Here is a 144179-nt window from a genome sequence, read left to right on the forward strand (position 1 = left end):
TTTCGACAAGGTATTTTTTTATTAAGTACATTCTCAATTTTGGACTTTAAAATGCAATTTGAAAAAAACCTTTTTTCATTGGTGATAAGTTTTTTATAGACAAAGTTTTTACAAAAATTATTTTTATGTAAAGTTGTTTTAAAAAATTGAAAAAGAGGATTTTTAATTTCTTTTAAAAAAAGAGTATTAAATTTTTTGTATGAGAAGGGGATTTTTTAAAATTTTTATACATTTATATGAGAAGGGTTTTTTAAGTTGCTATCGCAATTTAAGTTATAAACATGCATATGAAAATAGATGATTATTGCTACTTGCTTTCTATAAAGAAAAATAATGATTTAAGTTAACCTATTTCTTAGTAGGGGTGATTTAAGTTATTTTAAAGTGTTTTTTAAAGTTATTCTTTTCATTGCGATAATCTTAGTTGTTTTATTGTCATTTTACTGTGGTGAAAATTTTTGAGGATGATAGCTTTTTAGGACTTTTTTAATTTAATAATATATTGTGGTGATCTGATAATTTTTAAATTATTGTATTGACTAGTGCGACTTAATTCTTTTTCCTTCCTGAGAAAGGGAAGCTATTTTTAAAATGTTTTGTGATTTAATAAACGTTTTGTTGGATTGAAATTTTAAATAATTTTACCCAATGTTTTTTAAACAAATTTTTTTACCCTCAGAAGTCACTCTACCCCGGGTTTTTTAAAACCCCCGTTACCCAAAAACCTTTTGATACTTTTGAGGCTTTACAATGCACAAAAAACATGCACTGTTTTGTCTCTGGGTATAAATGATTAAAATGAAAAATTTCTTTATCTTTCCCCAAACAAAAGTTTAGTTTTTTATTATTTTTATAAAAAACGACGTTTTCAAAAAAAAACATGTTTTTTTCTATTTGAAACAATTGGTAACAGATGCGATTATTTGATTGGATTAAATGATCGAATAGAATCTTATTTCACATGTGTGCTCACATTGTTTGCTCTATATAAACACGTTGATATTTTAGCTAACACATTATGTAAACAGCTGTAGCTAATTATATATACATTGTATTCAAATCAATAGAATATAAACACATTGCTTTGAGCTATACGCACTTAAAACACACCGTAGATGCGGAAAAGATACAACGCATATCAAAATTGATTTTATTCACTAACATAAACAGAAACCTCAGTTTTCAATTTTTCGTATTATACATACTGTTTATGTTAACAAAGAAATCAAGTTCAAGAAAAGGCAAAAAGTGACTTATAGGCAATGAATATAAATACAAAGTATATAAAGATAAACAAAAAATACATCTGCAGAGAATTTAATGATATTATCAATAATAATAATAATTAATAATAATAATAATAATAATAATAATAATAATAATAATAATAATAATAATGATGATGATGATGATGATTGATAATATTAAGAAGAAGACAAAGAAGAATAAGAATGATATTTTTGTTGATTTTTAAAGATGTCAGATATATTAAACCGTTGCACCATCGTAACAAAAAAGTCTTTTTACCAAAATTTGTGCAGTTTTTAGATAATTATGTCATTATTTGAAGCTCATTTCTGGAAAATGTCGAAATTTTAGATATATAAGAAGGTGCTAGGTTATTACAAGCTAATATAAATAAGAGTTAATAATAAGTGTTAAAATTTTCTAATTTTTTTTTTATTCTTGATTTTTACTGACCCATACATGTACATGTACATTATTTACAGTAATAACACTTTCGTCCAAAATGTATGACTTTTATTTTTCAAAATACTTAGCCATTTGATTATTTTTGCCCTACTTTGTCCCATGAAACAGAAACATAGTTGATTATTTTTGTCCTATTTTCTCCCATGAAACAGAAATATAGAGACGAATTCGAGCACGTAAAACAACAGTTTAATTTGCACGGCCTATCATTGAATTGCAACAACTGAGTAATTGAAACACGATTTACTTTACGGAAATACTTTAAAGAGTGGATACGGCAAACTATCAATGAGGAATAACACATGCTGTAAGTTAAATATATATACTACATATTTTAATTATAACTTTCGCTTGTTGGTAATTGCCTTAAATAATTTATGATATTATGATTGTTGATATGATTACGGAGTGTGACTTATATTTGATATATTTGAATGATTGCATTGTGTATGATGATGTATTTTGTACAAGTCCGAAATAAAGTTTCAGATCTGTTCTGTTCTTGTTACATGTAGCAACAGTCTAATAAAATGCATAATTCTCGTTACAAATGAAATATACGAAAGTGTAACATAGTTTAAGGTTAAAAGTAAAAACTATATGTAGTATAATAGATTGAATAGAATATAACATTGTATATTTTATAACAATACATCACAGAATAATAAAATATTACTATTTGGTTATCAAAACTCACCCTAAAAACCTCAACCAAACTCTTACGTTGCAGTTCGTTAATTTTATGATACACCAGTTGTTTTTTTATCACAAATTCATTTAATTCATTGGATCGCATGTAAAATTATTTCGGTGGATCCCAGATACACCATTTCGGTGGATCCCAGATACACCATGTCATTGTATCGCATGTACATCTATTTCGGTGGATCGCAACAATTATAGGGTAACTTATGTTCACCTATTACGGTGTATCGTATGCGCATCTATTTAGTGGATCACATATACGCTCATTTTTGTGTATCTGAGATACACAGTATTTGGTGTATCGCAGATACATTAACGTCGGTAGATCGCAGATTTGCCAATTTCAGTGGATCTGTGACGCAGATACAATCATGTCAAAGGATAGCAGATGTTACACAACCTGTTCGGATGCGTATAATTATTTAGCTACGACCTCGTGATATAATTCCTCGCACCCGAACTCCAAACAGTGATTTTATTTAGCTTGGGATATTTTATTTGTTAAACAACACGCCATTAGTTTAGCTATCAAACTAAATCTTCTGCAGGTTGTTTGTTTTCATCTTGACTTATTGTAAACTTACTAGTTATTCGACATCTTTTTCCCGGTGTCTGCCGGACAGGCAATATGTGTGCGATATAGTATATGGTGGTGTGACATTAGGCTGGCTATGATGATATTAATGCAATAAAGTTAAATGAGGTTCACCACGGCCGAGCATCTTATTATACCCCCGAAACGAAGTTTGGGGGGCTATATAGGAGTCACTCGGTGGTCGGTCGGTCGGTCGGTCCAGCGGTCCGTTGCATATTTCTTGTCCGGAGCATAACTTGAAGACTAATGATTGGAATTCAATACAACTTCATACAACGATCAAGCACATTAGAAGGAAGTGCAGTGATTCTATTTTGACTAATTGCAGAGTGATTGCCCTTTGTTACTTTTCCTTGTCCGGACCATAACTTGAAAACTACTGGTTGGAATTCAAAACAACTTCTTACAATGGTCAAGCACAATAAGGGATGTGCAGTGCACAAGAACCATAACTCTATCTAAAGTAATTTCAGACTTATTGCCCTTTGTTACTTTTCTATTGCTTTCTTTTGTCCGGACCATAGCTTGAAGACTAATGGCTTGTATTCAATATAACTTCATACAATGATTAAGCACATTAAGAGGAAGTGCATCCACAAGAATCATAACTCTTTCTTGACTAATTACAGAGTTATTGCCCTTTGTTACTTTTCTTTGTCTGAAGCATAACTTGAAAACTGCTGGTTGGAATTCAAAAACACTTCATACAATGGTCAAGCATAATAAAGGAAAGTGCAGTGCATAAAAACCATAACTCTATCTAAAGTAATTACAGGGTTATTGCCCTTTGTTACTTTCCATTGCTTTTTTTGTCCGGAGCATAACTTGAAGACTAATGGTTGGAATTCAATATAACTTCATACAATGATCAAGCACATTTAGAGGAAGTGCAGTGCACAGAAACCATAACTCTTTCATGACTCATATAAGAGTTTTTGCCCTTTGTTACCTTTAATTGTCCAGTGCATAACTTGAAAAATAATGGTTGGAATTCAATGAAACTTCATACAATTGTCAAGGGCATTGAGATGAAGTGCAGTGTACAAGAACCATAACTCTATTTCGACAAATTACAGTTATTGCCCTTTGTTATTTTGTTTGGTCCAGTGCATAACTTGAAAACTAGTAGTTGGAATTCAGTACAACTTCATATAATGGTAAAGGGCAATAGGAGGAGGTGCAGTTTACAATAACCATTACTCCATCTTCAGTATTTGTAGAGTTATTGCCCTTTGTTTTTTTCCTTGTCCGGTGCATAACTTAAAAACTCATGTTTAATCAAATGCAACTTCATACAATGAACAAGTGCAATGACGGGAAGTGCAGTGCTCAAGAAGCGTAACTCTTTCTGGACTTATTACAGAGTAATTCAATAAAACTTCATCAATAGTCAACCACATTAAAAGGAAATGCAACATACAAGAACCACAACTAACTTTAATTGCCCACAACCATAACTCTATTTCAATTCTTTGCAAGGTATTCTGTTACTAGTAACTAGTGAGTAGTAACTTCCTCATTTCCAAAGCAGTCTTGCGGGGGTATTAATCACATTTAGTGATAGTTCTAGTTTAAAGATAGTACTTGTTAATATATGTTGTGCCGATCGCAAATAAATTGGTTAATTAATTGGTGTCGGGCTATATTCAAGTTAAAAATAAAAAAATAAAAAATAAGAATAAAGATAAACACATACATGTAACATTTATTCGTGCATGTAGTATTTCACTTGTCTTGAGAATTCAAAATAAAGCCCCAAAAGCGATTTATAAGATGAGTCATAAATTCTTAATCAAAAGTTTTAATCTGTCATGAACATAAAATGTGTTTATTTCCGTATCAGTAGTTGTATAATTATATAATTTACAGTGGTTGTATATCTATCAAGACGAAGGTTGTTAATCACGCTTGTTATCACGCATTACTTCTTTACTTTTTGAAGTTGTGCCATTTTTCCATACCAATACAAGAATCCTGGGCGCTGTACGTGTATCTATAGCATCAAATTGTCACGAAACAAACCCGGAAAGCATTCACACTTTTTTTCTCTCTTCAGATTCAAAATATTAGCTTCATCCATTACAGCAATATTTTTTGTTTTTGTTCTCGTAGACAGTGAAATAAGTTACAGGTTTATGTAAATATTCATGATGGATATAATCGGTAAAACACACCCCAAAACGACACGGATGAGTTTTTTAGTACTCATCATTCTCCGAATGGTTACGAAGCGTCATGGACTGACGAAAACTTTCGCTTGTGGTATATGTATCTAGACATCCATACGAAATAAAATATGTATATTCACAATCATTTTAGGTCTGAATTTGCCTAAAAGAAATGTTTAAATGTTTCGTTATTATTTTTGTAATGAAAATATGTAATAATTTAAGAAAGAGATTTTAAAAAGATCAACGAAAACAAAAAAAGTCGAAATTTTAGACGGTAACCTGTATGTGGTATTCACGCTGAAACAAGTGCTTGCACCGCACGTATCTAGCACATCTGTGTCATTTTATGTATTGCAATACATTTCATTCTAAATTGATATTTTTTAAACATAGTTTAGTACATTAAATTTCTGCATGTCTTATTAAAGGAAGCCAGATATAAATTATGCTGTCTGTGATCTACCGATATGTATTGTATCTTCGTCAGTGTTCTTCCGATATTTAAAACATAAAATAAATACATCTTATGTAACATCTGCAAAATCAGAACATTGCCAGTTAACATAAAACATCTTTTGTTCATAAAAAGTGACACCTAAATAATGATCATAGTTTACGGTGAAATTTATAGCCTGCACTATTTAAAATTCATATATTTTCGAAGGAGATACTGTATTTTCTCTGGCCTGTCGTTCAAGCCGTCTATCTGTGCTTGGGGCTTACGCACCCTAGCACACCATTCTCGTGGTCTTAGCCTACTTTATAGGGCCACTACCCTCGGCATTGGTCAGGACACCGGCAGCTTGTCCGCAGTACAAGTCTTAAAATCTTCTGCCGATGCACTGTGCCTTCTCAGCGACAAGTACGCTCCGAGGGGAAGTGAGAAGTGGTGACACGGTAGGTATTTATCTGCAGCAGTGGCATTATCTATTCAATGGAGTGTCTGTTTATATGTTACATCGACAAGCTCATGCTGTTGATATGTAGCAGTGACATGACCGTATAAAGTGTTGTTTTTTGCGTTTATCTCTAAAAGTGCTGTACATGTTGAGAGTCGATTACATGTCAGTTTTAAAAGAAACTTGCTTTTTTAATCTAATGATTATTGTTCCAAAGCATCTTGTAAGTAAGCACCCTTGAAGTATCTATCTATTGTGTCAACATTATCGATAACAATAACCGAAATATGCAATATCAAATGCAAGATACATGTATACACACTTAAGTGTATCGTATTTAATTCAGTGAAATTGACCCGAATTTAGTTCTGCTTTTTAATATGTAAGCTGTAAATTTTTTAGGCGGACGTTTTAGTCTGTCATACTCAAGATTCGGTTTATGTATCAGTACATGAATTTGGTAGTTACATAATTCACAAAATTTACGATGCTTGTATAGATATCGCAAATTAATCACACTTGTAGGCACGCAAGTAAATCAATAACGTATTTTTTTGTAATAAAAGGGGTACTAGTACATATATCACACCGTATTACCTACGCCAGTGGTGATAGATTGCTGCAGTGATCACGACCCACTCAAAATATTTCAGTAACTGTAGAAACTAGTCCAAAATTACCTGATAGTTTCTCCAGTCAATGAACAATAAATTCATAGAAACGAAATTGTCCTTCTTAAGATAACATAACATAAATTGGCATTAAGTAGTACAAACTTAGTTATAGCTATATATATTACAAGACTACTTGTCAAATTTATAACCTACCTGTTGTAGTAATCAGTAAATTTTGATTCTCTGTCATCACTGCAGAAATCTGTCACTACTGCGCCGGTTATACGGTTGGTACTCATTCTACTACTGCTCGGAGTACTTATGGTGTCCCCCTGAGGTTCATTTTAGGTCCTATTTTATGTCTTATATATGTCAATGACATGTCTGCAACCCTAAGAAATAAGCTTTATTATATTCTTATGACTCAGGTATCCTTGTATCTGGTAAAATAAATCTGAAAAAATTATCTCTTATGGCATGAGTCTTATAAGTGATTGGTTAATTTATTATAAATTGTCTTTGCATCTTGGCAAGAAAGAGTTTATTCTTTTTGGTTTAAATTTCAACTTAAACAGGGTCCTTAATTGCCTCCAGGTCACATGTAATGGTACTGATATAAAGTACACATCTTTTGTTAAGTATTTAGGTGCAAAACTTGATCAAATGTTTTAGTCGTCGCCTTTGATGCTTTGCATCAATGCTTTTCTTGTCCCTACTTTAATGCGACCCAAATATTAAAACCAATACATGGCATTTTCGGGATGTCATGTGATTAAGGTTAAGGACAATGCTATATCCATTTAAAAACGTGCGAATTTGAAAAAGTTCCATTTCCGAACAGGTGCGTGTCACGCGACTATTCCTGCAAAAATGTCACATTTAATATTCAAGGCAGAGATGTAAATGTTAATGCAGGGAATACTGGATCTCTATTTTATGGTGGCTGATTTTGTACGCTTTTGTGTGTCGCTTTGTTGCTAGCGTTTGGCGCTTTGTCGTGTTGTCGCTAGCGACAGGACGTCATGAAAAAAGTCCGACAACGCGCCGTTTTGAGCTTTGTCGTGTTGTCGCTAGCGCCAACTAGACGCACAAAAGCGTATCAAATCAGCCACCATACTACTTTCTTTTATATTTTGGTGCGTGTACATAACCATGGCCGTATGCACATGAAGTAACATCGTGGAATTACGTGCTCTGACGCGCGAATTTATGTTACAAACTACTTAATAAGATTTATTCATACAGAAACGTTAAATAATATTATTCCGGTTTTTTTTAATTTGAATAAATGTTTTCCTAAAAGAAATCTTCAAGCTTACAACAATGTCAATATACACTACATTTCCCATGGTCTATTAGAACAACAAACATAGTAGCATGCCTTTGAATGAAATATGAATCACTGCAAAAAATATTAATTTTTTATTTTTAGTTTCGATAAATTTTGTATTTTAAATAATTGATATTTAAAAATAGAACATTGTTGAGATATTTGTTTCCTGTCCCTCTTTCACCCTTGTAGTCTTGATTGTTGTTTTGTTGTCTGTTTGTTGTTGTTATTGGTGTTGTTATTGGTGTTGCTATTGTTGTTTAATCTTGACTTTTGAAACACTTTTTTTGTTTTTGTTTTTTGTTTTATGAAAGATCTAGTGGAGAGAATGAATCATTTGTGCATATTTAAATTACCAGTTGTTGCCAACAGCTCGACCGAATATTTGATTGATTTCATACGGATAAATCATGGTTGTTTTTTTCACTGTGATTTTTTTGTCATGTATTTAATTTATTATTTCTGTTATTGAAACAGGTTATTCATAATAATGCCATGCATGAAAATAGATACACTTTTTTACAAATGAAAAAGGGGTATATTATTTGTAGCATTGTTCAAGTTGTGATTTCATGTTATATGACAAGGGGTGATTTAAGTTATTATATGAGAAAAGGAGATTATTACATAATATGAGATTATTTAAATTTTTTATATGAAGAGAAATTGTTTAAGGTTTTTATATGAAAAGAGTTGATTTAAGTTATTAAACGAGAAGAGGTGATTTAAGTTATTATATGAGAAAAAGTGATTTAAAGTATTATATGAGAAGAGGTGATTTAAGTTTTTATATGAGAAGGGGTGATTTAAGTTACCATATGAGAAGAGATGATTTAAGTTGTTATATAAAATGGAATGGTTTATGTTTTTACATGAGGAGGGGTGATTAACGTTCGTTATAAATTGAGTTAAGTTATTATAAAGAAGGGACGATTAAAATTATTATTTGAGGAGGGGTGATTTAAGTTTTTTACATAAATGGGTTAGTTAAAGTTATTAAATCTTTATGAAAAGTAAGTTTTTAAATTGTTATATGAGAAGGGATGACTAAAGTTATTATATGTAAGTTGTTATATGAGAAGAGGTTATTTAAGTTCTTTTATAAAAATGGTAGTTAAAGTTTTATATGAGAAGGGGAGTTTAAAATTGTTATATGAAAAGGGTTTTTTTAAGTTGCTATCGCAATTTAAGTTATAAACATGCATATGAAAATAGATGATTATTTCTACTTGCTTTCTATAAAGAAAAATAATGATTTAAGTTAACCTATTTCTTAGTAGGGGTGATTTAAGTTGTTTTAAAGTGTTTTTTTTAAAGTTATTCTTTTCATTGCGATAATCTTAGTTGTTTTATTGTCATTTTACGTGGTGGTGATTTTTCTGAGGATGGTGGTTTAAGGCCTTTTATTACATTTAAGTAGATCATATGTGGTGATCTGATAATTTAAGTTATTGTATTGACTACTGGCGACTTAAGTCGTTGCATTCTCTGAGAAAGAAGCTATTTACTGTGATTTTAGTAACTTTATTGTGATTTAATAACGTTATTGTGTGGGTATGACAATTTAATATCAATATTAAACGCCAATGTGTATCAATTTGTTATATACCGTCAGAAGACTACCATGTTTTGGAACCCCACGTTTACCAAAATCCTTTGATACATTTGAGGACTTTACAGATGCACAAAGGACATGCACATGTTTTGTCTCTGGATATCAAATGCATTAAACTGAAACTCTCTTTCATCTTTCATTTATCACAAAGTTCAGTTTATATAATATCATATAAAAGCGACGTTTAAAATACAACATGTTTTGTCTATTTGAAACAATTGGTAACAGATGCGATTATTTGATTGGATTTAATGATCGAATAGAATCTTATTTCACATGTGTGCTCACATTGTTTGCTCTATTTAAACACGTTGATATTTTAGCTAACACATTATGTAAACAGCTGTAGCTAATTATATATACATTGTATTCAAATCAATAGAATATAAACAAATTGCTTTGAGCTATACACACTTAAAACAAACCGTAAGATGCGGAAAAGATACAACGCTATCAAAAATAGATAGTATTCACTAACATAAACAGAAACCTCACTTTTTTAATTTTCGTTTTAAACATACTGTATATGTTAACAAAGAAATCAAGTTCGAGAAAAGTAGTAGTAGCAATAATAATAATAATAATAATAATAATAATAATAATAATGATGATGATAATAATAATAATAATAATAATAATAATAATAAAATAATGATAATAATAATAATAATAATGATAATAATAAAAAAAGTAATAATAATAATAATATTAACATTGATAATAATAATAATAATAATAATAAAAATGATGATGATGATGATGATAAGAAGAAGAAAGAGAATATGTTTTTTTTATTTATTTTTAAAAGATGTCAGAGATATAAAACCGGTGTACCCTTTGAAAAGAAAGTCTGTTTACGGTGTTTAGGTATAACTACATTATTTGAAGCAGATCTTAAATTGCGAATTTAAAATATAAAAAATTCAGATACATAAGAAGGTGAGTGTATTCAGTGAGCTGCGAATTAGGGATGTAACATAGAAGGTTATTACAAACTTTAAAAATACGAGTTACTAGTAAGTGTTACAATTTTCTATCTTTGCGACTTTATTCTTGATTGTTACTGAAACATGTACACGTACATTATTTACAGTGATAACACTTTATTCCCATATGTATAATTTCCGTTTTCGAAACTCATTTGATTATTTTTGTCCTTTTTTTCTCCCATGAAACAGAAATATAGAGACGAATTCGCGCACGTAAAACAACAGATTAATTTGCGCGGCCTGTCATTGAATTGCAACAACTGAGTAATTGAAATATGATTTACTTTACGGAAATACTTTAAAGAGTGGATACGGCAAAGTATCAATGAGGAATAACACATGCTGTAAGTTAAATACATATGATACATATTCTGATTATAACTTTCACTTGTTGGCAATTGCCTTATTTAATTTATGATATTATGTTGTTGATATGATTACGGAATGCGACTTATATTTGATATATTTGAATGATTACATTGTGTATGGTGGTGTATTTTGTACAAGTCCGAAATAAAGTTTCAGTTCTGTTCTTGTTACATGTAGCAACAGTCTAATAAAATGCATAATACTCGTTACAAATGAAATATACGAAAGTGTAACATAGTTTAATCATTTCCTACGGTTAAAAGTTAAAACTATATGTAGTATAATAGATTGAATAGAACATAACATTGTACATTTTATAACAATACATCACATAACAAAAACAAAATACGATACATTTATCTCATATGTATACATGCTATATGTCTGTACTCTAGTACTTTTATTATTTTGTTATCAAAACTAAACCCTAAAAAAACTTACGTTGCAGTTCGTTAATTTTATGATACACCAGTTTCTTTAGATCACAGATTCATTCAATTCATTGGATCGCATGTAGATTTTTTTCGGTGGATCGGGGATACACCATTTCGGTGGATCCCATGTACATCTATTTCGGTGGGTCGCAAAAATTACAGGGTAACTTATGTTCACCTATTACGGTGTATCGCATGTACATCTATTTAGTGGATCACATATACGCTCATTTTTGTGTATCTGAGATACACAGTATTTGGTGTATCGCAGGTATATCATTGTCTGTAGATCTCAGATTCGCGAATTTCAGTGGATCTGTGACGCAGATACACCCATGTCGAAGGAAAGCAATGTTACACAACCTGTTCGGATGCGTATCATTATTTTGCTACGACCTCGTGATATAATTCCTCGCATCCTAACTCCAAGCAGTGATTTTATTTAGCCAAAATATCACTGTTTGGGATATATATTATTTCTAAAAGAACATGCCATTAGTTTAGCTATCAAATCAAATCTTCTGCATGTTGTATGTTGTCATCTTTAATTCCGGTAAACTTATAAGTTATTGGCCATCTTTTTCCGGTATCTGCCGGACAGAGACAATCCGTGTGCCGTATAGTAAAATGGTGGAATGACATTTGGCTAGCAATGACGATATTTATGCAATAAAGTTAGACGAGGTTCACCACGACTGAGGATCTTATTTAAAGATAGTTCTTGTTAATATATGTAATGCCGATCGCAAATAAATTGGTTAATTAACTTGTGTCGGACTATATTCAAGTTAAAAATAAAAAATAAGAATAAAGATAAACACATACATGTAACATTTATTCGTGCATGTAGTATTTCACTTGTCTTGAAAATTCAAAATAAAGCCCTTAAAAAAGACTTATAAGATGAGTCATAAATTCTTAATTAAAAGTTTTAATCTGTCATGAACATAAAATGTGTTTATTTCCGTATCAGTAGTTGTATAATTATATAATGTACAGCGGCTGTATATCTATCAAGACGAAGGTTGTTAATCACGCTTGTTATCACGCATTATTGCTTTACTTTTTTAAGTTGTGCCATTTTTCCATACCAATACAAGAATCTTGGGCGCTCTACGTGTATTTTTCGCACCACGCTGTCACGAAACAAACCCGGAAAACATTCACACTTTTCTCTATATAAGCTTCATCCATTACAGCAATATATTTTGTTTTTTGTTCTCGTAGACTTACAGCTTTATGTAAATATTCATGATGGATATAATCGGTAAAACACACCCCAAAACGACACGGATGAGTATGTTAGTACTAATCATTCTCCGAATGGTTGCGAAGCGTCATGGACTAACGAAAACTTTCGTTTGTGGTATATGTATCTAGACATCCATTCGAAATAGTAAGAAAGAAATTTCAAAACAAGTCACATAAATTAGAAAATATATTTATTCTTAATAATTTCAGATCTGAATTTGCCTGAATGATTTTGTAAATGTTTCGTTGTTAATTCTGTAATGAAATTATATAAATTATATAATTATTAATAATGTTTAAAACAAAAAGGTAGAAGATATAAGACGTTAACCTGTAGGTGGTATTCACCCTGAAATAGGTGTTTATACCATACGCATCTAGCACCTCTGGTGTCATTATATTGTATTGTATTACATTTTATTCTAAATTGATATTTTTAAACATAATTTATTACATTTAATTTCTGCATGTCTTATCAAAGGAAGCCTGATATAAATTGTTCCGTCTGTGATCCTCCGATATGTATTGTATCTGCTTCAGCGTTCTTTCGATATTTTAAACATTAAAGAAATACATCTAATGTAACATCTGCAAAATCAGAACACTGAAAGTTATCATAAAAAATCCTTTGTTCATAAAAAGTAACAACTAAATAATGAATTTACGGTGAAATTTATAGCCTGCACTATTTAACTTGATATATATTCGAAGGAGATACTGTATTTTCTCTGGCCTGTCGTTCAAGCCGTCTATCTGGGCTAGGGGCTTACGCACTCTAGCACACCATTCTCGTAGTCTTAGCCTACTTTATAAGGCTACTACCCTCGGCATTGGTGTCCGCAGTACAGGTCTTCAAATCTTCTGCCGATGCCCTGTGACTTCTCAGCGACGAGCACGCTCCGAGGGGGTGAGAAGTGGTGACATGGTAGGTATTTATCTGCAGCAGTGACATTATCCATTCCGATGGAGTGTCTGTCTGTTTATCTGTAATACCGACAAGCTCATGCTGAGAGGTGTCATGTTCATCTGACCGTACAAACATATATTACTTATTTCACAAGTTTCACAACTTTTTTCGGAATGGTTCTCGTAACCACGGGATTTCTTGTCAATAAACATTCTCATGTCCGTATAACAAGTCACAGAATCATTAACACTATAGTGCAATAATATTTTTAGGGAGTGTCAAACTATGTATCACCATTTTACAAAACAACATACGTATCAATTACAAAAAAGGTATGTTAACTATAATTTATTCATTTGTAGGTGTGTATAACTTTTAAGTACTTTTTAGAAATTATTTTAAGTGTGGCTGGTTTTAATTTACTTTACAGACGCTCACGTTTAACCGATGTCTCAGTGCGATATATATATATATATATATATATATTATATATATATATATATATATATATATATATATATATATATATATATATATAATATATATATATATATATATATATATATATATATATATATATATATATATATAACGCTTATGAACTGTAGAAATATGATGTTTATTGCAAATACATAAAATATCTTAATTAACTATATGATAGAGGAAACAGATGTACCTACGATAAATGGTACATGTTATGTTTAGTTGCTTATCAGCGTTTTGCCCTGGTAAATTATTTCAAATTCATCGCTACTTTCTTGTTCAGGTGATTATAGTCAAACATACGAAGTTCATACTCATGATTGCAGGGGGATATTTTCTGTGCAAAAAAATAACAAAAAGAAAGAATAACACAAACCGAAACTACTAGTATAATACTGATGAAAAACGTAAGATCGAGAACACAGGAAAACGAACAAACACACGATAATGAACAAATAGGATGTAATATACCGCAAAGAGGATTTAGCATTTGGTAAAACGGAAATACTTTCAAGAAAATACTTTCAAGAAAATGAATATGGGTCATATAAACATGAATTAAGTTTGTATACGCGGTCTTTTTAGCTCACCTGTGCACATTGTGTTTATAATTTTCAACCAACATGTAGTTTTTTATCACTAACATCAGAGGCCACAGAAACTAAAATGTTTTATACGCGGACGAATGTTTCCACTATCGCTCACTTTCTGGAAAGGGAAAGCGTAGACACGGCCCTGTTCGCTCACCTTTGCACGTGAGCTGCGAATTAGGGATGTAACAAAGTGACATTTATGGTTAATTAATTGTACATGTTTTAATTATCTTATTTGATTTATTTGATTCAAGGTTTAATTAGTTTTAATTTCAAACTTCATTACTTAATTGTATGTCAATATAATTATCATGTCTTTGAAATGTTGTCTCATAAGATTTGAAAGTTTAACTACATATACATTTCTGGCAGTGAAACAACACCATGTTATTTGTCTGCCAGCTGACGGATGTTGTTCACTTCGACAATGGTATTTCATTATTTAAGTACAGTTCATCAAATTGGACGTTAAAATGACAATTTGATATAAACCATTTTCATTTTTGTGATAAGTGTTATATGACAAAGAATTACTAAAGTTATTATATGTAAGTTGTTATATGAGAAGGGATGACAATAGTTATTATATGTAAGTTGTTATATGAGAAGAGGTTATTTAAGTTCTTTTATAAAAGAGGTAGTTAAAGTTTTATATGAGAAGGGGAGTTTTAAATTGTTATACATGTTATATGAGAAGGGTTTTGCTATCGCAATTTAAGTTATAACAAGGTTAGCTTTTAAAAAAGCTAGTAGCGACTCGCTTCGTAATTTTTTTCAAGGGGTGCGTTTAAATGTAAAAATAACAGTTCTGTTAGCTGAAGAGACTTCAGCGAACATCAAAATAAAAGTGACATAAAGTTATGGAAGCCAGTTTCACTCAGTTTAACAAAGAGGAATATGAGTATATATGAAGATGCATGTAAACAGATAGAATGAAGTCCCTATGTCTATGCACATTTACTATATGGCCTTTTGACCTTGACCAAATAAATGTTAGATAGGTAGAATTCATAAAAATGCCTCTTTATACGAAGTTAAGTTGTAATATGATATTTAGTATTGAATTGAGTGAAAGACACAAGTCCTAAAGTAAACACAAGTTGTCAATTAATTCAGCCAGAAAAGCCGGGATCCTATTAAAAATATAGGGATCCCGGGAATTAACCAGTCTTAGGTGCTTTTTAGATAAGCCGGGATCCTATTAAAACATATAGGGATCCCGGGAATTGACCAGTTCAAGAATATATTTTCAGAAAAGCCGGGATCGTATTAAAGTATAAAGAGATCCAAGGAATTGGCCAGTTCAAGAATAGTTTTCAGAAAAGCTTGGATCGCATTGAAACATAAAGTGATCCCGGGATTTGACCAATTCAAGATTGTAGTCTTTGATTTTTCCAATTAATTAGGCATATAATTATAAGTATTGTGATTTTTAAGTTTGTTGATAAATACCTCTAAATATATTTATATCCAAAGTTTAATAAATTTAACGTTCATTACATACAATAAAAAACTTAACGTTTAATGGCCTTTCATTACGACAATAATCAACACAAATATAGTTTATAAGTTTTTCCTCTATATCTTATACGATCCCGGATCCCGGCCAGTCCGGGCGTCCCGGATCCCGGCCAGTAAATATATACACTAAATACCGGAAAGGATAAAATGACCGGACAAAAGGAAAAAGAAAAAAAATGCTCTGAGCCAGGTGTACACTTATGTTAATTAACCAAACGAAAACTTACTACAGAGGAACAGGTGAAATCGGTAAATCAAAAGTCAGTGTTAATATGATTTATTGAAAAGAATTCATGAAAACAAACATTTTTAATCATCATAATATATTTGCGCTCAAAACAATACTTGCTGCTTTTTAAATATGGCGTGAAAATTGAAGGTTTTTTGACGCTATGTAAGATTAAATTTGATTGGCTAAATAATTTTGGATCCTAGCCCTGATAGATAAATTTTTAAAGAAAGCTGGAAGCCAAGCTTCGATTAAATTTTTGGATGGATTCGGAGTTTTAGGTTGTTTCTCAGTAAAATCATAACGTAATACCGGCTCGCCGTGGCGAGCCGGCAACATGCATATGAAAATAGATGATTATTACTACTTGCTTTCTATAAAGAAAAATTAATGATTAAAGTTAACCTTATTCTTAGTAGGGGTGATTTAAGTTATTTTAAAGTGTTTTTTAAAGTTATTCTTTTCATTGCGGTAATCTTAGTTGTTTTATTGTCATTTTACGTGGTGGTGATTTTTCTGAGGATGATGGTTTGAGGACATTATTACATTTAAGTAGATCATATGTGGTGATCTGATAATTTAAGTTATTGTATTGACTAGTGGCGACTTTATTCTTTGCATTCTCTGAGAAAGAAGCTAGTTAACATGTTCTTGTGATTTAATAACGTTATTGTGTGGATATGACGATTTAATATCAATATTTAACGCCAATGTGTATCAATTTGTTATATACCGTCAGAAGTCACTCTTCCATGTTTTGGAACCCTACGTTTACCAAAATCCTTTGATACATTTGAGGACTTTACAGATGCACAAAGGACATGCACATGTTTTGTCTCTGGATATCAAATGCATTAAACTGAAACTTTCTTTCATCTTTCATTGATTACAAAGTTCAGTTTATATTATATTTTATAAAAGCGACGTTTCAAAAACAACATGTTTTGTCTATTTGAAACAATTGGTAACAGATGCGATTATTTGATTGGATTTAATGATCGAATATAATCTTATTTCACATGTGTGCTTACATTGTTTGCTCTATTTTAAACACGTTGATAATTTAGCTAACACATTATGTAAACAGCTGTAGCTAATTATATATACATGGTATTCAAATCAATAGAATATAAACAAATTGCTTTGAGCTATACACCCTTAAAACAAACCGTAAGATGCGGAAAAGTTACAACGCTATCAAAAATAGATAGTATTCACTAACATAAACAGAAACCTCACTTTTTTTAATTTTGTTTTAAACATACTGTATATGTTAACAAAGAAATCAAGTTCGAGAAAAGTAGTAGTAGCAATAATAATAATAATAATAATAATAATATAATAATAATAATAATAATAATAATGATGATGATAATAATAATAATAATAATAATAATAAATAATAATAAAATTGATAATAATAATAATAATAATGATAATAATAAAAAAGTATAATAATAATAATATTAACATTGATAATAATAATAATAATAATAATAAAAAATGATGATGATGATGATGATAAGAAGAAGAAAGAGAATATGTTTTTTTTATTTATTTTTAAAAGATGTCAGAGATATAAAACCGGTGTACCCTTTGAAAAGAAAGTCTGTTTACGGTGTTTAGGTATAACTATTTGAAGCAGATCTTAAATTGCGAATTTAAAATATAAAAAATTCAGATACATAAGAAGGTGAGTGTATTCAGTGAGCTGCGAATTAGGGATGTAACATAGAAGGTTATTACAAACTTTAAAAATACGAGTTACTAGTAAGTGTTTACAATTTTCTATCTTTGCGACTTTATTCTTGATTGTTACTGAAACATGTACACGTACATTATTTACAGTGATAACACTTTATTCCATATGTATAATTTCCGTTTTCGAAACTCATTTGATTATTTTTGTCCTTTTTTTTCCCATGAAACAGAAATATAGAGACGAATTCGCGCACGTAAAACAACAGATTAATTGCGCGGCCTGTCATTGAATTGCAACAACTGAGTAATTGAAATATGATTTACTTTACGGAAAATACTTTTAAAGGTGGGATACGGCAATAGTAATCAATGAAGAATGAGGAGACGACATGCTGTAATTAAATACATATGATAACATTATTCTGATTATAGACTGGTTTCACTTAGTTGGCAAGTTGCCTTATTTTTAATGATGATGATTATTGTTGTGATTATGAATACGGAAATGCGACTTATATTTTGATAATATTTGGAATGATTACATTGTGTATGGTGGTGTATTTTTTGTACAAGTCCGAAATAAAAGTTTCAGTTTCTGTTCTTGTTACATGTAGCAACAGTCTAATAAAATGCATAATATCGTTACAAATGAAATATACGAACGTGTAACTAGTTTTTAAATCATTTACTACGGTTTTAAAAGTTAAAACTATATGTAGCTAAATAAATAGATTGAAGAGAACATAACATGTGTCATTTTATAACAAATACATCACATAACAAAAAACAAAATACGATACATTTTTCTCATATGTATAACATGCTATATGTCTGTCTCTAGTACTTTTATTATTTTGTTATCAAAACTTAAACCCCTAAAAAAACTTAGTTGCAGTTCGTTAATTTTATGGATACACCCATTTCCTTTAGATCACAGATTCATTCAATTCGATTGGATCGCATGTAGATTTTTTTCGGTGGATCGGGGGATACACCATTTCGGTGGATCCCATGTAACATCTATTTCGGTGGGTCGCAAAAATTACAGGGTAATTATGTTCACCTTTACGGTGTATCGCATGTACATCTATTTAGTGGGATCACATATACGCTATTTTTGTGGTATCTGGAGATACACGTTATTTTGGTTGAATCGCAGGTATAATCATTGTCTGTAGATCTCAGATTCGCGAAATTTCAGTGGATCTGTGACGCAGATACACCCATGCGAAGAAAGCAATGTTAGCAGAAACCCTTTTCGGATGGTATATTTTTTGCTTCACGACCTCGTGATTAATTCCTGTCCTAATCCAAGCAGTGATTTATTTGCCAAAATATTCATGTTTGGGATATATATTATTTCTAAAAGAACATGCCATTAGTTTAGCTATCCAAATCAAATCTTCTGCATGTTGTATTGTTGTCCATTTTAATTCCGGTAAACTTTATAAGTTATTGAGCCATCTTTTTCCGGTATCTGCGCGGACAGAGACAATCCGTGTGCCGATAAGTAAAATGGTGGAATGACATTTGGCTAGGCGAGATGACGATATTTATGCAGATATAAGTTAACGAGGTTCCCACGACTGAGGATGCTTATTTAAAAGATAGTTCTCCTTGTTAATATATGTAATGGCCGATCGCAAATAAATTGGTTAATTAAACTTTGTGTCGGAGCGGATATTCAAGTTAAAAATAAAAAAAATAAGAATAAAGAATAAAACATACATGAACATTTATTCGTGCATGTAGTATTTCACTTCTTCTTGAAAAAATTTCAATAATAAAGCCCTTTAAAAAAGACTTATAAGATGAGTCATAAAATTCTTTAATTAAAAAGTTTTAATCTGTCATGAACATAAAATGTGTTTATTTCCGTATTCAGTAGTTGTATTATATATGTTACAGCGGCTGTATATCTATCAAGACGAAGGTTGTTAATCACGCTTGTTATCACGCTTATTGCTTTTACTTTTTAAAGTTTGCCATTTTTCACATACCAATACAGAAATCTTGGGCGCTCTACGTGTATTTTTCGCACCCACGCTGTCACGAAAAACCCGGAAACATTACACTTTTCTCTATATAAGCTTCACATTACAGCAATATATTTTGTTTTTTGTTCTCGTAGACTTACAGCTTTATGTAAATTTCATGATGGATATAATCGGTAAAACACATCCCAAAACGACACGGATGAGTATGTTAGTACTAATCATTCTCGCGAATGGTTGCGAAGCGTCATGGACTGAACGAAACTTTCGCTTGTGGTATTGTATCTAGCATCCTTTCGAATTAGGTAAGAGAGAAATTTCAAAGCAAGTCACATAAATGAGAAAAATATATTAATTATTAATAATTTTAAAGATCTGGATTTTGCCTGAATAAATTTGTAAATGTTTCGTTGTTAATTTTGTAATGAAATTATAATAAATTATATAATTATTAAATAATGTTTAAAACAAAAAGGTAGAAAATATAAGACGTTAACCTGTAGGTGGTATTCACCTGAAATAGGTGTTTTATACCATACGCATCTGCACCTCTGGTGTCCATTATATTGTATTATTGTATTACATTTTTTCTAAATTGATATTTTAAACATAATTTATTACTTTAGTTTCTTGCTGTCTTAAATCAAAAGGAAGCCTGATATAAATTGTTACTCCGTCTGTGATCCTCCCGATATGTATTGTATCTGCTTCAGCGTTCTTTCGATATTTTTAAACATTAAAGAAATACATCTAATGTAAATCTGCAAAATCAGAACACTGAAAGTTATCATAAAAAATCCTTGTTCATAAAAAAGTAACAACTAAATAATGAATTTACGGTTGAAATTTTAGCCAGCACTATTTAACTTGGATTATATATTCGAAGGAGATACTGTATTTTTCTCTGGCTGTCGTTCAAGCCGTCTATACTGGGCTAGGGGGCTTACGTAAACACCTCTGCACACACCATTCTCGTAGTCTTAGCCTACTTTATAAGGCTTACTACCCTCGGCATTGGTGTCCGCAGTACAGGTCTTCAAATCTTCTTGCCGATGCCCTGTGACTTCTCAGCGACGAGCACGCTATCCGAGGGGGTGAGAAGTGGTGACATGGTCGGTATTTATATGCAGCAGTGACATTTCGCCATTTCCATGGAGTGTCTGTCTGTTTATCTGTAACTACCGACAAGCCTCATGCTGAGAGGTGGTCATGTTCATCTGACCGTTACAAAAATATTATTACTTATTTCACAAGTTTCACAACTTTTTTCGGAATGGTTCTCGTAACCAACGGATTTCTTTGTCAATATAACAATTCTCATTCGGTATAAAACAAGTCACAGAATCATTAAACATTATAGTGATAATATTTTTAGGGAGTGTCAAACTATGTATCACCATTTTACAAAACAACATACGTATCAATTACAAAAAAAGGTATGTTAACTATAATTTTATTCAATTTGTAGGTGGTGTATAACTTTTAATTACTTTTTAGAAATTATTTAAGTGTGGCTGGGTTTTTAATTTAACTTTACAGACGTTCACGTTTAAAACCGATTTTTGTCTCAGTGCGCATATATATATATATATAATATATTATATATATATAGGTATATATATATATATATATATATATATATATATATATATATATATATATTATATATATATATATATATATTATATATAATATTATATATACGCTTATGAACTGTAGAAATATGATGTTTATTGCAAATAAATAAAATATCTTAATTAACTATATGATGAGGAAAACAGAGGTACCTACGTAAAGTAATGTTATGTTTGTTGTTAAATCAAGCGTTTTTGCCCTTGGTAAATTATTTGCAAATTCATCGCTATTTTCTTGTTCAGGTGATTATGTCAAACATACGAAGTTAATACTCTTGATTGAGGGGATATTTTTCTGTGCAAAAAAAACAAAAAGAAAGAATAACACAAACCAAACTATAGTATAATATGATGAAAAACGTAAGTCGAGAACACAGGAAAAACGAACAAAACACGAGAATGAAAAATGGATGTAATATACGCAAAGAGGATTTAGCTTTGGGTAAAACGGAAATACTTTCAAGAAAATTACTTTCAAGAAAATGAATATGGGTCATTAAACATGAATTAAGTTTGTATACGCGGTTTTTTTAGTCACCTGTGCCATTGTGTTTATTTTTCAACCAAATGTAGTTTTTTATCCCTAACATCAGAGGCAAGGAAATAATGTTTTATACGCGCGGACGAATGTTTCACTACTCGCTCCTTTCGGAAAGGGAAAGCGTAGACAGGGCCTTTCGCTCACCTTTGCACTGTGAGCTTGGATTAGATGTAAAAGTCGAATATGGTTATTAAATTGTACATGTTTTATTATCTTATTGATTTATTTGAATTCAGGTTTTTAATTATTTTTAATTTTCAACTTCATTACTTAATTGTATTGTCAATATAATTTCAGTCTTTGAATGGTTTGTTCTAAGATTTAAAGTTTTTCGTGAAATACTTTCTGCAGTGAACAACACCAGGTTATTGTCTGCAGCTGACGTGGATGTTGTTCCACTTCGACAATTGGTATTTCACTTATTTATAAGACAGTTCATTCATTGACGATTTAAAATGACATTTGATTATAAACATTTCATTTTTGTGATAAGTGTTATATGACAAGAATTATAAAGTTTTATTATTAGTAGTTTTATTTGAGAAGGATGCGATAGTTATTATATGTAGTTGTTATATTGAGAAAGAGGTTATTTAATTCTTTATAACAAGAGGTAGTTAAAGTTTTAATATGAGAAGGGGGAGTGGAGTTTTAATTGTTATACATGTTATATGAGAAGGTTTTTACTATCGCAATTAAAGTTATAAAGGTTAGCTTTTTAAAAGCTAGTTTCGACTCGCTTCGTAATTTTTTTTTCATAGTGGGTGCGTTTTAATGAAAATACAGTTCCTGTTAGCTGAAGAGGACTTCAGCGAACTCAAAATAAAATGAATAAAGTTTATGGAAGCCGTTTACTCAGTTTAACACAAGGGATAATGGTTATATGAGATGCATGTAACAGATTGAATTGAGTCCCTATGTCTATGCAATTTAAATATGGCCTTATTGACATGACCAAATAAATTTATATAGGTTGAATTTCATTAAAATGCCTATTTTACGAAGTTAGTTGTTATGATATTTAGTATGAATTGAAGTGAAAGACAATCCTAAGTAAAAAAGTTGTCAAATTAATTCAGCCAGAAAAGCCGGGATCCTTATTAAAATAAGGGATTCCCGGGAATTAACCAGTCTAGGTGCTTTTTAGATAAGCCGGGTCCTATTAAACATATTAGGGATCCCGGGAAATTGACCAGATTCAAGAATATTTTTTCAGAAAGGGGATCGTTTAAGATAAAGAGATCAGGAATTGGCCAGTTCAAGAATAGTTTTCAGAAAAGCTGGATCGCATTGAATTAAGTGATCCCGGGTTTGACATTTCAGATTGTAGTCTTTGATTTTTCAAATTAATTAGTCATATATTTAAGATTTGTGATTTTTAAGTTGTTTGTTTGATAATACATCTAAAATATTTATCCCAAGTTTAATAATTTAACTTTTTATAATAAAAACTTAAGTTTAATAGGCCTTTCTATTCGACAATAATCGAACCAATATGTTTTATTAAGTTTTCTCTATATCTTATACGATCCCGATCCGGCAGTCCGGGCGTCCCGGATTCCCGGCCAGTAAATATATCCTAAATACCGGAAAGGATTTTAAAATGACCGGACAAGAAAAGAAAAAAAATGCTTGAGCCGGTGTACTTTATGTTAATTAAACAACGAAATTAATTTACAGAGGAACGGTGAAAATCGGTAAATTCCACAAAGTCAAGTGTTAATAGATTTTATTGAAAAGAATTCATGAAAACAAACGTTTTTATCTCATATATATTTGCGTCAAAACAATAACTTTCTGTTTTTTAAATATGGGCGTTGAAAATTTGAAAGGTTGTTGACGCTATTAAGATTAAATTGAATTGCTAATAATTTTGGATCCTAGCCCTGATAGATAATTTTAAAGTAAGCTGGAAGCAAGCTTCGATAATTTTTGGGGATTCGGAGTTTTAGGTTGTTTTACTCAGTAAAATCATTTAACGTATACCGTTTCGCCGTGGCGGCCGGCAAAACTGATATGAAAATAGATGATTATTACTACTTGCTTTCTATAAAGAAAAAATTAATGATTAAAGTTAACCTTATTCTTAGTAGCGGGTGATTTTAAGTTATTTTAAAGTGTTTTTTAAAGTTATTCTTTTCATTGCGATAATCTTAGTTGTTTTATTGTCATTTTACGTGGTGGTGATTTTTCTGAGGATGATAGCTTGAGGACATTGTTACATTTAAGTAGATCATATGTGGTGATCTGATAATTTAAGTTATTGTATTGACTAGTGGCGACTTAATTCTTTGCATTCTCTGAGAAGGAAGCTATTTAACATGTTCTTGTGATTTAATAACGTTATTGTGTGGATATGACAATTTAATATCAATATTTAACGCCAATGTGTATCAATTTCTTCTATACCGTCAGAAGCTTCACTCTTCAATGTTTTGGACCTACGTTTTACAATCTTTGATACATTTTGAGGCTTTACGTGCACAAACGGAATGCACATGTTTTGTCTTGGATTTATCAAATGCATAAACTGAAACTTTCTTTCATCTTTTGATTTATTTACCAAAGTCAGTTTATATTAGTATTTTATAAAACGACGTTTCAAAAAACAACATGTTTTTATGTCTATTTTGAAACATGGGGTAACAGATGCGATTATTTGATTGGACTTAATGATGAATCTAACTTATTTTACATGTGTGCTTACAGGTTGCTCATTTTTAACCGTTTTGAATATTTTTAGACTAACACATTTATGTAAACAGCTGTTAGCTATTATTATACATGGATATTAAATCAAGATTATATAAAATTCTTTGGTTAATACACCCTTAAAACAAACCGTAAGATGCGGAAAAGATACAACGCTATCAAAAATAGATTGTATTCACTTACATAAACAGAAACCTCACTTTTCTAAACTTTAAAGTTATGGTTTTTTTTCGATTATACATATAATTATGTTAAGAAAAAGTTCAATAAAGAGGAAAAAACTGATCTAACAGCAATAAGCATAAAATACAAAGTATATTAATGATAAACCAAAATATAGCTCTTCAGAATACAATATTCTACCATAATATTACAATCATAAATAATAATAATGATGATGATGATGATGATGATGATGAGAAGAAGGAGAAAAAGAGGGATATGTTTTATATATATTTTATCTATTTATCTATTTTACAGATATATTTATTTTCAAAAGATATCAGAGATATAAAACCGTTGCACCCTTTGTAACAAAAGAAAGTCTTTTTACGGTGTTTAGATATGACTACATGTTATTATTTGAAGCAGATCTAAAATTGTGATTTTCATTGCTGTAAAATATAAAAAATTCAGATACATAAGAAGGTGAGTGTATTCAGTGAGCTGCGAACATAAAAAGTTATTACAAACTTTAAAAATATGAGTTACTAGTAAGTGTTACAATTTTCTATCTTTGCGACACTATTCTTGATTGTTACTGAACCATACATGTGTATTATTTACAGTAATAACACTTTCGTCCCATATGTATGGCTTTTATTTTTCAATATACTTAGCCGTTTGATTATTTTTGCCCTACTTTGTTTCAAGAAACAGAAACATAAATTCGAATTCGAGCACGTAAAACAACAGTTTAATTTGCACGGCCTATCATTGAATTGCAACAACTGAGTAATTGAAACACGATTTACTTTACGGAAATACTTTAAAGAGTGGATACGGCAAACTATCAATGAGGAATAACACAGCTTTAAGTTCAAATAACATATACCTACATTTTTAAATTTAACCCTTTCGCTTGTTAGTAATTGGCCCTTAAAAATAATTGATGACTTATGATTGTTGATAATGTTACGGGGAATGACTTTATTTGATATTATTTGAATGATTGCTTTTGTATGATGATTTGGTATTTTGGTCAATCCGAAATCAAAATTTTGTTTTGGGTTCGTTGTTTTACAGTGAACGTTCAAATTCAAAATGCTAATATCGTTACAAATGAAATAACGCAAAAGTTTAAAGAAGGTTACATAGTTTAACTTTTCCCTACGTGTTAAAAGTTAAAAGTTAAAACAATATGTAAGTTAATAGATTGAATAGAATATAACTTTGTACATTTTTTATAACCCAATACAATCATATAACAATAAAATACGATGCATTTATCTCATATGCTATAAATATGCTACATGTATATGTCTGTACTCTAGTACTTTTTTATTATTTGGTTATCAAAACTAAAAAACCTAAAAAAAACTGGAAACCAGTTGGGTACGTTGGCAGTTCTCTAATTCCATGATACACCGTCTTTTTTAGATCACAGATTCATTCAATTTATTGGACATCGCATGTAAAATTATTTTGGTTGATCCAGGATTACACCATTTCGGTGTATGTAATGTATACACATTTTTTTCGTGGGATCGCAACAATTATATGGGTAACTTAAGTTTTACGGTGTATCGCATGTGCATCTAATTTAGTGAGATCAAATATACGCTCATTTTTGTGTATCTGAGATACACTCTATTTGGTGTTAACGTGGGGATCGCAGATTCGTCAAAGTTCAGTTGATTTGTGACGCAGATACACCCAAGTCGAAGGATAGAAGAAGTTACACAACCTGTTCGGATGCGTATTATTATTTTGCTACGACTTCGTGATTAATTCCTCGACAGTGACTTTATTTAGCGAATAAAATCACTGTTTTGGAATATATTACTTTCTTAAAACAACATGCCATTAGTTTAGCTATCAAACTAAATCTTCTGCATGCTGTCTGTTGTCATCTTTGACTTCCGGTAAAACTTACTAGTTTATTCACCATCCTTTTCCCGGTATCTGCCGGTGCGATATAGTATATGGTGGTATGACATTAGGCTAGCTATGATAATATTTATGCAATAAAGTTAAATTAGGTTCACCACGGCCGAGCCAAGACAGTTCTTGTTAATATGTGTAATGCCGATCGCAAATAAATTGGTTAATTAATTGGTGTCGGACTTATAAATAAAAAAATAATCAAAGCACAGAAGGCGCTGAATTTGTTTGGGTCTCAGAATGTCAGAAAGGTGAAGGTTGTGAGATTATAAAACAATCTGTTTTTGTATAGTGCCACCAATGCTTTCCAGCGTTTTAATTGTAGTAGATTGGCTATAAGACTAATTGCAACACTGATATTCGATCTTAAACAATTTGAAAAAAAAATGAGTTGCCTTAACTGGGCTTTGAACTTCAGACCTCTCGCTTTCTAAGCGAGCGCGCATACCCCTCGGCCAGGGTGATTTTACATGTTAATGACCTGCAGAAAACCATATTATTCTAGTTAGGGTTTGTAATGACGCTAACTGTTGTTTAACACTTGTGTAAATAATCATGGCGCTTACTATAAGCATGTATATCTATAAAGAATAAAACAAAATTAGAAATCTTCGACTATTCAGGAATTACTTTGCTTGGAAATTAATCCGCCTGTCATGTGACCATATTTACGCAGTGATCTCCCCTAAATTTTTCGGCCTAAGTGTTACATATAAAGGGAAGTAACCGCTTCAAAAAAGCGGACTACTTTCGGCACTTGCAATTAACAGCATTAGAGACTGAAATTTCGCTACCATTATTTGTTTGGTCTGACGACCCAAACGAATAAAAATCAAACCAAAGATAAACACATACATGTATACCTTTATTCGTTCATGTTTTATTTAACTTGTCTTGAGAATTCAAAATAAGGCCCCAAAAGCACTTGTAAGATGAGTCATAAATTCTTAATCAAAACTTTAATCTGTCATGAACATAAAAATGTGTCTATTTCCGTATCAGTAGCTGTATAATTATATAATTTACAGTGGCTGTATATCTATCAAGCCGCAGGTTGTTAATCACGCTTGTTATCACGCATTACTGCTTTACTTTGTGAAGTTGTGCCATTTTTCCATACCAATACAAGAATCCTGGGCGCTCTACGTGTATTTTTCGCACCACGCTGTAACGAAACAAACCCGGAAAGCTTTCAAAATCTTTTTTCTCTCTCTCTCTCTCTTCAGATTCAACAGGGCTGGGAATCAAAACTGCGTCGTATCCTACAAAATGTAAACAAACGCCGCCATCTTGGAGCGAAAAATGTATGTTTTTGTTTATAACTCTTTTTGTTGGAAATGACTGAAAACAAGATATATGTATTAACACGCTACACTATTTTCCGCTTCGTTCGGTATATGTTGCTTGCACAACTATTTTGTAAAACAAAAGTTATAGCGAACTTGCAACTCCGAAGCGGGGCAGAATTTTTATGAAAATGTGTGGATACGACGCAGTTCATTATTGCTTTATCTGTCGTTTTCCTTCAAATCAATTATATACTCGTTTTTCAGAGTTCACCATAAACGTCCAAAACATAATTTTGCATCATTTACTAAACTTTCATTTAAAAGAGATGTTTTATTTTCCAAGAAAATAATGATTTTTTACGAAATGATACGACGCAGTTGAAAATAAAATATGATACGACGCAGTTGTATTTTCATTGCAGACTGAATATTGGTTAAACTATTTAAATTATGTGCTAGGTATGCCATAACGTCCTACACATTTTTTGTTTACAACTTAAGTCAAAAAGCAGAGGTCACTCATTGGTTTCATAAAAATGGAAATGTAATACAATATCTATTAAGGCTGCATTTTTCGGTCGCATTTAGTACTAATCATAATCATCTACAAATTCCGAAAAGCTGTATCAAATGCAATATACATTGAAACACGTGATCGCACACCCATATGACAACGTGTTTCTACTGTTGCCTTAGCATGCTAATAAACTTGTTCATGTGAGTTCGAAATGGGAGTGATTACTATTTTTGATACAAAATTCAATATTCCAGTGTAACCTCCACTGGACCCTGTAATTAATTCAGGAATGACTTTTTTCTAAAAAAAGAGAAAAAATTACAAATTTTGAAAAAGGTCTCTCGCTATCGAGAATGCGCAAATTGCATGCCTACCGTTGTTACTTGTAATGAGCAATAATTTCCGTCAATTCCGTTATTACTTTTGTCTTTTACGTGCCAATTTTATTGTATTCATTTTCTTAATAATCGACGCGGACAGATGAGCTTTTCTATTTGAAACTGAACATTAAATTTTTAAAATAATATTATAAGCTACAATATATTTTTGCAAGTAGGTTATGCGTTCCGTTTAGTCATTTTATGTTCAGCGCCGCGGAACTTTACCCCTGCGTTTCTTTATCGCCGATGAGGAAATGTCTACGGAATGTATTTTCTATACTTGCACTTGAGTATCATTCTTCTCCATCAAAAAACTTTTCAAAATCGAGTTACATAATTATGATACAACTACAAATTATTTTGTAAAAAAGGTGTCCGTTTTGCAAAGGTATTTTACGCTATGCACCGATAAATTTGATACAGATATAGGCAGACATTATTTTTCAACAGTATTGAAGAATTTTTCAAGAAGTTTTCACAATATTGAACAGAAAATGTCAGATTATCGTATCGAATTTTCAACAGACTAGAGACATGACATCTTAACATACCTTCATACTAAAGTGTGATTTTTATTTGATAATGAATTGCCTGAAAACTTAAACGTTTTCAGAAAATGTTTTCACAGAGGATTACCCCCTGTTTACATTGAAAATTTCTCTGCTATTAATACCGAAATAAGAAATTTAAATTTTATTCTCTTTATAATTATTTCAAATATTTATAATCTTAAAACTTCACGTCAGAAGTTAATAAAACAGCTGCTTATTTGTACAGCTGACGTTAACAAATTTTGTTGAAAAAACAAATCAGACAGGTGTGTCCGACCGAGGCCGAGCTGTTTATGTTTACTGAATTCAAATCACTTGAACTGAACTGCTATGAATTCGAAAACCACCAGGGACTTTTTGTATTTTCTGATCGCAGATCAGAAAATTCAATGCTGACATTCAATCTCTGACACAGAATTTTCACGACAATTCTAACAACAAGTAGTTCTCAAAACAGCTTAAAACTAGCGATGTAAAAGATAAAAATATTTTTATTTTGTTACAAGTATCCAACAAATTACAACGCATTCAAAGTTTACAAGAATATAGAATTGGCAATAAATGCACAATCACAAATTACGCGAATGAATATCACTTTAATCAATGAATATGCTATTTTTAGCGATGTCGATTACCGAATACTTCAGAGCGTAGTACACAAATAAATCTGATTGTCGAGTAGTGGAATATATACATGTCGGACTGTTTTGGCTAGAAGAGTTTCGCTTAATTATTTTCATCAGTGTTAAACAACAGGTTTATCGTAGACAAAATACCTCGAAATTAATAAGCATTACAAACACGAAATGAAAATTCTCAATTTAGAATTACTACGTATTTGTTTTTATTCAGGCTACCTAGGTATTACTTCACCGTGGTGCAGTAGTAGCGCGCTCGATTAGGGTGGGAGAGGTCAGGGGTTCAAATCCTAGTAGAGGCAACCTTTTTTTTTTTTTTTTTTTTTTGTGAAGTGTCTTTTATTAAGGAAGTTGCCACGATATGCAAGGATAAAGTGTGGCTGTCATAAAAATGAACATAAATGATTTTTTGATGCAACTCTAGTCATGCAAAATTCCATATGTATCAATCTCAAACTGTTATAGTAAAAAATCTTAATGCAGTCGCTGCGTAAGATGAATTATAGTATATAAAAATAAACTTATACAGGAAAATACATACAGATACACTGGTCAGTATGATTTAGATTGCAAAGATCAGAAAATACAACAGAGCTTGCAGCCCTTTTATTATTCTTTTGTGTGGAAAACCTATCAAGCTAGTTTCAAAATGTCGACGGTTCTCTGCAGGTACAACATTTTGCCTGAAATAATGCACAGAGGCGCACCTGAGGTCCTCGCCCCTAGTAAAGCTAATGTGTAGAGTGAAAGTTTGAAAAGAAACCACAAAAAAGCAGTCAATACCCAGAACATGCAGAACCACAGTTAACTTAGAGCGTAGCTAGCCAAAATGAATTTAAGTTAATAGATTTCTACATTTTTTTTTGCGAAAAAAATTAGGGATAATATTGAACATACAGGAAAATATAAGAAATTATTTCAGATATTATGATCAATAAGGTAACATGTTCATGTTTAACTGAAAAGTAGCTTCCGCAATGCAAACTTTCAAATTAAATGTTATATTGGATATGACACATTGTATTCTAAATAATCAACAGAACATTGCTTTACACCGCAAATGATCTGGGTTTTTATCTAGCGCAAGTGATTATTCCATAAAATAGAAATATATTGCCAAACTTATCCCTGTTGAAAAGACAGCCAAAAAACAACTGCGTCGTATCATATTTTATTTTCAACTGCGTCGTATCATTTCGTAAAAATCATTATTTTCTTAGAAAATAAACATCTCTTTTTAATAAAATTTTAGTAAATGATGCAAAATTATATTTCGAAGTTTATGGTGAACTCTGAAACAAATATATAATTGATTTGAAGGAAAAAACGATAGATAAAGCAATATGAACTGTGTCGTATCCACACATTTTCATAAAAATTCTGCCTGCTTCGAGTTGCAAGTTCGCTATAATTTTTGTTTTACAAAATAGTTGTGCAAGCAACATATACCGAACGAAGCGGAAAATAGTGTAGCGTGATAATACATATATCTTGTTTTCAGTCATTTCCAACAAAAAGAGTTATAAACAAAAACATACGTTTTTCGCTCCAAGATGGCGGCGTTTGTTTACATTTTGTAGGATACGACGCAGTTTTGATTCCCAGCCCTGTTCAAACTACTAGTATTTGCTTTATCCATTACAGCATAATTTTTTTTTCTCGTAGACAGTGAACTATGTTACAGGTTTTTCTTAATATTCATGATGGGTATAATCGGTAAAACACACCAAAAAACGACACGGACGAGTTTTTCAATACTCATCATCGAAGCATCATGGACTGACGAAAAATCTCGCTTGTTGTATATGTATCTAGACATCCATACGAAATAGTAATTAGCATTTTGCAGACAAGTCACATTAATGAGAAAATATGTATATTCACAATCATTTTAGGTCTGAATTTGCCTGAATGAATTTGTAAATGTTTCGTTATTATTTTTGTAATGAATATATGAGAATAAACGGAACTTTAAAAAGATCAATGATGAACAAAAAGGTAGAAAATATAAGACGGTAACCTGTATGTGGTATTCACCCTGAAACAGGTGTTTGTAGAGCACGCATCTAGAACGTCTGTGTCTTTATAATTTATATATATTGCATTACATTTCATTCTAAATTGATATTTTAAACATAAATTATTACATTTAATTTCTGCATGTCTTATCAAAGGAAGCCTGATATAAATTATTCTGTCTGTGATCCTCCAAAAGTTAAAACATAAAATAAATACATCTTATGTAACATCTGCGAAATCAGAACATTGCCAGTTAACATAAAAAAAAACTTTTGTTCATAAAAAGTAACAACTTAATAATGATTATAGTTTACGGTGAAATTTATAGCATGCACTTTTTAACTTGATATTTATTCGAAGGAGATACTGAGTTTTCTCTGACTTGCCCTTCAAGACGTCTATCTGTGCTAGGGGCTCACGCACCCTAGCACACCATTCTTGTCGTCTTAGCCTACTTTGTAGGGCTACTACGCTCATCATTGGTCAGGACACCGGCAGCTAGTCCGCAGTACAAGTCTTCAAATCTTCTGCCGATGCCATGTGCCTTCACAGCAACGAGCACGCTCCGATGGTGACATGGTAATACTGAGCGGATAGGTATTTATCTGCAGCATTGACATTATCTATTTTATGGAGTATCTGTTGATCTATAATACCGACAAGCTCATGCTGAGAGGTTTTGTGTTTACCTGTAGCGACAGCATGCTTAAGCTGAGAGGATTTGTGTTGATCTGTAACGACAACATGATTATGCTGAGAGGTTTCGTGCTGATCTGTTGCGACAACATGCTCATTCTGACAGGTTTCGTGCTGATCTGTAGCGACAACATGCTCATTCTGATAAGTTTGGTGTACTTCTGTAATGCCAAAAACTCCTGCTGATAAGATGGTGAATATCTGTAATACCGAAATGCTCATGCTGAAAGATTTGGTGTTTATCTGTAATACCGACATGTTCTCGTGAGAGGTGTCGTGTTGATCTGACCGTATATAGCGGGATTTTATTTTCGCTTTTTTTTTTTTCGCGATTTTTTTTTTGTAAAAGTGCTGTATAGAAGTTTATAATCATGTTGAGAGTCGATCACATGCCAGTTTTAAAAGAAAGCATGTTTTTTTAATCGAATAATTATTGCTCCAAAGCATCTTGTAAAAAACTTAATGTATCTATGTATTGTGCCTACACTATCGATAACAATAATCGAAATATGCGATATCAAATGCAAGATACATATACATTGTATACACATTTTTAAGTGTTTCGTATTTAACTCAGTGAAATTGACCCGCATTTAGTTCTGCATTTTAATATGTAACCTATAAATTTTTAGGCGGACGTTTCAATCTGTCATGCTCAAGATAGTAAAAAAAATTGGTAGTTACATAATTCACAAAATTTACGATGCTTGTAGATATCGCAAATTAATCACACTTGTAGGCACCCAAGTAAATCAATAACTTTTTTGTAATAAAGGCAGCCACTTTCACAGGTACACATATCATACCGTATTACCTACACCAATATTAACAGATTGCTGCAGTGATTACGACCCGCTTAAAATATTTCAATAGCTGTAGAAACTACTCCAAAATTACCTGATATTTTCTCCAGTCAGTGAACAGTAAGATTGTCCTTCTTTGAGTAATATAACATTAAGATCACATAACATACATTTTATTGGCATTAAGTAGTACATACTTAGTTCTAGCGATATTAAAAGAATATATTATGCAAAATTAATAACCTGCCTGTTGTAGTAAGCAGTCAAATTGATTCTCTGTCATCACTGCAGAAATCTGTCACTACTAGAGCCGGTTATACGGTGTGTTTGCATAACAAACATACATTACTTATTTCACAAGTTTCACAACTTTTTTCGGAATGGTTCTCGTAACCACGGGATTTCTTGTCAATAAACATTCTCATGTCCGTATTACAAGTCACAGAATCATTAACACTATAGTGCAATAATATTTTTAGGGAGTGTAAAAATATGTTTCATCATTTTGCAAAACAACATACGTATCATTAACAAAAAAGGTATGTTAACTATAATTTATTCATTTGTAGGTGTGTATAACTTTTAATTGCTTTTTAAAAATAATTTTAAGTGTGGCTGGTATTAATCTACTTTGCAGACGCCCACGTTCAACCGATGTCTCGGTGCGATAAATGTATATATACGTTTATGAACTAACTGTAGGATATGATGTATATTGCAATATATACAATATATTAAATAACTATATGATAGAGGAACGATAAATCGTACATGTTATGTTTAGTTGCTAATCAGCGTTTTGCCCTGGTAAATTATTTCAAATTAATCGCTTCTGTCTTGTTCAGGTGATAATTGTCAAACATGCAAAGTTCATATTCGTGATTGCAGGGAAACTTTCGGCGCAAAAGAATAAGAAAAGAAAACAATAACACAGAACAATACAAAACTACTAGTATAATACTGATGAAAAACGTAAAATCGAGAACACAGGAAAACGAACAAACACACGATAATGAACAAAAAGGATGTAATATACCGCAAAGAGGATTTAGCATTTGGTAAAACGGAAACACTTTCAAGAAAATACTTTCAAGAAAATGAATATGGGTCATATAAACATGAATTAAGTGTGTATACGTGGCCCCTTTAGCTCACCTGTGCACCTTGTGTTTATAATTTTCAACCAACATGTAGTGTTTTTTTCACTTTCATTAGAGGCCAAAGAGACTAAAATGTTTTATACGCGGCCTACGCTCCTTGGTCGAATGTTTCCACTAGGAGCCCTGTTCGCTCACCTTTGTACGTGAGTGTAACATAGTGACACTTATGGTTAATTAATTGTACATGTTTTATATATCTTATTTGATTTATTTGATTAAACGTTAAATTAGTTTTGATTGCAAACTTCATTACTTAATTGAAGTTCAATATAATATACATTTCTTTGGAATGTTGTCTCATCATATTTGAAAGTTTATCTGCATATACATTTCTGGCAGTGAAACAACACCATGTTATTTGTCTGCCAGCTGACGGATGTTGTTTACTTCGACAATGGTATTTCAATATTTAAGTGCAGTTCGTCAAATTAGACGTTAAAATGACAATTAAAAATAAACCATTTTAATTGTTGTGATAACTGTTACCGATGTCAATATAACATTTGATCAAAAGTCAAATTTGAATATGTAAACATGCTTTTGGTTGGTTATAGGCCGTATCAAAGTTTGTTATACTAAACGCGATTGGCTACTTTGGTATGTCATTAAGCTGTCAGAAGCACGCGCAAAGTCATTATAAAAATCGTTGCATTGTTTTAACAGTGGGGGTCTCTTAAATAACTTATTTTATGCATCAGAAGTTTTTGAATATATAAATACACTATACGATCGTTTCGTTTCGTTTTTTACTTATTTTATTAAATAACGTTACAGGGAGCGTACACGCGACCCTGTTCGCTCACCTTTGCACATTGAGCATGAACCGCTTACATTACGCAGGATTTACTAAGTTCAAAAGACTTGAAGGAAAAAGTTTATTCACTTTTCTCAATAGACTTATTTTCTCACTGGTATTGCAGGAAATGAAAGTAACTCCACGAAAAACAGCCAGTTTCTGGTGATATTGCCATCATAACTTTCATTGACATATCTTAATGCGCCAGTGGCCAAATATATTTTGAACTTTAACTTAGGAATAAGTGGGAATCGTTTAGACAGACGCTTGCTTATTAACTACAGTCGGACGCCTCGTGTACCTTTCTCTGCGTCACGAGCAAAACCATGCATAGTGTCAATAACTCCACGTAGGAATTAGCAGTCTCAATTTACAATCATTGTATTTTATACGATAATGGATATACGAATTTTTGGATAGTGTTTTGAAATGGAAAACTTACGTTTTTATACTTAGGTATAAACATAATATAAAGATACTCGAAAGAGCTATTACTTTACTACAGTGAAGACAAAACAGCCGAAAAGGTCCTTGTGTTTGTTCATTACAGATAATGAAAGATGCAGTACGCGATTCTCACGCTCCCTAGCACCGACACAAGCAATAAGTTCATTACGAAAATCATAATTTTAACAACAGATCTCTTGACAAGTTCTGTCGTTATATATTTTCATTTCTTCATTTATATTTATTCTCTTGTTCATATTGGTTTATCCCATTAGTCAACATGTGTTTATATATCTTTAGGTGTATTTAAGGTTTCTAATTCAAAATAAAACACTTTTTTCTTAGAAAAGATAAAAATTTCTCTATGCATTGGTTCAAGGAAAATAAGCTCGTGTCCCGTATACCTTATTTTTATAATCAGGCCAATAAATGTTTGGTGAATTTTATGAATATGCATGAAAGGGCTCGCAGTTCCTTAAAGCAAATATTCGTATTATTACTGAAAATACCTTCAAATGTTCTTGACAAATGTTCTTGAAAATTGGCCAAACTTTATTATAGCCATTAATTTGATGACGAAATACATGTAACACACAAAATTAAAATCAGTGTCAATATGTAAAGCAAAAGAAGTTATTTGTTGTTAATGTTATTTCCACCGTCCATGAACCCCATTTTCATCATCATTAGCTATGCAACTATCTTTTAAAGAAAGAAACCGAATTTAAAACAGACATTAAAAAGTATGCAATTTCATATTACATGTAGTTTATTTCAGTCTTTATATTTTTCTCGGCACCATCTTTCATAGTTGTTATAGAAAAACCGAGCATGCAGGACACTGGTCAATGTACGTATGGACACGCTTGAGATCCACATTCTAGTAATTCTTTTCAATATTGTAATTTAGCAGAACAGAAGTTCTGTTCTCTCTTTTTTTGTTCTTAATTCTTTGTGATTATTGTTGGTTTGTGGACTGGGTATTGTTTTTATATTATCGGTATTAAAGGATGCTTCGAGTGAATTGCTGATGTCATACTCGCTCCCAACCCCGCCCTCTTTATATATGTTCTATTATTGATACAAAATGGCCATGCAACTATATTATATCATATATTGCTTATATTTACGCAAATATTACCATTTTCTCATCGTAACTTATTATGTTCTGTACATCTAGATTACATCGGACTTGCCCTGCTAGGACTTTGTTTCTTTGTATTGTCAGTTAAATTAATTTCAGTATTAATTAGCTGATACTGAACTGTCAAAAGTAAAATATCTAGTAAAGTTTCGCTGCTTTTCTGGTTCTTTGCTAATAGTTTAGGTCCAACAAGTGCCCCTGTCGTTATGCAACATTGCAAAGAAATGTTAAATGGGACAATGATAAGTGGTCCTAACACGCTTCCGTACTCAGCGAATATGATTGTGAGGCGTAAAACCCAAGTAATTTGAGATACAGTGCTTTCATCCACATAGTTTTACAGTCAAATGAGTTTTTCATTGCATTTTAACGATTACCAAAACAAATTATGTTGTCATTAGTGAAATACCATCTGTTTTCGTTGCTTTAACACTAAAAAATGGTATGCAATTTATAAGTTTACGAAACAAAGCAGTTCACAAATATTTCGCAAGTTTAAGAAAAAAATCATAGATTATCGTGCAATGTACAATGTTACAATTGGAGAAAGTATAAAGATGTAATGTATATATGCGCTCGGATAGTAGTAGCACATGTATGTACTTTTCTTTTTTCTATTGTGTGATTTATAATTACTCATTTTATCTAATATGATATGAGAAAAAAAGATATTTGAGCATTGGTAATAGTTGCCATTTCCGGTAAATTAGGAAACAAAATATTATGACTTATGATGATATATATCAAGAACGAACAAGATCTAAGAATTGAATATCCGGAAAGAAATTTCAGCAAATGGTACTGTTTTTCTCATCATTGCTTATTTTCTTAGGTTAATGTAACTGGTAAAAACATTGTTTTTAAATCTCGATTGATAGTATATGTAAGCAGCACTGACGTCACATACGTGTACGAGAACCTAATTCCAGCATATTCTGTTAATGTTTTATCATCATTATTATTATTATTATTATTATTATTATTATTGTTACCATACAGAAATAAGTTTCTATCTGTTTCTGAAAGAACCTGAGCCTTATGTGGAAGAATGTTTGTCAAGTTGGTATCGAATTATACGCAAATCATTTTGGGACCTGCGTTAATTTTAAGATACTTATATCAGAACTGATCAAACAACACTTTGTTCATTATTTAGAAAAATAAATTAAGATGTAATGCGTATTAGATATGATTTAGTGCAACACAAGTGATGTTTATTATGATGAATGCTATTTGACTTTTACAAATTGGGATTTATTTTAATATTTGCCACACTATTAGTGGTTGCATTTGAATAAGCTTACCGATATTGGAGTGTTTCAAATATTTGTTCTATTTAAAGTCAAAAAATATATGTACATTCAATGTATAAATAAAAATTCTAAAGCCACGTTTTGTTTTGATCAAGCTATCCCACTTGTAACGGTATGCCATTCATTTCTCCAATGAAAATAATAAACGAGTTTTTCATATTATTATTTAGAAATATGCATTATGCAATTGTACAATATATTCAGATATCAAGGCGTAACATGATATGCTTCACATTTGTCAACATTTGTGAACAAATTTACAATTTTGAATATGATTAATTCCTTTTTTTATTTCTTATTTTTGTCCTTTTGATTCGTACATCTTATGCAATATAATGCGGATATGTAACATAATACAATAATCGTCACGTATCACTTTCAACAGGAACATCACATGTTATTGTCATTTAAGAGAATTTTAACTGAGATAAATCACAGAAATGTATCACCATGAATAAAATTCAAAATGAATCAAGGGTAGAATTATTTATTGAAAGATTCTATAGTACTATCGCAGATTCTCTTTAATATTATTTCGAACTGATAACATTTATTGTAACTGTAACTGACAAATGTGTATGTTTTGTTTTGTACAATGCACAAAATTACTTCTGTTTGACATTAAACACTCTTCTTTTATTATAATAGATAATGTAGTTTTACGACATATCGGACGAGACACTTTTAAAGGAAGTATACAGTCGTAGTAGAGTTATATCTTATTAACCAAAAACAGATATTAATTAAAATAGAGGTATATCTGTTTTATTTCTTAAAAAAAACTCCAAAAAACAAGATTTTTTTTAATTTTGCCTCTTATATCAACTTTATGGGTTGTTATCAACATATATCATTTACCTTGTGCGGAATGTATATTAAACATGCATAGTAGTTTCAAACAATGGAAGAATACTGTTAAACAGCGATTAAGAAAATATGAAATAACTTGTTACATTGTATAAATTAATTTTCTTTATTACATTACAAACTATTTCTTTCCGTATTTGAGTATAAGATATCCTGCTTCATTCATTGATTTCTATTTCTCCACGATATTTTGCGATGTATCTCACCCACAAGTACAATTAATCAGATGAAAATATGTTGTTGTTTTATAATTTTAAAAATCACATGACCAAAGAGACACAAATTCAAAATTTAAATGTTAAATCACATTAAGTATAGGGTAATGAATTATTTAAACGTTTTATTTTAGATTTAAGTAAAATAAACTTTAAATTATTATTATCATAATTTTTTTAGATAATATTTTATACTATTTTTGCTTTATTAAACAATCATGTTCAGATCTGATTATCTTATTATCCGGCATCATTGTTTCGACTATGCCACTTAAGGAAAAACAGAAAAGATAGAATCATTGCCAATTATATATGTACAATAATACTTAATTTAAACTTTATGAAATAATAACAAAATCATTGGGCCATAAAATATGCAAAATGGGTGTGACATAAGGCCCTTGCTCAATAGTTGTTGTTATTTAGCATTTAACGGTAATATGTATATATAAATAAAAAAAGGAAATACTGTGGGTTCCGTTTCGTTTCACTACATCTCTAGTGAAATTATACGCGACAAATAATGACATGTTTTAATAACCTCCGAAAATTATCAAAAATATACCTCAAGGCAATTCAACAATATGTGGGCATTTGTTCAAAAAACCATTGTTTATACAACAATGTACACAATTTGTATTAAACTTTAAATTTACAAAATCTATATTTTTTAAAAACTTTATGCATTGTGCTTGCTTTAGCGTCGTAGACTAATAAGACATTTTCGCGAAGGAGTTTTATAGCACTTAAACGATTCCGTAGAATAAGATTTCTATTTAAAGCATTACATTTATCTGAATATAGATAATGTATGTTGTGTTTAAAACATCATAACAAGCAATGATATTTGGTAATACAGGATAATATTATCTTAGTGACATAGAGGGTCAAGAGGGTCACTTGTTGAACAATCTTTCGAGTACTACAGTTATCGATATATCCTGTCGGTGACGTGTACACGAGGGAATAGCTTTTGATTTTTGTGAGTACTATTTCAACAAAATTCTAAATTCTGAACTGTTATGTAATTCTCTTAACTAAATGTTATATTGATCTAGTTTTTGTTCGGCCACAAATAATGGGATATTGACATTGACTTCAGTTGACTATCATATATACAACTTTCAACGACCGAAATTAACTTTATTGGTATAATTGCTTAAAATGTTTACCAACCGTCTAACCCGAATAATGTTTAAGTGGAAATCTTATTAAGGTTGTCAAGTGGATGTACAAAATGTAATCCATTTTGTTTCACTAATTCACAAACCGGAAATATTCCAAGGGCCTGATATATGCCACAAAATAATTAATTGTTTCTTTGCAAAACGCTATCCAATATAATTATGAACTATACATGGAACTACTCATATCTATAGCGCATGAATATAAATTTTAAAGAAATAGAATAGGAATTAAAAATTATATCAAAATAGTAAGTTATCTGAATTTATCACGTGGTATAACATACTTTAAATAGTTTTAAAAAGATTAATACCATTTGAGTGACCTGATATTTGGTACGCTAGCCACCAAAATTTCGGAACGCGTAGCAACGTGATTTTCGGAATGCGTAGCCACGTGAGATTTGTTAAATGTGGTCAGGCTAAGATCATGTGACAACATTATCGCATCATATTTTGTCGGTCATCTTTTAACACAGGCTTTGTTTCTCTATTTAAGTGAAATAATTTTTTATTTAAAGAAATTTCAACAATATTGTAGTTGTATTTGAGACGGTCTTATCTTACTGACCTTTATCCTACACGCGTATTCCGTGCTGTCATGTAAACATATACTGTATATTGGAACTTTTCCACATACGCCTGTAAGAGAAAGAGGCGTTTATGTATCAGAAACCTAACCCATTAAAACCTTATTCCAGAACTCTCTTTATTATGCATTCATTGGAAAATAAATGGCATCAAATATTAAGATAAATTAAATTTATTGCCCTAGGTTCAATGGAATGAATTGTTACATTGGGGTAAATCAAAGACTTCCTATAAAACAGCTTTCTATTCTCCGCATGAATGTATAATAAAAACTAAATAAAATCAATGAATGTCGAAGTGTATGAAACCACTACGTTTCAAACAGCAATAACTTACTCTTAATAATAGCGAATAATTTAAATACACACATTTTTGCTTCTTTGTTAGCGAATGACGGTCTCCACTCCTCAATCAGCTCCTCAATATAAACGATCTGAACTTTAGTCAGATTGGACGGAGTAGTCACATGACAAGTTGGCAAAGCTGGGCCTCCTAGATCCATAATGTTTCATTGTATAAATGTACAAAATATACAATTTTACAGACATAATCATCAAGTGAACATACAAAAGGGTTGGTCCAAAAGACCTAACAACATTATAGTGGGCCCTTCCCTGAGGTTAGTTAAAATTAAGGTTAAATTATTTGAATTATTTGTGTGATATCGAAATGCAATGAAGTTAAATTTTAAGTAATATGTCAGTAACTAATTTCAACAAATGTTTAATTTGTTTATATAAATACATGTACATTGAATGAGAAATTAAGAAAAGAAATATAGATAAGCATAATAAAATAATATTAATAATATTTTCAATAAGAATGAATAGCAATAATAACAATGTTTTACCTTTATATAGCCTACTAAAACTATTTTTTGAATGTGTCTTCAATCTGATAACGAGTCACAACCTATATTTATTCATAATTTTTGTATAGATACTGATCTTTTCACTTCTGTAACGACACGAGCAGCTTCATATTGAATATTTTCTAATGTTTCTCTCTCATACTGCGCGCAGTTACCCCAGACTAAAGAAACGTTTTCTAAATCTGGACGTTAACATGATATATATCTTTAAGTGTTTCTCTTTCAATTATAAATTTGAGCATTTTCATGGAACGTGGATTTTAGAGGCTATTGGTACTATGTAAGATATATGCTGATGGCAAGACCCATTTTGACTAAACGTGACTCAAAGTTGATTGTTATGTTCGGCAAAATCGAGATGTACATTATCAAAAGAAATTTGGTTTGATCATTTTAGAAAGAAAAGAAAAAAAACAACAACAACATTGCTTCAGTTTTTGCCGGATTGAAATTGATTTGCTTAGACCATCTTGTTACTGTCGCCAAAGCCTTAATTAAAGTTTTTCCTCATTTAGTTGACACAGAAAGAGAACTAGTAATACTAAGGAGTGAGTCTGCTATGTCATTGACATAACTTAAAAATAATAGTGGACCAGGTACCGAGCCTTGAGGAACACCACATTCTAAAGTAGATAAAGAAGGGAATGCCGAGATGAAAACTTTTGTGTTTTGTTATTTAGTCTTTTAACCATGTGTTTAGTTTCCCTTGTATGCCATATTGTTTTACTTTGAAGATAAGATGTATGCAAAACTTAATCGAATGCTTTAGAAATGTCACAAAAATGCAAGTAGATTTATTTTGATACATTAAATAATTTGTACTGGGATAATTGTACATCTGTTAAATAAAATGCGTTCCATTACTTTACCAACACAACTTATTTATGAAATTCGTCTAAAATTTGATAGTTTTTTCTTTATTTCACCTTCCAAAATGAGGCATATGCAAGACATGTGCAAGCTTCCAACTGCTACATCATTTATTAACTAAATCCATGATTTTTTAAAGTATTGCAAACTTCATTTATATAATTTAAAATTATTATTGAAGGTTCAGTCAGTAACTCTAATTAATTTTAAAAATTCTGCTCTTTTATAGTTTCAAACTTTCTTTTAAAATGGCTTATTTGAATCAAAATCAACTTTTATATTAAACAAAAGTTACATAATGGTCCAGTTTCAAAACCTTCTGAATCAAAAACGTGGGATAAATATTTGTTAAAGAAGCGTTTGGGAATATTGATTCACCCTAGTCGTCTGTTAATAAGATGTGTCATGTTATTTGACCAACGTTTTAGAGTCATTGTTTTGCACATTGAGCTGATCTTCGTTTAAATCTCCTACTAATATTAAGTGTTGTGTGTGTTCTAGAGCCATTTCTAAGCAGGGGTTTAATTTGTCCCAAATGTCAACTATACAGTGAGGAGGTCTATATATAATGAACGTAATAAATAAGTCTGATTTTTATCTTTTATTTCAACCTAATTAGAATCAGGAAGTTAATTTTCAAAGGAGACCAGTCGTTTTGTTGATCTAAAGAATGATAAATTGTAAACAAGACCCCCACCCTGAGCTTTATGAAACATGAAAGCAAAACCTAATTATTGTAATTATTAGAATCTAATTTGGTCTCAGTAGAACATATACATAGCATATTAGTTTCTAAAAAAAAAATCCTTAATATACTCAAATTTATGACGTATGCTTCTGATATTTTGATGAATAATTGGCAGCCATTTTGACATTTACCTCGCTAAAAATAGGTCCTTGGTTTGATTAAACCTCTCCAGAAAATGTTAGGATTTGTGCAAAATGACTTAAATTATATTTTTTCCGGTAGAGAATCAAACTAATAAGAATAGCATTAACATACAGATGTAAAATATATGTATATACTTTAGTGTACAAATCTCGACTTATTTCATTGAAAACATTTTCATATGAAAAAGAGGTAGCCCTTAAAAGGACTGTTGGTGCCAGGCAAAGAGCCTGTATGCCTTCCACGCAGTCACTTTGTGTGTTTCGTACCCCAGAACACTTCCTTCGTTTTTGCTTTCTTTGTAGGGCCAATCACCACCTCGGCACTAGTGACTAATCAGCACATCTGCAGCTGGTCCGCATGTAAAGTTCTGGTCTCTGTTTAATTTTCGCCATCCCGAGATCTTCAAATCTTCTGCTGATACCCTGTTTCTTTCTGCGACGTGCACGCTCCCGGAATAAAGTAAGTCACCACAAAAATATCCATATCCATATTTGTACTCAAATTTGATTGTCCACTTTCAATGTTACCAGTCTTAATTGTATTTGAATTTCCAGTTCATTAACCATACCAATAAGGCAAATTTCCAGTTCAATAACCATACAAATAAGTTTAGTTATTTTTACCTGTTGAGTTTACAAACATTCACAGTGGTGAAAAACAAAACTGAATTTAAGAATTGTATAGGATTATATAATGCACAGGTAAGGTGTAATACTATTTTCTAAAAATAGATTAAGGTGATCAATAAGGACATTATAATGTAAATACACACCTGAAGGCACGTTTTATATTATCTGCGAATTCACTGTTGTGTAGTTTCCTGGTTCTTCTTATTCTCTGAATGGAGTCCATGTTTTTATTTGAACTTTTATTCTTCACCACCTTTTTTCATAGTTCCATAAACGTTATCAGGTTAGCACCGGCAACCCATGTTTTAAATAGTTTGCCTTCTCTTTAAGTTCTCTGGCTTCGTATCCTATCTGATCTCTTCTTCTCGTCAGAGAGTCGAAGATGTCACTCGGAAGTGATTTCCTTGCATCGAAGAGCCTCGTTCCATCTTTTGAGTTCGTAAATTGTAATGATAATTCGTCTGTTTAGTGTAGCATCACTTCTTCTCTTTCCCAATAAATGGACTTTATCTACATCACTTTTGTAAAAATTCGCTTCAGTCTTGTTAGCCAAACCTAAGATTTTTCTTTCGACGTTTTCGTGAGCATCTCCTGTGTCTATGCCGGAAATGTCCAGCATCTACTTCGGCCATACTGCTCAGGTTCGTCATTTGCGTCGTTGGCAGTTTTTATACAATTACAAAGTAAGTTTACTTGTGTCACGTATTAGATTAACCTTGTCCTGTAATGCTCGTGATTTTACTCAATATTTAGTTCAAATTCAGCTAGTGATAAACTTTTCATTTTAATGACTTTTTAATCTTTTTTTTTCTTTTTTAACACATGCTACTTGGTGTTGAATCAAAATCTGAATCAGATATGTTATGGAGAGTGCAGTGGAATGAAATGATTTTCGGTTTCCATTTCAGTGTCGATGTTTTGTTTTATTTTGTATTTTTTAGTGTATTATCATAATAAATGGTCTGGTTTGGAGGTGATTTATTTCCTTTACATTGTCCAGTCATCAGATTTTGGTTCTATTCACCTTTATAAATTGCTGCCAGATGCGTCATTCATTTTGACATATTTAGTCTACTTTAATGTTAACAGTAATTGCCGTTTTTCATAAACCATTTCACTATAATTAACTGAGATGATGAAACTGCAGAAGATTGTGTACATGTATTTGCGATGATTGAAAAACTCTTCGCACCTGGTAACCTGATAATTAGTTATTTAGTAGTCATTAGGGGAGAATAAAAAAGTTTTCTATGAGCTATTGTGATCAGCAAATTGAGATAAGCTTTATGTATTACATACAAGTACAAAAAACAATAATAGAAAGGAAATATTTATCCTATCTCTTACCACCTTTGATGGAAAAATAAATTCAAAGGTGAGAACTTACCATTTGTATAATAATTTCTGGCGAGACGCCAATTTTCTAACACGGCTACTCATTCTTTCACATGTTTGACCTCTTGATCGCATCCTCCGTCGATAAAGATACTTCCTGCAAGATGCGATTAGAAAGCTTCATTTATTCCTACACGTTGACCCAGCCTCGTTTCTTTTACGTGTGAATCGGAATTCCATTAATGTTAACAATATGTAAAAGAAAGCGATGCAGAATTTATAACATACTGGAAAATGAATATAATACTGCGATAATACATGCGTAACAATTAGTGTTATGCATATGTGTTAAGTTATAGAGATGTATTTGTTTATGTGAGTTGTACATGGCGTATAGATTTTACCTGTTGTCACTACTTTCCAATACTGTTGATATTGAACGTCTGTCATCTGTACAAGAACTATATTTACCGTTCACATCGGAATTAAATATAAGTTACACACACATTGGAATGGATTTACATGAATAGGTAGGTGGGTGAAGTAATCTTAATGGTTTTTTAATCGATTATCGCTTGTTTTATGCGGAAAAACAATAATACTTTGAGGTATTTAATCCGTTTAGCCTAGATTAAGGACAAAATGTTTTCATTCTGAAAATGTGCACTAAGTATGAATATTATAGTAGGAATCGATGCAAATAACATATTATGATGTAATATATGTAGCTTTAATTAATATTTTATGAAATGTACGCAGAAAAATATAGTAATATAGTAGGTTTTTGCTGTTCATGTTTATGAATTAAATTTATTATTCAGATTACTATCATGTTAAATTTCAAATTTCACTGCTTAATTGTATTTGATTTTACTAGTAGTCATAAAATAGCATGACTAATAGATTTTGCCTTTGGCAAGTGAATATACCAGACAGAATGTGATAGTTATAATCAGTTATTGTTCTGTTCTGTTATGATTATTATCTCGGTGGAATTTGTCAGTATTTGGAAAATGCCGATTTGTAGATTGTACAAATTACTGTTATGAAATGATGTATGGATTCTGTTTATACAATGTTAGGTTATCGCAAACTGTAACGATTTTACTCGTACATATTTTCTGTAATCATAAATAAACACATAATATTGTGTTAGTGTATCACCTGTCGCCGTGACGTTGCCATGGCAACAGTATTCAATATTGTTATGAAACATGATTTGTATCACGGCCGCAATGTACTTATTCCTTACTAAGGTCAGTGTACAGAATTAATGGACCAAAATCCCCAAGGGTGGGATTCAATTTGAGTTGATACAAAATTGCATTACAAGCACACAATCTTATACTCATTGACCTGTCACCCATTATTGTTATGAAGTTTGTCATGCATATATAAGCGACTTGAACCATGTCGTCAGATTTAAATCTTCATATTGAAATGCTAAATAATTAATATTCCTAAACACATCGCTTGTTTGATTAGCGACTTGTGGTCGATAATTTCGGACGCGGCACACCTTTTTTCTCTTTTTCTCTCTTTTTCTGCCCCCCTTCGCGATGATTTAATATGTTGAATGGTTGAACTTACGTTAATAGAAAAACAGATTTGCTTGTCATGCCTTTTTAGAACGAAAATTCTTCTTTTTTAATTTTGTAAATCCTTACGCAGGGAATCCGATTAAAATTGATTATACTATGTGAATTTAAATACTGAATTCGGTCAGTTTTAATTTTAAAAGGTATGTATTTTTTGACACCGTTACTAGTATAAAACCAGCTTTAGTTAATCTATTTAAAATAAAGTTCACTAAAAATGCATATTGAAAATATAGACAGATCTGTTTGTTGTTTGTTTTTCGAATCTGCAACTAAAAAAACTTGGCAACTCCTGTTACAAAATTAACATTCCGTTCTGGTGGGATCGGTTTATTGCTAAAAACCAAACAAAGAAACAAGCAACTTTGGATAATAACAATAATAAGGAATATCATATTTCTTTTTTGGAAAAAAACGTTATGTTGATACTGTTTCGTGTTACAACTCTTTTTTTATTTCTTCCGGGTGCACGCGATAGCCTTTGAAGATAAAATATTTTGTTTCGAAAAGGCTATCTGATATTAAAATATTTTGGTTAGCAGTTGCATTACCCACTATCACTTTTTTGAAGTTTATTTGTACATTATAGGAGGCCTGTAATACGATAGATAACTAAATTTGAGCCGCGCCATGACAAAACCAACATAGTGCGTTTGCGACCAGCATGGATGTAGACCAGCCTGCGCATCCGCGCAGTCTGATCAGGATCCATGCTGTTCGCTATTAGTTTCTCTACTTGTAATAGAGTTGGTAAGCGAACAGCATGGATCCTGATCAGACTGCGCTAATGCGCAGGCTGGTCTGGTTCCATGCTGGTCGCAAACGCACTATCTTGGTTTTGTCGTGACGCGGCTCAATTATTTAGTGTTATACAGAACAACAAACTAGGAATTAAATGACTTATGCAAAGATGTTGTTATGATGGTTTTAGTCATAATATTGTCAAAAAATAAGCCGAGAAAATCAAATCATATTTGAACTGCTACTAAACGATTTTTAGTGCCGTTAATATCTAACTTACATCAACATGAAAATTCATAGTTTGTTCATCTATAAATGATTAAAATTATGAAAATCATGGAAGTTTCGAGGACTTTGAAAGACTTTTTTATAAGGGAACCTAGCGCGGACCCACTATCTATCACTCAGTATCTGTTACGTCATATCTAAACTTTGTCACATATAGATTAAAATATCATATTTTATTCAATTCAATTCTACTTAACACGCGCTTAATTTACTTAAGCACCGGTAAAATCTGGTTTTATAATGTCAACACAATGATTGGTATGATTCATCGTACAATCCGCGCGGGTTGGTAGTCGGTTGTCATTTAAACAGTTCAATAAGATACTTTTTTATATTATTATTTAGTTCGTGTTTTTGTTTGTTTGTTTGTTGTTGTTGTTGAAGGGGGAGGGTTGGGGCTGGCACAACAACATGATTTTTTTAGACTCTGCAGAAGTAATTATGACGTACCGTCTGCCTTTAAACTATTTTGAACGAGCCTTGACCCCGATTTTTTTTCTGATTATAATCTAATCTAGAATATAGACGAACAACGTGTATAAAGTTTCACAAATACAATTTTCTCATTGTAGATAGAGAGTATAAATACTGTCATCTATACATGATTTCATTTAGTTATAAACACGGAAATGGATAATGTAGTTTGTACACACTGTTTATAAATAGGGAAATTTAATAGTTAATTTCGAACGTGTGTTTTTGGATAAACAATCTTAGATTAATGCACTTTGTAAAAGGTTGGTATAAGAATGAAAACAACAATATATAAATTGTATTAGGAGGGGTGTGCGTTTATATTTTTCACTTAAAGTAAGAAACTCTGATTATTGTTAGATCTACATAATGACATACCGTAAATAACATATGCATGATTATATTTGTATAAATATATATATAGACAACAATAACAGTTTATTTCAACATTAAGTATATATCGCATGTTGTTAATTGCTAAATCTCACGAAGACTTCTCTGAAAACATTTTGTAAAATATTATGAACAATTTATTGTAAAAATGTCTTACAGTATACCTATATTATGTAATAATGGCTATACGCTATATGTAGTTTAATGCCAAATAAAACTGGCATGAATTGAATTGGATTAAATTGTTTGTGTTTGGGGGCGGGCTTAAAAGTAAATTTTATTAAGCTTTAAATATAACCGCAAGTCACAACTATCGCTTACTAACACTCATTTTGTGTATAAAAATAATAATAATAATAGTAATAATAATAATAATAATTATAATATTTTGGTCATTTGTTAGATAATCAAATGATGACGTAATGTTAGGCCATGGTCAGCTGAGGACGTAGCTGAATTTGTATGAACATGAAGACCGCAGACCAATCTAACTAAACATGCCTAAGAGTTACTTAGGAACTTATCTTAATAAGATTTAGATCTACGAGTCCAGGGGGTAATGCGGTATTGCCCCTCCTACCCCTGTAATTCTTTTCCAGTCTTTATGAAAAGTTATGCTTATTAGCCTCTATCTTGAGCATTTCCGGTTATCAGATTTGCACATACCTATAATAAGAGCTTATTTCATTTTTACCTGATTATCTAGTTAACCAGGAAGATGCTTTGAAATCCTTTTCAAATTTTATCAGATTGTCAAAAGAAGATTTCGGTAAATGCTTTATGTGTTATTCTGTACATGCAGATGTGTTTACGGTAAGAAATAAGTCACAGCCGTTAAGTGCGAAAATAATGAAATGCTCAACTAATTGTAACAAAGCCTTTTTTGTGGTTTTGATGTTTTAATTTTAAACCAAAACAGGACATGACAATGTGTTTATTGTGTCACTGTTGACTCATTTGCAACATGTGAAAATGTGTACTTATGCTTATAAAGAAAACTATTTAATCTACATGTGAATATTTGTACATCACGCAAGCATCGCTCGTATTATTGAAGCATTTAAGTTTTGTCCAATTCAATGCAAAAATGCTAATTATACCAGAGTGATTTTGTTTTATTCTTGTCTTAAGGACACCAGAACTTGGTACAGAAAGCGGACAGAGGTGCGGGCAAAATAAAAAAATTATATATTTCTACTTCATGCTTTAATAATTTTAGTTTGTGTGATAAAATGTTAGACAAATTATACTGCTAATGTTACGTAATATTTAAAGCTCGTTACTTAATGTTGCATTATCTTAATCTGTTGCTTTCAACCGAATATTTAAATCGTTCGTGCGATATATATACTTTCGACATAAATTTATTTAAGTGGGGTTTTTCGTCCGTCTTTGTTGGGTATAATATTCAGAAGATGAAACATGACATTTTAAAGTGTATGGTGTATGTTCACATTATATAATTATATGAAAAAAAATTTTTTGAAGGAGACCTAATGTACCAAACCTTAGAGAATTATTTGAATCTGAAAATGTGTTGATAGTTACAAATTAAGCGATACATATGTATTGTTTTCAAAAGTTTACTTAAAAGACAGTGCACGGTATTGTCCAACAACATTGACCTGACACTTTTGCATTTGACCATGTAGTCGGTATATTCTGTAAACTGTACGATCTACTTGTAAATCGATATGAATTGATATGAATATAAACAAAATATATTCAAATGATCAGACAAAAGACAGACGAAGTATAAAAGGAGGAAAAACAAAACAACACCATCATTATAACTTTGCTTAGCGTAGGGTTCGAACCTATGAGTGTAAATCAATAGAAGTTACAGTGACGTTGATTTACCAACTGAGCCACTACGATGGTACAAATTAGAATGGTACAAATTAGAATTAAACTATATAAATATATAGTTGTTGACACTTTCAATCTCGGATAATATGCAGACTTTGCTTGAAATGGACTTTCCCAATTACCGTTAAGACCAAATTATCATCCCAGGACAATACATACGTATATATTTATATATGTTATTATGAATAATAATTGACTTGGGAATAGACCTACTTCATGTATATCATGCTTTAACTGTATACTGGTTGACATACTGCCTTTGTATGAATAAAGTTTATCATTATTATTATAATTCTAAGAGGTTTGATCTTTAAAAGAGAAACTAATTATAAATGACAAACGCTATATTACGCTAATAAAAGTGTCATTTATTTAGTTTTCAACTTATCCAAACTTTGTACTAAAGGGCTGCATGATTACATTAAATAACAATATTGCGTTTTGAAAGGATAATTACGATATAAAATAGTTATATATCAAACTAGACCAAGAAACTTCTATAATGTAAATATATATCTAGCCAGCTTAATAAGACTTCCAGTTAAATTTTTTATAAGGAACAATGTATAAAACGACAATGTATAAAATGAAACGTCAGTTTATGAAAATATTCGTCGGTGTATGAAACGACAATGTATGAAACCACAGAATATAAAACGACAATGTATGAAACGACAGTATATGACATGACAATGTGTAAAACGACAGTATATGACACGACAATGTGTGAAACGACAGTATATGAAACGACAATGTGTAAAACGACAGTATATGACACGACAATGTGTGAAACGACAGTATATGACACGACAATGTGTAAAACGACAGTATATGACACGACAATGTGTGAAACAACAGTATATGAAACGACAATGTGTAAAACAACAGTATATGACACGACAAATTGTGAAACGACAGTATATGACACGACAATTTGTGAAACGACAGTATATGACACGACAATGTGTAAAACGACAGTATATGGCACGACAATGTGTGAAACGACAGTATATGACACGACAATGTGTGAAACGACAGTATATGACACGGCAATATGTGAAACGACAGTATATGACACGACAATGTGTAAAACGACAGTATATGACACGGCAATATGTGAAACGGCAGTATATGACACGACAATTTGTGAAAAAACAGTATATGACACGACAATGTGTGGAACGACATTTTATGAAACGACAATGTGTGAAACGACAGTATATGAAACGACAATGTATGAAACGACAATATATGAAACGACAATGTGTGGAACGACAGTATATGAAACGACATTGTGTGAAACGACAGTATATGAAACGACATTGTGTGAAACGACTGTTTATGAAACGAAAATGTGTGAAACGACAATGTGTAAAACGACAATGTGTGAAACGACAAATTATGGGACGACAGCTTATGAAACGAGAACGACAGAATATGAAACTACAGTATAAAACGACTGAATGTGAAAGACAAAGTATGAAACGAGAGTTTAAAAACGACAGTATATTAAACGACAATGAATGAAACGACAGTATATAAAACGACTGTACATGTTTATGACACGACAATGTGTGAAACGACAGTGTATGAAAAAAGAGTACGTAAAACGACTGTTTTTGAAACATCAGTATATAGAATGCTGACAGTTTATGCCGTTTGATTTTATGAAATGACAGTATATGACACGACGGACTGTCGTTTTATACATTGTCGTGTCTTCTAAAAACTTGAATTGAAAGTCTTATAAAGCTAGCTAGATTAGCTTACTTATGTCTTTGATGTACCTACTTTATTGCGTTACGTATGTACATTAAGCGGCTCATGAATACATGTATTCATAATTACATGTTTTTTTTTACAGAATTGATACATATAGAGGTTTCGCAAGCAGCCGCAATGTCGGATCATTCAAACAACTGTGTAGAAGTTGAACTTCGACCTTTCAAGCATCAAGTCGGGGGCCATACATGCGTCCTTGAGCTTACCCGTTCAACGATATGTAAACCGTATGTCGAAAGAGAAGCGTGGTTCTATGAAAATGAGCCCGAGGAATTAAAAGATTTCACACCGAAATATCTAGGTATGTAGGAATGTATGTATTTTTGTGTCTATTTTTAGTTATGGACCATAATAATGATGTATATTATGCGAGACGCCATATTGGTATTTTCTCAAATAATTACGTCACACTGAAAAAACTCTATCACGTGACAAAAATGTACTAAAAATGGGTATCACGAAAAGCGCTCAAAGAACTTGAAGGAAGGCGAAAGTGGCTCCGAAATAAATACTGTTTTACCATACATTTGAGCCGCGTCACGACAAAACCAACGTAATGCGTTTGCGACAAGCATGGATCCAGACAAGCCTGCATATCCGCGCAGTCTGATCAGGATCTATGCTGTTCGCTATCAGTTTCTCTACTTGTTATAGGGTTTGTAAGCGAACAGCATTGATCCTGATCAGACTGCGTGGAAGCGCAGGCTGGTCTAGATCCATGCTGGTCGCAGACCCATTATGTTGGTTTTGTCGTGACGCGGCTCATTTATTATCCTTAATTACTGCATAACAAATTTAAATAATATACATAATGTATATTATTTAAATGTGTTATGCAGTAATTAAGGATAACAATAAAATGAGGAGTATTTCATATAATAATGTACACATGATTAATCAATTATGGAAATATCCGTATTCAACTTCATCTGATATGGTGAATTTAAACTGACTCCATTATTTGAAAGCCTCAAATATGGCCATGTGATATTGATTATAATGAATACATTGTTCAAATGATATTTATAACATTTGAATTGGAATGCAATTTACTTACCTTAATTTAGCGAAAATTTCAGCAATTAAATTATTTAAGTTTTAGAACTTTACCTTAATATTTGAATAGTTAAGGATCAAGTTTCTTATTAGGTAATGCATTAATAAAAGGTTTATATAACAGATCAATTTCTAACTGTCACTTGTACACAAAATTTTGAATTCTATAGCATGACTGTGCAGTTTGAGATAAGTTTAGTTATCCTAACTAATTCCATACACGTATCCGTTAATTAATAATTAAACGAATTTTTGTTGCAGGAGAAACTTATGTTACATGCGATATACAGAATGATAGAAAATTCCTGGTAGCACGTGTAACGTCAGAGATAGCATCACGTGATGGCCCAGCACGTGCAGAAAATCACCACGAGCCAGTACAACATAGTGCATACAACCCGTGCGTGAAAAAGCGCCGAAAACGTCCTCATAGGTAAGTTCAAGTTAGCACGATATGCACGTGTAACATATTCTTATAATTGATAATCGTTACATACATATTTTTTACATACAAGGCAGCAATAAGATAATTTGACATGTTATATGGCCTTATATGTTATATAACCTTTTATGAAAAAAGTAATATATAACCTATACACATTTTTATAACTTGGCCGATTAGCGTTCCTATGTTCGGGAGTCTGCTGTATTTTCATGGTTCCACTAGAAAAATGTTTCTTTTTACCCAGTGTATATACATTTTATCAGATGTTGAAATAATATAACCATAATTAATCATTGACAGTTGGTTCATACAATATAAATTCATATAAAACTGAGGTAAATATAATCGTTACATACATATTTCTTACATACAAGGCAGCTATAATGCAGTATTATGAATTTATTATAAAGATTTTTGACATGTTATATGGCCTTATATGTTATATAACCTTTTATGAAAAAAAGTAATATATAACCTATACACATTTTTATAACTTGGCCGATTAGCGTTCCTATGTTCGGAAGTCTGCTGTATTTTCATGGTTTCACTAGAAAAATGTTTTCTTTTTCCCCAGTGTATATGCATTTTATCAGATGTTGAAATGATCATAATTATAATCATAATTAACCATGGACAATTGGTTCATACAATATAAATTCAAATAAAACTGAATTAACTGTAATACAGATACATGTAGTAGGTTATAAACAATGCTTTTATTAGTTTCATTTAAAAGTTTGTAATCAAATTTATTAAATAATATTTACCTCAGTACTGAATTCCTCATGGAATTTAGTATTATTCTATGTGATGAAAGTTTTAAGCGTCGGTGGTTCTACAGTGGTGTCCCCTTGAGCTTAAAATAATGCACTGAGGTTCACCTAATGTCTTTCTTTGCCAGAAAAACTGTAAAGTCACCATATAACCTTTACTAATGTGTTTTGACTTAAAACCCTATAGAAATACAGTGTACAATGTACATGTGTGATTTATGATTTATAGTGACTCTATCAGTGGTTTGGAAGCATGGAGCTCCACGTGCATTGACAGACAGATTAACCAGTACGGGTTTTGGGCTAACAATCAGCCACAAAGTATCCTTTACACAACAGAGATACGGGTATTTGATTAAGGGCATAGTACTGAACGCAATGTGATATTTAGAAAAAAGCACACATTCATATTTCCTATCTATTTCTTTTTTTTATAAACTCGAAGATAGTCTTTACTTAAATCAGACGCAAGAATTTATATTTTTACGCAAATAACGACAGCTTTGATAGATTTTGATCACCAATACAATCCAATAGCTTATTCTAAATTTCTTATGGCTTATATTTTCATCTTTGCTTCCCTGAAATTGACAATTTACTATCCAGAATGCCAGTATTTTATAAAGGTAAGATGAGAAGAAATATATTTTCTCTTTGTTTGAAATGAAACAGGCTAATTATATTGACTGTTTCACTTTTTGCGGCAACTCTTTTAAGAATCAACCTAAAGGTTTTGAAAGCAAAATGATTTACAGTTTATAAGTTTTATACAAACCATTTCATTAGATATAGTTTTATACTCTTTGATTAGCTAGTTACAACGTGTAGAAAATTTATTATTCCTTAATCATATGAAGAATTTATAATATTGGAGAATTTGGTCTGCGATTATGAGCGTCCATGTCTAATGGACCTGAAAATGGGCGTGCGCAAGTATGGGCCTGACGATGAGACTGAAGAGAAACGGAAGTTGCTTGAAGACCGGTACGCGCTGTCAACGTCTGCAACACTCGGTTTCCGTTTATGCGGAAGTCAGGTAAGCAAAATTGTGACAGGAAAATACCTACAGATATAGGTCAGTCTTTAAAGCACGTTACTATTTATTTTTCTCTATTTTGACATGATGCGATCAACCTTGGACAAAAATATTTAAAATCCCGCGATCAACACAGTCTCGAAATTTTAATGATATTTTAGCCGCGACATGACAAAACCAACATAGTGCGTTTGCGACCAGCATGGATCCAGACCAGCCTGCGCAACCGTACAGTCTGATCAGGATCCTTGCTCTTCGCTATCAGACGCACTGGTTTTGTCATGGCGCGGCTCATTTGGGTTTTATCTTATTTCTATTTGTGTGCAGTTTGTTGAAAAAAAAAACAGGTTTGTCACATTATGTAAGTTTTGATTTGTTATTACATGGAACTCAATCAGTCGTCTCAATCGGAAGCAAAAAATCAACTCATTCTTTAAAAGCAGATTAGGACTTTTCCCTGCATTTACACGAATTAGTTATTAAGGAAATTTATATCAATTTTGAATGCATGGTTGTAGAATAATACACGGTTGGAGTTCAAATGCGCAAGAATAATTAAGATCACGAAGACCGATTTATTACAAAGCATTTGAACGATAAACATTGAATTGTTATACTATAATGCAAAAAAATCTATTTTCATTCTTAAATGATAATAGAAAAGAGAATTGATAAAAACGTGTTGTTGGACACTCGCATAATATTATTTTATTGAATTGGATCAATGATTTTAGTATTAAATTTCACTCATTCAATATGTCTTTATAATGCACTAGATGGCCATATCTGTTTGATAGTGGCATAGTGTGAACCGTGTTAGAATGTTATGTTAAGGACAAATTGCTACAGTGGAGTTTGTCTCCAAAACATGGATGAGAGCGTTAAGTGTGGCGCCATGGACCAGCATTTAGTGTCTTCGGTTAGTGCGGGGCCAAGGACCGTTCACAGTGCACTGTTAATATTTTCATTTGTACAGTACTAAGTGTTTAATTCTAAATTTTAAATAAAATGCGACCTTACAAGTTTATATCTTCTTATGATTTACATTTAGCTTAGCGTTATTGAAGATTTGACTTCATTAAGATTGTATTTGATCTTATTTGATTATTTATAATCTGTGCTAAATTGTATTTATTTTTTGTTATTACTTAAATATAATGTTTTTTTTATTTTTATTAGGTTTACAAACCGAAGATTAATGTTTACACATTCCATGACAAATATTTTGGACGTGCTCTCGATCCCGAAGGTGCCATTAAGGAGTTGATGCAATTCTTCCATAACGGTGTTGAATTACGGGTTGACGTCATCCGACAAGTTGTTAGCAAATTAGAGTCGCTGCAGTCAGCCCTGATGTCTCAGAAACGTATCTTCTTTAATTCAGCTTCCTTACTAATAATCTATGATGGAAAAACAAATAGGTGTTCAACTTGTAAATCGTGCAGTAAAGACCTCAGTTTGGACACCAAGAATGAAAATTCTAGTACAAAGTTAAGTGACGAAATTGTTCATGATTTGAGTAATTTAGATACTTCAAGCGCCATAGCAACTTGTTCTGATACATCGCAAGTAAAGAGTGATAACAATGACAAACCGTTTTGTGAGAAATGTTTCGATAAGGAGACGAAAACGACAAAGGTAGATGTCAGAGTTATAGACTTTGCCAACGTCACTGAAAACATGGTCAGTAAAGACGGGGTTGAAAATATTGCCGATGACACTATTGTGTATGGTCTAATGAAGTTAAAAGAAATTTTGGCCCAAATTCTAAAAGATAATGAATCGGTCTGAGTTTAAGACTAGAGTTGTTGTATTTTTTTCTCTCAAAAACTGTTTTGTTTTGAAGAAAGCGGAAATCCTTGCCACGTGAAATATCTTAGATGGATGTGTACATCTTTCAAATGGGAGAAAAATCATTCATCATTTAATGCAGCATGCCTCCAGATTAATGCTTATTTTCAAATGCATATAAAAGTAAAATATTGTGAAGTGAAAAAAGGAAGTCATTTGCACACTGCAAACTGCACTTATAACCCACTAAAATTAACCAAACAGAGGCAGGAGTATGCAATAAAACCCTACCGCTTAGTCAGCAGTAGAAATATTGTGGTAAATACCGCAAAAACAGTCATTGATCTCACATAATATGTAAATTTTTACTTGAATTTTGAATCTTAGAACATTTTTCTCAAGTTTGACTTTCTTGAATTATTTTTGGCGCATCTGGAGGCATGCAGTTTTAATGTAAAATTTGAAATATATACTGTCAGAATAGTAAGACGGCACGAGCCAGGTTTACTGGCTGACCTGATACCTGATGGATAATGTTAAAGAAAAAAGAAATTATTTTCTTGTTTCATTTGTAAAAGAAAGATTTTGTATTTTATATTTTTAACCTTTATTATAGGCATCGGCATAAATCTGTTCTCTATATATTTAGTTATTTTGAATATAATCTTTAAATTTTGGTAAAACAGTTTGGTTTTAAAGGAGTTTTTAATACAATTTAATGTTTACTATTTGTTATAGCTAATCATAAGCGATAACTAATTACCATTTTTCATATGTCTCAAAAACGTCTTACTCTACATTTATTTTGTTTTTTTACTGTTTTATTGTATGTGTTTTTTTATTGTAGCAATATAAGTAAGCATTTATATATGTCATAGAAAATAGAATAGGCTTTTATAACCTTTAACCTTCAGGAACCGAAATGAATTAGCCTTTGCCACCAGTATAAAGTCAGGCCAGCCTGGACCTGAGGGCGATCTGATCTAGTCTGGTTCCCTGCCTACATTTACCCTCGGCTATTATTCATAATAACCCTTAAGACTGACGGAAAAGGCCGAAACGTTGTGATTGACATTTACTACTACGGAAACGTAGTATAAGGGGAAGGAACTCCAGACTAGATCTGATCTGGCTCGATACTTTTGGGAGATCAAGTTTTGTATTCTGATATTGAAATTCCTGAATGTTTTAACTGACATTCCAAATTAAAAATATGGCATATCTTATTCAGTAGGTTAAGGGTTTACGTGATTTTATGACGTCACAAAGAAATAGAAAGGGAATCGAAGATCCTTGTTTTAAATAGTGTACAGCTCAATTAAAATCTTATTTCCGTTTAAGTGCAGAAAATTATATATTTGCCAAAAAAATTATTGTTTGAATTTCTTATAAAAAGCGCTTTCAAAATGCGTGTATGAAAGAAATATGTAAGGATATTTTCCCAATAGCAAATGGTGCATGCACAAAACATTGCTAAACTTTATAAAACCTTACTTATAATATTCAGTTGTATTCGATTACTGAGACATTCTAGGTAAGACTGGACAAACAATACAATTTTATTGAAAATAAGTTATATAAAAAATATTTAAACAAATATGTCTGTGTACTATTTAAGTGTTCGGCATAATTGTTATTATAAGTAGGACTTAGAGCTTGAAAATCAGTTTAATTTACATAATAGTTGTATATATTTTAAAATTGATAATGTTTATTGTTAGAGTAAATTATTGTTGGGTTAATTGTAAGAATAGATAAATCATTATTTTGTTTATCTAAACAACACTGCCAATGTTGCAATATATATAGTTAAAGCATAATACATGTTAATTATTCACCTACATTATAACATTATACTAGTATTCGTAAATAATGTGCTCTTTACATTCTAGAATAGTGTTATGAAACCTCGCTCTAAAATGCTAAACTGTGCAATTACATATATTCTAAAATAGTTTATGAAACCATGTTAATTAGTCGCTGAAATGTGCAATGGGAAAAATGAGTAAACAAGCATCCTTATTTCTGACTGTCAAATAAGTAAAAAAAATATATATATATAATCACATCTATGGAACAACAAAAGTGGTCTAGACTGAACTGATTAGAGGTAACGCCATATGCACTTAGGTTTAAATGCTGTTCCATTCAAAAATTCAATTATCGAAAGGTATATATGCATTTACGGAAGACACAATTCTGCATCTTTTATTTTGCTTCCATCCCCGTGATAAAAATCAAATTTCAATCGAATTTACACCATCGTGTAGTCAATTGCATTTCTGCGAATGTTTATATCAAATACGCCAATATTTTGCTTAAATGAGTATACAATTTACAAAATTTACCAGTAACCAAGTGTTCAATTTCTTTAGCACCTTAGTATATACATGTATATTATTTTATTTATTCAACGATAGTCATAGAGTGTCCGTGCATACATATTATTATTATTATTGTTATTATTATTGAAACTTATCATAAAATATCAAAGCTATAAATTTTCATATTCATAAAAGAGTTTTCAAATAGATGATTATACATGTACAGTGTTTTTGTTTTGTTTTGTGGTTAAAATATAAAACTGATGTGCCAGATATATATACACGCGCGCGTGCGTGCGTGTTAAGTGCCTTAAATGTCATTACAGAGCTATTATTAAGTTATTTACTTATTGTTGTTATTATTATCGTTCATTGTAAATGAAGTACATTTATGGGAGTATTGCATTTTAGAGAGAAAAAAAACTTGCGCAGAGAATTTCTAGAAACATTGTATAATAAATGAGAATGTCATGGTCATTTTAGAGTTAACTGCCCCATAATTTGAGCTTTCATCTTTCATTTCTTTTGTTGGTAAAGTGACGTTATATTTGTTGAAGTGATGTTTCTTTTATTTCATTAACTTTTTTTCAATTTGTATGTCTTGGACAACGGGTCTTATCTGATTAATGTTAAGGCTAAGTATATATATTTGAAACTGTTGACATATATTTTATGACGAAAACTTATTAAAACTTATTATCAACTTTCCAGTGCTTGTTTATAGTTTCACCCCAGTTTTGTCAAGTCTGTGAAACAGACACAAGCAAAGAAACAGCTTTGTTTATATAAAAGATACATATTTATTGCACTTCTTTTTTTGCCTATTCTACAGCGCTGCTAGTTCAAGTAAGGGAAAGAAAAACAGGTTTGTGATATCGTTCATATCAAGGAAAAAGAAAAAACAAATTTTGATATTGTAGTTGTTCATGAAGTCATCAAGTCTGCGCATACACTCACATTACATACAGTTTTTGAATTGTCATTATGTTCGATGACTTCACCAACGTGGCTCAAAGAGGGAATAATAACAAACTTCCCATGTTATGTCACATGAAAAGTGTGCGTTAATGTTTCTTTGTAAACGTGTATTAGGCTGAAAATGCAAACGAAAAAAAACACATCTATATAATTACATGAATGTAATGGGGAAGATGAGAAATGACGAAAGCATGATACACAATGTTGTGTCTGTGGTTAACCTGTCGTGTCTTTGTGGTTTTATATGATGTATCATTGCGGTTTTCGTGATAGTGAGACATGATAATACGAAAAAGTCCCCTTTTGCTCTTTCTCCCCGAACATATCATCATTAGACTTGCATAAACCACTCACCGGCTCTCTATGATAACGCTTAAAATTTCAAAATGAGAAAGGTGGAAGAGTACATTTTGTACTTTGTTCAAATACAGGCAGATAAAAGTTGACAGGTTTTTTTGTTTTGTTTTTTTTAATAAACACCTGTGCATTGTAATGAGATCGACCATGTTCATGGAATACAGTAGCCGGAACACCTCGCCGATAACCGGAGTTTGTCGGAAATGACCGTAAAGTTATGTCTGGGAATGAGCCTCATATACATGTATAAACGCCTAAATTTGGATTTTAAGCATAACAATAATAATAATTATGATCTTGTTTATGACAGTATTTTAAGAAATTTATTAATACCACGCATTGCAAAGAATTGACCCTACATCAATACAAATACAACAGATGTCATTTCAGATCACATGGTTGCGCTTGGTACATATGTTTATAACCAAAACATATCTTTGAATTAAATGTTTTATATTAATTCGTGTGTAATAAAATTGGGAATACGTTTCTTTGGTGGGATTTTGTCAATTAGATACCGGTATAGTTTATTAGCATTTTTTATCAGAAGAAAACAGTTAATATTTTCCACAACGAGTTCAACACGAAAAGTCATTTGTATTTCACATATAAAGAACAACAACAGAAACAACAATATTTATCGTTATATAAGACAAGGATTAAGAATTTTCCTTTGAATCTACATAAATAAAGTAAGAAAAATTCAAATGAATAGTTAAAAAATAAATAAAAATGGATATTAAAAGGCTCAACGCAGTGCATTAGTAAGAAGCGAAATCAACCTTTTTTCCGTTAAATATCTTGCCGACAAAACCATTGATCATGTAACGGGAAATTTCCAAATATATTCCAAATGAATATCAAACAGCGCAGTTCATGACAAATTAGCAGATGTTTAAAGGAATATGTTACAAAAAATAAATCATTCAGAATAATAGTTTAGGTGGTAGTTGCGTTTTTTTAATCAAGGGAGATTAATGCAATTGCGTATGTAAATATTCCATCCACAGTTATCTTACACAAATTTCATACAGAAGTTATCGTAAGGTTTGTAAAACACAATTATTTCGTACCATAAACCCGACTTCAATCAATTATCAGTATTGAGGAAATAGCTGGATTTTGTTGCTGTTGTTGTTGTTTGTTTGTTTGTTTTTTTTTTAAAGAAATTCGAAGGTTTTCAACTTTATTTTTTACAAAAAAGATAATTGTCACTTTTAAACTTTCTTTATTGACAATATGCTCATTTGCCTAAAAGTCTCGATTGATGTGGTAATTGATTAATTAATCCTACTGATAAATACTTATATTCAAATTTATATGTTAGGCCATGTCTAAACATGGAAAAACGCGATTTTGGGCAATTTCATGTGGAAACTTCCGTGCGTCTCGTAGATTGTGAAGAAGAATGCATTGAAAATAATTATGGTAAAATTGATAAAATGTTAAGTTTGTTTTGTTTTGTTTTTTTTGTTTGATTGTTGTTGTAGTTGTTTGTTTGTTTCTTTTCATGAAATCGTATAAACCAATAAATGTTGCAATTCAATTTTTGATGACATTTTTTCGACATATGCGGGAAATAAGCTGTTTAAAACTAAGAGAATCTCTGCAAGTAATGTGTTTGATAGTATATCCGGATGTATTATAGTTAGACGTCAGGTGCACGTGATTAGTTAAATACCAGCACGTGAGCCCGAGCGATTAAAACGTAACTGTAGTATATCCGCGAAACATACTGGTAAAATTTCCTGTTTATTCCATCACTGACACGTGCGCACAGGCATAAAGTTTAGAAATTTGTTCACATCCTTTTTTAATTTAACTTATTCGGTTAATTGACTTCTCCGTATTATTCTTGTACTTATAGCCACTCTGCTAGCCTATCACAGGCGTGAAATATATCATAACGGAAAAATATCTTATATTTCCATCTTATTTAGAAACACTTTGCAATGCTATTGTTTTTATTTTTACAATGTAGAGTTTCCACTTAATTTGAATACACACAAGTAAATTACAACTGTACTTAATTCAATATATACCGGAAAATAATCTTCAATTTTATCTGATTGTATCGACCACTTCATGTAAATCATACACAATTTAACAATCGTTCTCCGAAAAAGATAATCCATATGTGAAATCTTATTAGTATACATGTATATGCGAATGATAATGTGTTCATTCAGATTTCTTTATGATTTCCCGGAAATCACTGTTTTAGGTCGATATAAATATCAACCAATTTGACGGACACTTCGTAGTACAGTGTAAGAACATGAGCGACATACATGTATATCAAAGGTAAGTGACTTTATAAGTAATATAGCTAGCTGTACGAAATTATAGAGAAAAATCACTGTTAATCACCATAGAATGGTGAATGTATCAGCTAATAAATAAATAAATAAAAAAATAAATTGTTTTGTGCTAAAAAACTGAAGAAAAAAAATGCTTTTTAAAACGGCAATTATTTTTTAATGGGAGACAACTTATGAGAATTAATCAAGTATCGAAATCAATCGCAACTTTTCGGCCCTTTCCGTAAGTTATTATTGATTATAGCCGAGGATGTTCCGATTGTATCGAAATACGAGTACATGTGTTAGTGAACGTTGTACAGTGTATTGACAAATATACTACATGTACATTATCCTTTACTTAAATTGGTTTTACGGTAAAAAAAAAATAAATAAAAAAAAGTAAAGAATTGATAAAATCGTCCAATATTGAGAGGATGCGGTTGGATTGGATATAGAGCCTCGTAAAGGTATATAACAATTACCATATAGAAATAAACATCTTAAAGTATACAATTTGATTGTTTTAATAATAAACATAACTTAATAGGTTTAATTATTTGTTTTTAAGTTACGTTGTATCGTTATGCCTCATTCAATGAAGGTATTTTAGGAATATATTGACTATCTCGTGAAATGACGGTATCTGTCATAAAAGTAAATCAGCCGGAAGTGTTCAACCATATCTAAATATGACAGTATATATAGTATAATATTTCGATCTATGCATAAAATAGTAAATGTTTCAGTAATTTTAATGATAATTAGAATGTATTTTTGTGAAATGGCACTTTAAACGTACAGCATTCAATGTGTAGACAATATCGGAAAAGCGTGAATTCGCGCGTGAAACGTAATCTGTCGTCTGCTACTGTTGCAACGGATGGGATGAGAGGGAAACGTCTTTTTTTACTTTAAAATTATGACACATTTTAAATATTTGTATATATATTACTGACTTTAATTTGTTCAGGTAAAGATTGGTTTATATGTATATTATCAAAATCTTTGTCAGCTTATGACATCTGTTTTCTTCTTTCGATTTATGCTTCAGGGAGCGTGAGAAATAAAGTGTTTGGCTATTCGCCGATAAATCAACATGAAAATTTGACCATTTTCAATGTGTACTGCATTTTAACTTTATCTTTAGAATAACTGTAAGATAACTTTGACATAAGTTATTGATTTACAATAATTGTGGTATCAGGATAAATAAATAAGGATGACTACGGAAGAAAACAATTGTAAGTATAACATGATCACATAGAAATACTAACATAAGTATAAGTTCAATGATTACGATACATGTTTCGTTGCTGTTTGTGGTGGTGTTGTTTCTATGTTGTTGTTTTTTTTTTCTTTGTTAAATATTCATTTACTTTTAGTGTATGTCTCACAGGCGTTCGGCACATTTGTTTTGCCAATATTGGTCAAATTATCATGGATAATCACCTCTTGGTCATCAAGTAAAAAGTACTATCCAGCATCCGTTTACGGTATAATCTATTATGAACAGGTGAACAGGTGTGTGTGACGTAAATTATTTTTCAACTCAATGTCGCAAAAACGTTTCATTACGTTATACGTGTATATTTGACCTTAACGTGTAGGGAAGTTTTCAACTCATAATGCAAAAAAAAAAAAAAAAAAAAAAAAAAAATAGGTGCAATGACCATTCTTATTCGTAACGGCTTTGATGACTGGATTACTGGATTATACGCGGTTTTGACAATTGTTGTAACGGTTTAATTTGACCCCTTTCTAAATAATCCCAGATTAGTGATTATCTATTGCTTTTATAGTTAAACAACCACTAACTTAAGTAGATCATACGCAACATAATACACACATATGAACGAGATTGGAAGGTTTTATCTTAATAAGCGTTTGGACGTACAGCACGTGTTTAGACATATTGCAAAATGATTGTAGAATATGTGCATAAAATCTCGTTCTTTTCACTAACAACATTTGAAATATTTGATAGTCTAAATATAACTTAAAGGTAGCAGGTGACAGCTAAAATTCGGATGACTTCGGAGAATACCAATTCTAATTATTGGAGTCAAGATGAGACAGACTCCGGTGATGACGTAACTGTGATTGATGGACCAATGAATGAAGATTTTGTTGAGATGGAGTTACGGCCTTACAGATACATGGTTGGCGGACATAGCTACGTCCTTGAAGTGTCAAGGTCTGCGGTGTGCAAAAATTATAGACAGAGGGAATCTTTATTCTACAAGAACATGCCACAGGAGTTAAGGCCCTTTACACCGCAATACCTAGGTAAATATATATTTAATTTGCTTATTAATTTAATTATCCTTATCTAATTATACAGTGCCCTCCAAAACTCTAGAGACAGTCATTCAATTGATGAAATTTGGCATAAAGTTTATGTTGTTTTTCAGGCCGGAACATCTCCAAGGTGAAAAATTTAATGTGTTGAAAATTTAACAAAGAGATGTTTTTACTATATTAGCATGTATTAGACACAATCTATTTGTAAAATGAAGTTAGTTTTGTCTTTATCTTTAGTTATGAAAATGACATCAAGTACATGTATTGAATGTAAGAGAAATTGCACGAAGTCTAACGGGCACTCTGTTTTAAATATTTAAAAAGTTATTTACTACATATTAGAAAAACAAAACATAGCCTGGTATCTCTATTGTAATCAATATGGGCATTATTTCATTTTTAAACAATTTTTTTTTTGTAAATTTTCTTTAGTTTCGTCATAACTTAACTTGAGATATAATCAAGGAAAATAACGTTTAAAATGACCTGTATGACGATAATACAAACAGAACAGCTTAAAATGTTTTAATGTAATAATAAGTTATTGTATTCACAGCTAAAATGTAGTATCACAATATCATTTTGGTCCCTCAAACTATTTTGAAATGCGTATTATGTCAATGTTAAAGAAAATAATTATTGCCCTTAACAGTTTTTAAAGCACATAAAGTTATGTTACCAGTTTAAAAAGACTCGCCAACTTGTTTGAAAATAAAATTATTGGGACATGACGTGTCTTATATGGCTATACATTGTTATCGTTGTATTTTTATTTATGTTTTATACATATATAAATGATACTAAATTCAAATGATACTTCCTTAAAAAGTTTGATTACTCGGATTCCAGACTGAAACAACGATAGAATGATTCCCTTTTTAAATGGCATCCCTTCTCTCATAACCTTTGATTGATTGATTATCAAAATTGGTAAAAATTTTTGAATTAGGCAACATTCTAAGCATACCTATAGTATTAATTAGTAGCTACGAATATGTTGATCGATATACGCCCAAATTAGTGATTTCATTTTTTATTTTTTCCCAATCTCTGTCGTGCGTATTGGTGTATCGGTAGGTACGCCACTGTTTCATCTTAAACCGTGCTTAATATCAAAGTACATAGATATGTATAATTAATACCAGTAAATTTATATACAATTGTATTTGGAGGTTGTCAAATGCCGTTATAGGAAAGCAAAATTATTACAATTTTGACAAAGTTATACAAATTGAAAAAGAAGATAATTTGAAACTTTAAAGAAATTAAGACAAAAAAAACTATGAAAAAATGCTTTTTAAGTTATTTGACTTACCTACTTAAATCTTAAAGAATGCCCGACAGTTATTTGAGGATTTTAATAGTCAATGCTTTTTCTAATTTGATTTATTTCATCAATCACTGAATCATTTATTTATGAGTTGTAAATATCATATTACTTCATGTTTATAAACATAAATATATGTTACTGTTCTGTACTGTTAAAGCCCCATTATGCCACAGAATTGCTTTGATAACTTTTTTTTTTTGGTATCTTGCTATAGTTAAGAAAAAGTTACCCATCGCCACTTACCTGAACCATCCTTTGCGTTTGTTGCATTTTTGGCAATAAGTACATTTTTTGTAATTAAGTTTATTTTGCATGCACGTCAGTAATTCTATATTCATGGCTACTTTCAGGTGATTAAATCTAACATACTCTAAAACCATTTTTTAAACGTTATAAAACTCATGTTTGCCCTTTCTAAAAGAGGAAAAAAATATTTGTTTCTGGGATATAATACACCTTTAAGTGCTTATTTAAGTGCCATTAATTTGTATGTTTTATTTTCTGACATAGGAGAAATAAATGTGATAATGTATACGATGGATGGACGCAGACAGTTTATATCTAACATTCCACGAAATATTGTTGACCAATGCAAGCGTCTTGAACTACAAAGGGATCGTACAGACGCATGGACAAAAAGTGACGCCATTGCTGTGTCTGATAGTGACGTCAAGAAATATTGTACGAAAGATGATAACTCTTCGAGGTAAGATTTAATGAGCCGCGTCACGACAAAAATCAACATAATGGGTTTGCGACCAGCATGGATCCAGACCAGCCTGCGCATCCGCGCAGTCTGATCAGGGTCCATGCTGTTCGCTATCAGTTTCTCTACTTGCTATAGTGTTTGTAAGTGAACAGCATGGATCCTGATCAGACTGCGCGGAAGCGTAGGCTGGTCTAGATCCATGCTGGTCGCAATCGCACTATGTTGGTTTTGTCATGACGCGGTTCAAATTATCTACATTAATTTATTAATGTTTACAAGAATGGGCAAAATGACTAAGTTCAGCCGGTTTGTGTATTTCTTGTCTATGGTATATTTATAATTTCCAAAAAAAAGTATATATTTACTGTGTTTCTACATAAAGGTTTATTGTTTAGTAAATCAATGTTTTCTTTATGATATTTCATATGAAAATGTTATTAAGTATATTTTTGAATGTGCTTTTTTTAAATACTTTTTTTTATAGATTTTGTATGGAGCTGGAAGAATGGAGTTACACGTGTTTAGAAAAATATAACAGGGCTGCCGGTACATGGGAGGATAAACAATCCAAAAGTATCCTTATATCATATGTACGAATTATGTACAATACATATTTTAGCTATCACCTTCTGCGTCTAAGTCCGAAATTCCTATAGCCAAGTATAAAAGACATATTTGACATTATTATTAGCGCTTTGGAATTTGGTCAAAATATAGAATCTTTACCGAGGCGACGGTAATAGTGACCAAGGCAATGTCAATATCAGACAAAGCGACGGCAATATTGTCCAAGACGATGGTAATATAGACCGAGGCGAGGGCAAAACTGACCGAGGCGACGCAAATATTCAATATTGTCCTAAACAATGGTGATTTTTATCGAGGCAATGGCAATAAAGACCAATGCGACGGCAATAACATTGATCTGTTGGTCGATTATAAATATCAACTGCATGGAAACCGAGCTAATTCTAGATTTTATGTAGAAGACTTTAGGACAAAGAAGTGTTTCCTTCTGTTTTCTTTTGTTTCAAGGTAAATCAAGTTGAGCTCTTGTCGAAATGATTACCGTCCCGGGTTTTTTTAAATATCATCGGCACTAGCTAGTCAAAGAAGCGAACTAGAAAGTTATCTTGATATTTATAACTACAAACAGATTTTGCCAGAGAAACAAGTGAATAATCCATGTTTACACTATTTATCTAGTTAGGTAGGCAAACTGAAAATTTTACGGACAATTTACCTTTTCAGACACGATAACCCTTAACTCAATTTTTAGAATTTATAGTGATGGAAAACTTGTTGTTTGGCTATGACTGCCCAAGCATCATTGATATCAAGCTGGGTAAATGTCCGATGGTAGATAGCACCATGACCGGCAGTGAAAGTATTTCAGATGGGAAGAATCAGAAATTGAGATTCCGTATAGACGGTTACAAAGTAAGTTTTATGATCTATTTTAATTTACGTTACTTTTTTTCAATTTCAAGTCGCATCGACAATGCTTATGTCATGTGCCGACTTTCTAGGTAAACTGGTGAAGCAAGACTAAGGATGCCCCTCCGTGCATTATTTCAGACACGAGCGGGCACCTTAGTAGAACCACCAATCTTACGTTAACTAGATGGATACCTTCCGAACATCTAAACACCAAAGTCTCTGGCGGGATTCGAACCCATGAACAGGTATATCTTTCATAGATTTTATTCGTTGGCAGCAAACTTCAAGAGATATGTATTGTTTAAACACAAGTGTTTAACACTAACGTAAGATATTTAAAATGGACTTGACTTCTTTTCAATTTGGACGACACCATCCATCATTTCAGGAAACTTTTTCAAATTATGTACTGACTTAACTGCGAACAGTGAAGACCATGATCAGACCGGAAGTGTAGGTTTATCTTGTACTGCATTGATCGTATGGGTAGAAAAAAGTTCCAGCAAGCCGGCAAAGGGTTAAATAGAGGTAATACAAGTTAGACGACATCCACATTGATTTTTTAAACAATTACTTTTACTGTGCAGCAAATATTCACGAATTGTTTCAGGAACAGAATCAATGTTGTTCTTTTTACCGATTCTCATTTTCGTTTTGTACATTACAGAAATTTGACATGAGCACCGGAAGTTACGTCGTTTTGCACAAAGATACAACACGTTATTTTAACACAGAGCAAGTGATTGAGGAAATTGGGAACTTTTTTCACGATGGTAGACGGCTCCGTACGGATGTGATTCATAGAATCGTTAACAAGTTAGACGAGTTGCTGTTAGTTTTAGGTCAAAATAATAGATTGACATTCCAAGCAGCCTCTTTACTCATTATGTTTGATAACTCGAACAGTCTACATGATAAAATTTCAGATAATGCGGATTGTTTGAAAGCGAGTTACCCTAGGAATGACACGTGCACGTGTTTCAATAACGTTAAATGTAACACGTGTAATAATAGACGATGCTATAAATGTCTCAAAGCTGATTCTTTCACAAATCACCAAAAACGGAATATATCCGACTGTGGTAATATAATCACAAACTGCGCATGCGTGACTTTGAAGGAACTTCCTGAAAGTTTACAAAAAGATAGACACGATGCAAAATCTGATGTGAAACTCATTGATTTTCTAAAAACTGACGAGTGCAGCCATGTCGTGAAAGGGATTGATTCGGAAGTATTGAAATTGAAGCGAATTTTGTTAAATATACCCGGAAACACAGGACTGTAAATTCCTCACAATGTTGTTTTAATTATCATTCCAAAAGCTTTGATATCACAACTCCTTACAGAAATTATCACTATATGTATTCTCATAGATACATGTACATGTATTTGAAAGTATACCTTTTTTATAATGTAATAAATAACTCGGGAAAAAATATTGGAAAAACTATTACGGTCCTTTTGGCAGTACTGAGGCAATATGGTGTCAAATAACAATATGTCGATTTTTTCATATTAATTTGGCCAGTGTTAATATTGTACTCAAAGATATTTATTATTCAGAATCAGTGTATTGCTTTCACTACTTGAATATTTAGATCTGTGAACTTAGCTGCCTAGCGTCGTAAAGTTAGCGATTTAGCGGCGTGAAGTTGGCTGCATAGCGGCATGAAGTTGGCGGTATGGCGCCGTAAAGTTGGCGGTTCATCAGCGTGAACTCAGCTGCCTAGCGGCGTGAAGTTAGGGGCCCGGCGGCGTGAAGATATTGAATACCTCACTCAGGAAGCCTTCTTGTATATAGAACTATTTCAGTGATTTAAAACTACACATTCCATTCTGCTTAAGCAGAGGTTTATTACATCATTCTGTATTTAATCAGATTATTGTTCTTTTACATTTATCTATAGGTGTTACGTGTTACGTTTTTATCTTTATGTTTTTAATATAATGATAATATACAAAATAAAGAATTAAAATTTCCACTTAAGACTTATATTGGATATCAGTTAAAATATTTACACCATAACGATATTCAAACATTTATATTTACTTGGTTATTTAAATTACATCCGAAAAGTCGAAAAAGGGGTTTGCCATAAGCATATTTTTAAGACTTGAGAACAAATTTTGAAAACTGAAATTTAAAAGTGGTGCATTTTCATTTTTTTATTTCAGTAGTTTGACTTTTATCGGTTCAGGTCCATATTATTATATCATTTATATACACGTCATGACTATCAAATACATCAAAATATCGCACACCCTGCCAATTTTCGTGTTTTATATAGATCTAATAAGCGTCGGTATGACCAGAAGTGTTAAATGATCATGTCGACCAAACGCTTTTTAGATAAATATAAAATTCGGAATGTGGCGAAGATGACAATGATATTAAGGTGTTTCTATGGAGCGCACTCAAAAGAGATTATAATTTAAGTTCTAAGATCTAGTTTCACATTCGAGCTAAGATTATTATATTTTAGATAAGATTTAACCTGCTCGAACCCCAAGTGATTTAAATAGCCTTTGTCACTTATAACAGTTAAATCAGCTTGCCCATCCGTGCAGTGTTAGGCTCTATATTGGCGGTTACTCATTTTTTTTTAAATTTTGATACTGAAAATCCCTATAACTTAAAAAAGACTGTTCTAATTCAAGGCTCTATACTGGCGGTAACTCAGTTTTGTTTTCTTTTTTGTATTTTGATATTGAAAAATCCCTATATCCTAAAATAGACTGTTCCAAATTTAAAACTGGGCTATTCCATTATTCAAATTCAGCAGATTAAGGCTTAGCTGAGATGTTGATAGATCAAGCTATTTGACAATGGAATAAGCCCGTTTTCGGCTATTTCCCTCAGTCTTAATAAGCCTCCTTTCGGCTATTTCCGTTAGTCTTAATAAGCCTCCTTTCGGCTATTTCCGTCAGTCTTAATAAGCCTCCTTTCGGCTATTTCCGTCAGTCTTAATAAGCCTCCTTTCGGCTATTTCCGTCAGTCTTAATAAGCCTCTTTTCGGCTACTAGTATTTCCGTCAGTTTTCGGATAAGGACTACTAATATTAGGGTGTTCCAAATATCCGCTCACTATACACCGTATACTCTGGACAGGATTTATACGCCTGGGCATTTTGAAACACAACGGATGGGGTTTTCCAAGCCAGATGCTTATTATGAAATCAGCAGATCAAGAATTGAATCATTTGCTGCCGATAAAACCTAAATATTGCAAGTTTTTGTCTTTATTTGAATGGTCGTATTAAAAGAATTTCAACATGTATATTGTTTGTAATTGATAGATTAAGAGGAACTGCTGTTTAAAAGTAAAATGAAAACTGTAACTAAGTTAACATTTATCATATTCCACAAAGTGGTCAGAAGATTTTATTCTTTATACAAACAATCCATTAACAACATGGGAATGAAAAGTGATAAATTTGTTACATTCAGTACACGTTAGTATGCTAGAAAAGTATAAAAAATAAAGCTATCCAGTACTATACTTGAATTCGTTGATTGCTTCTCATGTAGTTTGTTCAGCGCATAAAGCTATCCAGTACTATACTTGAATTCGTTGATTGCTTCTCACGTAGTTTGTTCAGCACATAATAATCTTTGTCATTATAACGTAGAAAAATACATATGCTAGTATCAAATTATATACATACGGTTTTATACATGTAAACTTATTCTGTTCTTAATCTTTGTTTATGTAATATTTACGCAGTCCCGCTTTTTTTCTAGGCAATTTATTTGTTTTGTTCTTTAACAGCTATATTTATGTATGAATGTTTGAAAAGTTTTGGTCGGAAAATAATAATTTTGGATATTTCATTTTTTCCCTCTGGGTCAGTTGGTCAGTTTGTTATACGCCTGATTCGAACGCTGTTTTCACAACACTAGGCTTAGAACTGTCCTCACTAGACGTGAAATCTACCCAGGATGCCACGATATCTTTCATAGGCACAAGTCCGTTTGCATCCGGGTTGTAGGCTTTAAAGAACTTGGTGTCTAGAGCTACATTCTCGTGGCCGTAAGCCTTGAAAGCAATAAGAAATTCCTCCTCAGAAATTGACCTATCTTGATTTGTGTCTATAACTGCAAACATCGTGTCAAAACAATTCTGCATTTGTTTTACAAACTGTTTCTTGTCGGCCTTGAAGTCTTTGTTTAGGGCTTCAACAAATTCTGATTCTGAAATTTCTCCCGTTCTGTTACGGAATATATACTCAAGCCACCATTTCTCGAAGTTTTCTTCTACCTGCTTTTTCTTATCCGCTTCTAAATGATGGAGCTCAGTGAACTTGCTCCTGAATAAACAAATTGATTAAATAATTAATTAAAATGAATAAGTAAAATAAAATAATTAATTGATTGTATAATTTTAGATTTAAAAAAAGATACAGAAATAAAGAAATAAAAAGCAAAGAATTAGTATTATTAGCTACAGTAAATATACTACATACAGTAATAAAAAAGAAGGGTATATAACTAGATAGAGGGCCTCGAAAGGTAATAAGATAATCTAGTTGTAAACATGTTGCAATCTTTATTCATTCTTAATTTTGCCTTCTGATGAAGCATTAGCTTCAGTAAAGGACTTATACCAACAACATGTAAACCCCTTGGATTTCCTTTGATAATTTACGCCTTGCATTTGTAATATAGGTGGTGTTGGTTTGATCCGAGGACAAGGCGTCATTTCTATATGATAAATGATCGCGGACATTGAGTTTTTATGATTAGTTGTCTCACGCTGCTGCTTCAGATATCATGTTTGATTAGTAAGTACTTGGTCACTTGCAAAACATAAGGTAAGTTATCCAGGAAAGCCAGGGTGGCGGGCCTTCCGCCGAGATAATGACTTAATTGTATAAAAAAGCACCAGGCCAACAAACAATTGACATTTATAGAGATAGTTGATATATGTCACGACCATCAACTAGTGTGCCAAAATTTCAGATTATTTTGTTGCTAATTTCAGATTTATCGCCCATTCAGTTTTCCAGAATAATTATTTTTATTCTGCAAATCGACCCAAAATCAAAAGTATTAACATGCATTGAATATTGACATTAGACAAAGAATCGCATTTTTTAATTTGATTCATAGTACATTTCTGTATCGTATTTTGAATATTTTCAGTATACATGTTGATCTATGCAGGAATTTGAAATGTTGTGTTTTGGATTTTAGACCTCAGTTGAAACTTGTCTTATAACCTTTAGGAACTGCTAAATATGACCACCACTTAATAATATTCAATAGGAAAATTACTTCAAACTTCTACAACCCACTTATCATGGACACACCTCACCGAGGACTTTTTGTCATTGCCCCATAGAAAATTCGGAAGATCTACAAAATTGCTACAACCCACTTTTAGCACACATACCTCTCAAGGACTTTAAGTCGTTGCTACAAAGTGAGGACACTAGGTAGACAGACCTTCAAACTTGCTTCAACCCAATATCGGGGCACACACCTTACCGAGGTTTTAAGTCGTTGCTACATAATGAACACACTAGAAAGATCTACAAACTTGCTACAACCCACAATTAGCACACATACCTCGCGAGGACGTTAAGTCATTGCTACAAAATGAGGACACTAGGAAGATCTTCAAACTTGCTTCAACCTGATATCAAGGCATCAACCTTACCGAGGAGTTTAAGTCATTGCGAAAAGACAGGGAATTTTGGAGATTTCGGGTCTGGCGATAGAATGATTATATCTGTAACTATGACAATACCTAGATTCTTCGACGTCCTCCTTGGATATTTTACCGTCATGGTTAACATCAAGAGATTTATACCAGATCTTCCATTTAGAGACAAGAAAATCGTTGGCCATATCTGAAAAAAGCAAATAAGGGAGAGAAATGAGATTTACATGTCTTTTTTTCCATCACGTATTATCCAACGAATTGTTGAAAATTGTTTTGTGTTTAGTGAATAAGGATTATTTTAGTCTAGTTTATGTTATAGATTCTTTAGTTTTTAGTTACTATGTAGTTACTATTTGTTAACGACTATGTATCAGTTAGGCAGGCACATTTATAAGAACGAACTGGGGAAAAAAAGGAAATCATATCGACTACAACATGATATGCATTAAGTATTTACATATATATCAATATCACTACAATCATGACATTATTCTGCTAGTCTACTATACATGAACGGAGAAGTAACATTCTCCGCGTAATAAATGATATAGATTCTATATAAAGAGAAAACGATTACTCGATCAACTGATGTTTTATTTTTGTTTTGTATTTTGTAAATCAAGTAATGAAAAAAAAACTTGTTTATATTTTAAATTTTAAATAATGATATCAACTATGATGTCATTATTATCATAAGTCTATGGAGAACATTACTTCTGCGACACGAACATGCATTTGATAAAATATATAGATTAAAATATAAAGAAAAATAAAAAATAGAAAATAAACAAACTGATATTATATCTTGTTATACTACTTCTACATAATGCAATGGTTTTAGAAATAAATACAAAGTCAAACCTAGAACATGCCAACATGGTGTGACGTAATAATACCGACACGAGGTTCCACAATTGCTCCATTTCATCCGGAAGTACGCGTAAAGAATATAACACAAGTCTTGTACGCTTACAGACGAAAAACACCGCGCCTCTGCCGATTATGATATTTCTACCTACCGTAAGTTTTCATCCGAGTCAGGTAAAAAATTATCAAGTTTAAAATGTTTTAAAAAATGTATCTGTGACATGAAGAGTTGACAATATAACTAAATTTGGTAGTTGCATTTTTTTTATCTTTCAAAGTCAATACCTTATTTAGCATGTTTTTGTAAAACTTCATTACACTCATAAACTAAATGTGTTTTAAAGTACAAGCAGTATCATTAAACCAGTACTCAAAAAATCAAATCTCTTAATAAATTTGTAATCAATTAGGTTTGCTTTGATTTCTTTAGTGTTACAAAATCCATTGCTGTTTAGAAGTAGAAATATATGTCTGAAGCATTAAAACAAAACAAAAACAAAAAAGGAAGCCGCCTCTGAACCTTGCATTTTAAGGTAAGGTCCATATTTAAATTTGCCAGGCGAATAAATGTTTGACTTAAATTAAAAATAGATAGTGATTATTAACATTATTGTATTAACGTTTTTTCATGTTACTTGTGGTACTTCATTCATTTTAGGGACCCTTTTAAAGGGATCTGTTTTTCCGGTAGTTTTGTATGGAAACACTAAATTGAAAAAAGAAAAATTGATGTTATTGCACATTTCTCCAATGGTATATAAGGCATCTTGTTAAGAAGAGCTTGAAAGAAATTAAAGGCCTATTGAATAACTCAGTGTGGAAATCATGGTCTTTTATTAAACGAGGTCGATGACAAAATATATCAGCCATTTGATAACTGCGACATTAAAGTCATTGAAGTCACCAGTCTTGTTCTTATTGTTATCAGTTAAAAAAAATCAAGTCCCGCTGTTTCCATGGTTATGGCTGAAAGTGTTTCTGTGATGTCGATGAACTAAAGATGACGTAAAAAGTCGCATATTCTCATCGCAATGGTCTGCCTCTAAGATGAAGATAATATGTTCCTCTGTATCTATCGAACTGTTTATATTCTGCCTGTGTTTCAATGTCACTGAACAGGGGATATAAATGGTAAATATTTGGACCTAGGAAAAACCCTTGTAAATGTTTTTAAACGCCTGCCTCGAATGCAGTTTTTACTACACTTGGCTTGGACGCATCAGAGCTTGTGGCAAAGTCTACCCAAGAGGCGACAATATCTTTCAATGGTACAAGTCCGTCAACTGGATTGTAAGCCTTGAAAAACTTTGTATCAAGAGCAACATTCTCGTGGCCATATGCTTCGAAAGCAATAAGGAATTCATCTTCGGAAATGGATCTATCTTTGTTAGTGTCAATCACATCAAAGATGGTGTCGAAGCATTTCTCCATTTGTTTCTTGAACTTATTTTTATCAGCCTTGTAATCGTTCTGAAGGGCCTCAATAAACTGTGTTTCTGAGACTTCTCCTTTCTTTCCCCTGAAGACGTATTCATTCCACCATTTCTCGAAGTTTTCCATAACCATCTTCTTCTTTTCAGCGTCAAGATGGTGAAGCTCACTGAACTTTTGTCTGAAATATAAAATAATAACTAGCAATAACAGTGCTGCAATTGCGACATCCATCATCCCTTACTTTGCAATAATATATATACATGTATCTACAGCTGTTTTTCAAATACTTTTATTTAACTTCAGTCACTATTGCTTTGTGGAAAGCATGGATTTTCTTTCTTTAGTCTCCTGTAAATGACATCGATGAAAAGTTAATTGAAAAAATAGAAAATGTAAAATAGAGGCACAAATTTCAAAATGTTGTAAGCGCAATGTAAAATTTAACTTTACATGACTGTTAGTATCCATTTATAATTATACCAGTTATTGCAACATATTTATGTTTTTGTTCCTAATTCAGGTAGAACTTATTTTCAATTTCTTGTTTCTATGTTTATTGGAATGAAGTGGCTTATCTTTTTGTATTACGCATACATTGCATCTGATGGAAATATATTTATTTGAGAATATTGCTTTTATAAGAAAATATAAAAGTTTGTGAGCCTTTCTCTTCCGGGTCTTAGACAGGTCGTAGGATAAGATTTATTCTTAAGTTCTATTATATCTATATGTTATTTTTGTATAGTTCCGTTTGTAGGTTTCTCATACAAACTAGGGTAATAATTGAACTACAATGAAGCTTCAGAAAATAACGATGTGATTTACAAAGTAGTATAACTTAAATGGAAAGTTCGTTATAACGCATTTACGGCTTTAGCTCATTTCCGGTTTGGACGAGAAGTTTCCGGATCCGGACAATAGATCGTTACTTTAGTGCAATAAATCCTTTTGTAAATGGTCATCTCTTGTCAAATTTAAAAGGACTTAACCCGTTTTTGCGCTAAGGTGACGAGATGAAGATAAAAATTAGAAGAATGAAGTGAACAGTACCTGGACTCTTCTACATCTTCCATGGAGATGGTGCCATCATGGTTTACATCCAGGGATTTATACCAGATCTTCCATTTGGAAACAAGAAAATCGTTGGCAGCCATTATGACCTACATTGTAAAATAAATGTATTTGTTAAAATTAACGAATAAGGTGTAGGTTAAAAAAGGTGCAAGTGCGTCAATTATCTAGAATCAGTATCAGGAAAAGAAAGTGTGTTGCTTTGCGGGAGTGCCACAATACCTTGAAACAAGTCTGGCGTTTTGAAATAATAGAGATTAGGAATTCCGGTTAAATCATTATTCAAAATGAGAGGTGCTTCGACAACGATGGTTATAAAAAGCTAGAGTATGGTGACAGGGATATTTTCTGGGATAAAGGTTTTGGAAGGCGGCATGATTTCACACAGAAGCGTTCGTGGGAGGATTAGCACCTTTCCGACAAGCGATTTTTACTGTCTTGCTTCAGATGTTTGAGGCAATAATGATGACTCACAGCTGATTTTTAAAAAAGAAAATCACACACGTGTTTGTCATCATACTGTTTAATGTTAGACATATAATTCACATTTTTGTAAGAAATTTCATAATAATAAAGAGAATTCTTCTAATCATTTGTACGTACACGCTATATGACAACGTGATGCAAAATCAAAGGGATCTTCAATCCCTTGACAAGTTTGCGTGAAATGCAACTCCGTGCGTCTTAAATGTTCTTTTGGAATTATTAATTGTAATAGAAACACCTTTGATGTAAAATATCTGCTATTTGTTTTGCAAAATTTGTATTATATGTAGTTATTGTATTAATTATCATTATCATATAAGAAATAATTATATCATTATCGTTTGTTTTTATTTCTGTACTGAGATATTCAGCACTTACTTACATACCTCGTTATTTACGTGCTTTTAATGGCAGTTCATTACGGTAAACGCTAATAATTGTCAATTTGTAAGAGTTACGAGTGCTTGCACATAAAAAAAGAAAAAAGAAAAAAAGAACAAATTCTTAGATAATCAAAGAGTATTCAACTTAATACCTAGTTTCTACGGTAGGCATTTTTTGTATTCTTACTCATTTTTGTACATATTTTTTGGCTTTTTTGTGAGTGCGTCATATTGATATCATCTTGCATTTGCAAGAAGGGGTATGTTCTTCGTAATGAAGTTATTGTGACTAAAACATTAATCAAAAGTAGAGCAAATAGAATCTACTTACCTATGACAGTACTTCACTTTACTGATGACTGTATTTTTTATGTAGCCTACTAAATCTCTTTCATTTCAGCCAATCAGCGGGTAGGGAAAAATAAGCCAATTTCGCACACAATTCCCATGAAATATCATATATTTATCATGGTACTTAAATGAGTTTTATCGTTTGCACCCATTAATGATTAGAAGATATGTCTTTTAGTTTTTGCAGTTTTTTTTTCTTCATTAGTTTCCAAAAAAGTTGGGCGGATTACTAATGGTCTCCTTCAAAGGTGTTGCTACTTAAAAATGCTATACAGACTAGAAAAAAAAATGGAACGAACGATTTTATGTTGTCATAGCAACATATCACCTAGGTTACTATGCCGAGTTCTGGTGGTATTTGTCTAAGAGTTGCGGAATGTCAAGCTATGTACATTTGTTTATTTGAGCAAGAACAAAATAAAAACACACACACTCTTTTCATCACACGTTATGGCTACTTTTGTTTGTTTATGAAGCAATTAGCTACGGTGTTAGAATCATGCCGAGTAGGTGTTGGATAGGTCAAGAGATAAATAGGAATGCATGCTACGTAAGAGAGTACATGTTCGCTACATTTTCTATATTCTCTGAAATTTTCTCCATCTTAACCACGCAAATCATTCTTCTTTTTGTATGAACGTGTTTGAAGATACAAAATACTCATTCAGTACCGCCTTTCTGATCCTTCGGGATTATTGGTATTGAAGGTTAAATATACCGCTTTAGCCGGTGCTAGGGGGCGTGCGAGATGATGAGCTCTCAAATTACCTACCATGAAAAGACTCAATCAATTTTTTTCAAATGATTTTGTTGTTTTCATTCTTTCCTAGGGATAACCCCCTTTTCAGACCTTTGTTATAGTCCTAAGTAAAACTTTTTAAACATATTTTCTTTTTGCAAAAAATAAACTACTGAGTATGTAACCATATACTCTGCATGTTATGACCTAGTTTTGACAATTTTCGTTGATTTTTAAGTGCAGTTTGCAGTGTGTAAATTACTTTTTTTGTTCACTTGACAATATTTTACTTTTTAAAACATATAAACCTTATAAAAATTATACATTGCATAAAGTCCACCTTAAATAAAAAGAAATAAATGCACGACTGAAAAGCTGGAATCCACTTAGCCTTTTATAATCAAACATCTTGGTTGAAAAATTGTTAATTTATATAAGAAGATCTCTCTCACCACGTTAAAACCTTTAAGTTGCATACCTCGAGATGAGCCAAATATTTCAGTAAAGTCAAACTTGAGATAACTGTACAAGGATTTTATTACAGTAAAAAAGTTTAAAATTCAAGTAATGATTTAAATGATACGTGTGATTAATAACTGATTTTACAGTATTTATCACCATAATAGCTACTGTGTGATTAACGCAGTGCTTAAGGGCCATTTTGCATATTATGACATATCTTTGACAGTTTTTGTTGATTTTAAGTGCCGTTTGCAGTTTGTAAATTACTTTCTTTGTTCACTTAACAATATTTTACTTTTTAAAACATTTAAAAAGTCATGAAAATGAGCATGATTCTGGAGGCATGCTGCTTTAAAGCGTCTTGTCCTTCTTGAAACCTGGACAAAACTATTTCTCGTTTTAGGAAAAATTTTAAATAAGTACTGACTGAATAGCTAACAGTGTTGACCAGGATCAGACAACTTAGGGGTGCCGAGTGATCTTGGTCTGCACTGATCGCATTACTATTCCCGCCAGCAGCTTTAAGAAAGAAAAAGAAAAATATCTGGTATCACGAATGCAAAAACTGGAGAAAAAAATCGTAAAATAGATCATTGCATTTTCTTTACGTATACATAAGTGCGATGTGTTTACTTAACTTTATGTACTCCGGGTAAGATTATTATTATTAGCTCACCTGAGCAATGCTCAGGGTGAGCTATTGTGATCACCCTGTGTCCGTCGTCCGTCGTCGTGCGTCGTGCGGCGTGCGTCGTGCGTCGTGCGTCGTCAACTTTTCATATAAACAACATCTCCTCTGAAACCAATGACTGCACATCAACCAAACTTTACAGAAATGATCCTTGGGTGGTCCCCTTTCAAAGTTGTTCAAATGGTTCCGGTCTGTTGCATATGTAGGTCACAGGGCCAGAAAAGGATTTCAAAAAACACAAAATTAAAAAATCTTCTTGTCTGAAAGTACATGGGCCAGAGCTTTGATTTTTGGTATATGGTATCATCTATGGGTCCTCTACCAAAGTTGTTCAAATTTTGTCCCTAGTGTCAAAATTGGCCCCGCCCCGGGGGGGTCATAGGTTTTTCCTTATATGTCTATAGGTAAATCTAAAAAAATCTTCTTCTCTGATTTGGCAAAGGCTACAGATTAGATATTTGGCATGAAACATTGTGTAGTAGACCTCTATCAAGATTGTTCAAATAATGGCCCTAGGGTCAAAATTGGCCCCGCCCTGGGGGGTCATTGATTTTCATTACATACATATAGTGAAAACTTGAAAAATCTTCTGGTCTGAAACTAAATGGCCTAGAGCTTTGATTTTTAGTATATGGTATCATCTATGGGTCCTTTACCAAAGTTGTTCAAATTTTGTCCCTAGTGTCAAAATTGGCCCCGCCCCGGGGGTTCATAGGTTTTTCCTTATATGTATATAGTAAAATCTAAAAAAATCTTCTTCTCTGAATTGGCAAAGGCTACAGATTTGATATTTGGCATGAAACATTGTGTAGTAGACCTCTATCAAGATTGTTCAAATAATGGCCCTAGGGTCAAAATTGGCCCCGCCCCGGGGGGTCATTGATTTTCATTACATACATATAGTGAAAACTTGAAAAATCTTCTGGTCTGAAAGTAAATGGCCTAGAGCTTTGATATTTGGTCTATGGTATCATCTGAAGGTCCAATACCAAAGTTGTACAAATTTTGTCCCTAGTGTCAAAATTGGCCCCGCCCCGGGGGGGTCATAGGTTTTTCCTTATATGTCTATAGGTAAATCTAAAAAAATCTTCTTGTCTGATTTGGCAAAGTCTACAGGTAAGATATTTGGCATGAAACATTGTGTGGTAGACCTCTACCAAGATTGTTCAAATAATGGCCCTCGGGTCAAAATTGGCCCCGCCCTCGGAGGTCATTGATTTTCATTATATACATATAGTGAAAACTTGAAAAATCTTCTGGTCTGAAAGTAAATGGCTTAGAGCTTTGATATTTGGTCTATGGTATCATCTATAGGTCCAAAACCAAATTTGTTCAAATTTTGTTCCTAATTAAAATCGGCCCCGCCCTGGGGGTCATTGTTTTTCCCTATATGTATATAGTAAAAACTTAAAAAATCTTCTTTTAAAGAACCCAAAGAGCTAGAGCTAAGATATTTAGCATGAAACATCTTCTAATGGGTGTCTACCAAGTTTGTTCAAATAAAAGCCCTGGGGTCAAAATTGGCCCCGCCCCAGGGGGTCATTGATTTTCCCTATATGCATATAGTAAAAACTTAAAAAATTTTCTTTTAAAGAATGCAAAGAGCTAGAGCTAAGATATTTAGCACGAAACATGTTCAAATGGATGTCTACCATGTTCGTTCAAATAAGAGCCCTGGGGTCAAAATTGGCCCCGCCCCGGGGGTCATTCATTAGCTCGACTTTTTTTTTTTAGATATATACATATTATATATATACTATATATATATATATATATATATATATATATATATATATATATATATATATATATATATATATATATATATATATATATATATATATATATATATATATATATATATATATATATATATATATATATATATATATATATTATATATATATATATATATATATACATACATATATATATATATTTACATATATATAAGATATATATATACAATATAGATACATACATAGTTTCATATATACACACACACCAAAAAATGCAATACATATATATATATATATATATATATATATATATATATATATATATATATATATATATATATATATATATATGTATGTATGTATATTGTATATATATATATATATATATATAAATTACATATGTATATACATATACATATACATATACATATATATATATATATATATATATATATATATATATATATATATATATATATATATATATATATATATATATATATACATAAAAAATCTTCTTTTAAAACACCCAATAAGCTAGACCTTAGATGTTTAGCATGAAACATCTTCTAATAGGTGTCAACCAAGTTTGTTCAAATAAAAGCCCTGGGGTTTAAACTGGCCCCGCTCCGGGGGCCTATATACAGGTGAGCGACTTTGGGCCATCATGGCCCTCTTGTTTTTAGGTTAGAATACTATGATGGTCAGACTGATATAATGTAGGTCAATAGGTTAGTCCGACCTGATGATGAAAATATGTAAGATGAAACAAGGCAGGCGGAAAGTGGACTAACCAAATTTCATGACGTCTTCTTACGGGGCAAATTTGTATCAACCGTAAAAACGAATACATTTTATTATAAGAAATTTAATAGTAATCACAAATGCAAGTATTAAGAAAGTTCATATGCCTATTTTAAGTTTTTAAAGTGCCTACACTGAAGAGTACAAATACCAAAACTTAATAAATACAAATTCCCATACTTAATACATAATAACTTCAAATTCTGACAATTAGTCGCTAAAAATGTTTACCTTTTGGAAGAATAAATACCTAAACATACCCATTTTTAATTAATTAAACTTTCTACACTAAGCAAATTTCAATGTTAATGACCACACTAAGTAATTCCTCACAGTTATCGGGCATATGCCTTTCTGGACATTTGTCCAATCACTCCCACCCCAACTAAAAATGTACCTTATTCATACTCCATTTCTTTAATTATTGGATTTGTATTAGTACCTCTAGACGCTTGCAGAAATTGTGATCACAAAATAGACACGTACATATCGTTTTTTTTTGTGTTTTTTTTTCCGCAGATTATTCCATTTTTCATTCATTATCATACATAAATCGGTGTGAAAAGATGAATAAGACATTTTAAAGTTCATTCCTTTGGGTAAAAAGGCAAGATTTAAGCATTTTATAATTCAAGCGCCTTGTCCGGTATATACCGAAATACAGTATTAAGTGTGGTGCCCCAATTCTTTTTTAAGTCTTACATACTAACCGTTCGCCACTTAAATTGCCTTTCTTCTAATATCTAGTTATAATATCTCGTTTATCATCATAAAGGAATTGTTTGGTTAATCAATTATAGAGAGCTTTTTTTCAAGTCTAAAGATAAAATTAAATGAAAATTGTATGAACGAATGTTACACTATTAAGAAGTTAGACAAAAAATAAATCGTTACCGTTTACACACCTATGTTACGATTTTACGAGAGATTCATTATTATGTAAAGGAAATTTCGAATCAGACTTAAATTCAGTTGCATTTTGAACGCTTATAGTCCGGTGATCAATGCTTTTTTTAACATCATAATTATAAAGTAACCATTTACACATTAACACATATGTTAAATCTGTCCCAATGTATATGATTAAGTATGTGCGCGACAGAAACAACGACTAATTAAATAAAATCAAAGTTAGCCTACTTTAAGATGGCATTTTTTTATAAGATCTGAAACAATATAATTAATGTAACACTGCGCCATAAAACTATTATTGGGAAAAGTCACTCTACAAACTGTAGATCAGATGTTAAGAAAGCAGGCTGCATTTTCCTTTTACAGCATTAATTTCTGACTAGACATCGTAAAAAATAAACTCTGATGTTTTGATTGAATTCTTGCCACAATTTTAATAGAGTTTTAAAACACGCAGAGGCGGTGTCTTTACTTTGTTTTGTCAAACAAGAACGTCTAGTTTAATGCCATTATAATCAAGATTTTATCGGTTAATCCAGTTGTATTTGTTTTTAGTATCGCATTCAGATGACTTGGTAATGTTATGTTAAAAAATAAAGCTCTTTAACAATTTAAGTTTTATTTCAACAATTTTTGATACACAAAGTTCATGGAGTCCGGAGATACATTAGTTTATTACCCTTATATTGGTATAGACAAACAACAACGCACACACACAACTTTTGACATTTTGATATTATGTGGGTGAAAATTAATTTGTTTCTTCGAAAGACATAAAATTTAACGTAGAAAATAATCTCATTAAATAGTTACACTCGCTTTCTCTCAAAGAAGTATCTTCAAGCGTGGGTCGCGAGACATCAGTTTATATTAATGAAGAAATTCTATCAGCGATTTCCTACACTATTCCTTTTTTGAGGTTAGAGAAATGCACACGGCATTAACCAAATACGCCTCTGTTTGGTGCATTGTTTACTACAATTTTGATATATATTTATATTTGGTACAATACATACGAATTTCCCTTGATTTAAAGTTTTGAGACAAATAATAGTGCTCAATTTCTGGAGTAGGTTAGCAAAAAGCGAATGGTTGATTTGGCAAAAAGCTGCATATACAAGTTGTAAATTGAAATAAAGTTTTGTATCTTCTTGACAAACGTTTGAAAACAAATATATCTACGTTAGCTGATAATAAACGCAGTAAATGTAGGTACTTATGGCATTTATCCATCTAAATAAATGACGAAAAGCCATCTCCGTAAGTGTGCACCATAAACACATTTTGCACTCGCCTGCAAAAATTGTCGGAGCGCATAAAATCACAAGAATTGGCACATCTTTATGAAAAACTGCACGAGTAAGAATGTGTTACGTTCATTCTCAAGGGATATATACGAGAAAAGTAACAATAAAATAATCATAATAAGTTCATTGTCTTTATAACAAGAAAAAATACGTTCCCTCCCTAATACACGTGAACGTATCTTCTCTGTGATTAATTTGGCACGCCCTTATGATATATGTCATATCCTTGAATGAGAGAATGTCAGTTGATATGCGCTTACCTTTGCAAACTGCTTAATACATGAAGACATGTGACTAGCTATGAGCACGTGTCAGATATGTGGCATGTCTTACAACATTTGTATTAAAATGACAACATCAAATAGACAGTTGTACGCAAAAAACAAACAGGCACAAGTCTAATGTAATCATCCCCCAGCAAATGTATCGAGAGATGAAACTAAACGTTATCGTTATTGGAACAAGTTTCGCACCACGTCAAAATTAGCTTCACGTGTTAATCTTTAATTAGAGCTCGTTCTGAAGCAATCTAGATATTATGTTACTTTTGTTTATTTTCAAAGTTTTTGTTTCTGTTAATGCCTTATAGTAGTATATGCGTCTCTCCTTTACTATACATTTTCTTCTGTCGCTCTTTGAACCTACGAATACTTAATGTGATAAAAGATAGATGTGAATTATTAAACAGACAAACATGTCCATCCTTCTATTGCATCAAAACGTTAAGTTTTTTTCTCATTGAACCAAATTGTATATGAAATATAGAATAGAAGCAATGAATGATACACAGTGTACATAATGTTGTATTTTAGCTGCTTTGAAATTGTACTTTATATATACATGCAAACTTGATAATTACAGTGTAATTTGTAATTGCATATTTCAATGTTTAAAGTTTTTCTACAATTTTCAATTAAACTTTCGCAATATAAGTTTCATTCATGGACACAACAATTTTGATTTATCAAAATAAACAATCATTAGCGTTTGCTTTGGCTGCTATGGAAATGTTGTTAATGTTATATTCGAGATATTCTTTAAAGGATAATAACACAAGGTTAAGCATTCAGTTAAAATGTGTCAACTGGACGTTGATAATTATTGGTTGATAATTACTTACACTACATAAATATATTAAAATAGTGCCAGGCAGGTGCTAACATTGTGACGCGCGTAGGAATCTATAAAAATGTAGTTCTTATAGAAGAATAGACATCGCCGATTTGCGTTACTATAATAACTCCGTAATTAACAGGTAGTCATATAGATATGTTCCCACATATGTTTCTAGTAAGCCAATTTGTGTATACGTGAGTGGGAGGATTGAATTATTTCTCATTTATTACTTATAGCTTCCATAGTTATAGTCACTCAATTAGGTGAATAACAAAGCTTTAGCCACTTTTTCTTCTTACCCCCTCATAACCAATCACTTTGTACTACATTATTCAAACGTTATGCTTTAAATAGCCTGGGTTCCAGTCTGTCGATTTTTTATGTGCTTCTGTTCGGCAAATCGAGTTGATACTATCAAAACCAGAGATGTTGTGCGTTATCTATGACGATCGAGTATGAAATAGCGCGTATGTTATAAATAAACAAAAAATATCAACGCCTGAATCCCAGGCTATGCTTTAAACACTCTTTTCATTACCTTGCAAACTGAAATCATAGAGTATCGACCAATAAAACATTTCCATATATGTCACTGAAAAACATATCGCATTTCTGTCACAGATTGCAGGTCCTCTTACGAAAGATTGTATGTTTCTGTGAAACAACTCAAAGATATATTGTTTTCTTTTAAGATTTCTTTCTTATAATGAGAGCAATACTTAATCATTTATAAACCCGTTAAATTAGAGCATGAAAGAGTGATAATTCTAAATTAGTCCTATATTTCCCTGGGGATATTAGTCTTCTCGTCTTCTGCAAAAACTTATTTGAATTCCTAAGACAAATAGAAATTTACTTGAAAGTATAGACCGTATTACCCTAAGTATTCCGAAACACTGTGGAAAGGCCGATGTAAAAACGTAACTTGTAGTAAATCATACGTTTTTGTTGATGTAATATGAAGAAGAACAGAAATATTGTAACCAATTTATTTAATAAAACCTCTGTTATAACGCATAATAGGTAATTAGATAATAAAAAAATTACAGCAATATAAAATGGTAACTTTTGGATCTTACCGCTCCACAACGGAGGAATCTCAGTAGACTGCATGCTTTATTTGGCCTGAACGAATTTAATTTATTGATACCGCATTATTATTCAACTTGAGTCCCGCACATTATCTTAAATTTGAATACCATCTTCTTCCTTTTTTTTAAACTCTAACCATTAAATATTCTCTTTACAAAGTCTTTTTGTAGTTGCCTTCTTTGAGCGTGTACCAAATAACGTAAAACACACATACGTCTATAGTCTGTTTATCTTCTTGCATTAAATGGACAATGGTAAAATAAGTTAAACACCGGACTCAAAAGCTGTCTTCACAATGCTGCCTGAACCTGAGGCATCTTCACCGGTGACAAAGTCTATCCAACTGTCGACAATAACTCTCAATGACACAAGTTGATCAGCTGACGGGTTGTAAGCCTTGAAGAACTTTGTATCAAGAGCTACATTCTCGTGACCGTATGCTTTAAAGGCGATAAGGAATTCTTCTTCGGAGATGGACCTATCCTTGTTTGTGTCAATAACATCAAAGAAAATGTTGAAGCATCTGGACATTTCTTCTAGGAACTTGGCCTTGTCTGCCTTCAAATCGTTGTTTAATGCATCGATGAATTCCTGTTCAGAAATTTCTCCAGTTTTTCCACGGAAGACAAACTCATTCCACCATTTAGTGAAGTTTTCCTGGACCTGTTTGCTTTTTTCTGTATCAAGCTTGTGTAAATCAGAAAATTTGGCCCTAAAACAGAAAAAATATCAATACATTTCTATAATTTTCACGTCTGCTTGCTTATGGTTCAAATAAAATGATATTGAATAGATATCTATGTACAAGTATGACGTTACCATAAGTCAGAATAGTAATTTTGATGCAAATATGATATACCCTTACAATTAGGTAGACAATCCATTAAGAGACCCCGTAGAAACCGTATTGCACGGCCTTACATATATTTTGACGTGACGTCATTTGCGTTTTACAATGGTAGTGAAGACGCGCTAAATGTTTGCTTGTCACATTAATGGCGTCATTGTCATAAAATTTCTTATTTTACTGTAAGCAATTCCTATATTGTATATGTGTTGAATAAAATGGTATATTCGTTAAGGTTCATTACTAAATCTTTTGATAAATATGCTCGCTCGCATAACATAATTTTATAGAACACTTTCAATAAATTCAGTATTGCACCTTAAGTTATTTAATATATCCAATATGCCTCAACTGTACAATCAGTATTTAATTGCAAGGACATGAATAATGAAACATAAAATGTATACACAAACAATTTGTACTGTTAATTTCAGTATAGTAAAGAAAAACTGTAAATATAGAAATACCTTGATTCCTCGACATCCTCGATGGAGATTTTGCCGTCATGGTTGACATCTAGAGATTTGTACCAGAGCTTCCACTTGGATACCAAATAATCGTTGGCCATTGTGACTCTGTAATGACACAAATATAAAGAGGTAAAAACTATAAAATTCTATTTTATGTATATCTATACTTACCAGACAGGGTGTATTCAAGAAAGGATGGATTCTAAAAACTGGAGGTAACAGACTTAGGATATGTAAGGATAGGAATAAAAGACAGACTGTAACTTACAAAAGACATAATCTTGTTTTTTATATTTCTTTCTTTTAATATATTTGTCAATATTACAAATAATCTTATAGAAAACAAACGTTTTTTTAATAATTAAGGTATGTTGTTGTTTCTTTTAGTTTGATTATAGTAATTAATTAAGTACAACAATAGTTATTCTACAATGCAGTTTTAACGCTTTGATTTTTCAAAAGTCACGTGATATTCATGCATCATGCATATAAGCCTTAACCTGCTGAAATTGTGTAATGGACATGCCCTGGTTTGAATTCGGAACAGTCCATTTTACTTTTAAGGGATTTAAATATAAGAATATAAAAACTGAGCAATAGCTCTTAATTAAAAACCTTGGTCAAACAGCACATTGTATCTATACTATTGGTAAAGCTACTCACTTTTGATTACACAACTAATACCAGTCTAGTCAATATAAGATAAATATAGAAAAGTCTTGATGGCCACGCCAAAAATATTATTGGCATCATGAAAACAATTACCACTTTCAATATATGCTTATATGACTTTTGTTGTTACGAAACTGTTATTGAACATTTGATATTGATTCACGAGTCACATAAATTACGTTGATACTTTACAAACTAGCTGAATTCAGAACGCTTTTTTGATAACGTGGTGTTGGAAATGAACTGTATGTTTCTTAAAGGGACACCACCGACGTTTTTTGATATAACGGGGCCGAAAATAATATTTCGATATTGTTACTCCATTTCATGTAGGTCTTGATTAACAACCTGTGTGCATTATTTCAGATCATTTGCTCGCTCCTTTTTTTTCAGATTGATAATTCTAATTGTGAAAAAATGACCCAAAATTGAAAAGCATTGCAACGTATATCTAGAGTATATTTCTAAGTTACCCCTTGCATATATTTCTGTTTTAAGTGCCCCAGCTGATCTATGTGAGAAATTAAAATTTTACGTAAATAGGCTTTTAGGGGCTCAGTAGGGTTCTTTAAATAATATCTGTTTTGCCAATGGTTAATGAGACTCTGGGTTTGTGTATCTGTTGTAGTCATTTATTTTATGTCATTCATATGTTATACGCAATTCGTATACTAAATCTAAATATTATAAACCATATCAAATCACACAAATATCAGTAGTAAAAAAGCAAACTGTAGTTACAAACACTAACTATTGTTAGTCAAACAATACAGCTATAGCAAAAATACATAACATTCGATCATTAGTACTAGCATATGACATTTTTCTGTCAGCATTTTCTACACAGTTTTGTTAGTTCATTTTTTTCTCTATCGAGTAATCTCTAATAAGTGACGTCAAATAAATGGTTGCTATATAATTCGAAATAAAAGTTGAACAAAAGAACAATTTTTTAACTTTATAATTATCTGATTATTTGAAAAGATGATTACTTTTTGTTTCATTGAGGCCAATTATCATTCAATCAAAAAATAATGTCTATGTCCGATGACGTATTTTCTGACGTCAAATTACGTTAAAACAGAATTACACTGATTTTTTTGTGAACTATTTATCTGCAAAATTTCACATTAATTTATGCTAGAAATAAAATTAAAATTCTTGTGTTTATAATAAATTCATCATGTTTGCCGTTATAACAATATCTAATATGTAATCACAATTTCTCTTGTTCGCTTGTCCAAACAAAATCGGCAAAAATCTTATAATCTGAATTTCGAGTCGTGACGTAAAATGTTAGTTATTGATTATTTACTGAAAACTGTATACTATTCTAAACAAATACAAAACACATACAGTAAACCTATAGCAACACATTGTGCTGTATAACACTAGGCATATCAATTATTACCTCCCCTGGTCGCCATTTTGAGGGTAATTTCAAATTTATTATATGATAAAAAATCTCTAATTATTCTATCATCTTCATAAAAACTAATTAATTTTTTTACATATTAGTGATTTAATACTGTATTCCCTAATATGTAAAACAGATTTTTACAATTTACCTCGGTCAGCTGTTTTTATTGATTTTTTCTCTTCATATCTTGTATAGAAAATAAATTGACCCCCAAAATGACTGCTACTTCTCGCAAGGGAGGTAAATATTGAAAACAACCAGGAACTATCTATATAGTCAAGCATTCTTTATAGTAAACACACTGCAAAAGTCTATTCTGAGCAAAAAATAGCATATGTAACAGTTCAAGAGCATTGCTACACATATATTAATTCATTGAACATTCGCTATTCTAGACGACAAGCTGTTCAGTCACGTGACAAGCAAGCCATTGCAAGCCGTCTGCTTACCTAGAACTATTTATGACATGTTTTCACAGGTTTCTGTTGACCACATTACTACGGAAAAAGTAATTCCTCAAATCGTATCTCCCTGCACAACGTTTGTTGATAAGCCCAGCGGTTTGTCGCAGATAGATAGATACTTTTATTTTCTCAGCACGGGAGAGCATTTCGTATGACACTTGTAGTACACATGTACTGCATTTCACTCTTTGTTTAATTAATTACATGTATTGTTTAAATATATCAAAATTAGTCATATTATTATTATTATTTTTTCTTTTTTTAAATTTTGTTTTGTTACTGTTATAAGCGATCTGTTGTTGTTGTTGTTGTAAACGATCAAACTTTTTCCTCAGAGAGTTGCTATGTCCTAAATCGTACAATGAAAGTGTTTGATTAACTCAAAAAAGAAGGTGATAAGCGACTAATTAAAGCAATGTGTGAGTATGCGTTACCATGGTAATTTGTGATTCAGTAGTTGACAGAAAGTAATAAAGTAAGCATGTTCCGTAGGTAACAATTAACTAACAACGAACGCTGTTCGATTAAAAGCAGATGGCGTACACCGATATTTATACATATACATTTCTTTACCTTGCCATAACTACTCCGTTACAAATAACAGAAGAAATAAATACCTCTAGTTATTATGAGTATTTATGATAAATTCTGCACAGTCAGCACTTTAAAAAATACCATTTTCATGTATAGCAACATCAACAACAACAACGACACTTATAAAAATGAACCATGACGTATTCAACAAAATGGTAAGACTAATCTAATATAATATATGTACAGGTACATACATGTATCATTATAAATAAATATCTTCTGATTGCTTCATTATTAGCATTTCTAAAGAAACAAACAAACCAATTTTTTACATCAGGGTATTACTCAAGTGCACTGTGCGAAGAAAACTCTTTATTTTTTTATATAATTTAAACGATATATTCATCGCAACAAAGAATCATATAAACTGTTTAAATATAAAACTTGAAGACGTATAAAAATCATATATTGTCAATAGCTTATCGTGGGGTAGTTTTTTTTATTTAAAAAATATCAACCAATAAAAACTCTTATTTTTATGATTATAATGATATGGAAATAGTTTTAGCACACACTATTTTACGGACAATTTTTGAATTTCAGAATATAAACAACAAACTATTCTAAAATGTTTCATTGATAAAGAAGAGTTAGACAGTTTCTTATTTACGATCATTCATACTGATAATGTCAAATGCATGATTCTAAAATTGATTTTAAAATCTCAATTCAATTGGGACATTTACAAGGAATTTATTCTTAATTACATAACGCAAGCAGAATCTGTTTCTTCCTTAAAATTCAACGTTAACATTTAGTTTTATTGAAGTGAGCGGTGTTGAATGTTTCCAATACTCAACAATCCCACTCGTAAGTTGCGATTTTTACTTTCAATTCACTACAATTTTTATTAACTCGACATTTCGTGTTAATTGAAGGCAAGCTTGATATTTTGACATTTAGACATTTTTCGTCTCGATCGTTTGGAACTTAGGCATTTTAAAGACATAACTATGGATTTTTTATCAACAGTACTGCACAGAGTGCTTTTTTTACTTACAAAATGTGAGAAATCTATTTAGCGACGTTCAACGCACGTGTTAAGTTTGGTCAATTTCATTACCTGTAATCGATTCAACGATAATACTATGGTTTGATTTTTAAGATTTAGAGTGCTAAAGGTTAAATAGGTTTTCAGTTGCAAAAAAATAAATGTATTTAAAAGAAAACGTTGAACATTGCTGTCATGTTTAAAATAAGAATCCGTTTTAATTCATTTGATTTATTTATAAACGAATATATTTAACAAGAGCATGCACAAAATAACGTCACTACAAGATAACGGCTTCAATTTTGAGAACAGTGACGTTTATAATCTATATAAACTCACGTCCGCTGAAAAATTGGGTATGATTTTAAATTTAAATCTAAGAATGTCAAACATTCTTCTTCAGATTGTATGCCCGTAAATATACGATTATTAGCCATATAACGATTAACACTCAGCCATAAATCATGTCTAAATGTTTATAAATCATATGAAATCACGCTATAACAGCTTGGAAAAAAAATGTCATAAAATGAATAAAATTGCATCTCTGTAAAAGCAGGAGACGCAATCTTTGCTTTCTTACACCTGATTTACACGTTGAACTTCTTGAGTATAACAGTATAAATTATTCAATCTTATTTATATGGCCAAACAGACGTCGTGGTAGCGTATGCATAAATTGTCACCTTAGTGCAGTAACAGGTTAACTCATATCAAATTATATAAGAAGATAACCCGTTACTGCATTAAGATAACCATACGTTGACATACATTTGTGACAATAAAGTACGGAGTCTGCTGTCATTTTTTCTTCTTCTAATGTAACATAAGACTAGGGAATAATTATCTTGAAATGTATATGTTTAAATGTTAAAGTTCGCTTTCTATTGAATACAATGCGTTTGCGGTTTCATTTTCTAGGCAAACCTTTTTCTTTTGCAAAAAAAATGTTAAGAATAAATTTCCCGGGAATTCTATTTTCTCCGTTAATAGGATATGACATTTTGAAATAATAGTTTTTTAACTGATATATTTGTTTTGAAAATTAATATCTACACCAAATATTTATAACAGTGTAATTAGAGCAGGCTGCCGGAGAGAAATACGTAACTTATGTGTTATGAAATTAACTTGGCAAAATGAGGAATGAAAAAAAAGAAATAATATGCGCTATCAATAGAACATTACTAAGAAATATAATTATTATCAATTATTTGTTAGTTAATATTTTATGTGTAGTTGAAGACAATTCAAATTAGCATGTAGCATAATTAAACATGCTATATGCTTTGCTTCTTTTATTTTAATGGGAAATTGTCAACTCCGTTTTAATCGATGAGATACAAGAAACTAATATTTCTTAGATGACCTGTGAAATTGAAAAATCTTTTATTTGTAGAATCTTTGGTCTTAAGACATACATTCTATAAATAAATATTACCCCCATTCGCTTTTATAAGATAGATCATTATTTACCTTACATGCCAGTAGCACATCAAAGTCATCAAACAGGCAATATATCCCAGTGTCTGTGATGGACGAATAATTTCATTAATAGTACATTATTACCTATTCGTTACACTTATTGTTCGTATACATCAAAAAGGCGAAAATATATGGCGCTAATACCAGCACGTGCTTCACGAGCGCACGTGCCGCTAATTATCTATACTGAGTATCTTACGAAGCAAGTTAATTATATACATGTACTAAAATTCTGGCAATGTATTTTTTCCTTCATTTTGTTACCTTTTTCACGAGCTTAATAATAAGCTGAAAGGATGTTTTCTTTATAATTTTTGTCTGTTTTCCAATCTAAAGGAGAACTGTTCATAGTTTAATAACAATAAATATACAATAAACATATAATTATTCGACATATCCCGGTGCTGGCTAATCCTATATAAATCATTTTATACGAACTGTTCTTATCTTTAAGAAAAACATGTCGTTTATTTAGTATTAAAAAAGTTACTTTTTTGTAGTCGATAGAAATAACAAATGCGGGAAGATGGGCGATTCGAATCTTGTCAAATCAGCATTTCAGACTTAAGAGACACTATGCGCTAGAAAATGCCCCTAATTAGGATAAAGCCGCTTGTTTTTAATATTATTGTTCTAGCACTGTAGCATTGAGAATGAAATAAAGAATTCCTTTAATGAGACATTATTACAAATCACGTACATGATTTCCTAGACTTATAATTGGTACACGGGGCACTAATGCAGTCATTTTTGGTAATTACCCAGGGTATATGCAATTATCTGGGGAATACTTTCCTTATAATGGAAATGTATGGTAAACATTGTAAGATACGCCGCACGGCTATAATCTAGTATACAGTAATTGTGCCATTACTCAACCTTCTACAGTTAATATTAGGATAATAACAATATAATATAGATGATGTTAGTAATGAAGGGTACTCATTTAAAAGGGCATACATTTTCGATCGATTACTATCAAATAGAAGATGACTTGTAGCTCCCAGCAATTTGCGTCGTTTGATGTCAATTATAAGGCAAAATTGCCTAGAAAAATAACCAAAGGTTCAAAATCAGGGCGCCTGTTTAAATTGTATAAAACAAACTAACTCTTTACTGGTTGAAACTAGAACGCTTCTTTACAGTGGGTCAAGCTTAATACGTATGAATGTATGAAAAGCGTTTTGTGTAAAAGTAACGATTACAATTATATATATTATGAAAAATCGAAAGCAAATACAAATGTGTATTAAAATTATTAGAACAGTCGTTGCAAAAAAAAGGTTTGTTAGTTTCAATTTTTGGGCCGAATATATTTTGTTCTTTTCGACGTCTTTTATTTTCGTAACGCTTCTTTCAATCTCATTAATGAAATGAACACAAAATTAACTACCATAAACGAAATTATCTTTTTCCAAGAAACTTAAAAACATTGTGTCTTCTACACTAATTGTTTTCACCGTATCTTAGAGTTTAATTTTCTCTTAGACTTATTTCTAGTGCATTGCTACCACTTGACGTTCAATAGTAGGGGCAAATAAAATCATAAATAAGCAATGAGAAACAACTGTATCAAACAATCATTTTTACTGCTCTTAGCACACCTTTCAGTGAAATAACGTCTTCATTGTACGCTAGCTTTATAACATATTTTTATTCCATCTTTTATAATACATTTCCTTATTTTCCCTTTTATCATCTTTATATTGTAGCAACTGATATTTTAACTGATTTTCTTTTCAGTTTTATTTAAAGAATATAAAATGTTTGCAAAAAATCATTGCATTGCTCTTTTTGTCCAAATATTAACAATAAATAAATTGTATTTTGGGAAATTTTCAAGAATAAATCGTTTTGGTATCAGTTAAATAAGTAAATTCAAAATGTAGCGAACTTATAGGTACTCGTCGTTGCTTAAAATTACTCTACATTATCATACTAAATCTGAAAGAGAAGGAGACTTTCATGCGCAATGATCATGCAACATCTAATATCAGAAAATATAAGTACTATATACTTAGAAATTCATTATACAAAATACTAAAACACTGGCATAATTGATGGAACAATATGTAATGAAATAAATAAATTACTAAAAACTATTTAACCAAATACTCTCGTCTCGTATGAATTATTATTATTATTCTAGGGGTGTTCTTTCTTCTTTAATCTCAATTAAAGTCAGTTAACATGTACAGATTCAATATATTCATAAATGTTTTAAATGAATAAAAATATGCATATCATTTCTTTAAATTCATATCAACTTTTAATAACAATATCTTAACTAGTGAAATATATTTAATATCGTATATCAGAAATCAAATTAGTTAAGTTTTATTAAATGAAAATGTATGTAAATGCCTTTTATGAAGTAATTTAATATACTACTATTAAATGGTATGTGAACGAACAGCTTCAGTAGAACCGTGGATGTAATTTTCTGTTACAATATAGCGAATATAAACGCCAATACAGTAAAGCAAAATCTATCAAGAAACGTTAAGAACTATATAATATATACTGAAAATAAAAGGTTATATATATAAATATAATTGATTTATTTGTCTACAATATCATCCGTAATAAAATATCTTACCTTTAGAACTGTTGCAGACAACACAGAAAAAATCAAAGTCCCCGGATATATTATTCCTAGAATCCAAACGAACACTCTTGACTGTGACTTGCAACTGTCGTCTGCTCTTACTAAGATCAGAGTGGCAGATATCCTGGTGGCACGCTCTAAAAAGAGCGTTCATCTACGCAGAAAGTGATGACGTCGACAGTTGATAAAATGCATATTACCTTGTTAGTTGAAACAATAAGTAATAGAAAGTTATCAGAAAGGCCATAACTATCAACAGATGTTGCTAATCAAAGAAGAAAAGCTGCAAAAATTAGCGCGACAGAGCAGTTCTGTTACTCAGTAGTGTACATGGGTTAATTTTCTGTTAATTACAGACGGACGCTGTAAAAGATAAGAATCTTTTGCAGCAGACGAAAAATATACAAGATAAGAATGTATAGTATGAAGATTAACGCTATTATTATATTTTATCGGCCGTGTACATCAGCAGTAGAGGACGCAAACATGTATTGTATTAGCGAATCAAACGAGACAGCTACATATGCATACATATATGTCACCTCAAATGACATTTAATGCGGCGTCTTAGAGTATACAATTTGTAAGCGCTTCATAAGATATCTTAGAGCCCTTTTGTTTGTTTCATTTTAGTATATACATTATTTTTTTTTTATAAAATGAATAAAACCAACTCGGATTATTTTGTTATATGCTTACTCTGGTATTGATATGAATGCTTTCCTATGTTGGCTTGTCACAGCTGTATTGTGTAGATATGCTTATTTTACATAAAAAGAATAGATTCTTTCTTATCATGCTGCCAAAAATATTTCAGTTTTTAAATTGATATAACTATTTATTTTTATATTACCAACAACGACAGATAGTCAACATAGGGTTTATGACATAACGAGACTTGAAATATGTTTTCGAGTTTTTTTGTTATACGATTCGATGAAGGTCTATGTCAAGATCTTATGTGCAAAATTGCAGGTCATTCACTCGTTCCGTTTTTCCGGAATAATCATTTTTATTTTTACAAAATCACCTTTGAACGAAAAGCTTTTAAACGATTTTAACTTTAATTTGACTAAGAACCAAAATACATATCGATTTTCTAAGTATATTTCTTCATTTTTATTTTTATATATTTCCGTTTCAAGTTCTATTTTTGATCTATGTATGTTTTTTTTTAAATCTTTTGGATTGAAGGAGCAATGGGTCGGTGTGTGTGTGTGGGGGGGGGGGTATCCTTTTACGGTAATAGCGGAGCACTGCATTTTTGTATGTATTTTTTTGTCCGACATGCATACAATTATGTTAATATAGTACTGTTGATTATACGTTATCATAGCACAAGGAAAACAATGTATCAAAACAGCAGGGTCTCACCTAGAAATTGTTGCACGTGAATCCCCTGGTGATTATTTTATGCTTTATCATATGTCATATCTAAATGATTAAATGTGCGTATTCTTCATCTGAATCTTTCTATAAACAAAAGCCGTGAATAAACGCGTTTTTTCGGTTCGTGGATTTATGTTTAATATGGTTTAATGTAATTATATGTGGTTTAAAAAGGTGTCCAAAATTTCTTCCGTTTGTGGATTTAAGTTAAATAATGTTTTAATAACGGTCGTGTTTAAAAACGCGTGTTTTCTTCCGTTTGTGGATATAAGTTTAATGTGGGTTTAATAACGGCCGGGTTTTAACGCATGTTTTCTTCCGTTCGTAGATTTTAGCTAAATGTGGCAAACGCACGTTTCATGTTAATTTTATCAAATAAAAAAATACTTCTAATTCATCAAACACTTTATGGGCTTTCTTTTAAGAAATAGGAACTCATTTATGTATTTATGTATCAATCAAAATCAGATAATTCATGTCAGGAAAAAAAGTTTTATATCTTTAAAGATAAATAGTGATTAGAAAACGGATGATATTATGGTAATTTATTGTCAATTTTTTAGTTTATTACATAAATGATTCTCGTTTCATCTCCGGTAGCAAATTTGATTATTATTATCATTATTACTATTATAATAAACTTATCAACAACAGGTGTAATGTTATAAGAGTAAATAAAAACAGGTAATGTTTTTTTAATACATTGTAAGCACAATATTAAACAAAGATACATTGTATCATTTTTTTCTTCAAACGCAGAAACACACCGCTGCTGATTGATTATTTAATTTTTCTATTGGTTTGTTTGTTTGTTTGTTTGTTTGTTCGTTCGTTCGTTCGTTCGTTCGTTCGTTTGTTTATTTATTCATTCATTCATTCATTCATTCATTCATTTAATTTTCATTTTTACCCAAGTTTGTCGGAATTTTCAACCATTGTGCAGCTTAACGAGATTTTATTCACAGTACCGTGCAATAAATTAGCAGATTTTGGGAATGTTATAAAAAAGCAGAATCATAAAAAAAGCGGCTCTAAAAAGAAATGTATTACTGGTTGTTTTTTGATTGATTCTTCTTGGATTTCAAGACTTTGCTAATACCAGGTATATTTCTGCCCCCTTTATTGAATAATTGTTGTATAATTTTACATCTTCCTTGCAATTAAATCTTAAAATATGCTAAAAAACAAAAACAAAATGACTTGAATTATTTTGCACAAACTCACATATTGTTAAAATGTGGCGTTTTGCAGTGGGTTGTACGGTGTCATGTTTGTATTTTATTGCCGTTAATTGTACAGAGCGGAATCGATGTGACTGATTTATTCATTGACATATTTTCTCCGGAAATTATTTGCATTACATATTTGCAAGGTATGGGTAATTCCACTTTACGTTTCATATATATATTGTAATATAGTACTATAATAAAAGTATTTCCTAAAAGATTTATCTATATTTATGGAAAGTGATAAATCGCAGTCTTATATCAAATTTCGTACTTCATATGTCCCACATTAACAATATAAACACGTGCGGAGGAATATATTGAAACTGCGTATGTTAACTGTTGTTAATTTAGATTAAATAAAAATAAAAACAGTGTAAAATTTTTAACAAAAATATTAAATAATCATTTAAAAGGCACATTATGCCTCAGAAACGATTGTTTTATAATTGACATAAATAACGTTTAAATACTTATTTTAGAGCATATTTTAAATGCATATCACCAGTTGAAAGTAACTATGAAAGAAACCAAATATGAAATTAAAGCAAAATGTAAACAAAAAAGTATTTTGACTTCCACACAATTTACTAAATCACTATAACTGTACTTAATGCCGAAAAGCAACATACGACGCAAAAGATAGTTCATTATTAGCCAAATAGTAACTTTTTGGACACTGCAACAGGAAACCAAAATAAAAAGCTTGTTATAAATGAAAATAAAAGCAGCCGGTGTCCTCACTTTTACCGAGGGAATTGACCCTACAAAGTAAGCAGAGTCGACGAGGATGGTGTACTGGGGTGGGTAAGCCCCTAGTACGAATGACGGCTTGAAAGGCATGCCCTTTGCATGTCACCAACCTTCCTTTTAAGGGACACCTCCTTTTCTCATATTGTCTCAGGTTATTGTACATTAAGGTTCTCATTGACCGCCGTACAGTGACCTATTTGTGGCTCAAAATTCATATCTTTGGCTAATTCTCCCTGGAAATTGCTTGGAGGTAAATTAACCCCTATTTTGTGCTTCAAAATTCTTCTTTTAAAAGAGCATGACTGGTGGCATGTCCGGGATTCGATTTCTACAGCGAAATCTGATTTTTTGTGTCATTGCGGGCAGATGGACATTCATTAAGCATAGCCTACATACATAAAATTTTTACAACCAAATTTCTAATAATGTATTTTTTTCCGACCTCAACGCAATGTATGATTTTATTTTCTAAGAGGTGTGTAAAAATGTAAGAGAATGTGACAGTATACTCTATGACAAAACTAAACAACAACGTGAACAACAACAAAAATAAAAATAAACAAACAAAAAATGTAAAAAACACTAATTACGGAATACTCTAAGGACCTTCTCTTAGAGGTTTATAACATATCCTTAGATGCCCTCCTATACAATGTAAGGCTGCGCACATTTTAAAGGTACATTCGAATAGTTAAAACTGTTTTAAGTGAAAATTTGTCTATAATAGAGGGTCTCATATATCATGAATAATTATGTTGATATCTTTTAGGACATGTATCATACCGACAAACCACAAAAGAATATGAATATTGTTTATAAGTGAGAGATACGTATTTTTATAAATCTTTCTAGAACAAAATACCGGTATCAGAAGTTCAATTGTTAATACTAAATCACTGTGAACTCTATCACCATTGATTTCATACTATCTTTTTCAGAGATATTTTATAAGAGTATCCGAGGATCAAAAATAAAACACTTTCTATTGTTTTAAATGACTTTAGATACAGGTTAGAATATACAAGAATACACATTTATGTTCAACTGATAACAAAATATTGAAATACAATTTATAATGATTTAATTTGTGAAAATATAAGTTAATCCGTGCAGACATTTAATATAATGTGTTATAAAAAGTTTTTATTTTATTACTTATATCAGGGTCTTTCAAATAGAAAGACCCTGCTTATATAAATAAAATAATAACTATTTAACCTATCTAACGATATAGCAAACTATTAACTTAATGAATTTCTAGATATATAATCTATGGATTTAATTAATATTCACTGAACAGCTATCTTTTTTAATACTTATTTGATCACTAAGTGAGCAGTTCGCAAATAGTATCTGTTAGTACGTGCTTGTTTATATAATATTATAATTTTAAGAAAGTTGCAAGAGCCAGTAATATATTAAATGCCCATTATAATTTTTATCAGAATTTTTCTTCTGAAGGTAAAACTTCTAAAAATTTTGGATAGTCTATAAACAATTAGAGAGGGACAGTAAAAATAATGGCAGAAAAAAACAGACTTCTTTTTGTTATATACCTATCCTGAAGGTGGTACCGTCGAACTTGGCATGACAGAGAATCAAGGAGAAAGGGACAGTAAAAATATTGGCAGCAAAAAAAAAAGACTTCTTTTTGTTATATACCTACCCTGAAGGTGGTACCATCGAACTAGGCATGACAGAGAATGCACGTTTAGTGTTCATAACAATAAATGTAAAAAGATTCCATTATCACGCCATCTGTCTAAAGGTGTGAAGCAGTGTGTATAACTTGTAGCCAAGGTGTTATCCTGCTGACTGCACAAATCAGATCACACCAAGATAATCTCACCAAGATAAAGGAAACATCAGTATGTTGAGTGTGCTAGGCACGCGCAATCAATTTGTTCATAATTGTATTAATAACCATACATTATGCGTTATAGTGATTGCACATTTTTCCCCGCGATTTTTGTCTCTTTTTTCTTCCCGAGCAGACGATTGAAAAAAAGAACCAACGTGTGTATCATACATAGAATAAAAAAACGAAAATCAGTGTAAAAAGGTTAAAAACTATATGTAATGTATTAATATATAATGTATATATATATCAAGATTATGTTATAAGTAGGCAATGCAAAAACAATACAGAACTTGCATACAAGCATATGTATAATATATTTCATCATAAAAGAAACATTGAAGAGGGCTTCACATTAAATAATCTACAATACATGGTATTTATAAGAAAATGCTTAATAAATGCAATAGATAACAAATAAATAATGTTGCCGTTATAACTATACATGCAACATGTTGTTACAATTGTTTTGAAGCTGATTTAGTCATAATGAATAAATAATAACTTTATTATAATGTTACATTGAAATATCTTTGTCTTATATTTATTGGAGGTATACGGGCAATTGGTCATAGAACATTCACCCATCCTCACGCTTGAAAACTGTATTTCTTGGACATTTGCCGTTATGTATCATGTGACCAATCAAAGAGTCACCTTCTGATTATATATCGGATTGGTTAGTAATTCATGGGGCAATACTAAAATTAGCCAATCGTATAGTCCTGTCATGAATATGCACCGGATTGGTTGCTATTTTTAGCACAGAAATTCATTTGCCCAATCATACTCTAGTTTGGATTCTGAAAAATGTTTGCAATCTCAATGCCCACCAGTGGAAATAACAACTAGAACAGTGAATCCACATAAAATATGTATAAAAGATACAGTTAAAATAGAATAAATAAATAAATAATTAAATAAAAAAAAAATAAATAAAAACCTCGTCAGAATAGTTTAATGTCTTGAGCAGATTCTGAAATACGTAAGTTTCTCGCCAGAATCTCGGTAGATACGAAAATGTTAATCATGCAAAAAGTTACAAGATCAGAGAACAATTATTTTTCTGGTTCATTGCCGTTTTAATCATATTCAAATTCTCCTTCTGTGTTTAATTGTAATATAAAGATAAAATCTTCTAGTGAGTTGATAATATTTACAATGCATTTTTATGTAAGAAATAATCTGACTAAGTTTGTCTATTTACTTCGATATTTTTTGTTTTGTAAAAGCAGATTGTTCTTGAAATTTATAGCTTATCATCTCGCTAAATAAAACATGTTTAGTAATAGTCTCTATGTTTTTGTCCTTTTCTTGTGTACGTACTTACAATGTTCGTAAAGTATTACAAGTCTGGTTGCCGTGGTTAAAGGCACTCCAATATGAATGGTTCCGACGGATAAATTACTTATAATACATGTATTACATATCAAGATTACTGCTATTGTCTGCATAAAATTTATTTTTATCATAAGTGTATTAAGTCACAACCATGTATTTAACTTTGGCTTGCTGGAATCAACTAATCAAAAAAGATAATTAAGCCTTATCTGTGATATGCAGGCTTCATATCCTCTGATCCCCTTTCAAAATTCCATTTTATTTAGTTCCGCCCATTGCTTTCTCGTTTAGGGCTTTTTTTACTTGGGGACCATATGCCGCTTTTCGTGGAATGGCACTTACGTGTCACATTGAAGGTTCTATGATAACCGCCATATGAACACATCTGCGGGTGTTTCAAAATTCAAAATTGTACCAGTTCATGTTAAATGTTGAATTCTGCTTAAGCCGGTGCTAGGGGCTATGGACGGTAGTTTGCACTTGCCAGTATCATCCATAAACAGGCTCAATCAAACCGAGCCTGCAACATTTTCATTTTTGCCGTGTTGGGATTCTTATTTTCTATATTCTTTTAGATACCAATATAGAGTAATAACAATCTATCTCCTTTTTCAAAATTACCGAATTGTTTCAAACCGCAATGTACTGTTTGTTCTTCTAAAATTTAGGAACACAATCTTTGGTCTTTTGATTTTGTACTCAAGTTATCGAAAGACAAATTATACTGTAAAAATATATACATTTGTATTTATATCCCACACATTATCACTCCATAAATTGTAACCGATGAAATTCAAGACTTTAAACAACGTAATGTTCTACTGGGTTTTTATTTATCAACTTAGCATCTTTATCATTTCCTTTGTCCATATCAATCCGTATCAAATGTACATTGTACTCCATCTTGTCTCGTTTTCATTATCCTTATCCAGTCAATGTCTTTCATATTCATTTAAACCTCTATCGAGCCTCATATTTCGAATCAAAAAGTTTCAGATCAAATCAGTTATGTACGAGAAGTAATTTATATTTATAATAATACAAATTTTGTTTCATTAATAGTTTACTCTCCTTAATTAAACGTGTTTTCTCCTTTATTATTAGTTATGTAAAATAGAGAGTTCTTATACATTGTTGAGTACCATACTGATTCATTTGGATTCGTACACAGCTGCGAAACCTATATTGGACTTGACCAGTGTTTAATCCAATATAGGTCCTACAGCTGTGAACTAATCCGATAAAATTCAGTGTTTTACTTACGAATATATAATAACCTCATTATAAAAGATTGGCATGTAACTATATTGTTACGATTCATTGCCCTCTTTGTACTTACGAGAATCACCTCGCTTTCAAGATGTAACCATTATATTGCATTAAGTGCGGTATGAACTCCATTTAAACATTCTGACATAATTTGTTTACCATTATTACCTCTATAATCATTTGTTTAACTGTCTTTATTCAAAATATGAACAAAACAGCTGCCGAAAATTGGCATTTAACCTAAATAACATTACCTCATAAAGGTAAAGTGTTACAGAGGACCCACTGCATATTTTATTAATACATTTCTTATTCCAAACATTATCATTTGTTAGTTGGCGCCAGTAATACAAAGATAAAAATGTAAGGGAATTATCTATTCATATCAATTTATATAAAGAGGTAAATGTGAAAAAGCTGATAAAACATTCGGGATCATTGATTCCAGCATTTTTAAGTGTTGAAAATTGAGTACCAAAAACTGATCAAGCCGGTGCTAGGGTGCGTAAGGGATGTTGCACATTTTCATTATCCCCTATGTACAGACTCAATCAAACCGAGTCAGCAATTTTCATGTTATTGTGTTGTAATTAATGCTTTCGAGGGATCACTTTATTCCAGATTTTTAAGAAAAATGAACCATATCAAATAGTTGTTGTTTTTTAAATTAGTGAATGTAAGTAAGATTATTAAAAATATAAATATTGATAGCAGCAAATTTGTTAAAAGAAAAAGTTGGAAATGTTAATGTCTCTTGCTTATATATATATTTGAAAGTCTCATAGATGTAGTCTCATAGATGTAGGGTAATAATTACGTTTAATTTTTATTCTGCAAAATTTGTTATCATGTCTAGAAATCCTATTTCTTTTTAATTTGATTTTATTTGAGATTACGTGATGCATACGCTTGAAGTTCTTTGGTTAAATCTTATAACACGTGAAAAAATAAAGACATACATGTACTTAAAAGCTGTATGGAAACATTCCATGCCATGTAATAAAACAAATTTTCCCTTTGTGATTACGTACCCATTCACGAAAATAAAATATAATTTTAATGATATCGAATTTTTGCATTAAATAGTTGAATAGATACATGTAGTATACATAAATCAATCGAAAACATGGCTAAACGGAATTATTATATGAATATTTTAATTTCTTTTTTCTGTGTTACCTTTAATTTCAAGCAATTCAGAATGTGACATCATCATTCGGTCTTCGGGAAAATTATAACATATAGTTTGTCAAGTACAATGAACAATGTGCTGTTTCTGGCAAGCTTGGCATTTAATAAACAAATGACATATATTATAATTATGACATGCAACATGGCATGGTTTACATTAGAATGAATACAGAAAAAACTGTTGATTGTGCGTGACGGTGAAGAGCATTATGCAAAGGTTTATATTTCTTGCTATGTGTTGATTTTGTGTACTGTTTAACAGACACCCAGACACAGATTAACAGACACCCAGACACAGATATGCATATATAAGTCATAGACAATTTATGTGATAAGTAGAATCGTAGAATAGAATCCTTATTATGATGGATATTTATTCTGTTTTGTGGCCACATGTCAAATAAAACATGCACATGAATGCAACAGAAGAAATAAAACAAATCAATATGCTCCTGTACCTTTGCCAGGAGTGATATTTAATTCAGGAGCTTGCAAAGGTTCCCAGTCTGGCACGGTTAGAAAACACAACTTTAAGGTAATTGTTTACTCTATGGCAAAGCCTAAGTGACGAGCAACAAAAATTAAAGCGTTAATATAAACCGCGAACAACAGAAATTAAAGCGTTGATATAAACCAAATTCGTCTGTAACGCTAATTTATTTATGAACACCTCCTGAGCACCGCTTTGAAATTTTGACAGTATATAACGTTTTGTTCATTGCAAATTCACTTTTTTATGATTTTCTATAGAAATAATACTAACTTCGATATAATTGATCTGATATAATTGGATTAAAGAACATAAATAATTTAAGACATGTTTAACTTGAAACAAGTTTTTTATTAGTTCTGGACACGCCATGTTGACAAAAAGCTTAGTCCAAAATTGATCAAGAAAGTACCAGATGATTTTCACCGCATTAGCAAAATGTGATTCATTTGTAATGTAGAATTTATTTCGTTGCCTTTTCCCGCATCTATAAGCATCAAAAACTGACAAAGCAACACAAAACATCATATGCGTAAAAACTTGCTTGCTAATTATGACATTCATTTTTTTTGACATACAAACCAGTAATTTGTACTTTTTATCATAACACATTTTTTTACTTTTATTTAGGCAAGCTTATGATAATTTTAGCATAGCTTTCCAATCTCATTCTGGTTCACATTTTAAAACAAGTAGTTCTTGTATTTGAACAAATGCCATGACCTCTTACTTACTTTCTTGCCGTTACTTTGCTTTGTTGTATCTGAAATATAATTATCTGAGAAATATTATAGGGTACATTTATTATTAGCTACATTCTTTAATTAACAAGCTGCATAGTTTTGTGTTGCATGTAACCAATGATTCCACTGTAGATCAATCGTTCAAATTATGGTCTGCTTATTTATGATTAACAGACTGATAGCGACTGCAACACATGATTAACATAAGTGACAACATATACTAGTGTACAAAAAAACCCTGATTCATCTTAAAATCTTCTTGACAGTTAGCTACAAGGGTTGTCTGCTGCTATCACAAGACAAGGTAAATGAAGTCAAATACTTTGACAGAATCACTGTTATATTTGCAAAATATTTTTCATTGAGTATTATCTATCACAGATCGTGTGTGCACTTTCATAAATATCAATATATACCGTACGTTCAGGTAGTCATAGAGAAGAAACGGGGCATCGGCAAAAGATCTGAAGAACTTGTTTCCTGCGAATCAAGCTGATGGCCGATTAAAGCGGAGAGGGGAGAGACCCTATAGTGTTGGCAAGGAATACGAGAAAAGGTGCTGGGTGCGTGAGCCCAAAGGAAAAAGTGGGGTCTTGAAAAGCAGACCCTTAACTTGGCACCAACGGCCCTTTTAAGGGCTACATCCTTTTCATTTTGTTTAGGTTCTCATGGGCCGCCGTACAGTGATCTACTTTTGGATCAAAAGTCACATCTTCGGCTACTACTCCTTGGAAATTGCAAACAGAATGTTAATTTGAGCTTTAAGCTCCACAATAACTCCTTCAAGGACATGACCAATGACATGCACGAAGCCCGCATTCGACTACACAAACTGAAGTTAGTGCCTTAACGGGCGGGTGGACCCGCATTAAACATTAACAACAGAACACTTAAGTACGTGATCTTATACATTTACAAATGACATTGCGTATTACAAAACGTGATAACAATGTAAACATATACAGTAAATATCATGGGAAATGTTGTTAAAAAAGTGATAATTTTTTCGGCCCCCTATGAAAAAGGTACACCAGGGGATGTGCCCCCTGCCAAATTTTTTTGGACATGTGACAGGCTAAAATTGGCTTCGGAATCGTGTAACCAACGCTGAAAAGCCTTTTACTCCATCTCAATCCATTAAGAAGTTGCAGCACTTTTGAAATTAGTTTTGATGGAAAAAAATCAATGCAAAATAGTTTGGGTTTTTTTTTGGCAATTTTGAGACGTCCCCCGTTGCCATGGTAGCAGGAAATTTAAGATTGAGCATGCTGTTACACAGGGCTATGGTCCAGTCAACATTTGTGCCAAGTTTCATCAGTATTGAAGCATTTCTCATAGTTTCATAGCAGTTTAAACATGTAACAAGAGGCTTTTTTTTACAATGAGGTAAAGGGTTAAGTACGTTCTTTTATCAGCAACTAGAGGTATTGTCATCTTACTGCAAGCTATATACTATATCCGTTTCGATTAATGGTCATTTAAATGATTATAGGTTTCGAAATTTTCATCAATTTCTCGTACATCACTTGTTGCACTTCATTCTTCTGTGTGAACATTTTGGTACTCAAAGATGACTAAATTTAATGTGGCACCTGCACATGCACAAAATAAAATTTATAAACCACCATATCATATGTTAAGAAACGGGAAATACTTTGAAGAAAAACTGAGTCACAATAACTATGAGGTTATAAACTTAATCCAAATTTCTATAAGATATTTCACACAGTTACATTATAAGTGAGTAAAACATGATACTCTCGGAACAAAATGTCGCACAGTTGATGAAAAGACTTGTTCAACCGGCACATTTTAAAAGGCCACAGAACAATGTTATAAAAATAAGATACAATTTTGTAATTACTAAATTTTCTAAATTTATGTTGGTCTCTGTATAACCGAAATATTAAATTTATGAAAACAGGTCAAAAATTGAAAAATTGATTGCATATGATTAATATTGACTAAACCTGAAAAACGATATTGAGTATACAGGCCTAATGAGTTTTGTGACTTTTAGCAGGTGCTTGAGGGCAGTGACGAGAGCTTGTATTTTTCAGTGCAAGCTTGTATTATCAAGTACCATATATGAACAGTTTCAATCAAACAGAACCGGCTTTGCTGTTTTTGACGTTCTTTCGGAATTCTTTTTCACTTATTTATCTTCGAGGGTGTAATTTTTAATCAAGCTGTAGTTGTATTGCATTTTATAAGTTTTGAATATATCAGCTTCTCCTTCATACTTTTGAGATGTTATCCCAATAAACATTTGTGTTTGACAAAAGTAGTTCAACAAATTGTATTATTTTATTTGTATTTCATTTTGTTTACTTGTTTGTTCGGTTTCGTTTGGTTTTAATTAACATCGGCACTGTAAAGGTCAAAGGACGATTTTCCAGCTTTACTGGTGAAGGAAGACTTCAGGTACCACTTTGTGTATTATTTCGTAGCGCGGACGATATGAACCATTGACTGTCCATAAGCTAGCTTAGGATAACTGCCTTCAACTGGATTGAAACTTTATAGTAGTTTTTAGATATTTTATAAGAAATTTTAACTTTATTATTGCACAAGCTATCACACAGATTACCCTGATAAGTGACCACGCAGTTGTTTTATAAAAAAAATATTATTTAGGACTTGTATATTATTTTCTTGTCAAAAGACAACAGGATTTTTATCTTACTTCTGCATATCAGAATTTGACTTGTATGTTAAACATATACAGAGCGTTCACATGTGATGTCGATACCTCTGCACCAGAAGGTTCTATATGTCACTTATCATTTATACGAAATATACTCCAGTGCATCTTGTTATGTGCTAGTAATATTAGTGTCATTTACAATCAAACTAAAGCAGATGCTGTACCTATTTTTATACACGAATACACATGATCTGTGCACTGGTGTACCTGAACATATACAATGACATACAGGTTGACATTTATTGTAATACTGTTCTTGTTAGTTGATAAAAAAGTTATTCTAAGTGATCAGCGATGCTGATAAACAGTTCATTGCAATAATAGTTTCATGTCTTTAATCAGAGTCTGCTACTTTGATCAATATGCTCATTGCTGTATGTAACATCGGCTTTCGGTTTTTCTTGAAATATATTTCAATACTTAAGTATGAGGGCTTTCAGTTTGTATTTTTCTAAACGCAATGACATCAGTCGTATGATTTTTCTCAATCCGAGCACTGTCTCGATTCCACATAACTGACTGGGCGGTAAAATGTCTGATCATCTTGTGAAACATGTTATTCGATATGCCTCTCATTTGACATTCTTCCTTCTAATTTGCTCTTACTCACTGAAATCAGTTGGTACATTTAATCTTTGTGAAACTTCAAGTAAAACCTTTCCCAAAGACCTTTTTATAGGTTTCTTTTTATGTTTCTATATCCAAATCGTTTTAAAAGATTGCATTATTTTCAATCAAGACATTAAATTAAACATTAATTTTCCCACAAAAATGAATTGCAAGCATCCTTACTTATTTTTTATTTCTTTTTGGGAACATTTTTGTTGATGTTGTAAAACATGCTTAAGCTTATTATTTTCATTTCACCGAGCGGCATATTCAAATTGTATATTACAAGAAGAATATAAGAATCTTAAGACAATTAAAAGAAGTGAAGCACTGTCACGGCATACATAGATACTTTCAAATACCAGAGTGAATCTCTTTTCTGCTGAATTGCAAACCATAAAACGTGCGCATGCGCAACTTAGAGATCATATTAGTAATATATAGGATGACATCAGAAACTATTACTGACGATACAACATAAAAGAAGTTAACAGGCTCAAGCAAACCGAGCCTGCAACATTTTCAATTATGTTGTGTTGGACGTTCTTTGGGGATTCTTATTTTCTCTATTTAAAAATGTGGCAATACCTCGTGCTACCTTCCCCTCGTACAGAGTGCTCTTGGTATGAACTCCTGCAGAGAATTCACTACATGTTTTTTCACACAAAACACTTCAGAGGTTTCCATGCGATTTTGAACAGCCAATTGATAATTTGAAAGGATCATTACAGAATTTGACAAAATGCATCCTCGATTTTAGCAAACTTGACTCTTTAAGCAGCACGCCTCCAGATCAATTCTTATTTTCTTGAAAAGTTTGAAAATGAAATTGAATGTATATTATTGTATAGTAACCAAAAGGAATCATTTTACACATTATTACCGGCACTAACAACCCACGTTTACAAAAAATGCCCTTACTGCGTTAATGAAAAAATCACCTTTAATCGTTCATAACATGTAAATTATTACATGAATCTTGAATCTTTCTACTTTGCCTAAAATCCTAGTACATTTTTCACAAGTTTGATAAAATGAAATATTTGCGGTCAGCTTTAACTATTTATATAACAAACTAAAACAATTGTTTAATGACCTTCCAAAATTAGAAAACGTTATTGTTGTAATATATTGAAGCAAAAATGTATGAAACGTTGAATAGGGAGTTATACCGGCCATTCTTTGAAAATATGTATTATAGTTTGTTTATCTTTAGTTTGGTATGGTGCTTTTAACATAATATTTAGCAACTGCGTAATACGCAGAAACTGTCTCTGTTTACAATGTATCAAATGTGAATGTCCTTGGGTTTTTGCCGCATCTTCATAGTTTCCCTGCAATCTTTCATATTTATTAAAACTGAAATATAAGCATTTGTAGCACACACTTTGTCGAAAGCGCTCTAATTGTGAATATGTTTCTTCGGTATAATTTTGACATATCATTTTCATTACATCCTACAAAAGATAGTGCTACAATTTATATACAAAACTTTACATGCTGACAAGCTACTCGATGCCTGCATATTTCATATCAATGTATAAATATAAAGAATTAAGCACAAAATATGTGTTATTGCTCAACTAAATCACATGGTGATCTTCTTGTAAATTGGTATACATACGAAAGAGATTGGAAGAGACGAAAGTATGTTTATGTGTTGAAATCTTCAAACAAACGCTAACATTTTTATCTTTTATTATTTGTTTTGCTTCCATTACGATTCTTTGCGAATTGTTATTAAAAATATTAAGGAATAGTTATATGCGGATATTTCGCATTGTTCAGATACTTTTTGGCGCCGAGCATCACTGGCGAGGTATTGCGAAAAGGTACAAAATAAGCCCACTAGGTCAACAGATAGCAGTACGTTATAATATTTTGCTTTCATGTTTATTTTCATAGATTAAGGATCACATTCTCTGTCTTATTTTTAGATGATTGGTAGAAAATGTTAATGTCAGCTGACGTCATGTTCTTTGTGCTTAATCCTCAAAAAATGTATACGTCTTGTAGAAAGCGAGAAGCATATTCATCGGAGTATGTTATTTATACCTTTAAAAACCGTCTGAAATAAATAAGAGCATTTGTATTTATTTAATTTCATCAGCAAAAATAATTGAATCAATGTAGATAATTTTCATTACAATTTATATATTATACTCAAACCTTATGACATCGTTTGATCTTAAAGACATACTATGCTCATCTTCCAGGAAAATAATTTTATTGCAAATATTTATTGAAATCTATTAAACACTTACAGAATATGTCTAAATGGGCAAAAGGATATACAAAGTAGGTATGGTAAGCTGTATTCTCCATTACAGGTCAAGTACAGTTGGCCCTTTCTTTAAAAAAAACTGCCAGTTTTTTAATGACACTAAAAATTCGTATGGTGACCTCCTGTAGTGTGTAGAGTTTAAAACATAACATAGTTACTTTGTGTACAGTCGAATTACTTAAGCATAGGTTGAGTACTGACGTCATTAAATTGTTATTAAATAATCGGGACGTAGGAGAATATAGCGCGCTTTAAGATATTATGCTGACGATCTATTTAGTTTATTTATAACTACGAAATCATGAACTCTTCAACTGGCTTATTCAGTACAGGTGTCATATGTTTATAATTAACACAAAGATAGCTGTAGTAACACCTGGTTTACATAAGTGAAAGTATTGTAAATTTTCTGATTGCCAGAATACAAAATGTGGCGAAACATGTTGTCACAATACAGGATTAGATTGTCTGAAGCAAAGAAGCACAGAGAAACATTCCGCTCTGTAATTGCAAAAGATAATTTTTAACGATATGAAATACTGGTACTACTATACAAAGTCAAATCTTACGAAATCGAAAAAAGGAAGTCTTTAAGAAAAGCCGAAAAAGTAAAATATAAAACACGAACAAACAATTAAAAACGTTGGCCATGTTTAATTGACCGCATGTTCATGGACGGACTTGGTAAGTACAAGCTACCGTCCACACCCCCTAGCACCGGCTTTAGAAATATTCGGTAATTGTTTGAAATTTTGAATGAAGAAACATCCACAAATGTTTTCATTCGCAATTATCATTAAACATGTAATATGCCACGTTTTTTGTGTTTTGTTTAATGAACGCTTTTTTAAATATTAACGGTGTTATATGCTGAAATACTTGAGGTAGCATATAATTTTGTGGAAAATATTTGTTAAACAAAGTATTTTTTATTTCTATTATTTCAACATATGATACAGAAGAATACGTTAAGCTCGGTCTTATATTTATCCAATTACAACTCCTTTAAATAAAATCTACTTGCGGTATGTTTCTGTTTCTTTAACTGTCACCAAAACAAAGGGTAACATTCCTGTCCACATGGGAAGATATAATTCAATCCCTTCAATATGAAGGTCAATCAAATGGCAAATATCTTGAAAATTCTACCCGGTATCATAATTAGGTCCTTATATATTCTCATTTATTACTTTTAAAGAAATGATTGTTTTACTTGGAATAGACTACAATGACTTCATATCTATCCTTCTCTATTAATTTAATACAAAGGCAAAATAGCTGCGTGTATGTAGAAGATTGTCACTGATTCAGGCCCAATATTTTTTCCTCAAGATAATGTTATATTTTATGTTTAACATTATACATTGATATCTCCTGGGTATAACATTTTAATTGATATCGTCTAGAAATTGATATCGTCTATGTACAGCATTTTATATTGACATCTAAGTATAACATGTTGCATTGACTACGTCCATGTAGAACATTTTACATTCACATACTGCCTTAAAACTCATTTGGGAAATCTCTTACGGTGGTTTCTTCTTGATCATTTTTGCCTGCAAATCCGGCTCTTACATTTTTCTGTTGAAATTAGATATACAATGAAAATAGATAAACATAATAGATCTGAGTTACAAAGGGCCCATCTTTCCTTTCCAATGGTTTTTCTCATAAAATTAAATTCCTTCTGTTTTAGTTCGGTAATCTAAAAATGAAAGACGGAACCGTAAAATACCTGTTATGAACCTAAGTTAGACAGTGCATATAATAGATGCATAGCTGCCAGTTATGGGGGAGTAATCCCCAACCTTTTTGCAATTAGCATATTTTGAATATTGCATAATATGCATCACAATAAACAATGCATAGAAATGTTAGTATCGTGCTCGTTGCAGAAGGAAAACATAAGTTTAGCTGTAATAATATTCACAATTTATCATTATTGATAAGTGTAGGTGTAATTATGTAATAATCAAAAGACTGTTGCCAAGAAAAATGCAGTTTCTATAATTATCTACTTACTTACTAAGCCAGCACAATATATTTTCTCACAATATCAGATTTATTTACGGTTAAGAAGTACTTGTCTTAAGTCGAACAATTAATTACGATATGTAGAAAATGTATACATCATTGTCAATAAGACAAATAACATGATAATAAAAAAATTTGAATAACAGGGTTTTACAAAAGCCAATGACTTTCTTCTCAGTTCTGTTTCCATCACAGTGGAAATAAGAATCTCTTTTTTGTGCTATCCTTGGTGTTGGTGTGCATGTCATGGCCTTTTTATCATCATGTATATGTAAAATATTTGCACCGTAAATGTTGTTCTAAATGTCAATGTATAAGTATTCCATAGCGAAATAAATCTAATCTAATCTATAATTATTTAATTTATACATGTATGTGATTACTGATTATTTCAACTGATTTTGCGTCTCTCTCTTCCTAGTGTAAGATCTTACATTTTCCCACATACGCTGTAATGAAAACAAGATGTAGCGGAATAATTATCGTTATGAATATTCTATCACCATGGTATATTAATCTAACGAATAATCATAACATAATGATAGATTGTTTTCCTTATGTCTAGATGACCAACCTAGAAATAGAAATATCGAAGTCGTTTCTTTACGTCTTTATGATCAAATTATATTTGTATAATACGAAACATTTGTTAGACGAACATTACCGTAAAATAAGAATTAAAGTGATATTAAGTTATTCCAGGAAAGCTTAGCACGTGTTTCATTATTCTCGAGCAGTAATATATCTACAAATATTGACGATCAGCATTTCATAACATTATATTTTTTCCAATGTATGTTTTCCTGTTGTACTCTATATATAAGAATATGATAATTCTAGACATTGCATGTGTGCACAGCCTGGTCTTTTGTTTGTTTGTTGTTGTTTTTTGTAGTAAAAATGTACTTTTTTATATTTCGATAAGTTAAGTATTTTGACACACTGTTGTGATCTATCATTTAGCTTTAAACAATTTATATGTACATTTCTCACAAAACAATCACATGCAAGCAGCAAACACAGAAAAGATAAAAACAGTCATAAATATGAATATTTTCTATTCAAATATATGAAAAATGTATATAAATTGTATAAAAATCCAATAAAACATTAACATACAAGCGGAAAAATGTTTCTGTTCGTAATTAAAAAGCAATGCCAACTTTATTTCAAGATACAAATTTAATAACAGGATATATAATTTGAAGCATTTTTACGACTATAAATTATTTAATGCCTCGATAAAGTCAACACTCTCTTTCGATATTACTCCCATGCAAAGTTTTTTATTCTTTTATTCTTTAAAGAATCTAATGATATAATTTATACAAAGTTATTTAATACTGCAATACCATAAAGTTTCTTAAAAAAAAGACGAACATATATGTTAACTGCAGTTAAATTATCAAAAAAATATACTTAGTCTAACGTATTCGGTAATATATTCCAATGGTTAGAGTGTCGAGAAAGAGATTTATATGATGCTTTCAATGTTTCATGAAGATCTCGGTAGAAACAATCTGATATGTTAAAATAATCGATTTGCTTTTTTGTTGAAAAACTTTGAAAATATTCCCTCAACAAATTTATTATGATCGTATTTTTCTTCAATTTGTTGACACATGAGAGATTAATTAACTACATACTCATTGTAGTGAATAGTACATATTTCTGTTTCGTCTATCTTATATTCAGAAAATTTCTTCACTAAATATCATAGTTGGTGCCAGGTGCCAACAATGAATGGAAAAAGACGTCATTTTTTCTTGTACATGTGAAATATTTACCTAGATCTTAAATTATCTTCTGGCAATACTGTCGTACTAACACAATAGGTTTAAAGTGGGAATGAATTACACACAGTCTATTTTCAATTAACATGCTGTGCATGATGCAACGCATGCATGTCAATATACAGTGCCATATAATTGTATACTTACAAACTGCAAACCAAACACGTGATTTAAAGTGCACGTGACTTTCTAGCTGAGTTAGCCAGTTATATATAATAAGAGTGATATGTTTATATAACAACGTTAAAATGAAAATGGTGCCAAAATTTGTTCCATTTGTTTTTCCACATAGAATTTTCAATACCTGAGAATCAGGTTAATGTTAATAGGTAAATTATCTTCAAACATATAATTTTGTTCTTTAAACATAACTGTTAAGATTCATAGTATTTGTGAAACAGCAATAAACGTTATTTTATAATTAGGTAACACCTTTCCCCTCCTCTGACATGTGAATAGCTTGATGCAAAGTAATGTACAATGCATTGAATCATAACACAATAAAAGTTTCCTCATAAAAATAGATTAATATAAATATATCATCATAATGTAGCTTTTTGTATAATGCTATAAAATATCATATAAATTTACAAATATAACATATTTTGTTAAATCGTCGAGGGCACAATGACATGCATGTAAGTAAAGAGAAAGTCATTATGGAATATCGTTTATTATTATTATGCTGTAAAGAAAATTCAAAATTCATATATAAAAGATTTGTTTGGTTATGCTATGGTAACCATCTTATCATGTAATGATAATGATATGTTTTTTTTGCAAAAAGAAGGAGTTATCAAAAGTTCCTGAACAGTTGGATACCAATTATGAAAATATTTGTACAGGTCATTTCGTTATCTTGTCTTGCAAATATTTAAAAACTGTTTTTCTTCACCTGTCACAAAGTTCCAGCAGCCTAAAACATTGATTTTACATACTTCTACGGGGTCACTTTAAACGGGAATATATAAGAAAAATTCTCAATTTTGAGATTAAAACCGATATTTCCTGCGATTTTTAGTCTGTTAAAACGCTTGTCATTGTAGGGTCAATTTGCCTAATAAAATGAGTATTCCAGACAAATGGAGCTTGTGAATAATCGAATTTATGCAAGAATAGCGCTTATGCACTTTTTTCCGTGCATGTACATTAGCAAAAGCCCTTGAATTTATAAAAGTCCTCGTGATTCTGCAGATGTTAATGCACGAGAAAAAAGCGCGCACTAACGCCCTTTCATTTCTCGTGGTATTCAAATTAATTAGACTGGGTAGATACCTGTCATTTAAAGAAAGAAGTTAAGTTATAATCATGTTTTTATCTTTATTTAGGGTAACCTGAACATTTAACCGTCTGCTTTCTTCTACGATATTCTGAAAAAAACCTTTTATATATAATTCAATTTCACTTTTGCACTATCTTATTTATGAAATATAAGTGATAATTCATACAATACTTACAGTGAGTTTAATGACCTCTTTGTGTCAAGATACAAAACATTTTACTATAACATATGAGCATATACTTGTAATGATAGAATTAATGATGACATTTATCATTCTTGTTTACATAACTAATAATTTGTATTTTTGTCAAGATTATTTTTTTTGTGACAGATGAAATAATGAAGATAAGCATATGATCATAATTAGCGTAGCATTGGCATACATTCCATTCTGGTTCAAATCATTGAACATGTGCCACGTTTGCTTACTTACCCTTTAGTTCGTTTGTCTCTTCATGCACCTGAGTACTCGATGGCGTTACGGTATGTACACATATCATTCTATACACCATGCTTTTGTTGCAATGCCGTAAATAATGGTTAACAATTTTAATTAGTCAGAGCAAAAAGGAAACAAATGAAATGTTACTTTTTTATTGTCATTGTTGTATAATACGGCTTTCTTAGCAGTTAGAAATAGGACATTTCATAGGTTTAGCAAACGGTTACTGAAACAAAATAGGAAAGAAATGCGTTATTTGTGTGTTCAAAGCGGTATGTATAGACTTATTACACATTTTCGTCACGTCCAGTATTATAGATAACTCTGCCGCAAAGCTACAAATATAACAAATTGTATTTATATAGTTTATATGTTTATTTATGTCTTATCCATGCATATTAACATAGTACAAAACATTTATAAAATACAGATATAAAAAGCATGGCCAATCTATCACAGATTTATATGAGACTTTCATTATACAACTTAAAAAATAACAAAATAATATCAAATATAAAAATGATTGAACATTTTTGATTGTTACTGAGTACCGTATAAGTACTTATTTCTGCGGGCTTAATATTCTGCGATTTCGGTTAAAATAAGGGGTTTTAAATTTCTGCGTATCTTATTTCTGCGGTGTCATCATTCTCGCATTGATGCTTTTTATTTCTACGCTTTAATTTTGATATTTTTAATTTTTACAAAATTAACCGATACAAACAGACAACATTTATGTGTAATACTGCATGTGTATAAATATAAAGTGTGAAAAATAAGCAATGGTGACATCGCACGTAGACACAATATATTGTACAAGTACAAAAGGGTATGTTTATTGCACCCGTCAAACTATAATAGCTTTTTTTAAAAATAAACCAAGCTTAGGGTGAGCGAAAATCATACAAAAAGAACAAGTAAAGTAACTTTTTTTCTAATATTTATTTCATGACGGATACATAAAGAAAAACTCCCATCTACGGTACATGATAATGTAATTATACAATACAGGTAGTTGACATATTCCGACATACATGTAGACATAGCGAAAGGCTTAATTTTCTGCGGTTTTTAAATCGGCGGTGTCGTTATAGACCGCAGAAATAGCAGAAATAAAGTTCCCGCAGAAAAAAGTACTTATACGGTATATTACTTTCCTTTTCATATCTTCAAAACTCTAGTGATATAGTCCATCCTGACATAAAAACATTGATAAAATATGATGTTGTAATAAATGATGTGTGAGACAGTAACATTTATTAACTTGTTTAAAAATTAGATTACCGTTGCTAATCCATACTTTAAGATCTGCCCTATAAAAATGAAGATTAAATTAACTGTTTAAAATAATAAAATAAAATGAAAAACACCTATAAAGATATATATCAACCCTGATAAGACCAGGGATGAACTGATTAGCAATGACTAAATGGTTATCTACATTTAGCTACCAACGTAAAAGCAATTTCCTTAACAAAATAATAAAATAATACAACATTTTATGTACAGTTTTAAAAGAATTCTACATTTAAATAAAATATATTTATGTAAGTGTAACCTTATTAATGATACAAAGTATCAAAACGTGTGAGAAGTATATTTAGCAGGTTTTGGCAGTTAATTTCGGGATTTGAGAGTACAAACCTACTTTTTTTGTTCATTATTCATATAAATAAAATCAACATTGCTATTTTGGCTTTATCAGGACATTGTGTTAACACATGTTTTTCTGTTTCAACATTTTGTTTACAAATTTGACAAATTCTGTTATTAACATCTAAATTCTCATATCTTCCTGTTTCCAGACGGAGGGGTGCAACTCCACATCTAAATTTTGCTAATGCTGATCGATGCTTTGTAGGCATTGGTCAATATACATATTTTTCAGTTTCATACTGATATTTAAACAGTTTATATGTGCGTAATTTGTTTCTGGTACTACCAACAGAACCAGTTGGACTAGATATACGTTGTTTCCATTCATTGATAAACAAATGCATACTATTTTGCCCAACCATATCACAAAATTGCCTAGGTGACAAAACTTTACATGCATCTAATATATGTGATAAATTTATCAATTTTAAATGTTCTACAAAGTTGAACTGTCAGTTTTTACATCTATTGCTAGATCTAGAATAACAATACGCATACACTTTATAATTCAGTCTATCTCTATTAAATCTATGATATCTATGCCACAGCCTAGCTACCGATACCCACTGTTTCACATGCGGTGGTTGCCAAGCAAGTTCGCCATACAGAGCTGCAGTTTGGGTGTATTTTCCCAAACCTAAAGAAAAACTCATAGCTCGAATTTGCACTGCGTTTATACACGAATGGGACTTAGTAACCCATATTGAGGCGCCATAAGAAATAACATGCCATACCATGCTGTCGTACAATTTGGTGAAAAGATTGTATGGCATGCCACCGAGACTTTTGGACTTTTCAATAAGGAGACCAAGTGCTCTTCTACAGATTTTGCTGTTTTACAAAATTCTTAATGTTCATCTAAAAGAATGCCAAGATAGGTGAACTGAGTGGCAACTTGTAGACTATAGGTACCGTAAGTGAAAGCATGACTGGTTTTTCCAACAGATGTGGGTCTAAAGTGTACAATATTGCTCTTCTGTGGTTTAACTATCATAGAATTTACATAACACAAATTTGACAAAACATCTAAGAGATCTTGTAAATCATTTCATGATGCATTGAAATTATCCTCATTTAGTTTTTACTGAAATATAAGGCAAACTATGTGAACATTGTACTGCTATTACGAACCTGTAACAAAAATTTACTTAACTGACCCTAGAAAAATGTTGTTTCTCAAGTGTACGTATGTTCAGCCATTATTGCTCGGTAATTTGGTTTATACGTATGTCCGTTTATGTAAAACACTTATCATCATAAAGGTAATTAGTAAATTATAACTATTGCTTTGATGTTAATCAGACAAAACATATTTATAAATAAGATAAATGTATGCATAAGGTACCGGATGGAAAGCAATTTTGAGAAATACCAACAAGGTAATAATTGCCGAAAATATATCTTAGGAAACACCGATGTTTGGTTTAAATATTATTTCAAAAATTCTATGCAAAATAATAGTTTATTTAATACCAGTATAATCTATACAAATTCCTAAAGTAGAACATGTGATCGTGTTTATTAGCCAGACATATTTGAGTATTATACGGCGAATATTTTGTCATATTAAAAGCGTGACCTACCTTTCGTTTTAATTTGTTGCAATAAGCCTTACATACCTTACAATGACATTGTATTGTATATACATCGTGTATGGGCGTCCGTGGCTGAGTTGTTAAGGTCGTTGACTTCAAAACATCCGGCCCTCACAACATTGGTGCGAATCATACAAGGGAATTAGGATACTTTCGTGTGAGAAAGTAATCCATCCAGCTTACGGTATATCAGTTTAACAACTCAGGTGCTGGTTTAAGTCTGAAATAAAATACGGAGAGGCGCCTGAGGCCTTCCTCCGCCAGTAAAGCTCCATCAGGAAAGCTGGAGTGTCGTCTTTACAGTGTTGGTTCGATAAGAACTACCAAACCAAAATGTATATACAAACGACTTTATTTTATCCTTGCGTAAACTAGCTTTATATTAGCCAATGTTCCTTAATCCTAGGAAATGTGTAGGCCTAGCATTATCATCAAGCCTTGATGATCTGGATACATACCGTGAATAAGACCAATAAATCAAATTATAATTAATTCCATACTTTTACATTCTTTTACAAAATAAAAAAAATTTGCAGTCATATTACGCACAAACCAAACCAAACGAAATTATATCGGTATGGTGCTTTTATTCTTCTGATCTTGACCATATTTCATAAATTAAGCACAAAACTTACATCATAACACTCACAGGAGGGCTTGGGTAAGTTATGCAAAATTCTTATGTTCATCATTCGCAAGATACGACTTATATTTGTTTCTTTGTTGGGTTGCATAAATAGTATTGTAAAATTCTTAATAAACAGTGTAAACTTTTAACATCTAGACAATATGAAGCATTTGTTATAGCTTGCTTTGAAAAAAATGTAGATGAATTTTGATAACTTAACAGTAATTAAGTTATAGCATTGCTTGTAGAACGATTATAAACACTCATACGTTTTTGTACTACATACTATATGTTCTAGCTTTCACAAATGTAGAACAGATGTTGCAGTTGTTATTGTTATATTTATTGAATACATAGGGAAGCTTGCACCAAACATTCACATAATGATTTTGCACATAAACTGCACATTTTGTCTTCACAGGTATGATAACTGTTGCTGGCGACATAATTAACGCGCATGTTCTATTTTATTGCTTATTATTTTTTTATTTTGTGCATGCAAGCAAAAGGGCCCCTTTTGTGTCATTCTTCCCGATTCCACACAATATCATACTCAAACTTTATTAACAATTCAAAAAGTTAATTTGATGTATACAACCCGCGATTTAAGTACTTTGATCGTTAACACATTTCTACAGGTTAAGTTGAACGTTTTTTTAAGAATCTCGAACAAGTAGTTTAAAAGAAGTTCACTACTCCAATTATACAGATTTGGATGAATTGAAAAGAGGCAAGCCAAAGTAAGGAAAAACATGTTACAATCAGATACCATATATACGTATATTTGTATTTTTCACCACAATATACCAAAACCATAAAACTAATTAATATTTTAAGCTATTCTTTTAAAATTGAGTTGTTTGAACCATTGGAATTTTTGTGTTTTATAGGCACATTAAAATTTTGAAAATGGGCGATCGATCACAAGCAATGGAAAAAGTTCATGAAAATTGCAGACTCGGATTGTCTGTTTATGAGGGTTAATAAACAATTGCAACATACTTCAAGCCCCCTATCACTGACTTATGCGGACTTCAATCTTCAACACATAATATGCTGGAATCAATGACCTCAAAGGACCATAGGAATATAACGACACTGAACTATTTCATTTAAATGTATGCATTTCATAAAATAACAACAATATATAAGCAGAATAATGGTACATGTTCAACCAGAATAGATTTTATGTCATTGTCATGCTAATTATGATCACATCTGTGCCTAATATATCTCTTTTATTACCGCCGAAAAGTATATTCATAACAATGCAGCACATTAATATATTTAGCTACACAAATAAATGACACAATTTACAACAGAAGTCAGTGACTCTTACTTCTACAAGAATGTAACAAAAACATCTTTCGCATTAGGTTTGCACCGGTTTATCAACCTATTACGCGTGTGTTTTGTTTCACATTAAATGAAAGGAATTGGTATAGTTAAAGTATACTGTATTTTCTATTGATAACTCATCAACTGTTTTTAATGATTTTGATATATTATTGAAGTATGATTTTTATTGCATTAAAATTAAAGGCTACATTTTTTTCTACTCGTATATATTTATTTTAACTAGATTGTGAAAAAAAATAAAGATTATTTGAATCACCATCGTGTCCTCTTCTTGAAAGTAACCAGTGCATCATTATGTTCATCTTAAGATGTGAAAAAACTTCAGCTAAACAATTAATTAAAGCTAAGGTCACTTAGACATCTCGTACCCCTGACTAATGAAAAATGACCCCTGGAAATCACAGTTAAAATATTGTTTTCCTAACATTTATACATATACAATATTCCTTTAATCAAATGATGATGGTGAAGTTGACAATAAAATAGTTTTTCAAACAATAATTGTCATCATGTGTATGAAAATAGATATGTAACGAGTGACGGGACATGAAGGGCACAGTTGTAAATAAATATGTATAGTTGGTTAATTAATGGTCCTTTTTTATTATTTACTATGTTTTCTAAATAAATGTATTTTCGTCACTTCCGATCACTCAAGACATTGTTCCAAACAACATAACATTTTAATATGATTGTTTTAAATGGATTTCTTATAGAGATTATGTAAAAGGAGAGATATTTTAGCTTACAAAATCGGTTTCTTTATATCTGCAATCACCTTTTCTTGTTGTATGCTGAATTAAATATATTAGATTAACAATACTGTAATAAAATAATGATAAAAGGCTGAAAATCGGCTCTGTTGATCTATTTAGAGGAACAAAAAGAAATGTCCATTCCCTCAGATAATTAGTTGACCTTTTGAAAGTAGACTGCAAGACTGCTTTATCATAAGGGTGTCGCAATGTAGTTCATCATATTTGCTAAAATGTTTTCAGAAAAAAAATACTATAGCTTGTTTTATACTTATATCTTTTCTTCCGATGAATGCAAAAACACACACACACGTGCGTAGACACAAAAACAACGTACACACATTTAATAAGCTTTATTTCGTGTATTTTATAGATTGGCAGACGTTTAGTCTAGTGACTGCTTATTGTCATCATTAAGTTAATAATTAGTCATAAATTATATCAAAGTAGATAAAAACAAGGTCGTGCCATTACTTAACGCATTACGCACCAACAATAAATATATCAAGAAATATAATCATATAAAATCCATCCTCAGATTATTTGTTACCATTTTTTTCTCGAGGTAATGTCGCTTTATATAATATAAACACAACGATGTGATTAATTAAGAATGATATAGTCTCTGTTAAATGAGAAAATGTGACCAGAAGTGTATCATTTTTCATAGATCCTTATAGACTATACAGATCTATATATTTAACTTACAACATTAAATCAATCTTCTTCATCCAAATACACATTATACTAATTTGTTAGGGGAATGACTTATTCTTCCACTATAATAATTAAGCTATTTAAGACGATATTTAGAGTTTACTAAGCTGAAATGGTGTTTCTATTTGTAAAAGGTCTAGTCAAACAATTGTTGACATTTAAGCACGGTTAAAAAATAAAACTTATTGCCGTCATGCCATAACTTCACATGATATTTATTGATATTATGAATAGTATTTTTAAAGTAACTAGCAACGGAATTTGTCACTCTCAAAAAATGAAATAATAACCATACTATTTCAACTCTCAACTCTCAAATAAAGGAAAAACATGATGGCACGAGTCACCATTCTTTTATATACTGATAAAGAGTTATGCCAAATTGTATATAATAATCTTCTTAAGTTTGTAAATGAAATTAATGTCTAAAGAAATTTTCAAAAAAATGTGCCATAAGCATTGTCTGCTTCACGAGTTTTTTAGTTGCAAAATATGTAGTTAAGACGGTGCTGTATATGTAACTTCCTTTTTGACACTGAAAGGTTTTCAAAATATATTTTTGTTCCATTTTCACGATATATAATGTAAATCTTGATGAAGCTCCACACATACAAATCATTTATGTATAATAATATGAAATAGCTTACCTACATTATTTAAGAATATTCTACTTGTTTTATTAACCTAGCTTTCAAAGCATTACTGATAAAATGCGGTTAAAATCAAAGATATTAATTAGTATGATATGAGATAAGTATTGTATAGGTATAGTTCAAAAGATAAAGCCGACAGGTGTTTTGGTAAGTAGCATCTTCAAATAGTTCTCGCACAACGTTCGTTATTAAATTTCATTGCAATAGACCCATGATAAATAAGAAAATATCACAACATTTTCCAGGTATGCTTTGAAAGCATTTAGATGCACAGTTGCTATGTACAGGTGATTAAACGTCAGTCTCAATTGTTTATTTTGTCTTCCAATGTAAAATCAAAAATAAATCGGAAACTGGTTGATGCTACATATGTTTCTATACGAAAGAAAAACTGATTTTGAAATTTTTATGTTCATGTGTTTCACAAATTGCGATATTGTGTGATGCATTGAATTATAATCATGTAGTTTTTTCCTGAAATATAAGGTAAACGTTGTACTTCATTTACGTACCTGTAACAATTTTACGAAACTGACCTTTGAAAAGTAATTGTTGTTTTCTCAAGTGTATGTTTGATCAGTCATTACTGCTCGGTAATTTGTTTTATAAGAATGTCCGTTTCTGAGGAACATTTATAATTATAAAGATAATTAGTAAATTATAACTATTACTTTGATGTTAATCAAACAAAATAACATATATATGAATAAGATTAGTGTATTTATAATCTACTGAATGTAAGGGAACCAAACAAATCGTTTGAGGCATACTAAGAAGGTAATAATTGCTGAATAAATATATTAGAAAACACTGATGTTTAAATTAACTTTTATTTCAAACATTTTTTGTTCAAAATAATAAATGCCTGGTACCAATATGATCCCAAAAAAGAACATGTTATCGTATTTATTAGCCAGACATATTTGAGTATTACACGGCGAATATTTTGTTATTTAAAAGGCATGACCTACCTTTCGATTTGATTTGTTACAATTTGTTACACACCTTACAATTGTATTGTATTGCATAAACAAACATGTATAACGGTTGGGCGTCCATGACTGAGTTGCTAAGGTCGTTGACGTCAAAACATTCGACCCTCACCTCAGTTGGTACGAATCTCACAAGGGATTTGGGATACTGTCATGTGAGGAAGTTATCCGTCCAGCTTACGGTATATCAGTTTTACAACTCAGATGCTGGTTTGAGTCTAAAATAAAACACGGAGAGGCGCCTGAGATCTCCCTCTACCAGTAAAGCTCAATTAGTAAGTTTTAGTTATATTAGCCAATGTCCCTTGATCCAAGGAAATATGTAAGCTTAGCATTATCATCAAACTCTGATGAACTGGATACATACCATGAATAAGACCAATAAATCAAGTTATAATTCATTACATATTTTTTACATATTTTCAGAAAATAATAAAATTTTGAAGTCATACGTATTAAGCACAAATCAAACCAAACCACATTTAATCGGTATTGTGCTTTTATTCTTCTGGTCTGGACCTTATTTCATACATAAAGCACAGAAATTACATGATAACTTGACATACAAACACTTACAGGATGGCTTGGGTAAGTAATGCATTTTTTCTTATGTTCATCATTCGCAAGATACGACTTATATTTGTTTCTTTGTTTGGTTGCATAAATAGTATTGTAAAACTCTTAATTAACAGTGTACAATGTTTAACATTTAGACAATATGAACCATTTGTAATAGTTTGCTTTGGAAAAATTGTACATGAATTTAAATAAACTTAACAGTAATTATGTATTCTAACACTCCTCGTGATTTTGTCACTTCAGACAAAGAAGAAAAACGACGGTGTTAAACTGCCAATAAACACTGGTTAGGGACAACTTATATAATTATGAGGCTGTTATGTTTTCTGCCTCGATTATATAGTTTACAAAGCCTTTTTAAGCAACAATAATAAAGCATTTTTATCTATATTTATTAGTTCTTATAATGTTTTCTTTTTATACAATACCGAAATAATATTACACATACTCTTACGTCACAGATTTTATCCATATCAGTTAATAAATATTTTGACAAAACGGCGCCAATCCGCAGGCAGCTTAATGACGTCATCCTAAGTATACAACTCTTTCATAAACGCTGACGTCATTTCAAACATACAATAATGATAAATGCGGCACTGATGTCGGTTTGATGCGATATAATTAACCACTCAGGCCTTCGCATCAAACCTCCAAACCGGTGTTAAAACGCCGATAAACACCTCTAAGACTGATATTATTTCTTAAATAACATCCCATATAGAACGATTACAAACACTCATACCTTTTTGTACTACATACTATATGTTCTAACTTTCACAAATGTAGAACAGATGTTGCAACTGTTATTGTGATTTATTGAATCCATATGAAAGCTGACTTGCACCAACATTCATATGCTTTTATTCTTCTTCTTTTGTAATGAAACACAAAAAGAGCATCATTACTTGATATAGAATTTAAAGACATACAGGAGGACTTTGATAAATTGTAATGGTCATCATTTGCAATATTCGGCTAATATTTCCTACTTTGCTGAGTTACGTAAAAAGTATTGCAAAAATCTTAATTAACAGTGTACAATGTTTGATATCTAGACAATATGGAACATTTTTAATAGTTTGCTTAGAAAAAATTATAGATGAAATTTGGTAAACTCAACAGTAATTAAATAAAAAATCACTTGTAGAACGAGTTTAAACACTCATACCTTCTTATACTACATACTACGTGATCTGTCTTTAACAAAATAATGTAAAACAGATGTTGCAGTTGTTATTGTTATATATATTGTATCCATATGAAAGCTGACTTGCACCAAACATTCACACAATGATTTTGCACATTAACTGCACATTTTGTCTTCACAGTATGATAACTGTTGCTGGTGACGTAATAAACTAGCATATCCTATTTTATGGCTTATTATATTTATTATGTACATGCAAGCAAAATGTCCTCTTTTTGTGACATCCTTCCTGATTATGTATTTATATTTTTCACCACAATATAACAATGACATTAAAACTAATTAATGATTTTTAAGCTATTAGTTTTAATTTGAGTTGTTTGCACCATTTAAAAGATTTGTGTTTTATAGACAAATCAAAATTTTAGAAAAGGGGCGATCGTTTGGAAGGAGTTCATGAAAATTGCAGACTCGGATTGTCTGTTTATGAGGGATAATGAAACATCCTGTACGAAATTTGGCGGAATTGGCACGGAATTGACTGATTTCTGGGCGGACCAGGGACGGAAACACAAATTCCGTGTCATTCCGTCTCACAAGAAAAATATTTTGTTCACTTTTCTGGGCCGAAAACTAGAAAAATTCCGGCTGGAATTTTATTTGGAGCAGAATTTATACTTAAACATTTCATCTTGGACAGAATTTCAACTTTGAAATTTTCTTGGGAAGGAATGGTCTTCACTATGGGCGGAATTCTATACTTAAACATATTTTCTTGAACAGAATTTCACATATAAGATGTCTAAATCATAATTGTACTCTTGTTTTTGCGCTTGCGGACATTGAAATTTTACCAACTGTAATTATTATTTTTGTTGAAGCATGATACTTGACCAATAATTATAGGTGTATTTTAGAATAAATAGGTTTATTTTTTAGACATTAAAATAGGCCTTCTTTTTAGATATTGTGGCAAATGATATATTGTCAGACTAATTAAGCAAATCATTTTTGTACTGAAAAACAACTGTAATTATCTTAGTGTAGAACATACATAAAATCATTCACCTTCAAAATGCTTAAGTTTATAATATAAAGGTTTTTCATGCAGCTTGTATATACATGTACTGTATTATGAACTTAGGACATCATCTGAAAGCAACATGATGAAATAAGAATGCTGTTTATGTTTAAATATACTATAGAATATAGGACAGCCACAGGACAAGAAAGTGTGCTTGCCATTTTAAATTCTAAGAATTAATGATTTTGTTATAAAAAAAAAATAATAAAAAAAATAAACAAAAACAAAACAAAAACAGTGCATGAAATAATCTCATATATTATGCCCTTTTAATCTATATAAAATTGATCAACCAATATGCCCAATAATTGCTTTTATTTAGGTAAATAAATACTACTAAGATTTTACACTACACAGATCGGAGCTCTGATAAAACTCAACTGACCAGCAGTTTCCCACCATCAATGCATGACTAATTTACTCAACTGGTCATTCCAACAGATCAGGCTGTTCCATTGAATTATTTTGGGGAGAGATAACATTATTAATTTCATATGCAGAATTTGTCTAGGACATTGCAATGTTTTTTGTACAAAAATTTGTAATGATTTTTAAATTCTATATATATATATATCTATTTGTTACTTGAATATTTTTTTGTACAAAATACAAATAATGATTTTTAAATTCTATATATATATATATCTATTTGTTACTTGAATATTCTTTTACATTCAATGAATGAAAGTTAAGATGATGAGTAAATTAACCCTGTTTTACATAATGATTGACCTGTCCATGCAGTTATACAGTTGTGAATTTTGAATTCTAAGATATCTGGGTCAGCAAAAAGAGTGCAAATTACAGAGGATGTACTTGATATTTTAACAATTTTGGAGATATAGTTTTGTTCAAGATCAGTATTGGTATGATAAATAAGTGTGATAACAATTGGGACAAGGAGATGTACAACATAATCAGGTAATTATAAACCTTTAGTTACATTAATGAAGAAACAGGTTTTATATCAAATGACCAGCAAACTAAAATTTGTAACAAAAGGTCAATGTTGTTTTTAGCTCGACTTTTCGATAAGAATAAGTAGAGCTATTGTAGTCACCTGAGCGTCGGCGTCGGCGTCGGTGTCGGCGTCGGCGTCTGCGTCGGCGTAACCACTTATGTTAAAGTTTTTGTAATATTTTCAAAATCCATTGACATATGGCTTTGAAACTTTGCACACTTGTTTACCATCATTACCCCAACCTGTAAACAGGAGGAGGTAACTGTATCAAGCATTTTGACAGAATTATGCCCCTTTTCGACTTAGAATTTACGATAAAGTTTTGTAATAGTTCAAATATTTTCAAAGTCCATTGACATATGGCTTTGAAACTTTGCACACTTGTTCACCATCATTACCCCAACCTGTAAATAGGAGGAGGTATCTTTTTTTTTACTATCAAGCACTAAGAATAGTCGAGCGTTGCTGTCCTACCGACAGCTCTTGTTATATTTTCAACTTCATACATTTGTTGTTTTTTTTTGATAATTGTTTTAAATCTTTAATACATGTATAATGTGTAAGATATAAATTATTCAATGATTCTATATAATGAATGTAAATATAATGTATAATAAAAGCATGACTTTATAGTACTGATCTTTTTCATTTCCTGGAAATTAAACAAATTAAATCAATTTGATTAAATAGGAATAAATGGTACAAATTCAGAAGTTTTGTACAGCTGAACAGGGTCATCATAATCATTTATTATTTTACATGTATGTGTTGTGTTTCCAATGGAACAATCTAACATTACATTTTACACTCATATTTGCAGGCTGGGACTTAAGTGCTGACTGTGAGATGCAAGGTGTTTCAATAAAGATGTGCAGTATTAATCCTGAAAAGGTATATTTTTTAATCTCAATACTTTACTATTCAACATCTTTCCTTGAAAAAATACATAACCAGTAATAAATAATGTCACAAATAAAGCAGTTAATTAATTCTTATACAGAGCAATTATACTGCATAAGCTTTAGTATTTTTGAATATGCATAAGCACAGTTAATATTTAATACTGTTGAAACATAAAATTTGATATTATCAAAAAATATGAAATATAACTGCATATAATTATGCAATAAAACATAATTCATTACAACATTTTTGTTTAATTAATTATGAATTTTATTATTAAAGGTGAGCACAACCACAAGAAGTTCTAGGAAACACAGGCAGTGGACTTAAAACAGACATCAATTAAAGAAATAGTAATTTAAATAATCAGAAACATTTGAAACAAATTTATGATTGAAACACTCTCAGCAAAATAATTGCAAAAAACAAAGTGTTGGATTCTAAGAAAACCAGTACCTACCAAAACCTGCAGCTAGAAAAAAAAACTGTTTGTGTTATAGTGAATGTAGGGTATTCTATTCTGTATTTGGACTAAAGGATATGTATTAAATTTTGTGAAAGAAAATTTAATGTGATACATTATTGATAATTTTATCCCAAAAAATGTGATCATGTTAAACTCATAAAAATTCCGCCCCCATGAATTCTGTCCCAGAATTCCGCCCAGAATCTTGTTTGACAATTCCGCTCCAAATTTCCGCTCCGAAATTCCGCCCCAAGATTCCGCTTTAAAATTCCGCCCCAATATTCCGCTTCAAAATTCCGCCCCAAGATACCGCTTCAAAATTTCGCCCCAACTCATTTGTATATTTCGTCCCGATTCCGCCCAGAATCCGTCCCGTTTCCGCCTGGAATCCGGCCGGAATCCGTGCCAAAAGCAAATGGTTTAAGACTTGTATATTTGGGGGAGAATTTAAATTTCTGGGCAGAATCTGCCATTGAATTCCGCCCCATTTCTGTGCAGAAAATTTCGTACAGGATTGCAACATACCTGACGTCCTCTCCCTATCACCAACTTTAGCGCTATTCAATCTTAAACACTTAATGTGCTGGAAAGGACCAGAAAATATAACGACACTGCACTGTTTCATAAAATGTATGCAAGTACTGAAATGACGACAAAATATAAACAGGCAGTTATGGCACATGTTCAACCAGAATAAAGTTTATGTTATTGCCCTGCTAATTATGATCACATACGTGCCTTATATATTTCTTTTATAACCACCGAAAACTATATTCATGAAAATGCAACATATTAGTGTAGTCAGCTACAAAATATATGACACAATTAGCAGAAGAAGTGAGTGACTCTTACTTCTACAAAAAAACCATCTGTCACATCAGGTTTGCACCGGTTTATCAATATTTTACGCGTGTGTTTTGTTTTACTTCAAATGAAAGGAACTGGTACAATTACAGTATTGATAACTCATCAAATGTTTTTAATTATTACTCAGTATATATTTTAGTATGATTTCTATTGCATTGACCTTAAATGCTACATATCATATTTTTTCTTTTTTTCTATAAGTACAAATACATTTATTTTAGCTAGATTGTGGTCAAAGTTTTAACATTTTTGAATCATTCTGGAAGTAACCAGAATCATTCTGGAAGTAACTAGTTCATTATTTCATATATTTTAAGATGTGAATAAACTTCAGCTAATCTTTTTATTATTTATGCCGAGGTTATCTAGACATCTCGTGCTCTGACCAATAAACACTGATACCTAAAAAACTGTTAAAATGCTGTTTTCTTATCATTTATATGTGTACAAGATTCCTTTTATCAAATGATAATGGTGTAGTTGACACTCAAATAGTATTATAAACAATAATTTAAGCTTGAATAATACTGTGCCATCTTAATTTATCTTGAAGATTTAACCATTTTTTTCAAGTATTCAAACATGTCATTTAAGATATTTTTACAAATATTATTTATTCATTTGACGACATGTAAAATAAGTATGTTGAATCTATAACATCATTTAGATACAAAACAAAACTAAATGATATTTTTAATTACGGGAAAACTACACAGAAGTGTTTTGCATATTTTTGGCCTATATTGTTACTTATTGATAAGAAAATTAGTTCTTCTTGTAAAGGATGTTAACCAATTTCCCTCTCCATGGTGGTAATATTCATATTTTTCATAAACCTAAATGTAAATAAAAATGTAGGTCAGTTGTAAACTCGCTAATTATCTAATTTATTCTAAATAGAACAAATCAATGCTCTGGCGTGTTCGGCAATTTAACAAACAATGGTTGTTGGAAATGCTTGGCATCGGATAAAGTGACTTTTCAACATGGGCGAACAATGAAAACAATTGCAAGAACATATCTATAAAGACTTGTTATATACAGAAGATAACAACAAAAGAGCAACAACAATTCTGGACATTGACCAATGGTTAGATTTCGTTATTGTATTAAATCTCCAACCATTCTGGAAAAAAAGATTATTTTAGCAAGTAGTTATATAAAAGATTGTATATATAGAATTTCATTGCAAATTATTTGTTGCCAAAAAGTCATAATAAGACCAATATATCTTATCTGTTGTAAGCCAATGTTTTATTTTAATACCGTATATTTAGCGGAATACTTTCAATTAGTAAATATGAGTAGGTAGTTCTGAATAAAACATATGTATGGAATAATTGCCACTGGTAACATACGACGATAATTAAACATTTATCTTTATATAGAGTCATTATTTCTGCGTGTTAATATAGTTTTTATTTACATATATTTTAGTACTTTCTTTGTTGCTTTTCATAATATACCCTGAAGGCTTAAATAATATAAGCTTTAAGCTTTATATTTACAATTTCCCTTTTAATCATAAATATAAGTGATTTTATACTTTGATTGAAGTAATGCTAATATTAGTGGAAAAACAAAACCTGTTTTATAAAAATTGACTTTCAAAGAATTTCTGATGAAAGGTTTGGATCACCTGTATTAATACGTTTGATATGTGATAGTAGTGATAGTAACAGTAAGGTATAGATAAGTATAGGGCCTAGTTCATAGATGAAACAGATGTTAATATACATAACGCCGCTGTAAATATCTGTATTTTGCTGAAACATAAGAATATTCATTTTAGAGATACAAGTCCGATTTCATTCTAGACATAAAGGGATTCAGACTCAAAGTTAAAGCAATACGGGTAATATTTATGCAAGAATTTTGAGACAAATATTATGTTAGTCGCCATCGCTGCATTATAATGTAACTGACATCACGACAATGTATATAACGATGGTATTGTAATAACATTTACTATCAAGTACAACTGTCTAAAATAAACATTGACGCTTTGAAACAATTGTTTCAATGCAAAGAAGACTAATAGAAATTTGCTATAGGTGAAAAATAGTTAGCTTTGTCAGGTTACTGATCCGATTAAACTATTATCAATTGTCCGGGTTTTTTTTGTCGTCAACATTTATTTTAAGAAACTAGATCTTTACCTAACATAACAAATGTTATTGGTATCAAATTGTGCAAACATGCGTATAGCTATACAAACAATGGTTCATAATTGTGGAAAACATTTAAAACAAATATGCAATTAATTATAAGGAATATTTCATTCAATGACTACTAAAACATTTAAAAAGATAACTATAATTAAGTTTCATCAAACTAAAGATTAAAATATATTTTTATAATTTCATCGACATTATTTGAAAGTCACTTAGAAAAGATCAATTATCATTTCAAAGAAACGTCAATGAAAAGATGTCTTACTTTATCAGAACAAATATCAAGATTATTTTATCTAATTGCAGCACAGGTAAGTTATTTTCATAGAATAACATGCTTATAATAAATGTGTAAATAGAAAATTTGTGACTTGTATATATATAAATATAACAATGAAGTATTCTTAATATATTCATCATTATTTATGGTACAAATGTCTGTATTGTTAACTATATATTTTGTCCTATATCGCATCAGACATAAAAGAAAGCTGATTGAAGCATTACTTGATAGGTATAATGTATCTGTCTTCATTGTATAAACAACCTGTCATAGATATCTCTTATCTTTGTCATATTTAGTTTTCCTAGCTCTCATCAACGCAGGAAATTGTTGCCAGTACAATTTCATCTAAAAGTCATAATCACGTTTTTGTCTACCGCCCGCACTGCAACATGCCTTACTGCTAAAAGTCAGTTATTGTTTTTGAAAACAATGATGCATCGTTCTGTTTGTGCATCTTCAGATTCGGACTAACGTTAAACACGACAATTTACGAAATATTGAACGAAATTTCTTTCGAACATTTTCTCAAAATGAAATGATTATGCTCATATTTCCTTCTTGGCAACTTAAAATAGGACGGCACTATTAATTTATTAATTCATTTATGTCTGTGGCTCTAATCATATGCCCGTACCGTGCGTGCCTGATATAATGCACACAGGGACACCTGGGGTCTTCATCAATCAGTATAGCCGGAAAGTCACCCTATGATCATAAAAAGACGATGAACCCAACCCATCCTCTCACAAAAAATAAAACAATCAATCAATATCTATTTCATTAGCCATAATTTTTATTCAGATCGGTGATGAATATTTCATAGACTAAAATATTTAAAAAGATATCTGATTATAATATAAAGTTTATATGTAATCTCACTTTTTCCAATTAAATTGAAATGCATTATTTCCATGTGTGGCGTAGCTGCGATTGACAAGTGTACGTAAGAAAAATGTAATTTCATCTTAAACAAAATTTATTTTCCATTTATTACTTGCTTTGACTATGATTTTGTTCCGTCGCGTAATGTCATTAGCTCTTTTACACATGGCGTCGCCAAGCGTAAAGTCGTCGTTAAATTTTCCTTTGAGTTACAATGCGCATGTAAAGTTATAACAAACACAATATTTTTACTATGCCTTTAATCATCCTATGCCTTCTCTTGTATCATTTATGAAATAAAAATTAGATGAGCTTGTAAATCTGTTATAAAAGATACAATTTGTTATAAATATATATAAATGAGAAGCGTAAATTGATTGAAACAAAATTGTTGTGACGAAGTCCTTTTGATTTAAACGCTAAGCTTTGCGGTAGAGTTATCTATAATACTAGATCTGACACAAATGTGTAATAAGCCTATACATACCGCTTTGACTGTTAGTAAGAACACACAAATAACGCATTTCTTTCCTATTTTGTTTCAGTAACCGTTTGCTAAACCTATAAAATGTCCTATTTCTAACTGCTTAGAAAGCTGTATTATACAACAATGACAATAAAAAAGTAACATTTCATTTGTTTCACTTTTGCTCTGACTAATTAAAATTGTTAACCATTATTTACGGCATTGCAACAAAAATATGTTGAATAGAATGATAATGTGTACATACCGCAACGCCATCGAGTTCTCGGGTGCATGTAGAAACAAACGAACTAAAGGTAAGTAAGCAAACGTGGCACGTGTTCAATGATTTGAACTAGAATTGAATGTATGTCAATGCTTTGCTAATTATGACCATATGCTTATCTTCATCATTTCATCTGTCACAAAAAAAATAATCTTGACAAAAATACAAATTATTAGTTATGTAAACAAGAATGATAAATGTCATCATTAATTCTATCATTACAAGTATATGCTCATATGTTATTGTAAAATGTTTTGTATCTTGAGGCAAAAAGGTCATTAAACTCACTGTAAGTATTGTATAAATTATTGCTTATATTTCATAAATAAGATAGCGCAAAAGTGAAATTGAATTATATCTAAAAGGTTATTTTAGAATATCGTAGAAATAAGCAGACGGTTAAATGTTCAGGTTATCCAAAATAAAGATAAAAAACATGATTATAACTTAACTTCTTTCTTTAAATGACAGGTATCAGTACTCAGTCTAATTAATTTGATTACCATGAGTAATGAAAGGGCGTTAATGCGCGTTTCTTTTCTCATGCATTAACATCTGCAGAATCACGAGGACTTTAATAAGTTCAAGGGCTTTTGCAGATGTAAATGTACGGAAAATGCTCATTAGCGCTATTGTTGCATACAGAAAGGTATAATTCGATCGTTCACAAGCTCCTTTTGTCTGGAATACTCACTGTATTACCCCTTAGAACTATGTAAAATCATTGTTTTAGGCTTTGGGAATTCTGTACCAGTTGAAGAAAAACGGTTTTTAAATATTTGCAAGACAAGCAGAACGAAATGACCTGTACAACTATTTTCATAATTGGTATCCAGCTGTTCAGGAGTTTTTGATAACTCCTTTTTTTGCATAAAAACATTATTTCATTATCATTACATGATTAGATGGTAACCACGGCAGAAACAGACAAATCTTTTATATATGAATTTTAAATTTAAATTTTCTTTACAGCATTATAATTATAAATAATATTTCATTATCACTTACTTTTTACTTACATGCATTTCATTGTGTCTTCGCCGATTTAAAAAACATATGTTATATTTGTATATTTATATGATTGATAGTTTATAGCATTGTACAAATTCGTAGCTTCATTATGGTTATATATATTGATTTATTATTATGAGGAAATTTTTATTGTGTTATAATTAATACAATGTACATTACTTTGCAACAAGCTATTCATATTTTAGAGCATGGGAAAGATGTAATATAATTATGAAATAACAATTATTGCTGCTTCACAAATACAATGAATGTTTACGATTATGTTTATATTATGACTTTACAAAATTAAATGCAATTTGACATAGTTCTTGGACAGTATATCAAAGAATGATATACTCATTCCATCATGTTTTCCCTTGTTTTAGAGTTGAAATAGTATGGTTATCATTTTATTACTTGTGAATGATAAATTTTAGAATTGAGCTTGCTAGTATAAAAACATTATTATCAATAATATTTACTGTGAAGTTATGGCATGAAGGTTAAAACATTGCACCAATCGTTTTTTGTTTTTTTTGTTTGACCGTGCTTAAATAACCTAGAAACCTTGCCAACAATTGTTTGACTAGACCTTGTACAAATAGAAACATCATCCAAGATTGATAAACTATTCATATCGTTTCAAATAGCTGAATAGTAAAACAATAAACTATGTCCTTTACAAATTAATATATTTCATATTCGGGTGGGTGGAGTAGAATAATCTAATGCTGTAAGTTACATATATAGATCTGCAAAGTTTTAAAGCTTTCATAAAAATGATATATCGCTAATGAAATTTTCTCATTTAACAGACTAGAGCTTTCTTAACTAATCACATCATTGTGTTAATATTATAAAAAGCGGCATTACACGATGTATTTTATATGATTATATTTCTTGATATATTTATTGTCGGTGCATAAAGCATTAAGTTCTGGCACGCCCTTGTCTTTATCTACTTTGATATTATTTATGATTAATTATTAACTTAATGATGACAAAAAATAGTCACTAGACTAAACGTCTACCAATCTATAAAATACGCGAAATGAAGCTTTTTATATGTATGTACGTTTTTGTATTCATCGGAAGCAAAGATATAACTACAAAACAAGTTATAGTATTTTTTCTCAAATCATTTTAGCAAATATGATTACATTACGACAGCCTTATGTTAAAGCAGTCTAGCAGTCTACTTTCAAAAGGTCAACTGATTATCTAAAGGAATGGTCATTGCTTTTTGGTCCTCTAAATCAATCAACAGAGACTATTTTCAGCTTTTGTCATTATCTTATTACAGTATTGTTAATCTAATGTATCCAATGCAGCATACAACAAGGAAAAACGATTGTAGACATAATTAATCCAATTTTGTAAGCTGAAACAACTCTTCTTTGGCATAACCTTTAAAAGCATTTCCATTTGAAATGATCATGCAAAAAGGTTATGTTGTCTTATAAACAATGTCTTAGATAATCGGAAGTGACGAATATACATTAGATAACATATTACATAATCACATTATCATAATAAATCAACTAAGCTTATTTATTGCATGACGTTTACACAGAGCAAGTGTCCTTGTACAGTTGAGGCATTCATATAAACATAACATAACATAACATAAATTTATTGCATAAAACTCTTTTACAAAGTTTATAGCAAGCAATACATAATTGCGGCAGGTACATAAAAACGTGTTTTCAGAAAAGAAAAAAACAAGTTTATTAAATTGGCTTATGAATACATAGTATTTTGCACTGACATTAGCACTTGTATTCATAATTTATTTTATCCAAAAATTTTGATTAAAAACGTGTATTTAAATACTTTTTAAATCCATTTTTGAGAGATCCGAAAAAACACGTTTTCACCCGCCAGCTGTTATAACGGTTTATCGTTATCATATAAGAGCCTGAATAATCTTTGCCAATGGATGTAATGTGCTTTATTTCATTAAAGTAACTTTTTTAGAAATACAATAATTCATTTAAATGTAATTTTACTACACAAGATAAAAAAAGCTTATTAATTAAAAAATAAATAAAAATAAAGGAATAGATAAATAAAACATTTTGTAAGTGATGCAAGAGTGAAGTGGCTCGGCTGATTTTACGATAAGCCCGACCTTATACTCAATGGTAGGACACAAGTATGAAGGATATACTAGGAAAATTATCAATTATATACATATAAATGAGATATGGAAAATATATTTATCAAAGAAAAGGCGTATTTTCATTTTCCGTATGTTCACTTTTTGTCTTTGCAGTGAAACATAATTTTGGTATTTTAACTTGTGTTTTGCCGGACTATTTTCTGTGTGGTTCAGCCAATACGCAAACTTAAAGAAAGTCTTTGGAAGCGTAAGGTCAAAAAGGAGAAAATGTATATCATTAACAGAAAGTTAAGCCTTTTTAAAACAGGATTCATTATCATCTTATGGTTTTAAAATAGTCCACTCGTGAAATATATATTTTCATACCACTCGAAGTAAAAAAAACTCCTGTATCAATAAAAAAAAGAAACATGAATATCCTTGACATTTATATAACTATTACATCAACTGGTTGAAAATGTTCTGTTTTTATCTTCATCATATCAAAAACTCAAACTGGAATGTAATTTCATTCAAATGAATAAAATCAAAACATTTTCCATCAAAAGTAGTCTGTAGTCAAGCAGTCTGCTTTCAAAATGTCAAGTAATTATCTGAAGGAATGGTCATTGCTTTTTGTTCATCTAAATAAATCAACTGAGCCTATTTTCAGCCTTTATCATTATTTTAGTACAGTATTGTTAATGTAATGTATCTAATTCAGCATACAACAAGGAAAGATGAATGTAGATATAACGAATCCGATTTTGTTAGCTGAAACAACTCTCCTTTGGCATAACCTTTAAAAGCATTTCCGTTTGAAACGATCATACAAGAATGTAATGATGTTTTGATCAATGTCTTGAGTAATCGGAAGTGATGAAAAGACATTAAGAAAACATAGTACATAATCACAGAACCATCAACTAACAACTATGCATATTGTTGTAAGACGTTTTTACAAGAACTGTGCGTTCATGTCCAGCCACTCGTGACATATCTATTTTCATACACATGATGACAATTTTTGTTTAGAATACTATTGATTGTCAATTACAGCATCATCATTTGATAAAAGGAATCTTGTACATGTATTAATGTTAGGAAAACAATATTTTAGCCGTTATTTCCAGGGATCATTGTTTATTGGTCAGAGTACGGAATGTAATGTCTCTGCATTAGTAATAAATAGTTTAATTGAAGTTAATACATCTTTTAAGATGGATGAAATGATGTAGTGGTTATGTCCAAGCAGAGAACACGAGAATGATTTAAATAACCTTCAAATTCAATCATAATATAGCTAAAATAAATGTATGTGTACTAATAGAATTAATATGTGGCCTTTATTGTCAACGCAATAAAATAATACTTGAATATATTCAAATTATTATTAAAACAGTTGATGAGTTATCAAAAGAAAAAAACAGTATACTATAACTGTAGCAATTCCTTTCATTTGAAGAAAAATAAAACACAGACGTAATAGGTTGATAAACCGGTGCAAACCTGATGTGACAGATGATTTTATATAATTTTGTAGAAGTAGGAGTCACTGATTTCTTCTGTTAATTGTGTGATATATTTTGTTGCTAAATATATTAATATGCTGCATTGTCATGAATACAGTTTTCGGTGGTTATAAAAGAGATATATAAGGCATATATATGATCATAATTAGTATTGAAATGACATAAATTCCATTTTAGTTGAACATGAGCCATAACTGTCTGTTTATATCTTGTCGTTATTTTAGGACTTGCATACATTTAAATGAAACAGTTCAGTGTCGTTATATTTCTCTGGTCTTTTGACGTCAGTAATTGCAGCACATTTCGTGTTGAAGATTGAATTCACCGCCTCCGTGGTCGAGAGGTTAGAGTCGATGACTTCTAATGCTACTCGTTCAATTTTCCTACCTTCTGCGCTCGAACTAAAACAATTTTACACTAAAGACGCATAAGACACAAGTTCAAAGTGAAATCGTTTTAGCTCCGGTCCTTAACTGACCATACAGCAAATTTGACGTACAAGTTTGGTCTTTGTCCTTGATGGAAGATATTTATTAATAATCTGTATCAGAAAAAAACATTTAACTTCAAATGTGTAAACTACTAAAGTACTTAAATCGTGGATTGTATACATCAAACTAACAATTTGAATCGTAGAAATCAAGTTTAAGTATGGTATTGTGTCCAATTAGGAAGGATGACACAAAAAGAGGCC

The 144179-nt window shown here is 31.2% G+C and overlaps 3 protein-coding genes across 11 annotated transcripts; 2 read left to right on the top strand and 1 right to left on the bottom strand.

The window, feature by feature from the left end:
• Positions 1–1935: 1935 nt before the first annotated feature.
• LOC132718259 (inositol hexakisphosphate kinase 2-like) lies at positions 1936–61588 on the top strand. Of its 5 annotated transcripts, none has more exons than XM_060701909.1 (6): positions 1936–2020; positions 53538–53756; positions 54773–54944; positions 55959–56050; positions 56587–56765; positions 57945–61588. In XM_060701909.1, the coding sequence occupies exons 2-6, from the start codon at positions 53573–53575 to the stop codon at positions 58554–58556; spliced, it is 1239 nt and encodes a 412-aa protein (XP_060557892.1). In that variant the 5' UTR covers positions 1936–2020; positions 53538–53572; the 3' UTR covers positions 58557–61588. The 5 variants fall into 5 exon arrangements, with proteins under 5 accessions (XP_060557892.1, XP_060557894.1, XP_060557893.1 ...); XM_060701911.1 differs by lacking the exon at positions 1936–2020 and adding an exon at positions 10906–10975; XM_060701910.1 differs by lacking the exon at positions 1936–2020 and adding an exon at positions 44365–44805.
• Positions 61589–64356: 2768 nt separating this feature from the next.
• On the top strand, positions 64357–72283 carry LOC132718261 (inositol hexakisphosphate kinase 2-like). 3 transcript variants are annotated; one of them, XM_060701913.1, is made up of 6 exons: positions 64357–64519; positions 66521–66804; positions 68660–68855; positions 69343–69431; positions 70138–70298; positions 70966–72283. In XM_060701913.1, exons 2-6 carry the CDS (start codon positions 66546–66548, stop codon positions 71584–71586), a joined length of 1326 nt encoding a protein of 441 aa, XP_060557896.1. In that variant the 5' UTR covers positions 64357–64519; positions 66521–66545; the 3' UTR covers positions 71587–72283. The 3 variants fall into 3 exon arrangements, with proteins under 3 accessions (XP_060557896.1, XP_060557899.1, XP_060557895.1); XM_060701916.1 differs by lacking the exon at positions 64357–64519 and adding an exon at positions 64578–64985; XM_060701912.1 differs by lacking the exon at positions 64357–64519 and adding an exon at positions 65018–65759.
• Positions 72284–73644: 1361 nt separating this feature from the next.
• Positions 73645–99140, bottom strand: LOC132718262 (sarcoplasmic calcium-binding protein-like). 3 transcript variants are annotated; one of them, XM_060701917.1, is made up of 3 exons: positions 98963–99140; positions 76051–76153; positions 73645–74608 (listed from the first exon to the last, which is right to left on the bottom strand). In XM_060701917.1, the coding sequence occupies exons 1-3, from the start codon at positions 99123–99125 to the stop codon at positions 74164–74166; spliced, it is 711 nt and encodes a 236-aa protein (XP_060557900.1). In that variant the 5' UTR covers positions 99126–99140; the 3' UTR covers positions 73645–74163. The 3 variants fall into 3 exon arrangements, with proteins under 3 accessions (XP_060557900.1, XP_060557902.1, XP_060557901.1); XM_060701919.1 differs by lacking the exons at positions 73645–74608; positions 76051–76153 and adding exons at positions 77651–78445; positions 79318–79427 and having other exon boundaries at positions 98963–99093; XM_060701918.1 differs by lacking the exons at positions 73645–74608; positions 76051–76153 and adding exons at positions 89304–90132; positions 90735–90842 and having other exon boundaries at positions 98963–99099.
• Between the last annotated feature and the right edge of the window lie 45039 nt (positions 99141–144179).

Source organism: Ruditapes philippinarum, unplaced genomic scaffold (assembly GCF_026571515.1).
Source record: "Ruditapes philippinarum isolate M1 unplaced genomic scaffold, ASM2657151v2 ctg274_1_1_1_1, whole genome shotgun sequence".
Taxonomy (NCBI): domain Eukaryota; kingdom Metazoa; phylum Mollusca; class Bivalvia; order Venerida; family Veneridae; genus Ruditapes; species Ruditapes philippinarum.

What these genes read in the sequence shown, in the direction of transcription:
- LOC132718259 (XM_060701907.1), top strand. An exon ending in CGCCGAAAACGTCCTCATAG is followed by an intron (nt 54,945 to 55,958) that starts GTAAGTTCAAGT and finishes TATGATTTATAG; the next exon opens with TGACTCTATCAGTGGTTTGG. An exon ending in TCCGTTTATGCGGAAGTCAG is followed by an intron (nt 56,766 to 57,944) that starts GTAAGCAAAATT and finishes TATTTTTATTAG; the next exon opens with GTTTACAAACCGAAGATTAA.
- LOC132718261 (XM_060701913.1), top strand. Translation starts at nt 66,546, where the DNA reads ATGACTTCGGAGAATACCAATTCTAATTATTGGAGTCAAGATGAGACA. An exon ending in GGAGGATAAACAATCCAAAA is followed by an intron (nt 69,432 to 70,137) that starts GTATCCTTATAT and finishes CTCAATTTTTAG; the next exon opens with AATTTATAGTGATGGAAAAC. An exon ending in TCCGTATAGACGGTTACAAA is followed by an intron (nt 70,299 to 70,965) that starts GTAAGTTTTATG and finishes TGTACATTACAG; the next exon opens with AAATTTGACATGAGCACCGG.
- LOC132718262 (XM_060701917.1), bottom strand. Translation starts at nt 99,125, where the DNA reads ATGAACGCTCTTTTTAGAGCGTGCCACCAGGATATCTGCCACTCTGAT. An exon ending in TGTCTGCAACAGTTCTAAAG is followed by an intron (nt 76,154 to 98,962) that starts GTAAGATATTTT and finishes TGCTTTTTTCAG; the next exon opens with ATATGGCCAACGATTTTCTT. An exon ending in GAGGACGTCGAAGAATCTAG is followed by an intron (nt 74,609 to 76,050) that starts GTATTGTCATAG and finishes TTGTTTATTCAG; the next exon opens with GAGCAAGTTCACTGAGCTCC.